The following is a 116,749-nucleotide window of genomic DNA, read 5'->3' as shown; positions in this document are numbered from 1 at the left end:
TGTGTGTGTGTCTCTGGGTGATAAAGAGAGTAAGTGCAGAGAATCTCCCGGTGTGTGAATGCTGAATGTGAAATGTCAATGTTATTGAACAGGTGCTGCGAGGCAGCGCTGTGATGTTTTTATTTCCAAGCTCTTGTCAAGCAAGGCAGAGAAGAGAGGGCTCCTGGGATAATGGGGGAAGTTCAGGGGGGGGGGGGGGACTGTGTGTGTGTGTGTGTGTGTGTGTTTAACAGTGTGTGTGTGCAGCAGGTACGAGTGCCGAGATCTGTGTGTATCCAGAGAGGTTTATTGAGAAGAGGGAAATGAATACTGGCTTAGACTAAAAGCTCACACTCTCCTCCATAGAACATGTAACCTGCGCTGGTCGGGGTGTGATGATTGAGTGTGCACCTTCTCCCCGGCTACGATGACACCGCGTGTGCAGCATGACGCCAAGTACGGCTGCTGTCTTTACCCACGCATACACCTGGACTGTCAAGCTGTTACCACCTCGTTTGTTCCATTTGCACATCATTCATGTGTTTCTTTTCTTTATCCCCCTGTCCTCTGTGTGTGTCTGTGTGTTCGTCCCCTTCAGTTTTTCTCTTGCAGGTTGTCGTTGTGTCAATACTTGTTGAGAGGCAGTGTGAGCTAGGAGGTGAATGCAGTCAAGGTTAGTCAACACTTCTTGGTGACGCTGCAGCGCTGACTAACGGTGTCTTTCTCCTCGCTCTGCCCTAACCCCGCTCTCCTTCCCCCAAAATGTGTTCTCCCTTGATCATGTTCTCCACCTGCCCTTGGTGCTCTCAGCCTTATTTCTCTGCTCCTCCTCATCCTCCTCCCCCCTCATTGTGCTTTGTCTTCTCCACTGTCCTCTTCCCCCCCCCCCCCCCCCCCCCCCGTCGCAGCCATCTCTCCCACTACTTTCTGTTCCCGTGGAGAGAACAGCTCAAGCCTGTCGGCTCTCATTTATCCCTCGGCTGATACCTCCTGCTCCCCCACTCCTGTGTTTGTGTCGGGATGTGTTGTTTCTTATGTTTTCGCGTCGCCTCTACGCACGCCCTCTCCTTCCTTTGCAACCAGTGCAATACTGTCTTTGGCCACGGGATGTCTTTACGCCGCCGAGCATCTTCATTTCTGTTCTCTGGTGCACTCGCAATTCCAATGAAGGCATGTGAACATGTGATTACTGTTATGCTGTGTAGGCTTTTTAATTCAAAGAAAGAAAGGAAATAAGAGTGAAAGCAGCGACTATCTGAATTTCCAGGACGGCGGCAGAGAATCCAGTCACGATATAAAGGGGGGGGGGGGGGGGTTGCAGTTCAAAGCCGACTAGCAGGTTACTTAATGAGTTTTAGTAATTGGCTTGCTGTGGCCTCTGCACATCCCTGCCCTCCTGCTGCTGATGTATGCAGGGCCAGGCAGAGTGCTCTGGCTTGCACTCCCTCCTCTGCTCAGTCTTTCCTTCCCTCACGCATCCATCCTTCCCTTCATCCATCCCTCTTCCACATGGAGCTCATGTTCTGTCTATTCCCTCCCGCTCCTTTCAGACAGAGACAGTTAGCATGCTGCATGTTAGCTTTCCACTCTGCTCAATGTCTGTCGCTCATTTCCCCAGTCTCTCCCACTTGTTTGTTATCTTTTACTCACAGACACACACACACACACACACACACATATGTGCATCCAAACAAGCAATTTGCAGAATTTCCAGCGCTACTTCTAACCAGAAATTCATTTTGTCCACAACAGAATCATGAGAAACACGTTTCCATGCTCAGTTGACTCACAAGTCCAAACAAGAAAAACAAAGAGTAGTGGGCTTGCCGTGTTACCAGGGTTGCCAGGTCTGTGTAACAAAACCAGCCCAAAAACCAGCCCAATATCAGAACTCAAAATATGCCCGTGCCAAACCACATACACTGCTTTTAAAGTGTGTGTATGTGGGCGTGTCCCATGTCCATGTGTGTACGTGCTGATCTGGAGTCAGTTTCTTTTAAGATATTCATGTAATTTGCATGCAAAATAGGTCTACCCGAACCAGCGGACACAAAATTCAACCCGCGGCAACACTTCAAAAGTAGCCCAATTCCGCGGGAAAACCGCGGACCTGGCAACACTGCGTGTTACCATAAATGACACCTAACATATCATTCTCAGTTTTCAGCACATTATCTCTTAACCAGAGACACCATGGGACAGCTATTCTTCTTGTTTCACTGCTGTTGCAATAATGTGCGTTATAGAGGAAAACACAGCATACAATCTCATCAATCACTTCTCAAATTGTGATGGTTGGGAGAAGAAAAAAACTATGACCTTCACGATTTAGTCAGAGTTGAGACAGGTGTCTTTTTGAGTGTGGATTGTTTATAGCTGTGTTTGTTTACAGCAAGCCTCTAGATGTAGTGTCTTCGGGGATCTGCACCAGTGAGGCTAACCTAATATATACTCTGGCTGATGAGCAAGCTTGCCACCTTCCTACTTATCCCCATTAATTTCCATTTTGTACCTTTAAAAAGCCATAAATAAAGCCTGCATGCATTAGTAGCCGTCTGTAGTTGCTCGACTGCTGCCAAGCTTTTTATCTACTCCCACAGTTGAGCGGTTGATTCTGAACGCTGGAGGGGTTGGGAGGCCAAAGCACAGCTAAGTGGCTCCTCTTGACCTCAGCACTGATCTCCCAACTGTCTGCTCCGACTGCACACAGACAGATTTGACCCATTCGCTCCCACAAAAACAGTCTCATCTCATAACATAACCCCAACGCCCTGTCTGTGTGCTGTCCTTTAGAAAAACACATCCTCTTCTCGCCGCACCCTGTGTTGACACGCTCACAGTACATTTGCCTTGGAGATTGCTTCTCTGCTGAAATTCATGCCGAATTTGAGAAGAAGAATGTGAGCAAATACGAAATGGAAACATTAGCTCGCCTGGCTTGAGAGTCTTTGACCTATAACACATGTGCGTATTCTAGTTGTCATTATGCATCTGTAAACTAGATGGCAGAATCATTAGCAAAACACTGAGAGCAGCCGAGTGTGACCAGAGGAGAGTAATTGATTTCAGAAGAAGCATTTGTGCTGGAGGGAGAGAAAAAACGATCCGGCTTTGTGGGCCATTGCGCCATTATGAGCATTTTAACACGCATGTCATGTATTATAGTGTAGGGAGTTATTTTTTGTTTGTTTCACCCATTATGGGCCTCTGCTCCCCCAATCCACCCCTCCTCCAGTGCAGCAGCAGCATAGAGCTGCACCTCCGCTCTCTGTCCAGATGGGGGCAGTGTCTGGAGGTGAGACGGCCGTGTGCTCTGGGTGAAATGGAGCAGTCACTGGCTCTTGGAGCAGATTAGCTTTGAGACGGTAACCGCACAGGAATCACACACCCCAACCGCCACTCTCTCCTTTTGCTTTCATGATCATGGACCCCATTTGCTCTGCTGGCTGCTGATGACTTTTAAACACCATTTTCTGCAGAAATAGAATTTTCCTAACTGCTTCCAGGGCCTCAGCTTCAAACACGTACTATTTGTTTATCTTGCCGAGGTTTTGTTCACAAAGGGATTTGCCTGAAATGTAAACTTCCTCTTTTCGCCACAGCCTGCACTCTGTCTCTCTGTGAGTCCCTCTCGGAAATAAAGTCTCATTCCTCCGAGTCTGTCCTCAGTGCAGCCGCGGCAGGCTGAACTGCTCTTTTATTCAGATGAATGAGGCCCTGTTTAGCCTGGAGAATCAGACGGACACAGACGGTCCATGTGAAAGCATGAAGAATGTCTGTGGAAAATCAGGGGCTTAGTGAAATGGCATCTAAGTTATTACACATGTGCACTTCTTTGTCTGTTTTCACTTTGTATGCGTGTGAGTTTATGGACATCGAGTTGTTTTTATCTGGTTCATATGCATTTCTCGCGTTGCCCTTTTCCCCCCCGGAGCTTCGGTCTTCATTACAGCAAGCTGTGATCTAACACTTCTATTAAAAGCAGTTGTTTGTTTTGCTCATATACGATATCAAAGCCTGCTAATGAGCACGCAGGTTTTGCTGTACTGTAAATGCTGTGATTCCTCTGACTAACTTTTGATCACTTTGTCTGCCAGGTGGCAGATACCTCCATCTGGAGTACGGTTTACTTGTGTTGCATAAAAAAACCACAAAAAAAACAAATGCAATAGTTTTACCAAATGGCTGCTGCTCGCAAGTTTCACTCTCTTGAGTAGCGTGTGTAGCTTGGCAAAGAGATTAGGCATATGTAGCCTACAAGTGTCTTGGTTTTCAGAGTCTTGCGCGGCTGCCAAATGTGACTGTGAATAGCTATGTAAACACGATAGCTATGTGAGGCTAGACCTGGCAATGATTGCCTGAAGTGAAATACCATTCCTTGGCTTCTTTCACATTTTTACTACTTTGCTAATGATCGCAAATAAAGGCTTGCTAGGTAGCCGGTTAATTACTTGCTGTCTATCTCGATTGTCTCCGGGGGACAGCTTGATTTTCAGTTAGACTTTTGTCACCATAATAGAGCTGTAGCTGTTTCCTCGACGAGAGAAACATGAACTCTCCTTCTAGTTCAACACATTTTACTCAGTTAAATGTTGTTCTTTTTAGCTGAATAACAATAGACCTTGAATCTACGTGTATCCACAAGCGTAGGTAACCATATTAAGTTGAGTCATTTCCTTGAGTTACTTTGTTGGGTGATTTAAGAGGATTGTTTTATTGCGTCCCCTTCTCTCAACCGCCTCTAGGCAAAGTCTGTGTTTTAATTAGTCCTGTAAGGCCCTATTTTCCCTCTGGATTCCCCCAACTTGTAAAGTGCTCTCTTAAGAATCCATGAAGGCTAAAATGGGCAATGAATGATTTGAAGTCGGCTTTCTTTCATTTTTCTTTGCCTGCCAGCACTGAAGGGGGAGGCCTATCAGCACTTGCCGTCAGTATGAGGAACAGTAACTTCAAGCAGCAGTCACACAGAGTCTTTGTTCTTTATGGATTTAGTACGTGTGGCGAAGAGAGAGTCGCTGCTTTAAAGCCCCATCTGGAAAATCACTGTTTGCATTTTTTGATATGAGAAGAAAAAGCTCCTGAAGATAATACCAACCCGAGAATGGTAAAATGGTCTCAAGGTTCAATCTAGCACATCCGTTTTTTTCCCTCCTCCTTGTATTATGTTTTGGCAGCAGGGAAGTTAGCTTGCTACACCGTAGAGATTTAGTCATGTGTTAAAGTCGAGCTTCTGAAGTACACCCCCACCAGCGCCACAGCCTATCCCTCCTTTTGGTTTACAAGTCTGCTTTCTTCTCTCAATCCCTTTTTCCTTCAACTTGTCTGCTCATCCCTAGTGAATGCATTAAATGAAGTTACTAGATATGAGTGCTTAAGAGGCCAGGGCCTCTGAGGCTTGCCAAGTCTCTCACAGGCTTGGCTCAGTCATCCATGTCACTTTTTTCTGTTGTTTCAGCTACTGGCTGACTTGCTTGTATTGCTGAGCACTTTCTCTCTTTCTCTCTTTCGCTCTTTCCCTCTGTGTTTGCTGCCTCCGAGTGACTTGTTTTTCCTCCAGTGTGGAGAGTTCAGGCTAAAGCAAACGGTGTGTGTCAAGCACGGCTTTTGTTAACTATTAATTTTTAATTGAGTGTAAGTGGCTACAGAATCCTATAAACCATAAATGGAGTGGTCAGACTCAGGGGGGGGGGGGGGGGGGGCAGCCTTTGTATTCAGTGGCTGTCTTGCAGTCTTTTTGTTGAGTAACACTTATACTAATTACGTTTGTTGTGGTCGAAGAAAACCGATTGATAGTTTTTACTAGTTTGACTTTATTCTGCCGTTGTCTTCCTCACACACCCTTCTGGTTTTATAAGCTCCTTCACAGAATTGTTCTCTTTTAATGATCTTCAGGGGGGAAAAGACTGTTGTAGAAAAGCGTCATTTTCTCATTCGAAGCAACGCACGGCTCTGTTAGATTTCATTTCTTCTGAATTCATAAAGAGGCACCAAGCAACCGCTTTTTGTTCTGCCGGGATCGAAGGCACTGTAGCTGGAGGAGGGGGTGCTCAGGGAAGAGGTATTGTGACGGGCCGTTTGAATGCTGAACAGAATTGAATAGACACAGTCAGCTTCCCAGATGCGTGCTTCGGCCTGTAGAATGTGGAGTGCTTTGCTTGTAACTGCACCGGTTGTGGTTAATGGTGCCCAACTTGACAGAGCCATGTGTTAAACAGAGGAGCTGTGAAATCCTGGAGGTGGAGTTCTCGTCTGCCTGATAATGGGATCTCATCTGCCAGGGAGGGGAGAGGAGGGGAGGGGAGAGGAGGGGAGAGGAGGGGAGCCGGCCCTACCACCCAATCCAGCTTTGCTCTGCGCCGCCTTCAGAGATGATTCACTGCTGTGTCGGCCCAACTTAAGCCCCGAAACCCGACTGAGAATGGTAGCTGCTTTCTTCTCGTGGGGCACATGTTAGAGTAACTCTTGGAGCCTGTTGTTTATCGTTGTGTTCCTTTTTCTTCTTTTTTTTCCTCTTCACGCTCTGATTGAGCATCAGATTTGGAGGGAGGAGTGCATTTCTTCCACCTTGTGCTGAATCCTCTGGATGTTTGTGTAACTGTGGAAAGGGTGCAGACTGTGTGTAAATATCATAAACATTGACCTTGTGAAATGTATACACACTGTGATAAGGGAGGAGCTGTGGCTGCTGGGGTGTTTGGATACTATGTGGAGGGGGAGCACGACTTGTCAGGACAGTTGCCTCAGGAGCTGGAAAGGGTTTTACCCCCCCCCCCCCATCCCTCTGCTATTGAAACGAAGACAACCAACATGGTTTGTAGCACAATGAAAGACCCCCTGCACACCACCCTCAACTCAATTGCTATTGATCCTTACTGCCTGTGTCTCCTGCTGCCCGTGTTTGGCTTTAGTGCTAAAAGAACCCAATGTTCAAACTATTTACTTAAGTTAATTAGATTTTGACAGTGATCCACTATCATGTGAAATTATGTCAAGCTACTTGCTCTGTGAAATGAAAATCTTCATATTCATTTACATCTAAATGGAGTCCATCTTTGTTGTTCACTCTCCTCTCAGTGTGAGGTCACTGGTAGCATCGAGATAAAGAGGGAACAAACCGTAATGTGTATTTTGTACCACAAAATGAGTACCGAGAGCGTAAATGACCAGGATCATATTAGATGTGATGTGCAGGCTCACCATTAAAATCAGTCCCCCAAATATTGCTAATGGGCTATTTACATTATCAGCCTCGCTTGTTTCTGCCTTTTTAATGGTTGGGGTGACTAATTAATTCATTATCCCAAATGCAAATGAGGTCCACAAGCCCGATGAGCATGCACTCGCTTCTCTCTTCTGTATTTTCCCCCGCAGATGTGTAATGTCTCCCGATATAAATCCGCCACCTGTATTTAAGAACATCATATATCTGTGGATTCATTATTAAAACGTGCCTTTGCCGTGTTTCCTTCCCAGAGAAAAGCATGCTGTGTGCTATTAAGCCATTATTAACAAGGCACTACTACTAGCTTTCAGGGCTTTTCATTGTCTCCTTTAGTGGTTAAGTCACATTCCCATAAGCGTTACCATTGATCGGTTGATGTGCTAGTAGGTCTGGCCACTTTGGCTGCATCTCGCTTCCTGATGCAGTTGTAAGCAAACACACACACGCACACACACACACGGTGCGAGCAGCGTTTCCCTACGGGGCTGCCATCAATCAACAGCCCCATTGGCGTCTCTCCCCCCCCATCACCACCACCACCCTTTTGTCCCTGACGATTGTTTGAATCCAGTCCATGTTTTTGTTTCGCTCGGATTTTTCTTTCTCTTTTTTGAGTGTGGCCGAGGTAATTCTCCTTCACTAGTGTCTGGATAAAGAAAGACTAGGTCAGCCATGTGGATGCGTCTGTTGAACAGCTGAAGAGGAGGAGGGAGGAGGAGGAGAAGAAGAAAAAGGAGGAGGAGGAGGGGGGGATACAGAGACGGAGGGAGCGATAGGGAGAGCGTGGAGAGTGTGTGCAGAGGAAAGAGAGAGAAGGAGGGAGGGGGGAGAGAGAGAGAGCGCGTGAATGTGTGTGTATGTGTGTGAAAAAGGAAGCGGAGCCTGTAAACGGCGAACTCGCTGCTTTCTGCCCCTCGAAACAACTCGCGGCGCCGTGCTACTTTTCGCGTGGACGCTATCGCCGACAGCAACAACAACAACACGGCCGGAGGGACTACGGGACTTGTTTCCGAGGGGGGACGAGGACACGAGGACACGAGGACACGTCGCGCGGCGGTTTCGGCGAACAGTGAAGCAGTAAAGTGAAACCGTCTTTTGTTGAAGCAAGTGCTCGCCCGAGCCCCTCCGCGCGGCCAGCGGGCTTTAAGGAGCGCGCGCGAGGGAGAACCGAGGGGGTGCAACGTGTCCGCGCTCGTCCCGGGGTCATGGATTTGTTCCGGCGTGCTTAAGTTCTGTGGGTCGACTCGGGCTCGGAACGCGTTTTGAACTTGTTTGCAGCAGTCTGTGGGACTCCCGAGAATCACCAGACTGGCGGGTGAGTAATTGCATGAAGAGAAAAGAGAGAAAAAGGAAGAGAGAGAAGAAAAAAACGATTACAAGACGGCTGTGGTTGGTCGGGGGGGGGGGGGCAATGTGTGTCTGTAAAAGAAACAGAGTTTGGGACAGAGTGATGAATAAAGCGAGCGGCAATTAGACATTGAGCCAAAAGTGTCCTGATGTTGTGTCCGCCCGGAGGAGGAAGCGCGTGTGACCTCGAGTCAAATGTTCCCGAGTGCTGAAAGTTGGCTGCATTGTTGTAAAACTTGGCTCTCCCTGGACTGAGGAGCAGACCCCGAGGCCGGCCTGTACCAGGACTTCAGCAGCCAAGGGGTTTTAAAGTTGGAATAATAAAGTAAACACACTGAGAGCTCACATTGCTGCCCAGGAAACACGCATCCAAGATGTAAAGAACCAACTCAGGAGTGTATCGAAGAAAGAAAGAAGCAGTTGGATGGGGGACTTTTGTGTCAGCCAGTGGCACACACATTTTAACAAATGGGATTTCCCCACGTTTCACATTCAGAGTATTGGCTGTTGGATTTACAGCTTTGCCTGTGTAATACATTGTTATGGACTGTAATAAGGGAAATAAGTTTGAGTGTTTAAAAAAAAAAAGTGAATGGGCTGTGTGCAGGAGACCGGCTGAACCAGCAAACTGTTGAAGTACCCTCAAATTAACTTGACCCCCCCCGCCCCCCCCCCACACACACACACCCTTCAGAGCACCCCAGAGGCTATGAACTCTGGCCCAAGCACATGCAGCTCTCACTGGGGGGGGTCTGTGTCTGTGTCTGTTGTTGAAAAGAGCAAGGGTGGCTGGTGTGTTTAGGAAGGGACTGCTTTGGATTTGAAAGCAGACTACAGTTATTTGTCTGAAAGGCAGATTATCTAATGTTTTCTCGCTCTAGTAGAAGGGGGAGGAGGGCTTGTTTACATAAATCAGTGTCAATTTGGCCAGAGTAAGTCTTCATGTGACTCCAGTCAGAAGCCGAATCCACTGCTTGTGTGACCACATGAGCTCAAAGAAAGCTTCAGCCCTGAAACCAGATACACATAGAGGAAGGGGGAAGCAGTGATTGCCTTCAATCTATGCCACATAAAACAATCCCTTCCTGAAATCCTCCCCCTGCTGCTGCATTTTTCACTGAGCTGTTACATGGACTCAGATGTTGCCTTGCTAATTGTGAGGAGCTAATCTCCACCATGCCCAGCTTCCTGTGGCATCTTTTTGCCCCCCCCCCCCATGTTTGCTGTGAAGTGACCTCTAGCGCAATGATTCAGATGTGATTTCTCCACTTGAGTGAGACGACACTGTACGGGCTAACGTGGGACACAAGCACCGCAGATAGGGACTGATTATTGGAGCAAAAATGACATTTGAACACACAAAATGGTTTGAACGTTTGAGGCTCATTTGGTTTCAGATGTCACGCAGATGTGAAATTTAGATATTTTATAAGTCATGAGGGGTAGCAATGGTGAGAAAGTTAACAGTGGTTGTGTCTGTCAGTGATCCTATAACTCACAAAGCTGGACACCAGGCTGGTGCTCTAACCTTGTGTGATCTTTGATTTCAACACCAATAACACATTTTACGGAAAACACGCTTTGCTTCCCTTTTTTATTGATGACTTTCAGGAGCCGTCACTTGCCACATGAGTTGATTTGCATCACAAGAATTATCTTAGAATATGGCAACGTGAAAACCCAGTTTGACCAGTCCATCGAGGTGAAAGACCGCCTGGGGCTGACTGGTTGAGCTTTTGGACCATAGATACTGTCTACTGTTTGGTTTTCATCGAATCGAGCGATCTCTAAAATGGTAACTGTCAGTGTGACAAGTATTTTGATTATATGAGTAACTTGCACTATATTGTGGAGAAACTTGCTTATCTTTCTGAACACATTTAGAAAAGACATCTTCATCACTTCCCCTGAGGTCAGGATATCCATTTAGTTTCACTACTTGTGGAGTGTATGAAAGAGGAAGTGGTCAGACCTCTGAATGGAGTTGTACACAAGAGACCTAGTTGTTCTGCACTGTGGGATTTGTTTGGGATGAGAGCACCGAGGGTTTCATGGTGAGACTGCCATCAGATGAGAAAGTAGTAATCCTAATTATGCATACAACCACACCGCTGTCGGTATCGGTCTGCATCATCTCTATTTGCACTACTTCGTCCCCCTTTTTGTGGGAAATTAATTCTGATGTGCAATTTTATCTGAGTCTGAGTCCGCAGTCTGCGTTGTTGATTCACGTGGACCAAGGGAATCATAGTAGCGGTGTGAGTCACCCCCCCTTTCATAAACACTCGTCTCAGCGCTGACACGGTACAGAGAGCGAGTAAACATTCAGCTCGCATACAGGCGCGTGTACCAGTGTCACCTCTGAGGAATCTGGGGGGCGATATCCGGATCAAAGAGGCTGCTTCCGCCCATACAGAGAGAGATCCTTCAGTGAGGCTGGAACGGCTGTCGAGCCGCTCAGAGGCGACTGACTGTTTGACAGCATTGGAAAAACGTTATTTAATCTGCTCGCATGATGGCCCTCACTGGGGATGCACCACGCTGCGTCTCTTCCCTCTTTTCCCCTCCCTGTATCAGGATGACGGTTCCTTGCTGGCAGCAAAACACACTCGGAGGTTGTCCGTTTGTTTTGTTTTTTAACAGCGTGATGTAATGCATACAGAATCATAAAACAATGTAATGGATGCAGGGTTGGCGAGCCTCTAATTGTCTTTCTAATGAGTAAGTATGCTGGGGTCTTGATATCTTTTCCATTGAGGTAATGGTCTGAATGACTCCACTGTATCCATCGTAATTACAAAGAAATGACCCAATTGTTATTATAATATGCTCCATAAATGAAAACAGATGTGATGTTTGACCCCTTATACACCAAATGTAAGATGCTGATTCAATAAATGAAGGTAAATTACAACTCTGCCTTTTTGGTTGTGTGAATTTGACTCAACTGCATATACCTCAAATAAAAGGTTTGACTCAACAGCCACCTTGTGTTAAGCCAGGCGTAACATCGATGAGGAGTCATGGCTTCCTGACCATTGTTATTATCATTTCCATCCCCCGACACCAAAGCAGACTCATGGTTTTGAGGAGCGATTATAAATCTCTCCTCTACTGTCTTTGCAGAGAGTGGTTGACCAGTGACATATTTAGATAATATTAGCCACTGATTGACACGCATGGGAAAGTGGTAGAACTGCAAAGTAGGTAGTACCCTCTGGTGGGTGACTACTGAAATGGGGAGTGATGATTTGGAGAGGTACTTTTAACGTTCCTCGAAAAAAAATCCATTTATTTTGTTGCACAGAGGAACGGCCGATATCTCTAATTAACATAAACCTTGGGAACCAACGACGAGTGAGAAATTGGTGTAATTGAAAATAGGCCCACGTCTCAACTCCCCCCACTCTGTCTGTACATCCTTAAAGCAGCTGAGCCTATCGGAGGGCACTTTCACACATGTTAAGTGGGGGGACATCTGGCCTCGTTAATTCAGTGCATGGTAAAGTGGAATGGCGGTCCCCGCACTGCCGCCAGTCTGTGTGTCCTCGCTGCATCCTCGTCCTCCCTGTCGACTCTGACACCCGCTCTGACACTTCGACCACAACACCCTCCCCGTCCCACGGTGATGTTTAAACACGCATGCCGACGTCCGGGGGAGATGAAGCAACGGCACATTTTGGTGTGCCAGAAAATACAGTTGTGTTTCTCCTGTACGGCTGCAGTGTGTGGTGTTATGGATCAATCCTGATCTTCATTTACTTCGTGCAACAAAGAAACATGACGCTCTATGCGATTCTAACAATCACCTCCACAGGAACAGATTATCCCCCACCCCCGCTATATAAATATATAAGTAGCCTGTGTCCATTACATTTATGTGTGATGATGAGTGGGCTGCCAGACACTGTATCGCGGTATCCGCCATATATCTCTGCACGCTCGGCCACGGTCGCATGCAATCGAGTGACCGCAGCAGGGAAGCATTCATGCTGCATATTCATATACTATTTTAGCAAGTAAACATTTAATGTGTCTCAATGTATCACAGCTTTATTTATGCATAGAATCTGCTGTTAAGTCTGAATTATACATTAGCCAATGAATAATGCATCAATGCCATTCCTTAATGATTACTTGCCAGGCAGCGAATGGTAATATTTGTTGATACATTTACCCATTGATCTTGCTTGTGTTTAACCAGGCTTGCACAGATGATGTTTGCTCCATTTTGTGTTCAGGGAGGTTTTTTTTGTGAAGGATGTAATCAAAAGGAAGTTAATTGTCAGTTAAAAAAATACGTAAGATGTCTTTAAAAAATGACAAATGAGCCCCAAGGAATTCAAGTCAAATGGGGACAATTTGAATTATCTGAGCACAAACTACTGAGTACTACAGTACTACAGGACAGTACTACAGTACTACAGGACAGTACTACAGTACTACAGTACTACAGGACAGTACTACAGTACTACAGTACTACAGGACAGTACTACAGTACTTCTCAATTTGCCCATTCTCAGTAGGGTTGTGTGTTTACATACCGCTTTCTTCATGGCTTCTTTTAGGATGAGTTATTTATCCTTAGACCTCGACAGATCAATGTCCAATTACAGTTCTGTCTTTGTTGGCTTGTGGCCATCGCGCTGCAGAGTATATTTGTTTGAAGTACACAGTCTAGACGACGTCTGGTGAGTTGGTAATTTGGCCCATATTCGGTAAAGGTTGTCTTTTGATACCTCGTCTTTATTGGCACTGGTCTGAACAGCCGCACCGAGTCAGATTATTGGCACATTATCCGTATAACGCTGTGAGTCGAGCTTTGCCTAAGCCTTGAAGCACAGCCCGTTATTGTGCAGATATATTGCTTGTCCACACAATGAGAAAATATTGACTTGTTGTCACTCACTCATTTGATTAGTTGTGCGGGTGATTCTGCTTTTCATTTGTCACCGTGGCAACGCAAATGGGAAAACAGCAACAGCCTCTTTCTATCCAGTCAAGAAGCACCGGAGCATTGCAGACATCACATCTGGAAAACCTCTCTCTCCAAGCAGGAATGAATGTCTTCATCACTCACGTTGTATCATTGGCACTTGTCAGCTCAGCTAGTATCCACAAAAAAGCCAACATTTGACAGCTTTCTCACTGTAGCTGCGTGGGAGGGATGTACTCCAACAATTCCACTTTGATTTTACAGCTTAGTTGAGTGAGATTTATCCGTATTTACAGTGAGTTACTCCATTTTCTTTTGTCTGTAAGACGAGCAGCTTAAAGCAGTCTGCTGCTCCGTGTGGGCCCGGTCACAGAGAGAGCACCTTTCATTTAACCCAACAGGATTCATCAGTGGCCTTGTTCTTCTAAAAAATAATGAGGTGGACTGTAAGGGCTGCCCCGGGCTTCATGTCGGGAGATGATCTCTCTGAACCGGCAAATCATCCCTGTTTTTTATGCTAAAAAGACAGGCTAATGACTATTCTTGATGTGTGTCAGCGCTTTTAGTTAACTAGCTTTAATTCACAGAATCATCCAATGGGCTTGATTGTCAAGTTGAGCAGAGGCAGTCAGTGAGAGGCTTGTGCTCGGGGGGGGGGGGGGGGGTATACTTGTTTTTGCTGGCGGTGATTCTCTCTGGAAGGGATGACTGCACAATCCAGATATGTAAACCAGAGGAAGCTTAAAGGCAATATGCGGATGCCTTGTTCGATCAACCTTGCTTTTGAGTTGAAATTCACGAGCTCTGCCCAGACACTCCTCCAATTCAATTTGGCAGCGACGGTTGCGTTCCCAACCTGCGTCTGCTCAATTTCGCAACTCAAACATGTAAAATCGTGTGTGAAACATCTCGGGGAAATCATGAACTGTGACAGCGCACCGTAAAACAAAGAGAGGGAGAGCTGCAGACAACAGATGCTCAAAGGGCTTGATTCTGCTTATTGGAGCATGGCACTTATGTAGCGCAGAAGAGAATCCCGTCGCGTTCATGGGAGACAATGATGCTGTGACTTGCCAATGCCCTGTCAGTCATTTGTTCTCCAGAGGCATTCGCAATATTCATTGAATGTTTGTTTTGCGTTCACCCAAACCTCACATTTCTTTGTTTGCCGAGCCTGGCGTCGTGTTTTTCCTCCTTCTTCAGAATCAGGTTGCTCGCTTGTTTGTCAGGCGGAGGCGGAGTACACTTCCACCTCTTATGTTTCATAAAGAACAATGCAGCACAGCCGTGTGCCGGTAAAAGAGGAAGTTTGCCACGGTAAAGAAAGCTGACTCTTCTGGCCAGATCGGGATCAACTGAAAACCCACCAGGAAGCAGTTTGCAAACACACGTCTTTCGGGGTGAGTGTTTGAGTCAGCGCCGGGGCAAGACTGGACATCTGTCTCCTCGTGATCCATAACGCCCACAATCCTCCCACAGACTGTCGGCTTTGGCACTCGAGCAGTACACCGGTTGCTGTCGTCCACCCAGCCACCCACAACAGTGGCTTATCTCCACTAGCATAACAAACACCCTCCGAACAAAGAGAAGAGAAAGCAATAAGACACACGGCAACAGAGGGCCTTCTGTGCCATCATAACTCCACTTCAAAATGGAGGCCTTTGTTCTGAGGTGGCTGGAGAGGACATCATAGCAAGGTGGCAGCACATCTTTTCATCCGCAAACACACTCGCTCCCACTCACTCAGCCTGCCGTCAGTGAAGGAGATCCTCGGCCGGATTGGGCTTCAGAGAAAGGTATTCCTCCGAGACGGCTGTGGAGGGATGGAGTCCTGCCACGCGCTGATTAAAGGGACACTTGTAGATAATACTTTTCGAAAAAAAGGGGTCTTTATTGCGCTGGAGTTGGGTGATGGTCAGACAAAAGCACCATATTTAGATTTATTTAATGGTTATCACCTTGCTATGATCAGCAACTCTGCTAAGATCAATATTTAATGACCGGGTGGCTGAAATAGAGCTGCTGTTACTGACTGCTGGTGAGAAATGGAGCTTCTATTTAGAGCCCATACGGTTCCATAAAGTTGTGGCATTGCTAGACAGCCCAAGGTTATTAGTGTGGTGTGAGAGGAGTGTGTGTTTGTGGTGTGTCTCTGGGTCGCTGAAGAGTTCTCTTCTCTTACTGCAGCGATACGACGGAGAGAATCGCACTCGGTTTGTTATTGGGCATTCGCTCGTGAACCCTTGATGGATTACGGCTGCGTGTGTGTGTTAGAAACGGCACTAATGCACGACACCGATACTATTGAGGCGCACTTCACTTGAACTATTTCGACAAGCAAAACAGCTGTATGCTTTGCCCTTCACTACCTCACTCTTGCTCTGTTTCACTTCACATGCTCCCTGCCCCTGGGTTCTTGTTTGATGTCATTCACGGCATGTAAAATTGATTGCGGAGGCTCGCATAAATGCTCGCTGCAATGAAGTTATCCCGGTGTAAAGAAAGATTTCACGACATTTATTCTCCAAAAACCTTCACCTCTCACACTCGAGTGAATAAAACCTATCCACTGATGCCAGCCTAGCTTTTAGATTTCTGGCTCGGATTTTGAAGCGAAGCCTGTATTAGGATTTGAATGTCAGCACACAACTCATTTAAACACCGATCGAGGCTCCGCTTGATTCATCCTGTTTACTCATTACATGATAGCTATGGCGAAAGCAATTACTCTCAGCATTCAAGTACCTTCCTTTTGGTCACACTGCGACTCTTACTCATTTCACCGGCGCTCCCGAGGCCCTGTGGCTTCCAATCAGTCCAGTGAGTGGCGTGCACTAACATCTTGGCTCTTTGTGTCGGAAATAGGTGGGTAAACACAGCAGAGTCCTTGAAGCACTTCCCATCCCTGCTATTGGATTACCAGATGCCTTTCCGGGTCTCATCTGCACAGATGAGTGCCAAGATCAATGGAGCTCTTAGTGCAGAGCTAATTCGATCAGGACCGGCTTTGCCACTTGCTGATCAGAGATTTTCTTTTTTTGTAACGTGAAACAAAAAACTTAATCAAGTCAAGCACATGTCCAATAGCCCCGTATTTTCAGCTGCCAATTATAAGACATTTCATATTCATTATTGAATTGTTGAGTTGGCCTGTTGAGAAGAGGTGTGGAGATGGAAGTCGTGAACTGCGGCGTAAAGTGATCCGTCCAGTTTTGCTGAGTGTAGCAGGAATGCTGCTTTTCTCCAGCAGAGCAACTGGCATCATAAATAAGCGACGAGTGTGTTTTGAGAGGGATGAGGTGTCTCCCGCTTTGACGGGGAGCAGAGAGAAAAGGGTTGAAGGGCATATTGACCCTCTTGTTCGGGAAAGCAAAAAGCAGACTCTTCGGTGCCCCTTGTTCCCCATTAATTATTGTTTGATGCTCATAAAGGAGGGGGGGATGGGGCATGTTATGAAACATAATTATTCATTGCAGCATTTCCCCTCGATGAGCCTTGTTCCCCCTCCCCTTGTGCTTAGAAGCTGCCAGGGCTGTCAGTCGAGTAAAGCAGGCAAAGATGTCCCCTCAGCCTTTTAAGGGGGGGCGGGGGGAGCAGGGTGAAGGGCGCCATTTGCCCGAGTGATATATGAGGAGAGACAGCAATATATGTAAGGAGCTGCTGAAAGAAAGATAGAAGGTCAAGGCACATTACACTCCAGCCATTTATTGGCTGAGCACATCGTCTGACCTGCACTGCAAACCCAGTTGCTCAGCAGCAGCAGCGTTTTGTGTTGTTTATAGACGTACGTGTGTGCTTGTAAATATGCGTGTCAATGCCCTACACATTTTAGATTGACACGTGTGTGTACACTCAGATGAATGCCGCACTGTGGTGACTCGGCTCTCGTTGGCTTTTTATAAGCGTGCCGATGCCGCGAGAAGCTATTTTAACAAGGCCGCCGCTCCTCAAAGGTGTCTCCTCCGAGATTTCCATTGAGCGTCTGCGACGGCACAGCCACTGATCTCGTATGCATGAGCATGAGCACAGCATATGGTGAACTCATGCATATGAGATCACAACGCAAGCATTTGGATTAGTTAACAATTGTGTCCCGTGATGTTGTGGTAATTGAGTGCAGTATAAAGAGTTATTCCACTAGTAAATATAAAATGTATTCTGCTGTTTTTAATTGTGTTTATATAAAGAAAGCAAATGATGTCGTTGTTGTTCTTTGTATTTTGAGTGTTATTGGCACAGGCAGACCTAAGTTGTATTTTCATTGTCATTCATCACAATGGGCCAGCGGTGAGAGGAGCAGTCGGGGAGACGGCCGTGGTCGAAGCCGAACATTAACATTCCAAGAATATCTGAGGCTTATTCACAGCAACTCGGCCGCACAGCCAGCTGCCTTCACCGTCGGGACAGAAAAATGTTGCGCTATGTTGTGTTGGCTGCTATTTTCTTAGAAGATTTAATGGCGGGTGACAGAGGACAGTGTAGAGTTGGGGGGGTAAATGACATCCACCAAAGGTCCCACGGCCAGAACTGAAACCGGGACGTTGCCGTCACCACTTGGCGACCGAGGCGCTCCAGTGCCGGGCGGTGTTTTTCTAAAGCGTCACCGTGCCGCACAGTGAAGGATGCGACGAGCAATCCAATATATCGCAGTTGCTAGGTGTTTGGAAAGATGAAAAACATGCAGCTTGTGTTTGCTTGAGGCAGAGCACACTATCAGTCAGGGAACACGTCTCCATTTCACACATGAACAGGCAGAGTTAATCTGTGGATCACGACAGTGCACTGCAAAATATCCAGCTTCTATTCTCACGTTTTCCAAAAAGCCCATTGTTCTCGGCTCCCGCTGCGAATGCTTTCGGAAAGAAAGCGACCTTTTTTGCAGCGGTGTATTTTTAGGTGAGAGACTAAGTATTGGCTCGTGGTCCAGGTCGTAAACCAAGACGGCCTGACTCCTGCCGACACTTTTAAATTAATGGTGTGTATTTGTAACCTGTGTGTGTGTGTGGCCCGTGTGTGTTTGTGGCAGGGTGCATTAAATGCCACTGCTGTAAGAGGCCCGGTCCCAGCTGCTGCATGTTTTATGAGCTGTCCTCAGAGGGGAGCTCTGCGCTCAGATCCTGCTTGTTCCAGCAGTGTTTTCATCACTCCTGGCCACTTCCCCCAAGCTGTTTTTTCTTCTTCTCCCTTTGATGAGGGAGAGGAAACGCATCCAGAATAAGGCAATATTTACAACACATGGAGGCCCTACAGAGTCATGATTCATAGTGTGCGTCCCATGCGCACTGCAGAGGGCTCCACGACTGAGATGGTGGATGACCAGGCTGGACGCCACACTGAATATTCCACTCCCCGATAGTCACTCACCTCCCCCGCTGGCTGCTTTCTGACGCCGCCCCTTTTCCTTGAACAAACACGTTTCCAACTGGAGAACGTTCGCCGGCGCCGTCTCGTGAGTCCTCGCCGCGGTTTGAGACGGCTGACATTAGCACGGAGGGTAACCAACAAAAGGGGATGTAATGCGTAAAATCCTTTGTTGTGTTTATTTTGCACGGGCCGTCAATCGTGATGGTTGGTTGGGTGGCAGTTGGTAGTTAGAGGAGAGGCGTTTGCATATGAAATAATAGCCCTTCCTAATTAGAGGTAATACCATCCTGTGGTATCTGGAGGTGGAGGTGTTTTTTGGCTCGGATCATTATAACACGTTGAATGGAGGGATTGTCCCCCCCCTCCCCTCTCCCCCGACCATCTGCTCGAGAATGGAGCAGCGCTTTCCGACACATAGCTCAATAATTTAGGCGGAAAAAATGGTTTTGTGTACTGACCTAATGGCTTTGTTTTCGGGAGCTGTTCTCGAAGACATCCTTCAGTGCCCCCGCCGGTCTGAAACCTCCGAGCTGTCTTATCTGCCACTCTAATCTATTTATGTTATGTCTTCCTCTGTGTTGGCCCATCACTCTGCGTGGCATAGTGATTAGAGGAGCTGGAGGATGTAGAGCAACCATATGAATACATTTCCTCCTCACCCACGCTCACATGCACTACCAGTTGGAGTCAAACTGACGGATACAATCGTTAAACCGATAGGCAGATCTTGTAGGAAGAGGAGGGGGATGTTTGATTGCAGGATATCAGTGCAAGTGGCGCATGATTGAGTGCTCAAATATTAAAATCTCAAGAGCCCTTTCATTCCAACAGATGACAAAAGCACTTTTTTTCTTCTTCCATACACACATCTGACATGAACATGTCATGTAACTCACTTCCTCCTCTCCCTGCTTACAGCTCTGCTCCATTTTATCGAGACGCGTGTTTGAAGATACATATATGAAACCAATATTTTTAAGTGCAAGTCAGGCTTGGATGTGTCCCCAGTGCATATTTATACCTCTCCTGACCTCAGGTTTACCTTTCGGTACATTTTTATTACAACTGCATAATTCACCAAAAAATTGAATCGCCAGAGCCTCTCGAGAGGTGAAAGACACAAAGAATCCTTTCAAATCAGGCACTCTATTCACACAGGGAAAAAAGCAGCTCACAAATCTACAGGGAAACTCAATTAAGAGACACATTCATGATCGCGCTTCCTGCCGCCACATAGCTCACATTCTCCTGCTCCTCTTATCAATGACACATTGGGAGAGGTCCATTACTGGCCTGCTCACAATTATATTTCTCAAGAGTGCCTCATGCAGCGGAAAGGGGAAAGGTGACAATGGACAACCCTGGCATTTCCCTCTGGAGCCGTGTCTAAACAAGATGCCCATAGGCAGTCGGAGCCGCTGAAATGGCCTTCAGCTCGGCTCCCGCCCGACAAACGTGGCAGGCTGAGAGGGACTGTGTCTGGAAGTAACTGGTATTAGGCTGTGAAATGAAGTCGTGCTCACAGACCCTGTAGATAATGGACATCTTGGGTTGTGGAGCTACCCCCTCAGGGCCATTTGGAGCTCTTGCAGAGAGCACACCGACAGGGACTAGAGGAGGCTTTTGCCGAGATGGAGTAGAGGCTTAGCCCGTGTGGAGCGCACAGTCTGATCCGCGTGTCTGTGGTTGAAAGTACCTCCGGCCGGTTGGACAGGGAATGTGTTTGTCTTAGTGGGCATCGGTTTATACAGCAGAAAGATGGTAAACCTCTGCTACTGTCACCCTTGGAAGAGTTTGTAAAATCCTCTTCATGTTTTTAGGCGGGGATAGTTTAATGCTGCACAGTGTCATTTTGCATGAGAAGCGGTTTTTGTGCCGCGGCGCTTTGCCTTTTTACTATCGGAGTCTCGCGGCAGGCTTAAATGTTGGAAAGCCCCAAGCTATCTTTTCTCGAGCACGGCTTTTACCGACTAAACTAACCCCGGATGCCGACGAAAAAAAGAGCCTTTGTGAGCACAGCTTGAGCAGAGGGAGAGAAAAAAAGATGTGGTTACTCATCAGTGAATTGAAAAACAAGTGGAGCAGACAAGTGTCTTTGCCCTGCCGATGTGAGCTAAAACAGAGAGGGCCTCCGAGAATAAAGCAAGCCATGATTGCACCAGGTAAGACAAAGCAGGCCGCGTGCAGAGAGCACAGAGAATCCCCGATGAAGTGGCCTACCCCGTGCCTCCAGCTGAGCCTTTCATTGTGCTGTTGTTTCTACGGGGCTTGGATGGCAGCTTAGATTAGATCGCACTGAGTAATGGATTGGAGCTGACGAAAACCTGCTGCAGCTCAACATCAGCACAGCTCGGATCCGTCCACTGCTGAGGATCTGGCTGGTTTATTCGGATCAATTTGAGTTGCCCTCATTGTTAATAGCCCTGTGTATATTCATGCTAACATTGTTCTCCTCTAATCTGTATTCATGCGAGTGTTTCATTCAATCCCTCCGCAAAGCCAGCCCTAAACCCTCGCCAATCACATTTCGCTACTTCATAATTCTCCAATTGAATATGCCATGAATTACTTTTTCCGTCCCTCTCCCAAAACTGAGCGGCTATAGTGTCTTTCGAATCAATTCAGCATTTTAATGTAGAAAAGTCTAGGTTTTCTACAAAATGCTGGATGAATAAAAACGTCCAGCTTTTGCTCATTTAAATAACAACATATTCATTTACAAAAATGTGGAGGGATAACAAATTTTAAAAAACCTATAGCTGTATAGGTACTCAAGCGCAGCGTGTTAATGTGGATGTTTATCCATAGACGGGTTTTAATTTACAACGACAGAGATGAGCATGGATTTGGGTACATGTGAGAGCGATTGGACTGAATAAAACATGGATTTCTTTAGAATGCTGCTCAGGAGACGAAGACAGGGAGCGGGGGTAAACAGGCTGTGTTTAGGAACAGAAACCTGCTGTGTGGCCATTGTGGGGGATGAGGTGTTAATCGAGCCACAAACTGTGGTTTCTCAGGCCAGAGGTCTCATTTATACAGCTCCGGAAAAGAGAAATGTATTTGAGCGGGGCCCCGCTGGCTCCGAGTCCTTGACTCCGCTGCAGTAATGTAAATGGTGGATTAGGTGACTTTGGCTGGGACGCCCCTCAACCCCTCTCCAGCCACTGCCCCCTCCTTCTCTTTCCCATTAAGACAGCTGGTATCTTTCAAAGGGTCCTGGCCCAGTGATTGATGTGTAATAGCTCCAAGCCTCACCTGCCCCCTCACAGCGTTATTCATTGGCCAGGCAGCCGGCGCTGCTTTCTACTGAGCACTTTGTTTCCCGGGTTGTGTGTACAGAGCCTTCTCTCTCTCTCTCTCTCTCTCTCTCTCTTCCGTGTCTGCCATCAATACATTATGACATTTCATTGCCACAGTGTTCCTGCTTCACACTGAATCACTCCTTTTTTACTCACTGAATTTGTTCAACTTCAAATCGCTCGTGTATTTTGCGTCACACTGCAGCGACCGACGTGCAACAAATTAACCACAGACATTAATTGACGAGTAAAAGCCTGAGCACAATTATGAGCGAGCGCATGTCTTGTGTGGGGAATTTTATAAACAAATACAATTATTATAACGTCAGCGAGGTAATTGGAGATACAGAATTTGGAACGAGGCAGTTGTGTATAAAGTGTTTCCAGATGCAAACTAATAGCACCTAGATTGTTAAGATACTTATCGAGGCTCATAGCAGCCCACGACATCAAAGGAGAATGGGCCGGCCCTCCATTTGCAACAGTTCAGGGGCCTCGCTGCTCTCAGTGGAAGAGGCTTATGTTCCTGATTAGAGGAGAGAAGTGCTGCTTAGCTCACACACAGATTCTGGCAGCTCCCAGGATTTAGAGCTGTGCAATCAAATGGTACCTTCATCAATGTTTTCATGTTCCTCACACCTCTGAGACATGCTGCTGGATATGGACACAGGAGGGGGCACAGTCTGTATTTTGGCACACCGACGGAGGTGTGTATCCACGTTGTGTGTGTGTGTGTGTGTGTGTGTGTCTCCGCGCGCGCACATGCGGGTTGCAACTTTCCCGAGCCCTTGCGTCCTGCGCATGCACGAATGTGTTCCTGCATATGTGTCATGCCGGCGGCCCAGTGGTCGCCGTGGTAACTCATCATTAGGTGATTAATGGGGCTGTGAGGAGGCTGCGGTTTAATCAGGCCCGGTGTTTGTGTTGAAGCCGACGACAAGAGCAGCTGCCCTGTCAGTTGGTGTCTGCTCATGAGGTGACAGCACCCGCTGCTGAGGAGCGCCGTTGTCAAACAGGCGTCACTGTGTGTGTGTGTGTGTCTAACAAAATCCTTTCCACCTTCCTCTCTCCTTATCACATTCTCTCGAGCCTTTACAATAAACACACGTGCAGACTTGCTGTATCATTTCTCATTCGAAGCGGAGTCGGCTGTACCTGGCTCAATCGCTCCCTCCTCCTAATGCTTCCCTCTCCCACCCTGCTGCCACCTCCATGGTAACGCGGGTGCCGATTGCCCGTTCTGATCCCTCTGGGGGCTGCAATAACTATTTCCAGTTAATTTGTTGCAGTGGGGGTGGCGGGGTAAACACTGGCAGTAAATGAGACGCCTCCTTTGTAGGGACAGTGTGTCGTGGCAGTGTGGTGCCGACGGCGTGCTGCTTCAGCTTTGCCCACTTCGCTGTTCATGGAGGATTTCATGATGGCACGAGAAAGTGGTCGCGGGGTTCCTTTTTGAGTGAACAGGAGAAAGGGGCAGTGGACCGGTCATGGCAAACGACTGGCTCCGCCTCTCTCGGCTCCCTTTCCTCACCCAGTGGATTGCCGTGTTTTTCCCCCCAGAGCTGTCACTTCACATTAACACAGTGGTGACTGCCAGACAGGGCAGAGGGTTGCGGTGAGGTCAGGTGCTGTCCAGTAAGCCAGAGTACACACACACACACACACACACAGATGAGTAGAATTCAGCCTCGTGTCAGCACAGATGGTCTGCTAGCCAGTTAGCGCTGTCGTTGACGTTGCTGCTGTGTCTCGGCCGTGGCATCGCAAGCGGGAAGCAGCGCCTTGTGCCGAAAAGCCCCTCGACACATTATCTCTGAGGAATTCTATTGGCTGCCAGCCGTCTCCTCAATGCAGCACTACCTCTTTATGCGTGTTCAGTTACGACTCCCCTGAAGCTTATTGTGTTACAAACGCTGTGCATGGAGCACATGTCCTTCTCGCTCTCTTTGTCCACTCGTTTGCCCTTTAATAACTCTATTTTACTGCATTACTGAAATAATGAAAATAGGCTTGAGCAGAAAGCTTGGAGGTTCTCTTTGATGAAGCTACTCGGTGCTCTCCAGAGTATACATGGTTGTGGAGGGGAGTGCCAACAAGTCCTGTGGTGTTGAGAAGCGTCTGCACAGCTGGCTGATCTCTAGGATCTACTCTCGTTTTTCTCACTCACAAAATATCTCCTTCTGCACAGAAAAATAGTTTTCACTTTAAAAAAATGTTGCTTCTTTACTGTAAGCATGACGAGTTGCTAATTGTCCCTCTTCTCTTGTCCACAGCTTTTCTGAAACACTGGGGTTGTTGGTGTGGCCAAATTTTCCCTGGATTTGACTGGTAAATTCAGAAGACTGAAGCCCAGGCTCACAGTCTACCTTTCACGGAGGCCCAGCCGTGAGAGGACTGAGGAAGGCACGTGGCGGATCATGACGGCCGACAAAGAGAAGGAGAGGGAGAAAGAGCGGGACAGGGACAGAGACAGGGACCGGGACAAGAGAGAGTCCGGTAAGTCGCGCCGGCTGGACGGGGACCGGGGCGACCGCGAGAGCGAGAGCTCCAGGCCTCGACGCAGCTGTACGCTGGAGGGCGGGGCCAAGAACTATGCAGAGAGCGACCACAGCGAGGACGAGGACAACGAAAATGGCAGCGCAGGCGGAGGGCTCGGCACGGCGGAAGAGGCCGGCAAGAAGGGCAAGAAGAAGACGCCCAAGAGGAAGTCGCGCTACGAGCGCACGGAGAACGGGGAAATCACGTCCTTCATCACAGAAGACGATGTTGTTTACAGACCCGGAGGTGAGTCCTCGTCTTGGCTGATCTCAGTGTGCATGGATACTCGAGACGCATTGCTGATGAATCCAAGATCAATTCTCTGGTTCTCAGAGAAGCAGTCATCTCTGGTGCAATATGCTGCTGGGGGATTGCAGATTCACCAGAGGAGCAACTCTCTCACAGCAGAAGCACTTCCTCCGGCTGGAGGCCAATACGTCATGCAATCAATTCCAAGTTGACCCATTCTGTGCTTTGTCTTGACCCAAGTCAATAAAGCAAAGTGGTGCTTCACTAGATGATGTGATCGTGACGACAGCCATGATAATGATTTCATCCCAACACCATCCGACTCACTGAACGCATGCGATCTCCTCTGGGGCCGAAAGGAGCTCTAGTTTCCTGGAAGGATGTTTGAGCTGCGCTACAGTGTTTTTATTACGTCTGATGCACGAGGCTAAAAGGAGAAGCAACCTTCTCCGCAGCTGTAAACACGGCCTCTCGTTCACCCGCTGTTTAGAAACGGGTTGTATTAGTGAGGAGAATGTCAACACTCGCTGTCGGAAAGAAGCCCGACGAGCTGGTCGTGTGTGGAGCGTGCTCGGTGCTATCCGCCCGGCAAACTAAATGATTGCTGCTGTGTCTTTTCTTTTATCGAGCAGCTAGCAGAAGGTCAAGTAGTGTGTATGGTTTGTGTGTGTGTGTGTGTGACGGGGTAGGAAATTACAACCAGTGTGTTATTGTTATTGTCATTGTCTTGTTATTGTCTTCTCCAAAGGCCTGCCTACAAACACATTCACACAAACACTTTTTGTCTTTTCAACTAGGAAAGACACGACTTTACAAGTAGGTGCCGTCAAACAGCCAGACCCCCCCCCCCCCCTCCCCCACTAACCATCTAGCTGCGTGAGCTTTCTGGCTAAATTATCTCTGTCTGCACTGGTATCAGCAGAAGTCCTCAAGCAAGCAGTAACTTAATCTTGTTGTTGCTCCCTCTCTATTTCTGTTTCTCTAACTCTCGGCAACAGACTCCATTGAAGCATGTTGTGCGCCGCATTTCATGTTTAATAGAGAGAGCACCAGCGCTTTGTCTCATACTTAACCATGCGGAGAGAGGGGGGGAGCAGAGGGGGAGAGGAGGGGACGGAAGCAGTCAGTCACATCAATGTAACGTTCAAAAGGCGCATAAACAAAGTCGACCGTCTCAGTGGATTAGCCCCGCCGAATATTTATATTTCCACATCCGAGTGCACAGCACAGCCAGTGTCTGGTTGATGGGGAATATTTATGTTTCCTGTCTTCTCCTTCAATTAGTTTGACAGGTCTGGAGCGGAGCGGCTTGTGTGTCACAACCTGCTCCCTGCACAAAGACGGCTGCCGTTCGATTGGTTTAGATTAGGGATGAGCAGAGATATGGGAGTGGGTGGCCCCAGCACTAGTACACCAGTTTGTAATTTACCTCCTATTGTCAATGTACAAGCTCCTCCACCTCAGCAACTGACCTCCTGCTGTCTCCTCTGCTCATTGTTCAAGTGATAATCCTCTGTGTGTGTGTGTGTGTGTGTGTCTCCTGCCTGGTCATTGGTAGCAGCCTTCTTGCAATCAGATTTGATGTGTGCAGCTTAGGCAGGCACAAAGCCCGCAATGGATTATGCTTTACTAAATGTTAAATCCTTTTATAGCCGTCTCGTGACACACAATATGTAAAACTAACCACCCCTGGAGAGGGATTTGCTCCGCCCCAGACATGGGAAGAGGAAAGAGTTTGTTGATGGTAAGCGGTGCATAATCAGAAAGAAATTGTGAACCCAAAAAGTGTTTTGATTGCTTTCGACACAGGGAGCTTTAGAAACATGCAGGCCTATGTCATCACGCAAGACATGACGGGTAAGCCAGTAGTGAAACCGTCTGCACACTCCCAATCTGCAGCCACCTTCCAATCTCTCTGCTCAGCCTTTCTATCCCTTGAAGATGGGTTCAGGCGGCTTAGTGCACATCGATTGGATGGGTGTGCAACCGGCCAGTCGGTGGGCCTGCAGCTAGCTGTAGCTCTGCTCCTGCTTTAAAGGGATGGAGGAGTGCGTCTGTGGTGTTAGCCAGGGGACTTTGTCCCAGGCCATTGGCGGAGTCGGCTGCTGGGGCGAACAGCCTGATGCAAACAGACATGCCAAATCGATCAGTGTCCTGTGGCTGAGCTCTCACCTTTTCCCCAGGCCTGGCCAGACACCTCCAGAGCCTGTTTGCTGCACTCGTCCACCACCTCACCCCTGATTATAGATCTTCTCTCTGGAGATTATACACACCACCATCGGTGGATCAATAGGAGACACCCTAGAAGCACAAAACACTTGTCAGGACACACACATGCACAGGACACTGATAACCAGTATTTCTGCACACTCACAAGTATACTTCTGCACGTATACATGCACACACACACCAACGCATATAAAGCATGCTTTTAACAGTCATAGACCCGGCTCCTATCTCTGAAAAGCACTCCTTCAACACACAGGCTGGGTCAAACACACACAGAGACTCATAATACGATCCACATTGCTCATCCCTTCCCTCCACTGCAGCTGGACTCTGCTTGGTGCTGCAGGCGGCTGGCTGCCATAGCATGTCTCCTTGTCTCCTTCCTTCCTAACTGACTGGCTGGCTGCTCTGTTTAAAATGGAGAGAGCTAATGGAAACCACCTGCCTCCCTCCACTCCTCCTGCCCTTCTATCTCGGTTTATGTCACACAACATGGCTGCCGCGGCCAACCCGCTGGGTTTCAGGACGACAATGGTGAGATTCAATCACGTCGTCGTGGAAGGCGATACGTTTCTGTGTTGTGTATAATACTGGCTAGTCTACGAAAAACACCTTGTGTGTATGAGTGTTGGGGGAGTTGTTGATATGGACAGCTGGCGCTTCTTGCTGCAGCCACAACAGAACCCTTGGGGGGGGGGGGGAGGTGGGGGTCGGGGGTCATATGCACACACAGTAATCTGGAGTATGTCTGACACACACACGTAGAGCTGGATAACTAGCCCTCCCTCTCTTCTTCAACCTTTTGACCAACTTTTAGTCACACGACAGCATTTTTTTTATCACTTAAGTGATACATTTTAAATGTAATAATACTTGTGTTTAATATACATTAAGTGAATTTTGAAAAAGTGTCAAATATAATTTCAAGTGTATTTTCCTTCACAGGATTCGTACAAAGTCTTGAAAGTTTGGAATATGTTTCATTTTAATCGTCATTTCAAGATCAGCAATACGCTTGAACTTAAATATATTTCTTTCAAGAATGCTTGATTTTCAAGACAATCTGGCGTTTTCATCAACCCATGTAAACCCAAAACATTTCAGTATTGTCAATGAAACAATAACGTTGTCATATTTGATTGCTACACACGGTCGATGAACCCTCGACTCCTCCCCCTACATCAGAAAGTAAAAGAATTGAATGAGTTGCAATGAGCACTAAAGTTTTATTGAACAAGTGTTGCAACTGCTGTGGATTTTGTCACTGCCGGTATGAATAGTTTTGATATAAAAATGTGAAATGCTTCCCTGCAAATACGTTGCGTCATTTTTCATTACTGGGTAGTAAAGGCCCTTTACTCTGGAAATTAGCAACAATTTAGTAAATATGAACAGCCGATCAAATACGCAAAGTGTCGACCCACATTGATGGCTGTGGGTATAAATTAATTCTGCATTATTTGTTTAAAGTTAGATGTGATGATAAAGGCTTCAACAGCCTTGAAAGTGCTTGAATTTGACTATTTTACTTTGTCTTTTGGAGTTTAATTTAGGGCTTTTAAAAATCAGTTGTAATGTAAGGTACCTTACATAACTGTATACATTTAAACTAGCAACTTTTGTGACGTTACTTCGTTTATTTCATACCGACTATAGTGAATGGCCCTTTACAGGAACACAACATTGAAGCGAGGTCTGTTGTCCTCTTGAGAATCCGTATAATGTGGTGCAGTGTGTGTTCGATTGGTTGTTCTAGAGTGGAGGCACCGGAGGCTGGAGCTCGACGAGCCGGCCACCGGTTTGCTGCTTCCAGTCCAGCTAACACGAGGGACAAGCCCTTGGAGTCATCTGGTCTTGAAACACAGCGGTGTAAATCTGTAGCCTGTCGCTAACTGAATAGATCTATTTTTAAAAAGCCCTCTCTGCTCGCTCATCTCCCCCCACGCTAGAGACTCTGGGAAAAGGGCTTTTTAGTGAAATCCAACCACCTGCCGGACTGCTAAATGAGAAAGCGTGGGCTAGCCGAGAGGGAGAGGAGGAGAGGGGGGCTGGGGGTTGTCAAAGAGCCTCTGTTCTCCCCATGGAGCTCAGTCAGCTGGAGGCCGGCCCTATTGTAGAGAGATGATGGTATCGCTTGCCAGGTATTTCCCACTGCTTTTCCAGTGAGAAGAAGGGAGAGCTATTGGGCTCGTGGATGACGACGGAGGAAGGAAAGCCGGGGAAGAATCAAAGTGTCTGTTACTCCAGGCTTTGACCCGGCAGGAAGTGGCACAAGGCTGACTTGGTCATCAGCTGGTCGTCCCTGCCCAGGCTGGAGCAGTAATGACACCACTTTCCCTCTGTCTCTTGGCCCTCGGGTCCCCTCACACCCCTGTGGTTCCATTATTGCATTCCTTGTGCTATTTAATTTTAGGATCAGTACACTCAAGGGGGGTATCTTTGTTAAAGCTGTGCACTACTCTGCTGTGTGGGTGTGTGTGTGTGTGTGTGTGTGTGTGTGTGTGTGTCCGTTTGCGCATTTGTGCTGTGCCCAGTTAGAGCCGAGCCCCCCTTTTAACAATGCAGGTGCGTCCTGCCTCATGGCTAACACGAACCACCTGCAAGCACGCTGAGACAAACACTCCTCCTGGCTTCATCAGCCCGCCTGCGTCCTAAATGTGCTCGTGCTCTCGCTGAGTTTAGCTGATCTCATGCCACACTCCCCCTCCCCCACCACTGTTTACAAAACATTGGCATGTATGACTGTGCTCACATTGAGACTTTTCCATTGTTGGCGGCTTGTAGAAAGAAAGCCATGCTGATGTTGTCTCCGATGTCCCCCTCCCCTCTGCTAGAATGCTGCAGCAAATTAAATAGCATCTTATTCGCTTGACACAAGGAGAGAAGGACACGGCTCTTTTGCTGAGGCTAGGTGTGTTTTAGATTAGACATGCTCGGCAGCCATTAGAGGATGGCTGGCTGGACAATGAGCTGCAGCTGAGTAAATTGGTGTGTGTGTGTGTGTGTGTGTGTGTGTGTGTCTAACAATGAATACTACGTTGCTTAAACTCGGCAGTGACAATGTAATTGGACAAACGGTGACCGCCGGGATCAGGTTTCGTGATTATCTCCCGGTGTCAACGTATTGAACTTTCTCTCGCTCTCCATCTTTCTGGGTGGCGTGGCGGTCGGCAGCGGATTGTCGGGTAGAGGCGGGGAGAAGAAGTTAAACTTAACAGCTGCAAGGGGAGTGAGAGCACTCTACTACAAAGGCCCTGCTGTGGCCCTCCCTCCTACAGCGAGGGCTACATCCATCCAAAGAGCACACACTTCAACCCGAAGAAAACTGCCCATCCCCCCACGCAGACCCCCGCCACAGCCAGACCTCTCGTCCCTCCCCTTTCCACTTCCCCACTTGAGCGAGGAGACCCGCTTCCAAATGCACAACATGGCAGGAATGTTGAACAAGCCAGGCAGACCCCGGAGGAACCGCGTGGTCCCCCCCCGCCCTCTCCCCTCTCCCCACACAACTTCCCCGAGCGCCGTTGCCTTCTCTTTTTGTTTAAACGGAAGAGTCCGAAGCTCTAACTGGGTTTTAACTTTCGCATTCATTGAGAATCGTGTTATAGACGCTCTGAGGCCCCTGAGGTAGTCAACTTTTAGTGCCCAGGGTGAATTCAAAATGTGCTTCTGACGTTCGAAGAATACACTCGCTTTGCTGTCTGCACATGATTAAACTAGAGCCGGTATTTTTTTTTTACCACCGCCTTTCTTTTTCACTCTTGCTGTCTGTTCTTTCTGCCTGCTGACGTGCTCTGGGGTGCACACACAGATATCTGGCCCCTCTCAATGAATGTGCCGACGAGGTGAAGGGACACTAAACCCTAATTCCCTCGATTTGACTCCTCCGAAACATGTCATCTCATTCAGATTAGTCTCTTTTGTTCTCGGCCCTCCCCCACTCCCTCCCTCCCTCTTGCCTCCTCCTCCTCCACCCGCTTCTCTGTCTCTCAACAGATCACACAATAGCACTGATGGATATTTTCATTCATGTTATCTTGTAAATGACTTCCAGGGATGGTGTAGAGGAGGGAGAAAAGGAGGGAGCGGGAAAAAAAGGAGAGGAGGGCAGGAGTGAGAGATATAATGCGTCACTCAGAGCCAGCGAGGGCGATAACCCCCCCCCCCCCCCCCCCTCCCCTTAGAACAGCTCATTCAGCCCACAGCAGATAACAAGCCCACCCTGGGGTTACACACACACACACACACGCTAACACACAGAGAGACACCGAGAGCCTCTTAAGCAAAACAAAGCCCATGATGTCGCACTCGGACACACCAGCCCCTCTACAAATGGTATCTTGGGTGTCAGAGCCATTTAATATCTTTGCCACCCCTCTTTTGCTCTGTGAGCGGTGAGATAAACCACAGCCAGATCGATAACTCCGTTGACGCAAACAAATAAATAACAGAAGACGGTGCCATCAGTCAGTGAAAAAAGCTAGCCGCTCGTCTTTTGCTTGGGAAAGTGCGCCTCGGTCCGTCCGCGAGGAGCCGCTCGGCATCAGTCATGGTGACGTGATCACCGGCAGTTTGCGTTGTTAGTGCACACGTCACCGCTCTGAATCAAAGCGGACCAGATAGTGTCCGTCTTCCTGGCCCGTGTGTGTTGATGTGAGCTGTGAGCGGCGCTCTGTCGCACCAACAGGCGGGCGAGTAGCTTGTTGCGTTGCTTCAATCGAACAGAAGGTCAATTTTCAGTGCGTGATGTATCTTTTCAATCAATTAAGTGTCAGTGGCTTTTGATTGGTTTGCCCGTTGAGCAAGCAATAACTATCTTTTACTGGTTGTTATCTCAACCAAAATAAATATATTTTGTGTTCTCCGTTTCGATCACACTTTTGCGTTTCAGCTATAATAAAAAAAAGCACACGGTGAATGGGAGACTATTATGCAAATTTTCCTTTTGTGGATTAAAATCTCTTTTTCTCTAATAATTCTGACCCGTGGCTGTTTCTGGAAAGTACTGTGCCGGGCTGAGCCGTAACCATTAGCCGTGTCCCCACCTCCTCCTCCCTTTCTTCTCCACAGAAGCGGCTGTGTGTTTTTGTCCTCTGCAACGTGAATGTTTTTGTGAAGGAGATGAGGGTTCACGACCCGGCCATACCACCAGTCACATTCAATTTAACAGCACAGCCGGTCACAATGTGAGGGGGCTGCGTTCAACACTTGAGGGTTATGTAATTTGGCAATATTTTAAAGCATGAGAGGACAAAAGTTGAATTTTTTTTTCTTCACCGCCATGCTAACATACATTTAACTGGGCATATATTAGTGCAATGACAGAAGTTGTCATTTTGTCGGCGCGAGGTACACTGATGACTCGCGGGGTGAAACGGGGTTGAAGCCAGTATTACTCACTGGTGTATAAATGGAGTGGAACAATAACATAATTCCCCTTGGGCGTAATGTTTGCTTTGGAAAGGCAACCTTGGAGCGCTCCAAAAGTCCTTAATCCTATTACTCGCATTCCAATTGAATTTGACTCAAAGAGAGAAATGTCTTTTCAGCAGAGGTAAAGCACCCAAAATCATATCTGACTGAGTCTGTCTGCATGAAACATGGCAGCTTTGGAACAAGGGAACATCTTTCATCTTTCGATCTCACGTTTCTTTTTTCTTTTCTCTCACTTGCAGATTGTGTGTACATTGAGAGTCGGCGGCCCAACACTCCCTACTTCATTTGTAGCATTCAGGATTTCAAGCTGGTGAGTACATTTTCACTTCCTGTCTGTCCTGTTTGATCTCTTTGTGTCCTCACACTGGCCTGAGGTTCACCCCTAATCCGCAGGGCAAGTGGAGAGCTGCACATTTTACTTACACTGTGGTAGCCTGATGAGGACTGACTACAAATCATAGGGAAATACGATATATAATCAATTAGTACCATGAGTCAGGTGGGGGAAAAAATCCCAGGGAGTGAATATTAACCACCTATGCGACACAGTGGCAGCGTAATAATGCTTGTAATGGGAATAAAGATGTTTGTCGATGCCCTTAATTGATTTCATGAAGGAGACCATTACCAGTTTAAAATGTATTTTTTTACAGCCTAATGTGGCCAAATTGACTCTTTTGCTGAATAAAGAAATCAATTAGTTTTTGATTTGCCGTTGAGAAAGGCTGACTCCTCGTCAGTTTAGTAAAGTGGTGCTTGTTTTGTTTGCAAAAGGACACCTGGAGTGTGTCATACACAGACAGACAGATGGATATTCACGTGCTCTATGTTGGTTAAAATGTGTGTGGGGGTGGGGCGGGTGGGGGTTGGTTGCATTTGAGTCTGTCTGACAGATCTGTCTTTATTTATGTTGAGGAAAACGTGTTTTACTTTATGGTTTCAGTAATGCAGTGAGATCACTTCCTGAAGTCTCCTCTAATGACGCACTGAACAGCTTTGTAAATCATGAATGTCTTCCAGCTACCTGCAAGCTATTCCAATTACCTTTAACAAATCTGTATATGATCTTTGAGGGCTGTTTTTATCAAACTAGATGTTTTTTTACATCTCAAGTCATAATCGTTGGCTACATATGGGATTTTTGTCAGGAAGTTGCTACCAAACAAGTGTTTGTTTCTTTTGACTCCGGGAATTTTACAATGTTCCCTGAATGCAAACCTCCCGGTAAGGCCTGAAGTCAATTGTTTTTTTTATTGATCCTTTGTCAGCTCTTCATCTGCCGTATCAGAATTGTTTATTTGCCAAGTACATTGCACATACAAGGACATGTATAAGGACAATATCTGGCGCGCGGAGCACATTTTGGGGCAGGCTTGCAGTAATGTGCATTTAATGTGCAAAGGCTACTGGAATATGTAAGTGAGGGTCTTTGATGCCAAATGAAGCGGCACCTGACCCTGCTGGAGCGAGCATCGCCCGTCTTTTCACAGATTGGTTGTCTAAGCAGAGTGCAGGAGGCTCGCTGAGGGGCGGCCTGGCCCCAGGGGGCCAAAGTAATGGCTGCCAACAGCTAGGGTGATGATGTGAGGTCAGCTCAGAGGCCACCCACAACACTTCTAGAAAACGTGGACTTGTGTGTGTGTGTGTGTGTGTGTGTGTAAACTAGGGCTGCAACAACGAATCGATAAAAATCGATTATTAAAATAGTTGGCAACGAATTTCATTATGGATTCGTTGTGTCGCGCGATTATTACGGCGCTCAATAAGTCACGGAGTATAAACAAAGTTGAGTTGAGCGCAGAGCGGCGCAGGGGAAACAAGAGCGGAGCGAGAGGACAGAACGCTGCGTTGTGAGAGCCAATCAGCGCTGAGCTGCTCCTCTGTTGATGACTCTAATTGGCTGCTGCTGCTCACGTGGCGCTGGATGCGGAAGTCCTTCACGTAGTCGGAGACATTCACGGAGCTAAGTGCGCCTCCGGGTGACGTTATGAACCAGACACCAGGGCGCTACATGTCACGACGTGTGTGGCATTTCCACAAGAGTATAACGTAGAAAACGTGGTTATTTATTCCGTGGCGGATAGCGGAAAATATTTTTCTACGGAGATAAGCCACGACGCCACTCGCTGTGTGCGCTGCGCGTGCAGACAACATTTAACGGAGCGGAGCAGCGCGTGCGCTCTGATCGCTCTTTTAATGAAGTATCGATACTAAAAATATGCTAAATCACATCGTTTTTAACGTACGGGTACTTCGTTAGCATCGCTACACCGTGCAGCGTGACAGCAGCAGATGTAGCGGACTAACATTCAAGCTAACCTAACTTCCCAAACGCTGTCGACATCTGAACGCTGATTGGCCGAGACGCGACACGTCCCATCAAAGATGTTTTATTGTAAAGAGCACCACTTCACATTTTTTCTGCGTCTCACTGTAATCTCAACGGCAGCGGGCCAGGTGAAAAAAATAATAAATCGGAACGCGTCTCTGATATTGTTCAGGGGGCCACATGGGGACCACTGCTCAGGAGAGGAAAGCTGTCAGTCTGTTTGTGACGGTTCATCACCATGGTGACCAGTGGGTCTCCAGGACCTTTCCATGACTTTAAACCAAATTTCCATGATTAAACATTTTGTGAAAACTCTGTCTATACGTGACAAAGTGAGAAGATGAAGTATTTAAAATAACAATGAGAATTCCAAAGCATACCGTATATATACCGTGTAAATTAACATTTGAATAAAACAAATTTGCATTACTTTTCCAAATATTTTGGGATTTTATTTTTTTTAATTACTTTTCTAGGCCTGCTAATAGCCATTTAAAAATTCCATGACTTTTCCAGGTTTTCCATGACCGTACGAACCCTGTTTTGAATAAAGGGTTGAAAATTAAAGTTTTTTAGTTTTTTTATCCGATTAATCGATTAATCGATAAAATAATCAACCGATTAATCGATTATCAAAATAATCGTTAGTTGCAGCCCTAAAACATATATATATATATGTGTGTGTGTGTGTGTGTGTGAATGCATTTGTGGTGGGTGTGTTGGCACTAAGTTTCATGTGTGAATACTTTTGTGTGTGAAGGGCAGTTGTTGTGTGAAGAAGGGTTTTAAGGTGAGCTGGAGGCCCTGCAGAGGGGAGGACTGCCAGGCCCCACAGCAGCAGGGCTGTAATCGGATTACTGCTAGAGAGTGCTGAGGACGGCAGGAACCCCTGCTCGTACATGCACACTCACACACACACACACACACACACACACACACACACACACATTCACCCAAAAACCCACGCACCTTCATCTTGATTAAGAGTGCCAGAAGAGGTCTAGGGCAGACAGAGGTAATTGTCCAGGGGGTGCGAGAGAATACTGGCTTCATTAGCTGACCCCTCGGTCTCTTTTCACTGTTTCTCGCTCTCTGTTGCTCCCCCCCCATCCATCTGTAATTAATGAACAGCCATCTGCATGGCTGCATGCGTCTGAGCAGACTGTACCCGTGTCCTCCGATGTTAAAACAACAAGCCCGGCTGGCTCTCTAAACAAGGACCTCTTTTTTCAACGAGCTCACGTTGTCGCTGGGCTACAAATCACAAGAGTTGCTCTCTGCTAGCGACGCGCTCTTTTTACGAGACCGGCACTAAATCCTCTTTTAGGATGATAGCTGATTTAGGTTTTAATTGCACTCATTGGTATAAAGTGCCTTCTAACCTGCCACCCTGCTCTCGAAGCCAGAGCACACACTCGTTTCAAATGTCCATGTCAGTGCACCACGCATCGGACGTCATCTCGGTCTCCTTATTTCCCATCCTCTCATCCCTCCTGGCCTCTGTCTCCGACCCCCACGTCTTCTTGCCGCACAAATTATCGATCGACCCCCTTCTGTGTGGGGGGGGGGGGGGGGCTTTGGAGGCGCAGCAGAGGGGGAGGACATTTTATCAGTCCTGGACCAAACAACCTCATCAATACTGCCCGCCTCGCACCGTCTTCTTCTTTTTGTCTCTCTCTCTTTCCCCCCTCAGTCTTTAGGTTGTACTGGTCTCACTCTTGTACTTTATCTAATGACCTGTGAATCCAATTAGCGGTGTATAGAAATCCTGAATGCAGCTATCAATCGTATCGGCGTGGGGAAGAACAAGTATTGCAGTCTGTCTCGATATCTTTTGCTTTCTTTTTTTCTCACTGTGATTCTGTGAGTAGTCGTGTGTGTGCGTGTGTGTGCGTGTGTGTGCTTCCTCGATGCTCCTGTACACACAGCGGAGTCATTCATTAAAAAGCCAAGCAAAAAGAAAATCCATTCTGCAGCATTATTGGGGTCAATTTGAATATTTAGTTTCCCTAGTTTGTTTACTCAACAATAGTGCCCACTGTAACCTCTGTGACATATTGATCCAGTCGTATAGATTTCACTCTCCTACCTTCCCCCTAAAATGTCTGCCTGGATACAGAGATGACCGGGAGGAAGCCATTTTAACCGTTAGAGGTATTAAACCAAGTCAGGGATGGAAGAAACACATATAGCCAGTTAATTACTAATTATCTTTCATGTCCATGTTTAAATTGTTAGAATAAAATGATAAGAACAACATTTAAAATGAAAATGTTGCATATTTAAAGCATAGCAACAATTTCACTACACGGTAAATGCTGTATTTGACAGAACAATTCAACATCAACGGTACATTTAGGTGAATTAGGGACTAGAATTGCACCTATTGCACAAAACTAGTCAACACAATGTGTGTTACGGTGTATTTACGGAAATTCTCTCTTTTCTTCCTTGTGATCAATTAGGTCAATTACGGACCAACAATCCTCCAGAGTGTTTCCCCACAAGGGCTAGTTTCAGTTTACAGCCGGTGCCATGACCTCGTAATCTGTTTACAATCTATATTTGATGAGAGTAATGCAGCGAGCCGCCCACCGTCGACGTGTGTGCGTGAGCTTGTGAGAGCTTGTGTGTACATGGTATGTTTGTCATTATGTTGACATGCAACTTTTGTGATGAACATGCATATATATATATATTTTCTGCATTAACCTCCACACTATGTGCGCTGCCTGTTGTTTGGAGAGAGGAGCCGATCCTCCACCTGACGGGACTGAGCACTGGACAATCTGCAGCCATATCTGCCCATTGACCCTGGCTCCACCAATCCATCCTGCTTTTCTTACCTAGATTGTCTCCTCAGTCTCCATTTCTCTCCCTCTGACTCATCTGTCTGCTTCTACACTTCATCCCCCACTCCTCTTTATCTGCTGTCACTCACCTCCCTCGCTCCTCCCATCCCGTGTTCCCGATGCTCATTGACCCCCCCTGCCTCCCTCTCTGCTTGTATCTAACCTCATTTGCTGTTATTGGCCAAGTCAGCTGTGTTCCCTCCCTCCCTCCCTCTCTCCCTCTCTCCCTCCCTCCCTTCCTTCCCCACATCCCTCTCTCCTACTCCCTCTGCTTACTCTCAGCATCCCTGTCTCTCTCCTTCTTTTGCTAATGGAGTGATTGCAGTGTTTCTCCCTCTGGGAACACAGGATTGAGGATCCCAGTACGCCAACATACACACCCACACACACAGTCTCATTGTCACTCACACACACACACCCACACACACAGTCTCTCTGTCACTCACACACACACACACACCCACACACACAGTCTCTCTGTCACTCACACACACACACACCCACACACACAGTCTCATTGTCACTCACACACACACATCTCTGGATCTCCCTGCTTATGGACATTTAATTAGATGCCATGTACAACGCAATTATCGTGCCAGGAGTCCAGCTCATATGTTGCAGGCCTGATCAGCTTAAAAGGGTTAGGGATTTTCTTTGTCATATAATCAGGCGTGTGTGTGTTTATGTGTGTGTGCGTGTGTGTGTGTGTGTGTGTGTGTGTGTGTGCGATATCCAATGGTTATCATGTTGTGTCCCTCATCTTGGCATCAGAGTAAGCGTGCTCTGTTTGCTGTGATGGGTTTTGCATTCGTACTTGAAAACATGCTCTGATGGAGTGTATTTGTTTGGGCTCACATTAACTGGGACATTTCAAATGTACGCAAAAATTAAGAAAAGTGTCCGCTGCATTGATTTTTTTAAAAGTGAACCTCGTCTGCATAATATTTGTTACATGCATCCCAGACGCTCAGCCAGCCACGTACGCTTTGATACATCTATAAACTATTTGACACAATCTCCGTGTGACGGGTGAACTTTTCTATTTTTTGTGTGAAAAGATATCCCTTAATTTCTGTTTTAAAGCTTATTGAACCGATTCATGGAAAATCCAAAATCCTTAATTAGCAGATAGCTTGGAAATTAATGATTTAAAATCAATTTTCTACATTTTCACTTAACATGGCACAAATATTTTTAGAACTATAATATAATTTGCATGTTTTAATGATTCGGAAAACTAAACCTGCATAATTTATCTTTTTATATTTAATTGACTACAATCAAGATTTAAAACCTGGTGCAAGATAAAAATCCCATGCAGTTTATATTATGTTAGAAACATACATGTTTAACTTGTTGGGATCGCCTTAAAAGATCACAATAAAAAATAATATTATTTATAACAAGATCATATTCACTCTATATGTGTAATTCCTTGTGTATTATTCTGCATGTTTGTGTTGGACAGATGTAACAGCATCGCTTTCCCTGTGGTCATGTACACATGTGTACACCTACACACACACACACACACACATCAAATGGTATTAGTCTCCCAGACAACTGCTTCTTGGTGCCTTTAGCTGGTGCTTATCATACGACCCTCTGAAATGCCTCCTATTCAAAGCCCATAATTAAAAATGTTTGATAAAGATGCAAATATATGTGCATAAATATGGATGCTCAACATGAACGGTTATTAGGTTTTCTGTGGACCCTGAGTCCAGTCCTAATGGAATCCAAAGTGCTGAGAATTAGCTTAACAATGAGCTCTCCGGGCTAATTAGCTTGCAGCTAGCTGTTCTGTGCAGAACACATCCCTTAATGTACAACGTGGCATCGGTACGTGGAGTTCCTCGGAGTTCTCCCTTCATGTAAAGCTGCAGTCACAACGCAGCGGCGAGTCAATGAAAGAAGAAATGTCAGCTTGTAATGCAAAAGCGTGTTTTTCTTTCTCCCAAACCTCCCTTATTGGTGCGGAGCCATCAGGGTGATAGGAGACGGTTGACTCGACAGGCATCACTTGTCATTGCCTCGAAGGCTGAGTCCCCTCTTTCTATCTCCCCACTTCTCCCTTCACGACCAGCCTCCACCCCGCCCCCATTGAACATTCTGAAATGCAATTATGGATCAGTGAGCACCGCCATCAGTCGCGCTTCTTGTTAATATTTATCGAGTAGAGCAGCAGCCGCTGAGAGAGGGGCGCTACCCTCATTAGGGGCAATTTTGTGTGTGTGTGTGTGTGTGTGTGTGTGTGTCCGTGTGTGTGATCCCCAGCTCTTCCTTTCATTCCACAGTCCACTCAGCTCCTTTAAGCGATCGGGTACATATTACAGGCGTGAACATGTGGAGGTGCAGCCTTTCACAGTTGTGTGTGTGGGGCTGTCTCACGTGTCTGCTTTCTGCGAGGAAGCATCTCTGACGAGGGCATCTGTGGCCGGCCAGCCCGCTGCAAGCTGTTTGATTGAAGCGTTCTGCCTGTAATGTTCCCCATTGAATCGCAGCCTGAAAGCAATAGAGCCGCAGCCGAGCAGCTACTAAACCCCGAGTGGCTGTTCTTTGTCACTCACCTACAAAAGGAAAAAAACGGACCAGAACATTGCTGCCGATTTTAAACTTCCTCACTGTGGTCGGCTGGAGCAGGTTAACACAAGGAGTGGAGTCATCTTATTCAATCTGAACAAACCAAATCATAACCTCTATTTATTTGACAACTAGTCCCCTCGCTCTCCTCCCCTCACACTTGGTGGTGAGCAAAAGATCTTTTGCTGCTGCCAGTATCAGGTGACTTTCCCCATTATGACCGTGTTGATTAATGCTCCTCGGTGAAGAGGTATGCACTCCCTCCCTCCCACTCCCTCCCTTTTTTTTTTTTTTACTGCCACAGCACACTTGAAATTTCATTGAGGTAAAGCTATTAATGCCATTCTTTGTGGTAACATGAGGTCATTTAGCTGAGGTGCCGGGTCACTCGCTGCAGCAGCAGCTGCTGTTTCTATGCAAGGATGTTCTTAAGCGGACACAATCTGCGAGAATGACAAGTGCCGAGTCCTTCTCTGGTGTCAGTTTGCAAGCCCGGTGCGTTTTTTGAATCGGATGGATACAGGCACGCATCTCTCAAACGGCTACACGGCTCCGTCTCTCTTTGGGAGGCAGGCGTGATTGATTGTCCACGAGAGCGCAGTGAGGAATAAATAAAGCAATACAAATGACGTGGTTGAGATAACAGCGTAGTTCAGACTCGGCGAGTGCAGGAGGTATAAAACCAAATCTACCCTCCCTCTGGCTCCTCGCCTCTATTCTCCAACGTATCCCCCCCCCCCCCCCCTCTCTTTTCATCTTTTTGGACAGATAACACTTTTTTCTCTCACCCTCACTGCCCTTCCTGTGCATTAGCTAAATGCTGCTATGGAAACTATTTGCTCAGCCAATCGGACGGTCTCTTTCTCTAGGATAGAAGATGGGAGGGGAGGGAAGTAGAGACGGACTGAAATCAAAATGGGGGTTTGTGTGTGTTTTTATGAGTGCTGATTACCTTCCCAGACTTAGAGGGTGCAGCCTCTGGATAGTGGGGGTTGATGGGGCTGAAGGGCCAGCCCAGCGGCCATAGCATTTTCATAAGACTCTTTAAAAGCTCAATCAATAGCCACCTCTTTGACCCACTACTGCTAAATTATTCAGCAGAGAAGCCTTTTGCCCACTCTTCCCCCTTGGACTTTCTTTAGTTTACTTTCACTGGCCTGGATGCATCTCTCACACACACGGATGCATGCTAATTCGTCAAGTCAATTTTCAGTAACGGATGACATTCGGGCGTTGCATATATATCCAAGTACTAATCCCCCCCCACACCCCCACCTTTGTTGTTGAAATATCCAGCGGCTCCTCAAACACTTTTCGTTTTTTATTCAGGCACATCACAAGTGGAAATGTCTCCTCTGATGTCTTCACTTTACGTCTGAAGCCAATTCACTGCGCTCCGGCGTGGCGCGTTACATTTCATCTGTAAAGGCAGTAGAACAAACCGGCGGGGCCCTCTTCCTCGGCACCAGCGTTGATGAGAAAGTGGGAAAACAAAGCGGTCAAGAAAAGCAGGTATTATTTGAAGCTCTCAAAAACTCAGGACTCCCAACCTGGTCGTTGTGTATGAAAGTAATGACAGGGGCTTTTTTAAATTACCTGACCAGGTCTTTCTTTGAAATGAAAGCAGGCGACTCCTCCATCGGGGGTTGCAGACTAAATTAGAGGTTGAAGTGTCCTTTGAAGTATGCAAATGTTCATAGTGTCTAACAATCACTGGGCCGAGATGGTTTCCACACAATAGAATTGCACATGGGCCACTTCAACACTGTGTGTGTGTGTGTGTGTGTCACCAAAGGTAGTGCAGCTCTATTCGCACACAAATGGTAACGTCACAGCCACACACACACACACACACATGTCGTCAGTTTAGAAGTTCTTCAGGTTGCAATTAGTCCCAGTTGCAAGTCCAAATTAAGCACTGGAAGAACAACCTTAAAAACCTGTGGAACAACTAACTTAATCAGACATTCATTACGTTGTAATTCATTCCCATGCATGCAGCCCGGAGTAATCACAGTGACCAGCTCCTCCGCCCACAGAGCCAAGTTCCTTTAGAACACTTTCAAGATGTGTCCAGATGTAATCTGGTCAAATTATTTTTGTGAGAAACTTGAGTAAATACAGTTGTTTTAAGGATGTCCCAGAAATATAAAATAGATATTAGTGATTTATGACCCGTTTAATTTCTCTACACTATCTATATAAGCAAGTAATTAAATAATAATACAATGCTTCATTTCTTAATCATTTAAATGATCTGTTTTTAAATAATAAACTAAAATAGCAGCGCAGGAAATATTCGATTTAAAATAATTCAATAATAAAGAAGGAACAAATTTGGAAATGGGGAAAAAAAGATAACTACTGTAGATGACATCATAAAATGGTAATAGTCCAACACAATTGCAATCAGTGCATCTCGAGTATGTATCTGAGTATTGTACTCAGGCCACCCAGCATTGAGGGTAGTAACCAGACACTAAACACATTTGCCTGGACTGGTCAAGCTTTAATTGGATTGGCCTCTGCTTTGAAAGTGGGCGGCTAATTTTGCCCCACCTCCTCGTCCTCTCCCGCTTTGCATTTCCACTTCCCCCTGCTGCGATTTTTCTCCTTTCCACCCTTCAATATTCCCCACTCTCTCAGCTTACGTGGGTATCCGCGTGCTTTGCCACTGGTTCGCAGCTCTGCTCAGTGTAATTTCCACCTTGTCCAATGTGTGACATGCCAATGAAAAAAGAATGAGAGAGAAGAGGAAGAGGAGGAGGAGGAGGAGGGGCAAGAGGGTACCGCTGTGGAAGTGGAAATTTACAGTGGTATCGAGTTCACACGCTTCTACCGGGGCCCCTCTTTCTCCGTTAAGGAACACATGGTGCAAATTAACTCTCACCAGTCGAGAGAACACAGGGAGGGAGGGAGGAAGAAGGGCAAGGGCATCGGTCAGAGAGAGGAGCAGACACAAGAGGAGGACATTTCAGGAATTGCTGTGAGGTCTGAGGAATTTCGACACGTTGTACCTTGGAGCTGCCTCCTCGCACAGCCCTTAAAACAACAGCAACATCCCCACAGGCTGCCAGCTCCAGCAGCTGCCCTGCAGCAGCGCTCGCATACAGACCTTCTGACTTTGTGCGTGAACTCCAGCTCGACTCACCGCTGGCTTTATCTGTTCTCCATCTTGGAACGCTTGTTGATCTAATGCAAAGCAACTGGCTCACATATGCTCATGCTTTGATCATGAAAGAGGAATGTCACTCTGTTTAAGAGCTCTCATACGCCATTGCTCTCGCACAATGCCCTCCATTCAGTATGCAAGAGCAAGAAAACCCTCTCCTGAACCTAGAAACCAAAGACCAAGAGTCTTATCAGTCATGTAATCAAGATTTCGACACTGAACGGGAGACTTGAAGGGCTCACAGTTCTAGCTTTTACTGTTAAATCAGGATTCCTTTTGTAGATTTGGAAAAATCCCCATTACCATAAAATGCATCAATATCCCTAAAGAGTTCCTCGGCACAGCCCCGCCTCGCGGAGTACAAAAGGTATCTCTGTTACTGCAGTGAAAATATGATCAATTTGAAAAGGAGGACGGAAGGGTTTTCTAGATTTTTATCAATGACTAATTTAGACATTCGGCACACAAGAAGAGGACTGTGTGTTTTCCGCTCAGTGCGTCACATTTGTCTGTGGCCGGTGTTGCGTGTGCTTTGACGGGCCAGTCTAAATTGTGTTCGCCTGTCTGTCACCGCCCATGGATCACATGGGCCGAGGGAACCGCAGCTGGGAGGGCTCGGAGATGCTTCACCGCACATGCACACACACTTCAGTTCTTCCGTGCATAGGTGTCGCTGCATTTTTGGGACTTCAAACCACACACACCAAACATTACACAGTTCATTATTCTTGCGTTGTCTCGCCCCAGTTGTGCTTCCCACAAAACCATCCACTCCAAACCTCACCGTTCTCTTCCATCTCCTCAAGTCGCCACATACCTCAACCCCCATCGCCGCCCCTCTTGGCCCCGATCCCTTTCACAAGCATCTTCCCGACGCAGATCTCGTGCGACTACCAGTTGATTTGATTGTTGCCTCAATCTTAAACGGTCCATATGAAGCGACATTAAACACTCTCTGTGATAGTAAAGACATCTCCTGGCACCAAAGGGCTGCACTGTGCTAGCCGCCTCAGTAGCTGTATTCATTTCTGCTCCCGCCACGCTCAAACGCTCTTTGTTCTTCTCTTTATAGGAATGTACTTAACAGTTTGGCAGTGTTGTGTTTGTGAACAGAGCCGCCTTTGTTGCAGCAGGCAGTTAACACTTGTGCACAGAGCAGAGGGAGGAAAGTCTGCCTTATTAAGCCTACTGTTAAATTAGCCTAAGCACTATCTTAATGAAATGATTAAGAAAATACCGACCTCCCCGAAGTCCCCTTTTTTGTACTGTTGTCAAATCCCCATGTTTTTTTCTACCCGCTGACTTCTCCTCCATCCCTATGGCCTCCTGTTGTAAAGCCATCTATATTTGGAGCTTTGTGATCTGTGTTGCGTAATTTCATCTTCTTACTCGCTCTGAAGCTAATTGAAATAATCAGAGCATTTTTATTCCAGATGGTACAGGCTGAGTGTTTATGGGAGGACTAACACAGTCCGCTATATAGACTTTCACTGCAGCGCCACGACGAGCTAACCTTGGGCTATTGAGTTTAACAGCCCATTTATAGATCGCCATAATGCCCTCCCCATTTGAGGGTGAATAACTCTTTTATAGGCTCCCATCATTTTGCTCTTTTCATATCTTATGGCATTCTTCACCGTGTTCCACATTATTTCTCTTCCACTTCTCCATTCTTACTCTCCGCTGCTGTCTGGCCCTTGTGATGAATCTTGTGCCTCGAGGCATTGTGGGACGGCGGGGCCGATGGTCGCCCAGCACGTGGGCATGTCCGTATCGGTTCACACATCAGCTTTTTTTTTGATTGATTGATTGATTGATTGATATATTTATTTGTCGTTTGCCAGAGTACAGGTACAAAAGCATCGAAATTACAAGAAAGGGTGGATGAAAGATTACAGCATAACATGAGGGAAGAAGGCGAGAAAAAACACCAACCCCCCGACTATGCCCCTAGAAAGGACAGTGCTATGCTAGAAAGGACAGTGGGGAGAGAAGAAACAACAACACATCCACCGTCTCCTGCCTTCAGCCTCTCTTCACCAGGTGAAATGGAAGGATTTAATGTCGGATTTGATAATGGAGTTGCGGATGAGTGCGAGAGGCTCACTCCATCGGCAAGCGGAGGGATGTTGGAAGTGATTGAGACCCCCGTCTGTGTCGGTGCGCTCCCAGTGTAGACGGTGACCTCTCGTCCTCTCCTCCCTGCAGAGCCCAGATACACACATTTACTCTTTATCGTGCATGCCGCAGTAGAACTTGTGCTGACACTCCTCCAGCTGTAGACTTGTGACAGGACCTGTCGGGGCCTGATGGAGCTGGCTGTTAACAGATGGCTGACTGTCTCGTGAAGTACCTTTTGGCCCAAAACATCATTTCTAAAGACGCCTCCCTGGATCATTAGAGGGTATTTTAGATGGGCTTACTCTGAGTGATGAGACATCATGTTATTTATGTGCCGAAGCACTGCTTCAACGTCTCTGATGCTGATCATTGAGTGTTTTATGTAGGTTCATTTAAGACTTTCTGTTTATCTTCTCGCACAACTGAAATAAAACCACTCCGAGCCTTTGAGAGGTTATATTGCAGTGCAGTACAAATACTAGTTCAAACAGTGGAAGGTACAGAGGGAGAATATTGATTACTACTATTGATCACCCTCGCACTGTCCTTGCTCTCACCCCTTGTCTCTGTTTGGGCTGTTAACATTTGACATGTTGCAGAACCCTTTTATCAACATTCACATCCAGTCCACCTCAGCATTGCGCCTAAAGGCAGAGATATTGGTTCGTAAAAGAGTCGATACAGCAGCCCTGCCCTTGTGTGGATGGCGGTTTGCGACTCCTGCTTAACTCGGGACAAAGCATCAACCGGCCATAATTCGGTGCAAACTGTTTGCTGCACACTAAAATGACATTTAAATGCCAAATGGCAGTGAGGCTGGGAGCCCTCGTTAACTCATCAGCAGAGGCTTCCCGTCCAAAACCTTTAGCGCTCCAGCTATCGTCAGCAGAGAGGCTGCCTTATTTTAAACAGGAGAGGGAATGTATTCAACTTATTAATGTGCGAGTGTGTGCTGCTCGCACTTTATAGCCAAGCTCCGCTTCTGATGTGGAAATCTGCTGCTATATTCACTCACCTAAGAGGTTGCTTTTTCTCTACAGCTGGACACGGCTGACTTTTTTCTCTTTAAAAAAGCAGTGTTTGTTTATGTAGCACTGGCCACTCTTTGCTGTTTCACATCACTGCTCTGACGTTAGTGGGCTATCTGCTTGCCCTTATAAGGAGTGTGCGTCAGCTCCGTGTGGTTCTGCACAGAATCACGAGGTGTCTGGAGCCCACCTGTCAAGCCCGACCAGAGCCACCTTTTAACACCAGCCTGACCAGACCTACCAGAGCCCAGCCCACTGTACGCCAGCCTGCTGATGCGCTATGCCAACAGGCTATAACGAAACAATACGTGTGACGGTAAGACGTCATGCTAAGCTTGCAGTCATCGGTTGCCTGGAATGAAAAGAAGCCGTGTTTTCTCAGGGCTGGTGCAGCAGCCGCTGAGCTTTATAGCCTTTAAAGTAAAGCAAGGCTACACATCCGCGTGTGTGTGTGTGTGTGTGTGTGAGAGCAGCGTGTTTAATCACTGCTAGCTGGTGGGCTCAGGGAGAGGTGCGATCAATGCAGTGGGCTATGAAGAGAGGAGAGAGAAAGGGAGGGAGGGAGGAGGCTGATCAATATCATAGCAGCAGGGTGGGGTAATATCCACTTCATGCAGGGAGGATTTTGGGAGTGAAGCAGGGGACGCAGAGGGGAAGAGAAGAAGAGAGGGAGGGGCAACAGTAAAAAGATGCAAATCTCTGTGGCGCCGGTAAACAAGAGGCTTTGTGTCAATCACCAGATGAAGTGGCACATTTAGCATTCTCCTCTCTCCCTCAGCCATCACAACACTGCTGGGGGTTGTTTGCTCGGCAGCTGCCCGCCCATTGGTCCAGGCCGGTGAAGGGGCGTGCCTGCAGGGTGATAATGTATGGGCTGCCGTGGCAATGAAACCCACCTTTTAAGAGAGTCATCAATAACCCCGCCCTGTTGTACTGCACAGCCTGTTAGTCAGTGTCAGCTGAATCATTCCATCATCAGCCTATCATATCACTCTCCACACACAATCTATTACAAGCATCCACTCCGTGACAAAGGGCCAGCTGTAAGAACACCGAATCACCCTCCGCCCAAGGACAGGTGGATGTCAATCACACCGCCACAATAGAAGAGGGGAGGCAAGAACCGGCCAATGAAACAGGCTGAAAACGGAGGGGCTCCACACACCAGCGACAGCACGTAGAGCTCTCTATAACGCCAGTGCTCCGTCGTTTACGTTGTGTACGCCGTTCTAAATCTCACTGCGTCTCCTTTCTGCTCGAGTGAACTGCAAAGCTCTGACTGGGCTGAGCCGGAGGAGGCGGGAGGCGGGATGTGATGGCGGCAACGGACCTGTTCACTGTCAACGGACCTCGATGGTCGGGAGGAAGTCCTCCCAAACCACACGGTCACACTGGGACGCACAGATCATCTCTCGCTGTGTCTGTGTGTGTGTGTGTGTGTGTCTGTCTGTGTGTGTGTGTCTGTCTGTGTGTCTTTGTGTCTGTGTGTGTGTGTGTCTTTGTGTCTGTGTCTGTGTGTCTGTGTGTGTGTGTGTCTGTGTGTGTGTGTGTGTGTGTGTGTGTGTCTGTGTGTCTGTCTGTGTGTGTGTGTCTGTGTGTCTGTGTCTGTGTGTCTGTGTGTCTGTGTGTGTGTCTGTGTGTGTGTGTGTGTCTGTGTGTCTGTCTGTGTGTGTGTGTCTTTGTGTCTGTGTGTGTGTGTCTGTGTGTGTGTCTGTGTGTCTGTCTGTGTGTCTGTGTGTCTGTGTGTGTGTCTGTGTGTGTGTGTCTGTCTGTGTGTGTGTCTGTGTGTCTGTGTGTGTGTGTGTGTCTTTGTGTCTGTGTGTGTCTGTCTGTGTGTGTGTGTGTCTGTGTGTGTGTCTGTGTGTCTGTCTGTGTGTGTGTGTCTGTGTGTCTGTCTGTCTGTGTGTGTCTGTGTGTGTGTGTGTCTGTCTGTCTGTGTGTGTGTGTCTGTCTGTCTGTGTGTGTGTGTGTGTGTGTCTGTGTGTCTGTCTGTGTGTGTCTGTCTGTGTGTGTGTGTGTCTGTCTGTGTGTGTGTGTCTGTCTGTGTGTGTGTCTGTGTGTGTGTGTGTGTCTGTGTGTGTGTGTCTGTGTGTGTGTCTGTCTGTGTGTGTGTGTGTGTGTGTGTGTGTGTGTCTGTGTGTGTGTCTGTGTGTCTGTGTGTGTCTGTGTGTGTGTGTGTCTGTGTGTCTGTCTGTGTGTGTCTGTGTGTGTCTGTCTGTGTGTCTGTCTGTGTGTGTGTGCGCGCATTCCTTAGTTTTCCATCGAGTGGCTTTCTGAATGGGTTTGTGCATTTATTCCACTGTCCCTGTGTTTGGTGCGTTGCCCTGAACATGCTGGTGCAGCTAGTTACGTTGACCTGGCCTCTTATGTGACCGTACAGACATTTTAAAAACAGAGGTGTGCGCGCGCGTCACCTTTCAGTGACAGCAGGGGCAAGGGAAGGGGGAAAGTAAAGAAAAAGGTGAATTGCGGAGAAGAAAGCACTGTTTCGGACACAGCAGTGACCTCGCTGTCTTTTCTTTCTTTTTGTTGTCTTTCCCTCATTCTCTCACTCACTGCGGGTAAACAGTCATCCCCCTCTCCTCCCTGACAGAGTGAGCTGAGGCAAGTAATTCTCCCGTCTACAGCTAAATCCTTTACCTCCCCTGCCCAGCCCTGGATGCTGCTTCCCAAAGCAAAGTGTGTGTGTGTGTGTGTTTGCCTGGGTGCATGCGTGCATGCGTGCATGTTCAAAGTATGCCTTTTGATTTACAGGCACACACACGGATAAATGGGTGGAGGAGGCTTTGATGTGCCTCGGTTGCAGAGTAGAGATGTTGGTGTGTTGTTCAACCTCTTTGTCTCTCTCTCTCTCTCTCGGTGGGCGCTGTATCTCTGTGTGTGTGTGTGAGTGTCTGAACGATAACCAATGTGTTTGACACACTAAGCCCATCATGACACCCATGTGTTTTTCCCCCTGTTCAGCATGTTTACTTAACCATGTGTAAAATATTGTGATACACTTTTGGAAGTGAGCGGCACATAAGTTGCGAGGCTGTGGTTTTAAATTAGCGGGGATTCAAAATCAAGACATGATCTTTTTTATTTGTCACCTATTTGATCCGATATTAAGTGTCCTCTTGGTATATTGTCAATATTATAAACAAAATAAAGAATACAGAATTTAGAAAGGTTATTATAGATCAATTTGACATTCCCATCTTCACTCTCCTGCCTCCAAACTGTGAAGGAATTAATGGCGTGCAAAAATACAATCCATCACATTATATTATGGAGGATATCAGCAGGTGCTTAAAACCTTGACAGAATGCGTGCAAAAGCGTCTAACGGTCTATTGTTCCTGCAATAGCAGTCGTGTTCACAGCATGTGTGTTCAGTTAGTGCAACCCGGGTGTGCATGGTGTTTCATTGTTTCTGCCTAAAATGAATAATGTATACATTCCCACACCTTTTATCTTGCTTTTACACCACCCATTTCTAGTTTCAGGACATTAATCATTATATCTCATTAGAACACAGTGGTTCGCTTGCATTTGTGTTGTTTTGTAATTTTGATTATTTACTGAACTTTTTTTTTTTTTTACCTCCTTGGCTCATCATGACCATACACCCACTTGACAGTTAAAGCTAAAGAAAAGGCAAAACATCCCTTGACTTTTATGCACTGGAAACTGTAAAGCCTCGAGTGGTGACGAGTTAATTGCGTCGAAGGAATACATGAACATTCAAATCAATGATACTATCTCAGAGACGTAAACAATTCCACCCTAACCATCAATTAAAAAATGTCCTTGGACTTCCTTTCCAAAACCTGATTTGGTTTATACTTCGTATGGATTGAATTAAAGAAAAAACTTTAATTTGAGGTCAGATTGAGCATATTTCAAGTGAAACTCCGTATTAATGTTAGAGGCTGTTATAATTCAATTCAATTCAGTTTATTTGTATAGCCCAATTTCACAAATTACAAATTTGTCTCGGAGTGCTTTACAATCTGTACACATAGACATCCCTGCCCCAAAACCTCACATCGGACCAGGAAAAACTCCCAAATAACCCTTCAGGGGGAAAAAAAGGGAAGAAACCTGGAGGAGAGCAACAGAGGAGGATCCCTCTCCTATAACCGGTCTAGACTGGGAGTCATGCAGTACAACTCCTTCTGGGCCAGCCTTGTTATTGCAGCTGTGTTGTCCACAATACATCGCTTGTTGCGGCACAGCAGGGGGCTGCTTAAAGCTTCTGCTGTGTGTGTGTGTGTGTGTGTGTGCACACATGTTATAATCATATCCTTCCCCAGCATTCAGACTACAGTTGCTGTGAGTAGCCTTTTGCTTGTTGTGAGCTGTAACTCTATTTGCTGAAAGGCCTGTCACTTCTTAACATTTTTTGTTTACCACACACACTATCCACACTGATAGATCACCACACACATTGGTAGGTCATTTGCATGTGATTATTTGCATATTGTACAAAGCAAAGCGTTCCTGACAGACCACCCACTGCTCCGCCAGTCCGGCATCTGGCTGATACACAGCTTACATGATGTATTACTGATAGGGCCGGTGTCAGCACTCGAGACTGGCAGACAGTCACGGTCACCTTCAGACGCAGAGATAGAGAGCAGCCAGTTGAGAGACAGAGAGATGGATATCTTCAGAAACAATTCAATCACCACTGGTTGAGCCGGTGGTGATACCAGCTCTTCAAGGCCATCTACAATGCGGTCTGTCCGGTTTAAGATCTATCTTTGCATGCTTGCCCTTTTCCTCTTTTTCTATTTGCCTCCATCTCCCGACTGTGTGCCGCCAATCTCGCGTGTGTGTGTGTGTTTGTGTGTGTTTCTGATCTTACAAAGAAACGGTTGCATTCGTGTGTGTATGCGTAAATGAGCTTTGGTGTGTGTTAGAAGGATCATAAATATTCCTATTAGCTGCGTATCGATGTGTGATGACCATACAGAGCAACACACACATACACACAAGGAGCCTCTGGATTTCTCTGTGTCTATGTGACTCTCACACACACACACACACACACACACACTCCCCATAGACGCACTTCTCATGGCCTGACAGCTGCTCTTCCATCGAGAAGTCCTCAGAAACATCCACACTCTGTGCTGTCATCCCTCTCGAAGCAAGTGGCTCACATGCAAAACACCGTTCTGACTCCCCATTGAGTTGTTGACTGAGTTGTACTTCCCGCACACAACCTGTCCGCCCTTCATACACACATCATGATACTTATTTGCTTTGCACACTTAATACTAATGGATTAACCTACACTTAAGCCTGAAAGGTAAATGTGTGTGTGTGCTGATTAGCATTGGCTGCGGCAAGCCTTCTCATTTCCTGTCTTCCATTAAAGCGTTCAATCAGCCCACAGCTCCTCTGCCATGCCCTGCTTAGGAGGCTGCCACTGGTAGTCACACGCACACACACACACACACACGCACACAAGCAGAGTCTGGATAAGCTTGCTGGGCAGACGTCCAATATGACGCCCATGCACACACACACACACACAGCCTAACATTCATATCCTTTCTGCTCAACCCTCTCAGTGAGTAGCCCCCCCCCCCCCTCTCTTCCTGCACAGCAGTGGTCCGGTCAGTATTACTAAGATGTCTCATTAGCTCACCAGGCTATGCTAACAAGGCAAAGCTAACACAATGGATCACAGGCAGACGGCCTTCCAAACCAAACACCGGGCTGCTGAAGCACAAAGGAAGCAGTTCCCCTCAGTCTTCTTGTGTGTGTGTGACTGTGTCTAACTCTGAGTCCTGACTCATGGGTATTACCTTGAGACCAGACAAGTCTCTGCTCTCTCTCTAGAGAGAGAGAGAACATCCCGGGCTACACACACACACACACACACACACACTAACACGACGAGGAAGCCAGGTATCAAAGTGAGATGGCTTTGAGGCGTATAAATGAAAGACTGGAGGCAGAATGACCGTGTTTTCTGGCACGCTATAACTGTACGTCTGGCTGAGAGGGAGGGCTTGAGAAATAAAGTCAGTATTATGATCTGAACACCCAGATAGGAGCTCTTCTCACAGCCTCCATCTGTCCTTGCACAGCCCATGTTTGAAGTCTCACTTGGATCTGCATTCTCGTCGATACCCGAGTGCTGCGAGGATGTCAGTCTGTTTATTTGTGTGGAGCCTAAATCACTGAACACACATGTTCAGGTCCCCGGTGCTTGTTGCCTGTGGTCTGCAGATGATGATCGTCATTAGGAGAAGTGTTCTTTACGTCCTCGCTCTCCTTTTTCCTTTCATGGTGCTGCTCTCTGCACCATCGCTTGCATCGTCTTCAATTTCTTGGCAAGAACCGGCATGCAGCAGATGAGCGTTGGAGGCAAGGACACATATTGACGTTGGATGCCACCTGGCTATTTCATGGAGGGTGCAGTGAAGGTGCTCTCACTGCCACTCGCTGACCTCTGGTCAACTTCATACATTTCTCTTAATATTTCTGCCATGAATTCACTCGCTCCCACTGGGACCCAATTGAAATTAAGCAGAGATGAAGCACCGACTTGTGCAATCAGCCCTGCTTGTAATCAGCAGGGGGTGAAACACAGTGTGGGATGCGGCCTCAGATGGAGCAGTCATGTGGGGCGCTTGTGACTCTCCAGTGTGTAAAGTGTTTCTGTGGTTGGCGGTGGGATCCACCAGTCGTGGTCCTCAGCCCTCAAGTCTTAATTAGTATCATCGTTGAGTTCCGCGTGACTCAACCCGTCTCCTCTTTCTTTTCCTCCTCTCTGCCTCGTCCCTCGTTCTTCTGCCTGGGTGACAGAAGGACTTGTTAACATCCTCGGATGTGTCGCTGTACGTCGTCGATCTGCGCGATGACACGACTTAGTGAGTCTGACGTAAAGGGATTCAAGCATGTCTGCTCGATTCCTAAAAGGAGGGGGGTGATTACATTTAAGGCAGGCGTGGGCGCCCATGTTCAAAGGCACACACACACACACACACACACACAGACACAAAGAGCAACAAGAGCAAATGTGTCCACTTTGAAACGGCTAATGCTCATCCAATCCAATATGGAGCCGGGCTGACAGGTGGGCCCAGTGTGTTCAAAGCAGAGGGCGCCGATTTAATATCCAAAGAGGTCAAGCCAAAGAGAGGCAGAGAGAGAGAGAGGACACCCCTGTGTAGGCACCCAAAGGTCTTGCCAGCACCGCCACCACAGCTGGGACTCACCTCACCTCCTCCCTCCTCCCTCCTCCCTTCCCCCTCTGCCTCCCACACTCTCTCCGGTCGTTCCTGTTGCCAGGCGGGGAAGCAGGCTGTGTGCAGTTCCTCCGCACAAACATTGTAATCAGCATTTGTTTACTGTTATTATATGTGCCTTGGAGAAGGAGGCTTGAGGGGCAGGTTACCCTTCCTTCCTCCAAGTAGCCAAGTGCTCCGTGTGAAGCCCGTGAGGAGAGGAGGATTGCAGAGTGGAATCCTGCTGCTGCTGCTGACAGCCTGATTTAGAGGTGCTTTTTCTTACCTTTGACACAGAGTCCCAGCCTGCCCCGCTTTACTGCAAGGTTGGGAGAAGAATAGTGGTGCTTATCCTGAAAGCCTGTTATTTGTGTGTGTGTGTGTTTGGATTGGCTTGTGTGTGTGTGTGTGTGTGTGTTTGCTCACACAGCATGCTGGCTTTTCTTTTTAACATCCTCCTTTGTCACTGAGATGCCGTGGATTGCTTTAGCGCAGCAGATCTCTTGTACCTCGCCAGCTTACGCTCACACACACACACACACACACACATGCTGTTTTTGAGTGTGTGTGCGTGTTCTGTCGTCCAGATGGAAGTGCTTATTGAGTGCCGGTGTGCTGGCAGATATCTCTGTCTCGGAGAGAGCAGGAGAAAATAAGGGAGAGAAAGGCGGAAAATGAGCAAGAGAGAATGCCGAGTGGAAAACCCTTCCAATCAGATCCATCATCTTTGCCTGTGTGTGTGTGTGTGTGTGTGTGTGTGTGTGTGTGTGTATGTGTGATCTTCCCAGCCAGCTCTTCCTGCCTCCCCTCTCTCTAATCGTATCATGTCGGAGCAGCAGATTAGTCCTCCCAGATCCCATCTCTGCCTCCAAATGCCACAATCAGCCTTTTGTTCTTTGGTGGTGCTGGCGAGGTGAACGCTCCCACAATCCGCCCTCCGTGCCATTCTGAGCTTCCGCCCGTCAATGTCACACCGCCGCCAGCCCTGGTCCACCAGACTTGAGGCTCCCCTGGGGCGTCGGCTACCTGAGCTGTTAGCGTAGCAGCCTGCTAGCCCAGCTGAACTGCTTGACATTCCTTGCTAACACTGAGCTGCTGCTGCTCTAGTCTGAGTGACCTCCCCTCCTCCCCTCCTCCCCTCCTCCCCTCCTCCCTCCTCCTCCTCCTCCTCCTCCTCCTCCCTCCCTCGCTCGCTCTCTGCTGTCTCCTTTGTCTGTGTGTTTGGGGACTGTCTTTCCTTCCTTACTTCTGGCTGCCACCTCTGAAGGAAGTCATAGATCCTGACTGCTGATGTCACCAGTGAGGGGGGGGGGGGGGGGGGCTCCAACAGGGTTAGCAGAGGAAGAAGAGAGTGTTTGAAAAGCAGGGGAAATAAACCGAGGTTTCCTGTTAACGAGGTGCGCTGGGGGCCTGTCGGGTGGGAGGGTCTGGTTGTGTTTAGAGCAGAGCTCTGGTGTTCCAGTGCTGGCAGGAGGGCCAATCGGGTTTGAGGCTTGAGGGCTACAGGTTGTAACGCCGTTCTCTCGGTTTTTGTCACGGCTCGGCTGCAAGGCGACGGCCACGTTGTAAAGGCCACAGTAAACAGATGTGGGAGAACGTCCGGGCTCGCCGCGGCCGCCGTGCACTCCCCCTCGCGTTGCATTGTGTTTGTGTTGTCACTGGTTTTGAAACGAGAAGCGCCGCATCGATGTGACTCTCTGAGCTGAGACCACGGGATGAATCCCACACTCGGTCCGTCGTGTACGGCGAACGGAGCTGGTTTCTTTTTCACTTTAAAGCATGTTCTTGTGAAAAGGAAAGTCTGCCCTCTGTGTTTCCTTCTTTCCCCAAGTCTTTGTGGCGGCGTGGTCGTACACAGGGGCCCCGGCTCCAGAGTTGACTGCACACACATGCAGCCACACAAAGAAAACTGCACAGCCATTATGGATCCGAGGGGCCCGCCACCTTCAGCTCGTCGGAGGGGAGAATTAACCGACTCGCACAATGCCCGGCTTGTCTCGGCTGCTTTTAGAACGGTGATGAATGCACACGGTTGCTGTGTTTTTTTAAAATTAAATGTAATATAGTTTGGATTCATTCTTCAATGATAGTAATGATCTGCATTTAGAAATGCGAGTGTGTTTCAAGGCGCTTCGCAAAGACGGCCACAGACAACCGTGAGGTTTAATGAAAATAGATGACAAAGACAATTTGGTCTGTCAAACGTCGACCGTGCGACGGAAGACGAATGGGAAAAGAAACCAGTTCGTAGGAAAGTGAAACTCAAGTCGCACGAGTCAAAACATGTCTGGACAACCTCTGCGGTGTGCTGCTCGCAAATGTAATAACTGTCAAGCCAGACACCGAGAGAGACATGTTTATTTTAAATGATAATAACATTTCCCTGTATGTCATCATTTGAGGTCCCTCCTATAATCCAGCCCCGGTCTGATGAGTGTCCCCAAGAACGCCACGGGCTGAGCCACTGGATGGAGGAGGGGGGCCATTGTGCTCCGCCCCAAAGCATGACTCTCAGATGTATCTCTCCTCGGTGAATAAAGGGGGAGCCTTGCACCCTGGGGGTTTCAGCAAAGCAGGAGGAGGATAGTTGTAATTTTAAGTCTGGGGAAATGAGAAGGTCTTGCTCCTCCTACCTTAATCCGCCCCTTTCTCTCTCCTCATCCCTCCCCTCCCCCGCCCCCCTGTCTCCTTTGCTCTGCTTTTTTGCTCTCTATCTTTTTGTCCTCCTTGTTTAATTTCTTTCCCTCGGTGGTGGGTTAGCAAGTCCTTTGGCCTCTCGGCAGTGCGCTACATTCCCAGGGTTTAGGGCCCAGGAGGAGGGAGGGCAGGGCCATGTTTAGCCTCTGGCAGGACAGACAAAGATGGCTGACGTTGTGCGGGACTCTCTACAGGCAGTGTGGAATGTCTCTAATCAATTCAGCATTGTGGTTCCTCGTATATGTTCCCTCTGTTATTTATCATGGCTGGAGAAAAACAACCGAAAGACAATAAAACCAGGAGTCTTCATGGCCAGTCTGAACACTCTATCGTTCCCTTTCGCTTTCTCCTTGTTATCGACTCATTTTTCCAGCCCGTATGTTTATAGAATTGTGATAATTGAAAGCTATGCCTCACTCCCACTACGTGCTCCATATGTTGCACTCTCAGTCTTTCTCTCCCTCTCCCTCCCTCTTTTGCCTGAGAGGGCTTAACGCCGCTGCGAGCGTCTAAACAGCAATCTGCTCAGGAGAGCGACAGCTCCTTTGTATTGACGAGGATACTGGTGACGGCTGGAGTAATGTTCACTCTGCGCTTTGCTTTCTTTTGGCTGGTTTAAAAATAATGCAGGTTCATGAATACGGTGTAAAAGCCTCTGTGTGTGTGTGTGTGTGTGGTGTGTGTGGTGTGTGTGTGTGCGTCTGTGTCTCTCCGCCTGCCTGTGCTCTTCTGTTTGCATCAGATGTTCCAGCTCCCTGAAATCCCTTTGATTTCTGGGTTTTTCAGACAGAAAATGAAATGTTCAGGTAGCACACATTTACAGTCTCCTTTAAGTATTAATTATGTATCAGCAGCGGATAACTAGTTGTTCCGATGTGGCAGGCAGTCTGTTAGTCGAGAAGGCAACAGTGTGTGTGTGTGTGTGTGTGTGTGTGTGTGTGTGTGTGTACACTGGGTGGACAAGAGGTGGGGATTGCTGGGTTAACTGCCAGGAGGGAGGTGTGTGTGTCTCGGTCTATGTGCTCGGGGGTCTGTGTCTCCGTCCGTAAGTACGGCTCTCTGTTGACTCACAAGCAAAGTGTGTTTGTGTGATGTGACGTGTGTACTCACACAATCATCCAGAGCAGTAAATGCAGCTGACTGCCTGCGTGCCAGCTGCTGTTTAACACGTCCGGGCTCACTTACTAAGTCATTCCTCCTCCCGGCTCAAGGTTGAAAGAAAAGGAGGAACGGGGGGGGGAATGAAGATTGTAGAGTGGAGGGTTGGAATGAGAAAGGTGGAGAAGGAGGGAGGGAGTAAGAGGAGGAAGGAGAGAATGGGAAAACCAGAGGTGGGCTTGAGGGTTTAGAGAGGTGATGATTTGCTTGGCTGCGTGTGCTCAGCCGCCTCCCCAATGACACAACCGAACAATGTACGCTAAAGGCTTTAAATATCTTAACTGTGACCTCATGTTGCTGCACACACAGATACAGTTAAGAGTCTGGAAAGAGCGGAAGTTAAACTGTCTGTCTTCGATTACTGCCCCCCCCCCCCCCTTTCCTCCTGCGGGTGGTGTCAGTGGTGGTGCAGGTGTCTTCGTCGGTTAGTGCAGTGTAGCAGAGCCCCTAATAAAAATGGCTGGGATAGTGTCGCAGTCCGGCGAGCTGCCCGGCAGCCTCTAATGTTCTTTCAAACCACTGTGACGGTCAGTTGGGCTTATGTGAAGCCACAATAAATATTTTATAACATGAAATGAAAACACTAGTTTGCCCTTTTCATCTCTCACCTCAGCGTTGGCCTCAGTTTCTACCATTTTATACAATTCCCCCTCCCACCCTTTCCCTCTTCTGTGTTTTCATTGACTGGCCCTGGAAAAGCTCTCCTCGCCTCAGTGCTGCCACCTGCTGGTCGTCTAAGGGATTACACGCCTTTGCTGACTTGCACTGTATCAACAGCCCAGTGGGTGGCAGCACTTAAAGAGTATTAAGCCCCGAAGCACTATAAAAGGCTACAGTGCCTGTTCATGAGTACAGTTTAAAAGCCATGATAGTATTTTGTGTTATTTATCATTAGACTATTGTCATTAAGTGATGAGAAGGCAGAGGATTGAACACTCAGCCATCCCCCCTCATGGTTCCTCTCTCTCTCCATTTCCTCCAGCAATGGCCATCCCACTGTTTACTTTATTAAAGCTCTAAATGCCCTGCAATCCCTTTTTAATTGACGGTCTCTGTGTGTGCGTTCTGGCATCAGCCCGTGTGAGTCATAAACAGTGCGCCTGCACAGCATCACCATTTGCCAAGAGGCCAGTTTGTGACGTCGCAATCAAACAAAAATGCTGTCTGTTTATCTTAGTGTGGGATCATCCTCTGTCTCCTGCTCACTCGCGCTGTGTCTCCCTGTGTTGCAGAGTAAACGGGACCATCTGCTGATGAATGTGAAATGGTACTACCGCCAGTCGGAGGTGCCCGACTCTGTCTACCAGCACCTGGTGCAGGATCGCAACAATGAAAACGGTGAGACTGCCTTTTGTTCGGAGAAACACATCCACACATGTGCACATATAGAGTGTGCCTCATCTCTCCAGAATGTCGGGGGGGAGGGGGGTATAAGAGTCAGCATTGCATTTCAAACGGAAACCAGAAGCCGATGTCCCAGTCAGCAGAGCCAATCCCGTCGCTCCGCGCTGTTCCCTGGGCAACTCTCCTTTAAGACGGCAGCACTGTCGAGTGTTAATAACCCACAATGTCATGTGGCCCGGGAGCCCACTCAACACCATCAGTGTCAGTGGACTCATCACACTCTAACACATACACATCTACAGGAACATAAGCACGGTCACTTTCTTTAGCAGCTGAATATGAAATCCTGAAGACAGGAAGGAAATCTCATGGAGGAAAATCTAATTCAACATTGACTTTCAATATAATCAGTTGATGAGTAAGTAATTAGTTTTATTTATATATATATATATATATATAAATAGACTATGCTGAGCTACATATGTATGGTTCTTTATTCATCTTAAATTGAGAAATTTAAATTAATTCTCTTAAAATTAAATAATTTAATTAGGTTTTTTTTTTTTTCATTACATTTTTAATTAATAAAGCCATCACAAAGTTGCACATATAAATTTCTAAAGAGTGAGTTTCTCCTCAGTTTGGTTGATTGTTTATTATATCCATCATTATTATTGTCTCAATCCTCTTTTACATAAATTATCGTCCTAAAAGTGTTGACTGTAAAGTGTTTGGCGTTTCACACAATTTGTTATTGTAAAGACTTAATTTTAGTTTTGTATTTGGTCTTCAAAGGTACAGTATGTGTTCCTCTTAAGAATGCTTCTATTCAAACTCTGTATTGAAAAATAAGTTTTTGCACACACACACCTGGTCACAGATTCTGTTGGCCGTTAGCATTTCTCATGAGCTACTTTTCCCTTTATGTCTGAACCGTTCTCAGATTTGCTCACACACCCAACATACACCTGCATATCATGTGTGAAACAGTTGTGCAACCACAGAACAAATGTAGTCAGTTATAACTAAACAAACGGGTGTTACGCAGTTTTCTCTTTCTACAATAATCCAAGTATCACTTGTGTAACAGGGAAGGCTTTATTCTAGTTTTCAAAACACACATCATGGCAGCACAGGCTGTCTGCAGTGTGTCCTCGCAGCAGGGATTCAGAATTATTAGAATTGATGTCACAAGGTGACCACAGCGCGCCACAAATCAGCTACTTTGTCATCGACGAGTGGCAGCCCTCCTTGATGCTGGTGATGCCTCTTAACCCCCCCCCCCCCCCCCCCCCAAAAAAGAGGGTAATTTCACTTGGGAGCTGAACATGAGGCCCTCTCCTCAGGGGCCCACACTTTATTGGCGTTATTGAATTATGTGGCATAATATGACCTGCAGAACTGTGCTCGTGATTTCCATTAGTGACTTAACATACTCCAGCTACTTTATCTCTGTTCCCTCTTTATCGTAGATGAATGAGTTGGGTTGTCTTTAGCATTATATGTGTATATATTATGTGGATATGTATTCAGTGCCACTGTGTTTTTCTTCCTCCAGACTCTGGCCGGGAGCTGGTCATCACAGACCCGGTGGTCAGAAGTCGAGAGCTCTTCATCTCCGACTATGTGGACACTTATCATGCTGCTGCTCTCAGGTAAACCAACACGCACATCTCTACATTCACCCACACTCCTCCGCTCCCTCCCATGGTTACCGGTGGCTGCCCTCGTCCTCTTCAAAGCATTGGTACTGGCTGCCGTGCTGTGAACAGATCGGGTCCAGTTTACATCGACATGGTCCAACCTGACACCCCTGTTCACTCTGCTCGGCATCTACCAAGCGGCTTGTGAACTAAACACAAAAACAAACTAGAACGGGCACTCGGTAGAGCGCATACCTTCGCATATCACAAGATTGGGCATTGAATTATGAACATTTTGGCATTAGTTGCATGCCAATTGGACAAAAATGTATCGTGCTATGGTAAAAAAAAAAGATGTTGTCCTTTCCATGACCGTGACCTTGATCTTTGACCCGATTGATCCCAAAATCTAATCAAATGGTCCCCGGATAATAACCAATCATCCCACCAAATTCCATGTGATTCAAGAAGATTTGACCTGTTCATGACCTTTGACCTTTGACCCGATCAATCCCAAAATCTAATCAACTGGTCCCCGGATAATAACCAATCATCCCACCAAATTTCATGCGATTCGGTTCAATACTTGAGTTTTGCGAATAACACGCATACAAATAAATAAATAAATAAATACACGGCGATCAAAACATAACCTTCCGGCATTTTCAATGCGAAGGTAAAAAGGATGTTTGGTATCCTGGCTCCTGACTGGGGAACAAACTCCCCACTGACATCAGGACAGCAGAAAGTCTCCAGATATTCTGCCGGAAACTAAAAACTCATCTTTTCCGACTGAACCTTGAATAAAAACAGATCTAGCACTTAAATGGTACTTACAGTACCTACAGTGGAGCTCTTTGTAGTTTGGCTGTCTTGAAAAAAATTGCACTTGATTCTTGTTGTTTTGAGTTTCTACTCACGGTTGAATGCAGTTATTCAAAGTCGCTTTGGATAAAAGCGTCAGCTAAATGACATGTGATGTAATGTCCAGCCCTAAATATCCAGGAACATCTCAGCTGCTGTGATTACAATGCTGGCCTTGATAGCACAGCACCTCCATTACAGCGTCGATGTGTGGTGCTTTGTTGCGTTCATAGTAAATCACAGATCTCTGGCCATGAAAATGTATCATGTACCTGTTACCAGTTTTAATTTAGTTACCGTGTGTAAAACATGGAAACTTGCCATCAGGTTGGACATCGGTCAAAGTGATCCATATTCTATTTCATGTAAATCATATTTTACTGTCACCAGCATTGTGCTATCGAACAAGAAAAAAGACTATTCCTTTAGACTCAGACTGATTAATGGCATAAGCCATCTGTGTTTTTGTAGATGCGATGTTGTAAAACACTTCTGATTTAGGAGTCTTTACTTCAATGTATCTGTATTTTTCTGAGCAGCGGCAATAAAATGCTAATAGTTCTCCATAACTGCTCTGTTTATATCAGCTGTCCATGAAGGAATATTAAAGAAAACCCAACGATTGTTCCTTTTCCATAGCGTGCTTTAATGCTGTGAGCAGGCGCTGTGTGAGTAGTCCAGGTGTGCAAAGATGTGCAGCTATAAATGAGAAACGTGCATCAAGCTGTTTGACATAAAAACTCTGATTAAGATGTCCCTTCATTAACTCTCATATACACACACGTGTCAGAACATGAGCCTCGAGAGGAACACTGATGGCGGTCGCTTTCTCTATGCTTGATGTCCAGGGAAAGGAATACAGGCGGAAATAATGTTCTGAGTTATTCTGTTTTCATTCGGTGTTCTAGCCTCTGCCTCTTCGTTCATTCCTGTCTGACCGCCTCTCGCACTTCCCCTTTTCTTTAACCAAAACCATGTGTGGGCCGCACAGTCTCCCAGAAACCACGGATTTCAGGGCAAATTAGCTGCAACTTCTCCTACACACGGCACCCTTTGATTTGACTTATTTTCCAGGCTTTAGATAAACGGGAGGAAATTCCAGTGGGATGCTGTAATGCCGCAGCTCTACGAAGACAGCCCCGCTTAGCGCCCTTTAATCTTTTCAGAGGGGGGGAGAGACTGTTTCTCTGTGAGGCAGCCCAGCTCCATATGTCAGGGGTATCTGTTATTTAGATAGAGCCAGACACCAGGTTGCTGGAAACAGGAAATGGTATCAAGATGTTGTCAGAGTCTCGGCCATGTCGGGAGGGAGGGAGGGAGGGAGGGAGGTGGCGGGTTGAATTCCTGTCCAGTTTGCTGCAGGGTCTGACTCCCTCAGCTGCAGCAGACCAGGCAGGACTGACATGTTCAGCTGGTGTTTATGGGTTCAGGAGCTGAGCTTGATGTCGCACCGCGAAGTCAGTGGCACTGATGGGTGCTATATGTATATATACACACACACACACACACACCTGCTGCCGATAGGTGAACACCCCCACAGCTTCCAATTAGGTCCATGTCTGCTCTTTCTCGGCTATCATTATGTCATGTAGTTGTTGTTGTTGTTGTTGTCTAATAAAGCCTGTCTTCTCTCTCACAGGGGGAAATGCAACATTTCCCATTTCTCCGACATTTTTGCTGCCAGGGAGTTCAAAGCCCGCATCGACTCCTTTTTCTATATCCTCGGATATAACCCCGAGACCAGGTGAGGAGCTTTCTGTCAATTCTTCTCAATCCTCCCACATGTCACAGATGCTGGGGCGAATCTCTGCAACTCACACACAATTTTAGTTAAAATGGGGCTGAAAACCAACAATTATTCTTCATCGATATTCAGTCATGGCTATTACACTTTTTTTGTTGCAACAACTCAAAACCCACAAATATTTATTTACTATCACACAAGACAAAGAGCAGCAGCTTGAGGTTGAAAACCTGTAACCAGGTAATGTTTAGTTTAGCATCATTAAATTATTATGAAAAATAATTACTCAAATTATTAATTAATTATCAAAATAGAGGAAATAGATATTAATTATCTGGCCATTTGTTTCGGATCTCAAATTCAAGTCTATTGTAGGTTATATTTAATTGCACACAAGATAGTATCTATTAGTTAGAGCTGAGCAGTAAACTGATAAGAAAAAAAGAGACAATACGGTGGGTTTTGATGAAGTAATATTACCAACATGACCATATAACACATCCCAAGTATAATTAAATGGTTGACTGCATCAGGTCAAATTAGAAACTATTGCGTAAAGATATTTAGGTATTTGTATTTATTTTGCATTGCTCAGCAGCAGTATCAATACTATTACAATGTATGCATGTTTTAGACATGCTGTATGTAATAATGCGTTCTGCTCTTTGCTGCTGTCAGTATTGTTGGTGCACAAAGAAGGGCCCTACTGTGGAGAGTTATGGGCAATGAGCCCTGTGGCTTTCTAATTGTTGGGGCGTTTGTTGATATTTGTCAAATTGCATGTCAAGTTTTAACCTTTTTTTCTTTACGTTATCATTAAGATTAGATCAGAAAAAAAAATCTACAAAAAGCTAAGCCGATGGTATTTTCAGTCTTTTGTTTGTTTATGATGAAAGGCTTTTTCTAAATACAACTTTGTGACTCGTTAAGTAAAAATCCCAGGTGTGGATTAAAATGAATGCCAACAGAATTTTGTTTAGCTGCCTCATTTTGGGATCCTGGTATTGTGCAAGCTGGCTCAATGTCAAGACTTCCTGGTCATTGTTAATAGTATTAACAGTTTTTAGTAGCAGCTGTACTGTTCCTGCTATGTCACACCTATTAATTGATACTACATAAGCTGCATCATGTCTTGTGGCATTGTTCATTATTGGTATTTCTTGTAAATTATTATCAATAATTGTAATAATAATAAGAGTGTACACACCAGAAAATATTTAGTTTGAATACAAAAGGTACACATGATAACATTTGAGTGCATTGTGGTTTGTTGTGCTGGAAGAGAATAGTAAATACCAATGAATATCTTGATCTGAATATTTAAACATTTCAATTTATATGGCATTATTTACCCCTTGTGTCATTTATGTTTCATATGGTTGACACAAATATTCCAAAAAGGAAACTAAAATGTCTTTAAGACTGTTGACATGCTGGTTTATGAGACACAATAAGCCGCTGCATTCGTGTCGGTGTGCGTGATGGTTTTCCAGTGGTGGTGTTCGGACTGGCTCACGTGTTGCAGTGACGGCTGTCCTTGTTATTGGCACTGAGGGTTGCCGGTTGGGAACCCCCTCCTTCGGGGCCCTGTTCAACCTTCCGCTCCTTCCGCTACCCCCCTCCTCCCCCTCCCCCTCCTTCGCCTCCCTCTCCTCCTCCTCCTCCGCCTCCCTCTCCTCCTCCCTCTCCTCCTCCTCCTCCGCCTCCCTCTCCTCCTCCTCCGCTCGTTTGGTATTCTGAGCGGGCTGTCTGCAGCTTTGCAATTTCACTATTGTTTATTATGGCGCAGACATACGAGGAGACATGAATTCTGTATCCTGCAAGCGTGCCTGTCTGCCTCCGCGCGCGTCTGTACGTGTGTGAGCGTGTGTGAGGTCGCAGCACATGCTCAGTAGCGTCTCGAGGAGCGAGCCGAGCTTGCGACGCTGTACGTGCAGGCTGAGGTCACAGCACGAGCTCAGTGAACACCTCTCCGGAGCGAATGCGTGCGTCTCCATTTTGAGCACCTAGAGATAGGTGGGAGAGGGGAGTCCATTCCAACGAGCATTACACACACAGTGTCACCACCCAACCTTAGGGCTCGATGTCAGAAATGGACGATTTGTTCAGTCCCCGGAGGTAGGTCTGCGATGCTATTCTTGTGCTTGCTCGTGCTGTTCTCGGTTGCTGCGCGAGCGTTGTCTGGTTTTCACGAGTCGCATTCCTACCGTGTGATGTTTGCGGGCTGCCCACATCCCCGGGTCACGGTGTTAACCGGCTGTGTTTGTGTCGTTGCGGTGCACATTGTGTGAGGAGCAGCGGGGCTGTCATCGCCGAGCACATACCGTTACGCGTTCGCGCTGCAACAATGGAAACGCCATCGCACCCTTTATGTGTGACCAGGGACATGCGATGCCGCCGCTGGGATCAGGCGACGCACGTGCACCGCAGCACGCTTATGTGGCGGTGGTACGACCCGCGGAGGCTAACGCTACCCTGGCTCCATTTTACAGCTCCTGTTTACAACCGGGACGACATGGCGCACGGAGCCGTGCTGCTCTGCGCACGCAAGCTCGACCAACGTTGCGCCCCGCTCCGACCAGCTGGGATGTGCACGCGCTGCTAGTCATGCTAGTTAAATACCATCACGTTAGGTCTGTTTTGGCTGTGCGGCAATTATGTCAGTGTGCCAAAGACTCGTGCCGTGATTGGCTGGAATTGATGGAAGGGGCGGAGCTATCCTTGATTGCACACAAAGTTGACCAGAGTGTCACGTTGTTGTTGTTGTTGTTGTTTTGGCTTTTAATAGCTAAGACTGTAATTGTTTGGCAGGACTCTGTTCTAAGAGTTGGATCTGAACTTGTTCTGAGAAACAACTGGGCATGTTTTACGTTGTGTATGGTGCTCCGCAACAAGCTTTGTGCAGCTTATTGGAGAGAAAAGAAACATTATTACAAGAAGTCAGTATTATAACTGCAAGGTAAAGTTTGATGTTTGCATTTCATGTTAAGAGTCAGACTATTTAAACACTAACTTATGATTCATTACTTTTTTTAAAGAAATTAAAACTATGAACGTGGGTATTTTTGCTGAACATATATATATATATATATATACACATACATATACTTGTATCACGTGTGTGGGTACTCTGTCTGTTTCTGTTCAAGTGTCCCTGCAGTCATAATGGAAACTCCTTGGAGCTTCCTGCTGCGATGCATCTGTATTCGGCCTCCTCTCTCAGGACCTGTGCAGCATTCCATCTGAATGCCGACCGTCTGCTCTCAGGATTTGACTGAGTACAAACATGACCGTCCTCAGACGCTGTTTTTATTCTGGTGCACAAGTCCTCGTTTGTCATCCTAACAGCCTCCTGCCAAACAGACCTGGCCAACTGCACATTGTCAGGAACACATTTGCACAGCCTTTTCTCAGAAGCAACAGAAACCAGATTCACATTCACTTTAAATTGGCAGACAACGTGCAGACATGGATTTGTTATAACCACAGTAGACATCAAATGTATAGTTAAGTAAAAGTATATGCAATAAAAAAAAGCATGGTTTGTATTTCTGTGTTTCATAATTTGTTCATCTTTAATAAATCCAAATAACTAGTTGGTTATTACTTGTTCTGCAATACCACTAGTAATATAAACTAAACTGTTAGTGTAATAATGGCACAAATCACTACGGATTGTTATCAAAATTGTGAATTCTAATCTGAAGTGCTGATGATGCAGAAAACAACCATATTTTATCTTTATTCGCGATTGGGTTTTCAGTCTGCCAAAATCTGGTTGCATTTGAGTTTGTTTTATCGGCTGAGAACGATTGTAACTAAATGAAAGGAAGTATTTCGACATGTTCTGGAGCAGCAGACAATCCTGGCAGGCCTGGGGTCCCTTCCTGCAGCTGAAGTTCAGTTCATTGGCCTGTGCTGACATCCTCTGTGCCAGTGCATTTGTCCGCCACAGTTCATAAGAGTATGGATTACTCCTCTAATCGCTCTCTAACGTCGGCGAGGAGGTGGAGGTCTGTTGAAGGAGGGGAGCCGAGTCAAATATGTACCCGCGTAGTGTTTTGTGGTCGGAGAGCTGTAAAGAGACCAGAGGGCTGTGGCCTCTCGGGTTTCCGCCAGCTCTCCGTGATGGAGTGCGAGCTTCTCTGGGTGCAAATCACGCTGACAGATTCTGGGCCGCCCCTGCGCTCGCCTGTATGAAAATTGGCGGTGTTACCTAGGCAACAGAGGGAAAGGCTTTTCAAAAGGAACATCTTGTCATTTTCTTTAATCCACTGCAGCTGGAGATTCGGAACACTATTATTAAATTGCAGTTGCTATGGTTACCAACATTTGTACCAGCAGCCGCTTGAGAGGCGCTCACCCTGCATATCAAGAGCCAGCTTCCCCCACCGCCGCCTTTTAGGGGATTCTGTTTTATTGCTGCATCCACAATATCAGACCTGTAAATGTGCTCGGCTCAGCTTGCTGTGCAGGAGCAGTCAACCCAATAATTTTCTCCTGAAATCTTTATTTGCTCCTCAGAATAAAACATGGTATACGTTCCTCTCACACCTGTGAAGACTTCCACACTAGAAACTACAGCCCGTGTCCCCTCGCTCTGTATTTGATCTTGCCCAAGACATGTATTGTTAGTTTCTGACATCCTTTGATGCTTTAGTCAGTCCTGATACCCAGTTGTGACTTTGTTTTTGTGTGCAGCTGTTTAGCCGATTCAACAGGCACAATGCCAACAGATTTCCTTCAGCTAGCTTTGAAATGTTTCCAAGTAAATATTTTGTTTCAATCTGCTCTTTGTCTCTTCTCAGGCGACTAAACAGCACACAAGGGGAAATCCGAGTGGGACCCAGTCACCAAGTAAGTCATTGTACAGCACACATCACCCAGCTGGACTTGAGAGATTTCTTTGGTGTCGGTTAGAGTTTTTCTTCCACGTTGGGAACAGCATGCAGCCTCTTTGTTACAAAGTTGCTTGGATGTGGGGATTTCGTTACAAAATAGCCCAAATCCAACAACTCTTCTCTTACCTCACAGATGCCGTTCAGTCTGATGTAAAGGTAGCGCTTGTCATTGAAGAAGTGGGAGCATAATAATAAAGTCTTGCCATTCAGCTTTACCACAATTCCTCCCACTCAATATTTAAAGCAGTTGTTAATAACATGACAGTTTTTTTTCGCAGTTCCCACCAGACAAATGATACTGTTAAAAGCAGCACATCTAAAACGTTCTGTCTAAATGTTAAAACAAAAATAAAATGGCAGGTGGGGATGCCAGTATAAAATATATACAACACTTTCTTGAGTAAACCCTGATGGAATCGAGCTCCTTTCAAACTGAACATGTGCAATTTACATACGAGTTTGTATTAAGTTGATCATTTACTGTAACGTTTGCATCTGCCTGCCTGAGTTGTTGTGAAACTGTACTGTAGCTTTGTGTAATAATAACTGTGAATACTAAAAAAAAAACTAAAGTAAGTTATTTATGTTAACGAGGAGGAGCAGTTCCACCTGTGTAAAAAAAGAAAGTCACCTGAGTACTGCATTTCTGTGTGTTGTTTTAAGATAGTCAATCATTGTGGCGGTAACTTGTCCCTGCAGCCACTCAGTGAAAAGTCGATGACAGAGGGTTGAAAGCTGATATTTTGTTCAAGCTTGCTTGCTATTTGTAGTGTGACACCATCTCTCCCTCTCCTTCTCCCTGGACCTAATTAGGCCAAGCTCCCTGAGCTGCAGCCTTTCCCTTCTCCTGGTGGCCAAGCCGTGAACGAGAACGAGGAGCTGGTCTGGATGCCGGGGGTCAATGACTGTGATCTCCTCATGTACCTTCGAGCCGCCAGGTGAGAACAGAGAGAGACAGGGGTTCAGGTCCTGCAGGGCTGCAAGGTCTAACCAACACGTTCAAGAGAAAACTCTCAGCAAGGAGGTCAAAAATATGTAACCCCAAACGGTGCCTTTGCCCTCCCTGTATTGATCAAAGCGTAGTTCATGTTGCATTGTAAACAACCAATCCGGGTTGAAATTGACATTGAAATTGAGCTAGTAACAGTGGCAGCAAATGATGCGTTCAGGCTCTGTTTAGTGAAAATGAGGATTGGGAGTAGGTACATTTTAACTTATGTGTTCGCATGTAATGTCGTAAAACGAAGTGTTGGTGAGAAACTAAATGCAGTTGTTTGAAGGAGATGTTTTCCCAGCAACATAAATGGATATTAGAGATGAATTATGACCTTTTTACATTAAGCTTTCAGCAGCTCATGATACATCATTAAAGCTACTAATGACAAGATTTATTTTAATCAATAAAAAATGCAATCTTTTATTTCCATAGCTTTTTTTTTTTTTTTTATGAAGAAAAAAAATATATACAAAATGACTATAACAAAGTAAAAGTACGTCATTTAGAATTTAGATTTTTGGCATGTTGGCGAAACAGAGATGTTCTGAAGCGTTGTGGACAGCTAACCAAACAACCGTGAGTGTTGTGATCCGTTGCACCACTAATGTGTGTGTATACATATACATAAAAGCAGGGAACACCAAACAGGCTTTTTAAGGACACCAAAACATTTGCGGTTTTGCCCAATGGCCTAGATTATTAGTAATTAGTATTAATAATAGTATACTTCTTGTCTACTTAATTACGCCATTTGTAATTTCTCGCCACCACTGTTAAAGTTTGAGCTGAAAATCAGTTGAGGTACCCTGCTTATAGACGTAAGACATATGTGAGACATGATTTAAAGTAAAAAAAGTAAAAACCTACATGGACATTAATGTCAGTTAAGGGAGATAAAACCCGCTCTGTAATCGTGTGTATGTTTTCATGTGGCTTTCATATGTGTTGTGTCCACAGGAGCATGGCTGCCTTTGCAGGGATGTGCGACGGCGGCTCAACAGAAGACGGGTGTTTAGCAGCCTCTCGAGATGACACTACTTTAAACGCACTTAACACTGTAAGTCGCCACGCAACAAGTCCAACCCTAAAACCACGTCGTCGTGGAGTCACTGCAGTTGAGAAGACTTCTCGTTTCTCTTCTGTTATTTGAGCGCCGATGCAGCTCTGCGGTGATGGGCAGTGATACGGCCCCTGAGCCCCCCTGTAGTAACCCCCCCCTCAGAGGTTTACAATGCATTAGGCGGAATGAGAGATTTGTCTGTCACGTTGACAATGAATACCGAGGAATCGAGCACAAGAAAGAGATTAGAATCATCATAAACAGGGCATTTATATTCCGAGTCTATAAACTGGAAAATTAACATAGCGGGCAGGTCATTGTCTCTCGACCTTCCTCTCTATTTGCAATTCCAATGAGTAATGCGTGTTTATTCTCAGAGAAAGAGCTCCAGCGCCGCCTGTTTCACCCAATCGAATATGACACAGGGCTTAAAGCTGCACGCCGATTGCTTGTCACTGTTTTGTTTATTTCTAGGCGGATTCCCGATGTTAAAAAATAAATCTTTAGTCGTAAAAGGTTCAGCCACTCTTAGACGTCGAATCTGTTTTGTAATACAAATCCGCTCCATAAAATGTGTCAATACAGCTCAAAATGTCCCTCTTGAGTCACTGCAATAAAAGTTGGCATCTGAGTAAATATTTATTTAATTACTGTATAAAACCGAATTAGAAGCTGACATTTTGTTGTGATGTCCTCAGCTTCACGAGAGCAGCTATGATGCAGGAAAAGCTCTGCAGCGTCTGGTGAAGAAGCCGGTACCCAAACTGATAGAGAAGTGCTGGTCTGAGGATGAAGTGGTAAGCTTGAACAATTATTATTTAAAAGATACAAGTTGGCGCACACAACAAATATAATTTAGTTATTATGGGTATTGTATAGTTTGCTTGATTTTAGTATTTCTTGTGTGGAAGCATCGGTCTGTCAGAGCTTGGTTTGTGTCTTTAGAGGGAGCTGTTGAGAGAGTTAAAACGGGGCTCTTGGCCCAGTCTCACCAGACATCAGTAAAAACACTCGTCGGTTTCCAGCTCCACCGAGGGCCAAGAGCAGCTGCATCCTGTTTATCACCCACACAATGAATCCTGAGTGTGGAAGTCTGCAAGGGGAAAAAGATTGAGGGCTGGTAATGTCAGCCGCCATTTGAATTTAGATGTGAATTTCACCGCAGCTGTTGAATGGCTAGAATTAGAAAATGGCAGCGCTCCTCTCAGATCAAACGATTCAACACGAACAGGTAGGAAGGAAGAATAAAAGTGCCGGATAACACCATGTCAAAACAACTGAGAGCTGCGGCTTTTGCCTGGATGCTTCACGACACACTGCCCTACATGTGTGTGCACACACACACTCCCATTTAAAAGATCACACGACTGATCTGACTGAAGATCTGAGGGAAACACGAGGCTTCCACCACGACAATTCTTCCAGCAATTTTTTCCTCCTCTGTTTTCCTACTTTGATATTGTTTGTTAATGCTGAAGCTTGGCAGTCGTTTGTTGAGCTTTGAATCCAGACACTCGGATCCACTGAAGTGTTTGTCTTGTAATTGAACATGATGGGCACATTTGAATAAAGCCAGAGCGCGCGGCAGGACCGCAGCAAATCACAACAAATTAATTCCGCTATCCTTTTGTAGACCAGTTATGAGCTCGCCTTCATTTATGTACGCTTGCTGGCGCCAAGTGATGGTGATGGTGATGGTGATGATGATGATGAGGAGGAGGATCAGAGCGGGTACCGGGCGTGTTGATGAGGCTTCATAGCCGCACACTACCACAGCCGGTCTAACAAAGACCACTGGTCAAAGATGCGCAGTAGGAGTTGTAGATAGCTGCATTCAGACAATGAAACAATCACTTCAGCATTTCACTTTTAATAAGAGAGAAATGTTGCTTTGCGATGTTATTCATGTGTAAAGATGTACCCTAATATATTCTGAGTGACGATACCGATAATGATATGTGGGAAAATCTCATAACGGTATATCGGCAATCTTGATCCCAGCAGATCCCTCACATTGTTTTTTCTATATAATTGTGCCCAGGTCTCATACTGATCGGGACATTTTACAGTATAAAAATATACCTCAGATAAACAAACTGGTAGACAAACTATTAATAAACTATGTTACTATCTAAATAACTTTAAGCCTAGTTTGACATTTCTGTGATATCATTTATAGTTTATTATTATCGGCCAACAAACAAAGTGTATACACTCGATATATTGGCCTGTGGGATTTATTGTTCGAGCCTGTTTACCACAACATAGCAAATGTATACAAATTTCATATATCATCAAATTCATGTTAAATGCCTGTAGTCCACTGTTACATGACATCAAATCAAACTCTAAACAAAAACCTTTATACCCAGCTAAGAAATGGTGCCTGCTTGAAATTTAGACAAAATAATGTAGCTACCGTTACCATCTATGATTATATTATTACCATAATATTGAACCTAAAGTCGCTAACATTGATTTATTGTCCTGAGCCCATATAATGAACTCTGCAGCCGGGGTCGAGGCGGCCGCAGAGTTGTCGGGGAGTCCAGCGCGCTGTTCAGTGGCGTCTGCGGGTGGAGGCGGTCAGCAGGCCGTTGGTGCTCCACCTGCCCCACAGTGTCCACAGCCTGGAGAGGCAGCAGCTTGGTGGTCAGCTCTCAGCGATCCGATCACCAGTGGTGCCTCTTCAGCGCTGCAGCCTTGAGTGACGGGTGTAACTGCAGCTCCAACCTTGACACACTCACGGAGACACTGCCGCTCTTCATTTATTTATCGCCTCTCCTCTTGCCTCTCATCCCCTCCAGAACGAGCTTCATTATTCCTGCCTGCTCTTTTTTTCACCCCAGCCCTGCATTCCTTTATAGATGTAAACAAAAGTGACAGCGGCGACCGCTGAAATGACAGAACTCGCCTGTCTGCAGGGTGACTTGCCACCCCCCACCCCGCCCCTTTGACTTCTCTTGCCCCGCTCCACCTCTCTTCTCTCCGTTTGCAGCTGCTGCCATAAACATAATCCTGAGCCTCGGTTCAACTCCCTAACTATAGAAAAATATTTATAATGTGTCCCCACAGATGGGACCATAGCCACGATCGTTCCTAAGACGCTTCATTGCTGTGATGACGGACGTGACACTGCGAAGGAGTGTTTGTTTCAACTTAATTGTCTTCTTGCTGGCAGAGAAAAGAGTTTCACTTCAGTGAGATGTGTTCCAGTCAACCCCTGAACAATGTCTTACTGTGAGATTATTATTACAACTCCATCACCTTGATGTGAGCCCCGGTCAAACTGTTATGCATCAGTAAAGGGATAGTTATTAAAGTTACTATAGATTGCATCAAAAGAAAATCTCTTAGGCTCTGAAATCATTTAAATCTAAAACCACCGATATGTCAGCACATCGACTGCGGTGCTTCCCCTCCGTGCAGCTGTGGAGGGTAGAGCAGTGGGTCGTTTAATCACAGAGAAAAGGGGAACGCAATCTGTTATTCAGGGCAGACAGTCGGATGTGGAATAGTCTTCTGTTGTTTCAGAAGTCTGAGAACACTTTTCTCTGTGTGTTTTATCAGAAGCCAACTCCGTGCTCACTGCTCACTCTCTTCACATCCTTTTGTGCAACAAAAAAATCCTCTTTGCATGTTTTTGACTTGTGCGCTGATGCACAATAATGTTACCACACTGAGGAGTTCTCCTGTCGGAACACCCACTTGTTGCACAACGAGCGGACAGGATATGATCATCAACTTATTCGATGGTTAATGAACACGTCTCGGTGACTCCGGTGCTACAGCTGGCCACTGCAGACACACCATGATGCATGTGTTGGGTTACAATGCTGGCACATGTGTCACGTTATGAAATAAGGGAGTGGATCAACAATTGTAGAATCCTTAAAATGGCGAATCAAGTTTTTGTCAATATTGATAATGTGGTTATCGGTTGAACAGACGGCATTGGAAAACCAAAAGGCGGCACAGTAACAGGCGTCACTTTTGTTACGTATTGTTTTTTGTAACCACAACCGTATCTATCTTTTTCCACAACCCACATCTTTTATAGCAGGATTATGAATGTCAGAATAATTTAAAAACCCATCGCACCCATCAATACCCTTCCTCATCTCACACCCAACCTCCCTCCGCCCACCTAAAATGATCTTTACGGCAATAATGATGATGATGATGATAATAATAGGTTTATTGTGTTCAGTTCATTAATAAACTATGATAAAAGAATCCATTCTTTTTTTTGAACAGAAATGACCGAAAATGCGTGTGTGTATATATGTGTGTGTGTATATATATTTAACCCTCCTGTCGCCTTCGGGTCAATTCATTCAATGTAATAATGTTTAATGTCGGTGTTCTTCAAACAAAAACAAAAAACAACACAAAACACACTCAAAACTATAAAAACAAAATTAATTTCTATTAATTTTAATAGCTGGGTCATATTGACCTCCAAGGGTAAAATAAAAAAGTAAATATTAAATATAAAGGGGAGGAGGGGGTTATTTGAATCGTCAAAAAATTGACAAAGCAACACAAGGGATAATGCAAATATTAAACCTTAAATTCTTACCGAGCAGATGCATTGGTTGTCCCACCTCAAGCCATCTTAAGATATAATGTGCCTCTCAGGAGTGTCAAATACAAATATTTTATTCTATAAATTATTCATTTAAATATCTCCTGTGTTGCGTCGTCTGTACCTTCCCTTCCTGCAGCAGAAGGGGGGGAGGCCATCAAAGGATTCTTTCACTCGCAAACTCAATATAATGACATTGTCTCCTCCAATGCAGCTGCTGTCATTCCTGATTGTAAATAAGTGGTGCTAATAATGCATCGGCCAACAGGAGGTGCCATATAAACAATAAAAAGCAGCAGCAGTCGAGCTGTGTGTCGCCATGTCAGAGAAAGGGCGGCTGATCTATTCCTCGCCCAGCTGCACTGTGCCGCGGCTTATCAGCGGCTGTGTCTTTAGCTGATGGATGGCTGGAGCAGGGGGCCGACAGCACGGAGGTGGAGGGAGAGGCTGGAGTAGGGGCCCCCCAGTGGTTGAACAAAAGCCTACGGGCTTAAAACACACGGCTCAACCACAAACACCGCGGGCGGATGAAACACAACATGTCGCCCTGCATCCCCTGCTGCAGGCGGCAGATTATATTAAAGTTAGATGAGCGAGCTTTCCTTCAGATGTTGGTCTGCAGAGGGAGATCCGTCTGCATTAGTAACGCTTGAGTGTCAACCGCGCTCCAGTGCCAGCAAAGCGGTTTGGGGTTGTTTAGTAACTAAATAGCAGGATGGGTGTGTGCTGGAATTTCCTGTCACCTTTTGTGTCGGTGCAAGCGGAAGGCGGCGCCGGACGTTTCTTTGCCTGCTCGAAGTTGGCAGAAGATCTTTGTGTTTTTTAGCAGGGGAAATAAAAAAGTATTTTCTTGTTGTTTTTTTGAAAGAAGGATTTCTTATCGAAGCGCATGTTTCCTTTGACATCGACATAGATTTGTGTCTATATGTGTCGCGTCAGTGCAAAGAGGACGTGAGTAGTCTAGTGTCTGTCACTGCGCTCTCCCCCGCTCTTCTTCAAGCATGTTATGATTTCCTCTCCGCACCCCGTGGCCAATCTTATTACTAGCTGATATTTCATAGCGGACAGCAGTGTTTTTTTTTCCCTTTTTGGTTTTGGCTCGCCGGCTGATTGTCCTCGGCTCTCCGGGTTTATACACTTCAGGCTTTAAAAGGTCATCTTTTAACAACAAGTCAAGTATAATTACTCCATATTGAGTGAAAGTGTCTTTGTTTGCTGCTGGACAGCCTTGTGTCCGTGTTGTCATGGAGTGACATTTAGCAGGAATGATGTCCCATGTGTGCGCCGGTGCCCGTTGGTCCTCTTGATACCATCTTTGTGCACATTATCTCAACCAGTTTTACAACTCCCAACAATCAACTCTCAAGCAGGAAGTGCGCACACACAACAATGGCCTATTGAATAATTTGTTCTCGTTCTCCTCCTCCCTTTATATACGTCTCCTCTCCGGCCTCACAATAGTGCTCTGTTAGTCTCCAAAAGGAAACTTAGGGCGGGCGAAAAGCGCCAGTTCTCTGAAACGCACTCGGGGAGAGAGAAGCTTGTTGTTTCTGCACAGCGGATGGCAATTTAATAGCGCTTCCACCCAGCCCCCTCTTCTCCTCCTCTTCTCTCCCTCGCTCTCTCTTGCACTCTCAGCCCCTCCTCCACCAGTGTGTTGCCTAGCAACGGAGGGCTGGAGCAGGGGCAGAGCGATTCAGGGAGCAGATTGGCGGATGATTTATTAGCTGGGCTGGCGAGCAGTGAGCCCAGGACTGGAGCCGATGTGCAGAGAGAGGGGAGGAGGGAACCGGCGAGAGAAAGAGAACGGAAGGGAGGGGGGAGAAGAGAGGGAGCGAGCACACGGCTCCTCTATGGAGACGGACGGGCAGACTGTGTAAATAGTACAGTTGGGGAACATAATTAAGGGGACATAATGAGGACAGACACTCGGGCTGCATGAGCAGGTCTCGTCATGGACTAGTCCTGCCGTCACTGCGAGGCCGGAGATCTCGATCCAAACTCTTCTCCTGTGCGTTCCCTCGAGGTGAAACCACTCTCGATTCGGTCAGCAGAATCGCCCTCCGTCTTAAAAAAAAAAATCGAAGGCCTTCCTCTTCTGAGAATACTTACTCACCTTTAATTATCTTGCTGACACTCAGTATCTCTTCATCCTTCTCCGGCTTTCTCTCACAAAAAAAAGAAGAATTTTCTTTAATCACAGCAGAGCCACGACCTCGGGGGTGAGACGCAGCGCCTTCACCTCCACTGCTGCTAAAGAGACATTCAACACATTATTAAAACGTGTCACTCGGGATGATTCACATATTGCTGCATCCTCCTTGAAACTTTGCACACAAACAAGATAATATCTCACGTGAATATTCACCTGGTTTTGTTGTCTGGTGTTCATCACCTGAGTCTCTGCAGGTGCGTCCCACTGGTCATATGTAGCTCTGTGTAAATGTGACTGACAGTCCAAATGGTAACCTGCTGCTAACCCCTCCAGTGGTTGGCGATGGGTGTAAGATGTGGGGGGGGGGCAGAGCTTGTGTTGGAGACGGCTCCATCTACTGGCTAATCAACCGCTACACCTTCGGTCTGATTAATGCAAATGAACTGCTGTCTCATGTCGCTGATGAGGAAGAGTTTCTCTTCGTCAGCTCTTTTACATCTAACGTTTTGGTCCGGCCAAGTTTGAGTATTTAGTCTGGTTTATACTTTTAAATGTAGTTCCTGGGGATAGTTGTGTGTTGCAGCTGCCTGTGTTACTTCTGTAAATCTGGTGTTTGTTCCCCACCAACATCGTGGCGTGTAAACAACCTCTGGTTACGTAACGAACATGACATGGAAACTGAACTCCCACCACCCGGGAGGAACTCCATGCCTGGTTTCCCCTCTCGCTTGTCTCCTTCCACCATTTCCGAGACCTTCCTCCGCACACGTCCTCCCAGCCTGCCTCCCCTCTCCGGCTGGCAGCTCGTTGCGTGTGCGCGCCTCTGTGTGTGTGTGTGTGTGTGTGTGTGTGTGTGTGTGTGTGTGTGTGTGTGTGTGTGTGTGTGTGTGCGCGCGCTCGCCCCAAAGCTCTGCGCGCTTTTAAAGGACTCGCCGCAGCTCCCGTTCCGATGAGTCGGGGCCGCTTTGGCGGAGCTTGAATAACTCTCCGTGGGCCGGCTGTCCCCGTGTGTGTGGGGTGGGGTGGGGGGAGGTTTAGAGGCGCGAGCCCGCTGCTTCTGCCTGCGCAGCGCGAGAGGATCGGGAACGAGCCCGAAATGTGCACCGTGCGCGACACCGACATGAAGCCCGCGACTCCGCTCCGGGTTTTCCAGCCGACCGCGAACCAGAGGCTCTCTTGCAGAAAGATCACATGTAAAGCCTTCCCCTTTGTAGTGGAAGAGCACAGAGTGACAAGCTATTTCTTGCTTGTAAAACGAAAAGGAGAAAAACAAGCAATGTGCGGTTGGAGCCGTTGTGGATTGTGCCCGTGCTAGTCCCGTTACGTGTGGCTGGCCGTGGAGCTCCGTGCCGCGCGCCCGGAGGACTTTCCCCTGCGTGCCGCTGGAGTTACTTGGTGGAGACGGATCCGTGAGGACCGGGGCTCGCCTCCGGAGCCAGAAAGTAAATCTGTTGGATGTCTGCTTCTCTGGGTATGAATGTGTTCAGCCTCCGCTTCTTGTGGCTCGCGCTCTGAGGCTCTTTAAAGGAGAATAAATGCATTTAGGTTGTTCCGATTTTTGCCCGTTTATTTATTTCTGCTGTTGTTGTTGTGTGCTCCTCGGGGCGAGGTGTTGGGATCGCGTTGAGTTTTCGTGTCAAAGTGAATCCGCGAATATAAAGTAGCAATTTCTGTCATGCCGTTCATCTCCGTTCACTCATGCGACGGTGTATTTGTTGATTTAAAAAAATTGTTGCCATGTTTTTCTGAGCTGTTGAAATAGACCCAATGTTCAGACAGGAATAGAAAACCACGCACAGTGACGCATTGGCTGTACAACTCCTAAGTTTAGGCTTTGACTTTAAACTTTTCACTATTCACTAACAAAACATTCAACATGGACACTGTCTATCATGCTCTCTCGGGAAATTATTATTATAAATTATAATTATAATTTTTTTTTTTTTACTGTATTTTCTTCGAGCGTCTCTCTACCTCGCTTGTCATTTCCTCTCTTGTTTTGCTTTTTTTTGACACGGCTGTGTTTTCTCCGGAGTTTGAACGGCGACAGAGATTTATAGATCCACATCCAACCTCCCCGACCACAGACGAGCGAAATGAAAGCGGTGTTTTGTTTTCGTGGTGTGAGCCTGTAACTTCATGCGGTTACAGTGGGGCTGACTTCACAGATACTAACTGCTCTCACTCTCGCTCTCGCTCTCTCTCTCTCTCTCTCTCCCTCTGTGAAACATTGCAGAAGCGCTTCATTAAAGGATTGAGACAGTTCGGCAAAAACTTCTTCAGGATCCGAAAAGAGCTGCTGCCCAACAAAGAAACGGTGAGGCGATTTAAATCTCCCTACGCTGTGGAAGTTTAGTTGTGTGTGTTATTTGTGTAATAGTCCTGACATGAGTGAAACGAGCTGCATGTGGTTTGCTCATAACTCGTGGAAAGCAGGAGCAGTGAAACATTGTTGGGGGAATATTTTGATCATAAGTAAGTACCGTCTGCTGCAGTATTGTCTCTAAATGTACTTTACAGACGATCACTGAAACCTACAGTTGACACGCCGAACATTAGTTAGCACGCTCTGTTTGTAAGTAAGTAGTAAACAAGTTGTGCAGATGTGATGTAAGCCACTGTTTATAGCACATCACGTCTCTAGTCTGAGGGCGGCCTGCTTTAGTTGTTCAAAAGTGTTCTAGCAGCGCTGGATTTTTCTTCATTTTTTTTACATTTTCTCCAACTTTTAGTTTCCTCTAAAGTGCAGCATAATGGCTACCACGGGGATTAAAAAGCAGGTTACGGCGGGATGTTTTTAAGTGCACAACAGGCAAGAATAGTTTTGCTTTAAAAGGAAAATATTTGTTACAAATTGAGAATACATTGCTTTCTCTTAAAGGCCTAATCTATCATTTTGTATAATAAACATATTAAGATGTGTTCACATACATGAATCAAGGTTTTAAGTTCAGGTTGTAAAATCATCTTGTGTGTTTCTTTGACACATTTTGTTAGCTGCCATCACCGGTGTCAACAAAGCTTCGACGGTATCATTTGAATAAGTTGCTGTCATTGTAAAGTACCGTGCTCTTCAGTTTACATGAAACAGATTATTGTGCCTTAAACTATTTTGAGGATTAAATTAGTATATCTTAAATAATGTGTGTTCTCACATTATGCCTCTGCTTTCTCGGTGGTTTTAAGATCCAACATCTTTGATTAAAAGAGACAGTGATTTAGTGTGTTGTGCTTTACAGAATTGTTGTAATTGTGTTGTTAACGGGAGTTTCCCTCTTATGTGTGCGAGAGTGTGCAAGCGTCAATGTGTTAATCATTACTGCATTTGACTTTTTTCATGGTACAACCAACAATGAAAAAACAGCCGTCAACCTTATTAAATGTGACTTATGCTGAAAACAAAACTGAGCAACTACATAGCCTTCATGCTGTTGGTCTTTAAGCTGACTTACAGCATTTTACTTTATTATTTTTCTGGTTATATCTGCACAAGGAAAACTCTCAGAGCTTTAGAAGTGGTTCATTCTTTAATCTCTATCCTATAAGAGGCAATAACGGGAACATGCTGTACATGCGTGGCTTCAAAGTCCTCCACATCTTTGACTTGGCTGTTAAATAATTCTTCGATATGCATTTTGATTCACGAAGCAGTGCAGACCTCGCTGTTTCTGTGAGGCTGCTCCTGCTGCAAGTGTGCAGATACAGTGCTGACGCAGACGTCAAAGGTGTTTGTCACACTTCCTGCCACTTCGTTTCCCTGTCTGCTGTGAGATGTCAGCCCTGCTCCTCAAACACGCCCTAAATATCATGTTATATTTGTACTTAAGAACTCGTCAGTGTCACCACCTTTGTGCTACATTTTTTTATTCCTCCAAACCAATTTGGACCTTTTTGAATAAGAGATTAAAGCGTACGAACAGTTTCCTCACTGAGGTTTCTTTATTGTGACTGGTTTTGAAACATACGACTAGTCCACTTGATTGGCTATAAAGGAGGTATTAATGTAATTCAACCTGGAGGGGGAGTCTCCTTGGCAGGAGAGGTAATAGACCTCCTCCAGGATCTAGGCCTTCCTCTACCACAGAGCAGAGAGATTCATTCCCCCCTCCAAATGGAAAATAAACTACCCTTTAAACATACGAAAAGAGAAGAAAATGACGGCGAGCCTGGGGAGGGTAGCCGCGATGAGAGGAGAAGGGGCAATATGGGGCGTTCGCTCGATAGAGACACTAAACAGCCCGGCTTGTCGTCACTCAGCAACAAATAAACTCTTTGCCTGTGATTGAACTTGCTATATAGTATTCACTGAGCTAGTGAATACTATATAAAGCTTATTTTATTTCCTACCTGCTTAATCCCAAATCCTATCGCTATATTTTAGCTCCTGTAAAAATGATATGAAGATGTTCCCATTATCTCCATGCTTGCATGCCAAGCCATGCAGAAAGGAGTGAGTCCTAGCCAGACCACTGTTGGAGAGCATGAAGCCCTCGGGCTGACATCCAGAGGTCCAGTGCGGTGCGTCTGCCCCTCACCGGTTCTCTCGCTCGCCCTTATTAGCCGCGCTGCCCCTAAAGCGCCAGCGCGGCTCAAACACCCGGCATGACGGGTAAGCACCCAGCGCTGTGTAAACACACCAGGCCTGACTCGCACTCAGGAATGCTTTATATAAAGTCACATAAAGGCCCAGAGGGGGAAGTGGGTGTGTCGTCTGACCGTCTGCAGCGAGCTTTGCTGCCACCATTTGCTTCACTGAAGAGAGGACGTCATGGAACATGAGCATGCTGCTTCCAGTGCTTAAACGACTGAATATGCTGAAATGGCAGCTCCCGGATAACTCTGCTCTTGATATTCTCACTGGAGGGGTTTTCATAAAAGCGTGGTCATAGAGGATATCAACACAAAGTATTTGTTCACTAGATTAGTGTCAGCTCTAGCTCAGTTTGCTGTGCAGCCAAACAGACAAAGTGACAGTTGAATATTAGATCCAATGAGAAAGAGCCCAAACCACTTCCCTGGTGGAATAGAGTACTGCAGTTATATTGCATATTTTCAAGAGCAAATGAGAACATAGTATTTAACTATTTGGGGAATTTAGTCAAATACTGAACAATCAGTTGTTGCCAATGTACTAAGTACAGTTTATAGATTATAAATCAATTAACTAATTTATTTACTTTATACTAATATCGCTGTGTTATGCATTTATGGATCATAAACATGCTTTACTTTAGAACACAGAGCAACTATAAGCTGATCAACTAGACGAGGCAACGGAAAACAATTTACAAGCATAGAACAAAAGCTCGTTGTGAATGAATCAGTTCATTTTTACCTCGAGGCTCCATCCTGTAGGTTATTCTCTTGTGACTTTACTCCATGTTTAAATATTTAAGTTACGGGCATAAAATTAGAATTCGCACCAATGGACTTAACCTATTGCATTCTTGTCTGTCTTTTCAAATGTGTGAAGAATTTAAATGTAAAATAATCAAAACAAGTTTATTCCTATGAATCTACTGTCAGCAATACTTTCGGCACATACCACGACAACACACCAGCTGCAAGTCAAGTTACTAAAACATTCAAATGATTCATAGCAGCACTTTTATGCTGCTGGCTCCGGCTTTGTTTTGGCAGGTGGAAAAAACAGATGCGATGTGTTTTTAAAAAAGCTAACAAAGGTGTAGCCCCAGAGTGACTTTTGGTCTTTGTTGACATCACACAAGTCAAACAATGCTGTGCGGCAGGTGAAGCTGACCGCAGGGCATGCCGATGACTTTAAGGCCATACGGCTGACCTGAGCTCTATGTCGGGTTTAACAAACGCTGCCCTGCTCGCGTCGACGATCGGACTAACCCGGCGGGGATATGCTGAGCGGCTCTTGCAGCATCTTGTTCTCTCTGAGAAAAGAGAGCTCGCTCCCCCCCCTCCCCCGCTCCCCCGGCCCTGTCATTTGCAGGATGGCCAACAGGAGAACAGTGTTCTCAACACAACCTCGCAGCAGATGTTTGCCCTGGTACAATCTGTACAAACGTCAAATTGAATTCATTGCCATGTCCTTAGCTCAGCAGCCAGGACCTTGTGGATGACTGTGATTATAAATACTTTGGTTCAAACACTAATTAAACCAGCTACAAACTACAGGGGCCTGGTCCAGTTGGCAGCAGCTGTCAGTGGTGTGACGGAACAGCTTTCGTGTTTGGTAAACGATATAACTTGTTGAGGCAGTGAAATTGCTGTCGGCTGATGGAAGCTCAACTGGCGCGTATTGATGTTCCTTTAGTCGACCACAGGCAGAGTGTGCACAAAATCTTTTTTCAGCCTAATAGACGGGGCACGGCGAGCCGGAGCTCCCTGTGTCATTGAGTTCTTTGGTAAGCTTCATGTTGTGGTTTTTGGGGACTACCTTATCAGCAGAACATGCAGGATCGGCCCTCCAGCACAAAGGCACTGTCGCCATCCAATCTGCGTTCATTGGCAAAAGCGCTTACAGCGGGAAAAACACGTGTGCTGATTCTTCAGCATGTGCATCCCTGACCTGTGAAAGCAGAGCTTATTCAGTCATTCTCCTAGCAGAAAGGCGTTCCTTTGATCACGTGCACTCTGCTCCACCAGCCAAGGTCCTTCCACTATTCCACAACTCTAAAGTCTACATCATTTTCATTTGACCTGGTATTCGCCAGAGACCTATAATCTTGCAAAAAAAAATCACATTTTGTATCTACGTATTTTTCCCATTGAATAGTTTTTTGTCATCTGTGTCCTATAAAGATTACATGAGCTAAAGATGCAACAATAATCTCAAAAGACTCGAGATAAAGGAACATGGCATGTGACCTGGCAGGCATCACACATCTGAATGTGACCTGCGTGTGTAGAGAGGTACCCCGCACAGTTACAATCAGCATGAGGATGATAGAAAAGTCAAGCACTCACTGAAATGATGCACTCAACCTGTCATGGCCGGTGAGGAATCCCAAGCCCGGTCGTTGAGCACATACATAATGATTAAACCGCGGTTTGATTTAGCGAAGAGAAATGCCCCCTTTCACCTCACTGAAATGAATCAGGAAGCCGTCCTCCCTTCTCCGGCTGCAGACTGTGGAGGAAGCAGGAGGAGCACAGGTTCATGCTGCACTAATGGATGTTTACACAACTCGCTATCAGCCAGCAGAGCCCAGACATCACATGCTCCCCGCGCGTTGCTGCCCAACACACTCAAGTTTCAGGCAGAGACTTTTATTTGCAGAGATTTTTCTTTTTCGGGAGGGTTGTGGTTGGATTCTATGTCGATTGTCCATTGTTATCCTCGACTGGCTCGTTCTGGCTCCGTCTCGGCTCTCCTTCACACTCGGCCCTCCCCCTCGTCAACTCTCCCCAGTTCTCTCCTCCTTCCCCTGCTCTTGCCAGTAACGGCCTTAACCGTTTGGCTTCACGTCAAAGCAGGGGCCTTTTGTGGCTCTTTGTCACAAATCTGCCAGGAAAAACAGAAACCATCTGTTCAGGCCTGGGCCTGAGAGGGGATGAGGGTGTAAATACACAAGTTTAGCCCTCAGCCTCACAGGACCACCGAGCCCAGTGGACGCTCCCGCACTCCCACTCGGCCTCAACCTGCACTCCCACCAGCAGTTCAACTGCAGGCTGCGGAGGTTTCACGGTGAACCTGATTCAGTCTATATCTTCCAAACAGGGACATAGGGTGGTTTACAACACGTGAGTAAAAAACCTGTAGACTCTTCCTTCAAAGTGCACTCGCCATTAATTCAATCGATTTTTATTTGAATGATGAGGTTAAAGCGCATTTTAACCTCTAACTTATTTGTATATACATTGTAAAAGTGTATTTATATGCCAGCAAAGGACGTTCAGCTCTTACTCTGAAGACTTCAGGATATCATTTTTACAATATATAGAAGAAGAGCACAAATCTTTGCCAGATGATGTAGAACTTGTTTCTTAGAGATGGTTGAGTGAAGAAACATTGCTTTACATAATCTTCAACCCTTTGACAATTTCTCACACACGTGTGCGTGCACAAACGTACACACGCGTGTAGACGACCATTTTAAGTGGCAACAACTGGAATGGAAGCCCTGAGTGTCGTGATATGAGGGTAAGCCCTTTCCTTGTCGGATAATCCACTGGCCAGAAAGCTCCTGCAGAGGGAAGCAGTCTAAAAGGCCTCATAATACTGAGCTTATGTTGTCACTATCTCATGTAATGTGGAGCGGCAGCCCACTCTCTACCGCTCTGCAGTGATTTAGAGCACTGCGGGGAAATTATGGTGCGGAGGCCAGGGCCAGTCTAGATTTCTATTTCAGGTACTTCATGAATATTTAGCGGGTGCCGTCCAACTGGTCTAAATTCAGGTTCTGTCATCATTTTATGAAGAGGCAACTTTCCTCTGAAGCCTCAATAAGTACATAACGTCATTGTACACGTAATCATGGAGAATAAACTCACAGCAATGAAAGTCAAAGGGCTGCTGTGGGCATATGGCAGCGTGACTACGAGACTTTGGGAGAGACAAGTCCGCAGTCCGGGTGAGAGATCGTACTTAAGCGACTTCAGGGGACACGTTTGACGTCAATCTGCCTTTGACATTAATTTACAGCACACAGCCTCTCAACCACATGCCGTGTTCAACTGCAGACGTCATAACTCCACTACACATCGAATGTTTGGCCCGTGATGTCTTGCATACATCTATCTTCATCAATCCTTTGTGAAAGTAAAATATATTTTGAAACATTACAATAAATATTTCTTTTGTTGGTGTACATTTAATTGGCGGGCCAGAGGACATGAGACTTGAGGAAAGCTGCTCTTTTTGTTTCTCCCTTTCCATTGGCCGTACTAGCTCATCAGTGCACCTGTTAATTCCCATTCAGAAGCCCAGGCTCATGTTTTCATTCTCCCCCGCCCAATGTAACGGTACTTGACACAGTGCAAGTGATGGAGAGGCAGGGTGACCTTTCCCCGTGTCTGCCAAGCTATTGTTGAGGCCGTGTCGTTGTCAGCCTGCAGCGAGGAGGCCGAGAGGCACCGCTGAGAACATTAAGCCCAGAGCAAAGCCAGCGCCCGGCACCACTCGACACTTTTGATCTGCACATTTCAATTAGATTTCACATCAGGGCGCCTCCCTTCCCTCAGTTAGCACCTGAGCGAGGCGCACAGGAAGCGCCTAGAAAGGTCTGTTACAAGCCTGAAATAGAAGCACAAACACATGGCAACATAAAACATCATATAATCATCTAGTATCAAAAGCTGCTCTGCTCTTATTGTTCGTATAATAGAACGTACTTTAAATGTTCCAAAGATGTTCCAGTTTCTTCATCCAACAGTTCTTTCTGTATTTTAAAGGATTCATACTGATTTGTCTCTGCTGTGCTTCCACATGTGGAAGCGTTCCCAGTGCTCCAGATGTGCTCACCTGCACCAGTCTGTAGGTCCAAAAAGCCCAAACACAAGCTGTGGAGCGCAGGGCACTTTGACTCTGGAGCACTGGCTCTGCCACAACGCCTCCATGGAGCCTGACACGCGAGAGGCTTTCTTTGAGCTCAGGTGCTCTCGGTAACACTGCTTGGCCTCATAAGAGTCCTGCAGCCACTGGTGGATATGAAATTCCCCTAAGAACCACATGAAGGGAGATCTTATTAACCGAGCAGAAGCCCGCAGAGTCGAGCTGCTTCTGCCAATCAAAGCCGTGATTGAGAACGACTTTACTCCTTAATGTCACAGACCTACTCGTATGTGATGAAGGAGCGAACACTGGCCAATCCCGTGCCTTTGTTTTCACGCAGCAAACAAAAGGAAACCAAGGAGCCTCGAGTAGTTTTGTATTTCATGAGATACAAAGTAAAAGCTGCAGTTAACCTTTACGTTTCGGTTCATAGCTAAATATTGCACTTTGAAATAATTCATTTAGGAGTTGAGTGAGAAGCTTTTCATAGCCGCATACATCTGTCCACCATTTCTTCATGTCCTTTCCTGCCATTGTTTGTTTAGGAACATTTTGATAGAATGTTAAATTGTTACTGTAAAGCTGTTGATGCATTTTAGAGAGCGATGCAACGACTAATTTATGTGGAGTTCTGAGCTGAAGCAAAGAAGGAAAACAGTCGATCGGCATTAAGCCCTGGCAGCTTTGTTGAACAGCAGTTTAACAGACCTCAGACAGTCGATGGTTGCCCTCTGGGCCGTAAAGATTACAGGTGACTTACTGCTCGCTCAACAATCTCACCTTCATGAATTTGTTATGGAGTCAACGCAGGGCCGCTAACAAGTGAGGGAGAAAAGGGCAACGCCCCACAGGAAACTACATAATTGTGCCTGACTCCTGTCGCCAATTTTCAAGGCTCGTGGATTACGAGTGTGGCCGGAAAGCGGCAGCTAATATGCCCCCGCTGCATCAGCAAAGTGCTTTCTGATCCATGATTGCATGTGTTAATGTTTCAGTTGGGTATTGATTTCCTGGCGGCCTTTTGCACACTGGATTTATCCGCCTCGCTCTCTGGCAAGCGCGCCCCTCCGAATGTTTGATTAAAGTTCAATTGACTCTTCAAGTGAAGGGGCGAGGAGCCATTTCACTCCCTATTTGTAGCGCCAAAGCTCTGCCTGACATGTTCTTTTGTTCCTATTCAAGCTCCTGCCACCCAGGCAGCCACCGATGCACTGATCCTAATGTCCCTGCATTCAGTGCGCCTCCTCTCTAATCCTGGGACAGACAGGGCCACAGCGTAAACACGGCCGGCCAGCGGCAAACCCTGGCATGGATTTATCCTCTCGATGGCCGTTCACTGTGAAATACTGCGCTGACTGCCAATGTTTCTTTTCCATATATTTTATTCAACCCCACTGCAGATATTTCACAGTGACTATTTCCAGTTTTTCAACAACTTGTCTAAATATACCTTTTAATGAGTTTTATTTCAGACACCTCTTTGCAGTCAAAGTAATGCCCCCCCCCCCATTCTTCCTCCTGTTTGTGTTGTTGTGTTGTCTTCGTCCGTTCTAACTGAATTTCTGTTCCGTGTCATTTCAGAGAGAGCTTATTACCTTCTACTACTATTGGAAGAAGACCCCCGAGGCAGCCAGTTGTCGAGCCCACCGCAGACACCGCCGCCAGCCCGTCTTCCGTCGCATCAAGACGCGAACCGCTTCAACTCCTGTCAACACTACCTCGCGGCCCCCCTCCAGCGAGTTCTGTACGTATAGTTGACCTCTTCAATGGAAGCAAAAGGGAAAAGGCGGAGACGTGGCCTGATGTGTTCTGGTGTTGGGTTTATGTGAAATGTGTTTGCTCTCTTCCAGTGGACCTCAGCTCCGCCAGTGAAGATGACTTTGACAGTGAAGACAGCGAACAGGAGCTGAAGGGCTACGCCTGCCGCCACTGTTTCACCACCAGTAAGGCATCAGTTACTCATGCTGGTCATCTGGACTTGCTTTGCTATTCCTGTCTCGATTAGCATCAGTGCAGGTCTGCACACACCAGACACTGTGTGACAGATGGCCATCAGAAGACGTCAGGACTAATTTGATCAAATCAGACATGAGCCCACAGCGTGTTCACTCTCTCCACCTCATTATCATAACCCCTCTATCCACACAGCTGGCTCCCAGTGCCAGGCACCCATCTGATTACACTTAGGTTACTGCCATCACAACTATGGTGTCCAATAACTTTGGCTTTACATTGTTGACCCACATAGACCTCAAATGTAAATGCAGTATTTAGGAAGAACAGAGTCCTACATTACCATTGATTCAGGAAAAGTAATATCTATCTCATTCCATGTTTAACTACTACTAACTTACTAAATGATATTCTCTATATTCAACAATATTATTGTAGTTGTGAGATCGTTTCTGTGTGTTGGGTGTTCTTGTTACTGCCTGTGAGATTGTGTTATTTCACAACTGTAAATGGCTTTCCTCAGCCTCCAAGGACTGGCACCACGGGGGTCGGGAGAACATCTTGCTGTGCACAGACTGCCGCATCCACTTCAAGAAGTACGGTGAGCTGCCCCCCATCGAGAAGCCCGTGGACCCGCCGCCATTTATGTTCAAACCTGTCAAAGAGGAAGAGGATGGACTCAGCGGGAAGCATAGCATGAGGACCCGACGGAACAGAGGCTCGGTACGCACACTCCTCTCTCTCTCTACTTTCACCTTCAGTCATCATAGTCTCAAAGTTATCCTTTGAGCCAAACCACAAAGCAAAACGCTTCTCATCTCTACACAAGCAGTGCAGGAAGAGTTTTGACATTCATTGTTTCAGAAATGTTCACTCGTCCATTTTTTTTAGAAAAAGTTAGATTTTAACTTTTAACATCTTCAGTCAATGCAAGTCATGATTCATGTTGACTGTGTTTGTTTTGATCAGATGTCGACGCTACGCAGTGGTCGTAAGAAGCAGACGGGCAGTCCTGATGGCAGAACGTCGCCCACCAACGACGACTTGCGCTCCAGCGGACGGACCTCTCCCAGCGCTGCGAGTACCGACAGCACAGACAGCAAGACCGACTCCATGAAGAAGCCCAGCAAGGTAAAAGCAGCAGAGACTGCTCCAAAAGCTCCTTTCTTTTTCTCCTTTGAAATGTACCTTAATGGCGCCGCTGCTTTGCTCCACAGAAGATTAAAGAGGAGGCTCCTTCACCGATGAAGAGTGCCAAACGGCTGCGAGAGAAGGGCGCCTCCGACACAGAAGAGCCCGAGAGGGCCAGCGCCAAAAAGTCCAAGACACAAGTGAGTCTCTGCTCTTTGCTTTTCTGTTCGGGTTTGCGTTTCATTGTGTTCGGACACTCATCCCTCTCTCTCCTCTTTCCCTCAGGAGCTGAGTCGGCCAGACTCGCCCTCAGAATGCGAGGGGGAGGGTGAGAGCTCTGATGGGCGCAGCATCAACGAGGAGCTCAGTAGCGATCCTAAAGACATTGACCAGGACAACCGGAGCTCCTCCCCGAGCATCCCCAGCCCCCGCGACAACGAAAGTGACTCGGACTCGTCAGCCCAGCAGCAGCAGCTCCTGCAGAGCCAGCACCCTCCAGTCATCCAGTGTCAGCCAGGCACCTCGACCGCCTCCTCGGCACCGCCTCCGCCGACAGCCTCAGCCTCCCCCACAGCAGCCTCCATCTCTCTCCCTCCCCAGCCCTTGGCAATCCCGTTGTCTCTCATCCAGTCAGGAGCATCCCTCCACCCTCAAAGGCTCCCCTCCCCACATTCACCTTTGACTCAGGCTCCGCCTCCCGGCCCCCCGGTCCCACCTCAATCGTTACCCAGCTCGCATCATGGGCCCATGCCTCCCTCTCCACATCCGCTGCAGCCTGGCCCCCCACACATGCCTCACCCTCTCTCCATGCCCCCTCAGGGCTTCCCAATGGGTCAGTCTCAGGTCCCGCCCCTGCCGATGTGTGTCCAGTCGCAGCAGAGGCCGCACTCTCCTCCGTCCCAGTCCCAGTCATCTGCTCCGCCTGGCCAGCCTCCCAGAGAGCAGCCCCTTCCCCCTGCCCCAATGTCCATGTCTCACATCAAGCCCCCGCCAACGACACCCATCCCTCAGATACTCCACCCACAGTCCCACAAACACCCACCCCACGTGTCGGCACCTCCGTTCCCTCAGATGCCTTCAAACCTGCCGCCGCCTCCTGCCCTCAAGCCCCTCAGCTCGTTATCCACACACCATCCTCCATTAGCACATCCACCTCCACTCCAGCTCATGCCTCAGGGGCAGCAGCTTCAGCCTCCACCAGCGCAGCCTCCAGTGCTCACTCAGTCCCAGAGCCTCCCCCCACCAACCAGCCACCAACCTCCAGCAGCCTCACACTCCAATGGGCCGCAGCAGCCGCCGTTCTCGTCCCATCCTTTCAATACAGTTCTACCTCCAACCGGCCCTCCCCCGTGCTCGTCGAACTCTATGCCTGGCATCCAGCCTCCGTCTTCCTCCGCTCCACCCTCCTCCATCTCCATGCCGCTGCCTGCCTCGGTCACTTGTGCCGGCCCGGGCCCGGCGCTCCCACCTGTACAAATCAAAGAGGAGCCTCTGGACGAGATGGAAGAGCCAGAGAGCCCGCCACGCCCTCCGAGAAGCCCCTCCCCAGAGCCTACCATTGTCAATACGCCCAGCCATGCCAGCCAGTCGGCGCGGTATGTTTGCAAACACCAATTTGTACCCAAACACGTCAAAAAGGAGAAAACATACAGCACCACTGTTATTCATCAGTTGTCTGTTAAGCTGCTTGCTGATCAGCTCCCAAACACATCCGACAACAAAGAGTCTTTGCCTTCCGATTTAAAGGTGTTGATGTCAGCAACAAATCAAATGTCCTCAGAGAAACAGGCATCCGACGCCACGATTAGCCCTGAGCTGTGAGGCTCACGGTGAGGAATTATTGGGGATGGAGAGCAGGGAGATTAATTACTGTGAGATGCGCGTGAACTGAGGCTTCTGAATATGAGTATATGGAGTTGCCTTGTGCTTAAGTGGCTCTCAGACTGCCAATGAATAGCAATGAGGGTTTTAATACATGCTCAACCTCGCGGCAAAAGTGATTGCCAGGGGAGTTTGTTCCCTTGTAAATAATAGACAGCGTAAGCTAATAAAATAAGCTCTCTTTCCTTCTAATGGAACATTATCCGTCCATTTAACAGGCTGAACCGAACATGAAAGTCTCTCTAGCCTCATTTGTTTTGTTTGTAACAATAACGAGTTCATGAACTTGCACAACCTGTTTTAATATTGGATGAGTAAATATTGAATATTTTATCTCTCCCATGACCACAGGTTCTACAAGCACCTGGACCGCGGCTACAACTCGTGTTCTCGCACAGATTACTACTTCACTCCACTGGCTTCATCTAAACTGGCAAAGAAGCGAGAAGAAGCTCTGGAGAAAGCCAAGAGGGAAGCGGAGCAGAAACTACGGGAAGAGAAGGAGAGGGAGAGGGAGAGGGAGAGGGAAAAAGAGCGAGAGCGGGAACGAGAGAAAGAAGCGGATCGAGCTGCGGTGAGTGGGTTTCTTTGGCCACCTTTTGTCCGCCGGTGGTTCCTTTTTTAAATTTTAAATCTCACGTAACGTGGCGTTCCTCTCTTCACAGAAAGCTTCCAGTTCCTCTCACGAGAGCAGGATGCTTGAGTCTCATATGGTTAGCCACGCCCACATGCGTGCACATTATGACTCCCAACCCATGTCCATCGCAGCGGTGCCTCCGTACATCGGCCCCGACACCCCCGCCCTGCGCACCCTCAGCGAGTACGCCCGGCCCCACGTCATGTCCCCCTCCAATCGGAACCACCCTTTCTTCATGTCCCTCAACCCTTCAGACCCGCTGCTGGCCTATCACATGCCCAGCTTTTACAACGCCGACCCAGCCATGCGGGAGCGTGAGCTTCGGGAACGGGAGATGCGCGAGAGGGAGATTCGCGAGAGGGAGCTGAGGGAAAGGATGAAACCTGGTTTTGAGGTTAAGCCTCCGGAGATGGACTCACTTCACCCCTCCACAAACCCCATGGAGCACTTTGCCCGGCACGGGGCCATGACGTTGTCCCCCATGGCCGGCCCTCACCCTTTCGCCTCCTTCCATCCGGGCCTGAACCCATTAGAGCGCGAGCGGCTGGCCCTTGCTGCTGGGCCCCAGCTGCGGCCAGAAATGAGCTACCCAGAGAGGTTGGCTGCAGAGAGACTCCATGCGGAGAGGATGGCCACCGTGGCCAACGATCCCATCGCCCGCCTCCAGATGTTCAACGTCACGCCACACCACCACCAGCACTCGCATATTCACTCCCACCTCCACCTCCACCAGCAAGATCCTCTTCACCAAGGTAAAGACACGCCCTGGATACGTACATGCGCATGTCAGTGTAGCACAACAGATGTAACGACTATATACATATATTTTAGCAACTGATAACACATTTTTAGGGCTGCGCTCCAAAATATTAGGAATTTATGGAAAACGACATTATTTGGTTGTGTTGTCCAAATTATATTTGGTAAATCGAGTTTGCAAATGGGCAGTAAGTATTAATGAGATTTAAGTTTAATTTTCTGAATGTTTATTTTGTGCTTTACATAAAAAGGGGATATCTGTATTATCAGCACAAAAACAACAGCAATATCTTTATATAAAACATTGGTAAATATATTTTAAAAATAGGAAAGGCCAAAGAATAGTTTCTTTGAAGAATCTTTATAAATCTAAAAGTAGATGGTATGCAGGAATTCGGGGCCATCTGATTGGTTATGTGCGACTTAAATAACGTACAAATAGAAACTTTGAAGTGGAAGTTTTAAGTATATAATCTTTTATTTTAATTTTATTTGTATTATGTTTTTGTATCCAGTGCTGTAATTGTAATCAAGTTGTCCATACATACAATGATAAATATGACGTATGATACTTCTCTCATCAAAGGGAACAGAAGGGACTCTGATGTTATGATCAATCTTCTAGATTAACATATTTACCATATGATCTGAAACTCCACCTCATATTTTATTATCTCTGTTGTAATGCATTGACATGTCGGATTGGATCAGAGCATATTATGTCCCCAGTAAGTGTCTGATGGAGCCAGCAGATGCTTTACTGTGGATAAATATAGTCTGGAGTAACATGATATTAATCTGTGTATCTCTGTTGCCCGTGATGCACCCTGAACCTCAGAAACTGACTCTCCGTAGGGGGGGAATGTCTTGTGTGTCCCCCAGGCTCAGGGGCCCATCCCCTGGCGATCGAGGCCATGGCAGGAGGACCTCACCTGGCTCGGTTTCCTTACCCGCACGGCGGCATCCCCAACGCTCTCCTGGGCCAGCATCCACACGAACACGAGATGCTGCGCCACCCGGTCTTCGGTAGGCTCTCTGCCAACAGCGTCTCTCATTAACGGCAACACGGCGTCCACTCCATCAATCCCAGCTCTGCCAGATTGCCTGATCGAATCATTTGCTCGCGCCTCCTCCAGGTACGCCATACCCGCGGGAACTACAAGGCCTGCCACCGCAAATGTCTGCAGCCCACCAGCTTCAGGCCATGCATGCCCAGTCTGCGGAGCTCCAGAGGCTGGCCATGGAGCAGCAGTGGCTCCACGGACACCATCACATGCACGGGGGACCGCTGCCCGGCCAGGAGGACTACTACAGGTCAGGAAGACGACACAAGTGAGACGAAATAACGTTGAGATCAAATGATTGGCCAGATATTAATAAGTTGTTTGTGTTTCAGCCGGCTGAAGAAGGAGAGCGACAAGCAGCTGTAACGAGCCCCGGGAGGCGGCGACTGACGGGTGCAGGACACAGGAAGTTGTTACAGAGTTGTTCATTCAGTTTTGAAAGAATGGAGAATGCCAAGTGGATCGTCTGAGAATTCTTCTGATGTTAGTTGTTTTTTTTCCCGTCACAGACTTTTTTTGATTATTGTTTTTTTTCAAGACATTCACTTTCTTTGGTTTATAGCCAGTCGTGACAAAGTCCTCAAGACTCCTGCATGACAAGCTTCCCTGACCATTTTTTGTAGGTCCTAGAACAAGACACTATGCTTATCAACAAAAAAAGATCAGACCGGTCAGGCCGTTTATGGAAAAATAACAAGTGCTATCTTAAACTCGACATTTATTTTAATACATTGTTGGAGGTTTTTCATAATTTTGGGAATAGCTTCAGCATGGCGTTTTTGAGTCTGTAAATAGTATATATAAACATATAATTATTATTATAATTATTATTATTACTAGGTGTGGACTCCAAACAAAGTCGTTTCAATCGCCGATATAATTGTTTTGAAGCATTATCCCTTGTTTCAGAGGGGAGCACCATGGCATTATAGGAGCAGTTTCTGAGAGAGTCGTGGTTCAGTTGTAACGTTCCTGACGTCACTGTGTTAGAGTTAGTCCCACATAAAGACGATATGTCAACCATAAACCTGGCACACACACACACATCCATCATCACACAGCAGGTTGTCAGAATGTGTAAACTCAACGCGTAGAGTTAGAGATCTGAAACACTTGAAGAGGCGACGCAGTAGTCGCCGAGGTTTCTGTGGCGTTCACTGAAGCCGCGGATTCAAAATAAAACACATTTGGACTGAGGGAGTCGATTGGTTGTATCCTTTCACTTAAAATCTATATTTAAGTCGCCGCATTGGAGTGACGCTTCATTACTTTTTTGTTTTTACAGAGAAGGATTTTAACTCTGATTTTAATGTGGATGCCAGAAACCGATTTGGCTCAACTGAAGAAATTTGATATTTCAAGTGAGAAAAAAAACCTGATTCTAAACAATAACCCGGACCTGAATTTGAACGTAGTTCACGAGGAGGCGGACAGGACTTCAGGATTGTTTTCAGCGTGTGAATGGTGGCGACTCGGTGCTAGTTGTGTCGTCCCCTTCTCTTCACCCGGTGCAGTCGCCACATGTTTGTTGCAGGACTCGCGTCCGACTGAGTCGTCCTCCTGCTAGGCTGTAATAATGTTCACTGTGACACTAGAGGGGGGGGGCTGCCGACGCGTGACGACCAGCAGAGGAGGGGCCATGATGTGTGAGCGTCTGTGTGTCGTCCTCACAATGTTTTTGTATGCGTTGGTTCTTTGGGGACACACACACACACACTCCTGGGCCTCAGGAGCCGTGTGTGTGTGTGTGTGTGTGTGTGCCGCTGTCTGTTACAAGTTGTGTTGACCTGTCATGCCAGTGCACAGGAGTCCATGTTTTTGTTTGTTTTGTTCTCGCCATGATGAGTTCTACTTTTGATCCATGCACTAAGACTGTTTGACCGTCATGGACATTTAGACAACTGTGGCTTTTTTTACATTTTCTTTGAACCATATGAAGAAACTGTACTTGCATTTAAAAGTGACCATATCTTCCATTGGAGCACTATAATTTACATAATTTACACTTGCAAACAACATCAAACTCATCCCCCCTTTTTAAATATCCCCAAAAAAGTCTTCGACAAGAAACCGTCATTTTGTCTCGCCATCTTCCACCTCCTGTCTCTCTTCTGACGACGTACTCCTCATCATCATCACCGTTGCCTCGTTTTCCTGACGACCCTTGCCTTTTACTCTTTTCGTGTCTCCAAACCTTTGATGTTAAGTGTTGTCAATGGTTTAGCTTCTTGTTTCAAAGCGGCAATAGCAGAATGTAAATTCTGACTGCTAAGATTTATATATATACTGGTATCTTGAAGCTTATTGTATATACGAGTAGTCGCCATGGGATTACACAATGTAAACAAAAAGTAGAAATAATAAGAAAAATTGTGAGTCCTGTGTTCTCTCCATTTGAGTATTTTGTAATTTTTTTGAAAAATTTGTGGAATTAAAATAAACGACTAAGTTACACCACAAGAAACGACTTGATTTGTGTATGCCTTCTGATGCAACATGTTTATTTGTCAATAAATGTGTGTGTATGCTGAGGTAGAGCAGACCGCTACATCCCATCAGCCGTGAGGCAATAATCGTGTTTCAGGGGTAAACCGTTTCAATGACTCCCTCGCTGAACGGCAAAGAAACTAAACACCCTCAGTTTGTAGTTTTCATGTTTAAAATCTGTTCTGATAATACTCAACTCTACATCTGCTCTTTAGTAATAATGGAGACGGTTGCAATGTGTTACAGAATAGATGAAGCATTCTTGTTTCTTTTATTTCAGCTTTCTATTATCTCCGTTTCACAAACACGGGGCTGTAGGAGATCGCCCCGGCGGCAGGTAGTCAATCTCCGAGCTGAATATTGCTTCGCTTCGGTATAATAACATCAAAGCCCGGCTAAGCCAGAAGGAACACTTACTCAGGCTGAGACGCCTCGCTATCAGCGGGGCGGGCTGGCGGCTCCTCCTCCTGCGTGTGCGCGGAGCGATAGACCGGCAATCTGTGATGGTGTGCCGCAGTGATGGCTGTCATTTTGAGAGGGAGCTATTATTCTACTGCTGCTCTCTGAAATGATGCCCTGTCCTCTGGAAAATCAAGGTTCCTCGGATGCTCCATCCCGGGGCTGTCGTGACGGCCGCCTTGCGAGGAGGTGCTGCCTGTTGTCGCCGGCTCGCTTCACCTCCCCATAAGACACGACAAGACGTCGGAGACGAGCAGTGCCGGCTGGTTGAATAATTCATCTCCCCTCCTCCTCGGCGATGGAGCGACTGACTTGTGTCAACTGCAATCCCTTTCATGAAACAGTGTGTCCCCCTCAGGCAGGCACACGGGATACACACTCTATAGAAATGAGCTCTCTCTCTCCGTCTGAATAGCAATACGTCGTGTGCTGTTCTCCCTGTTATTGTATCGGCTGCAGCAGGTCTCGGACATATAGCCTCATCTTCTCCTCCATCCTCCTGTCTTTTCTCTCGCTCTGCTGCAGAGTGATGCTCAGTGGCAGAGGAGGCGACGTGCCATTAGTGCATTCGGTCGGAAGGTAGCAGTTCATTTAAAGATGAGCGATGTTGACAGGGAGAGCAGATCTTCTGTTGGTGGTGTCGTCCTCCATTGTCTGAATTTAATATACAGGAGACATGAAACCATATTTATTTTCGAAGTGTATTTTTCTCCAAGCATTATTCATGAGTTTGATGCAGAATGGACATTGGTTCTATGTTTTCTCTTCATATTTGGACAAAACAAGCCTCAGGTGAAGTAAAAACTTAATAAACTGAACACAGCTGTAGGAATTTGATGCATGCAATATAGGTAATTAAATACATCTGAAATGCAAATGAGCCCATCTCAAATATGCATAGATGCATTTTATTCAAAACCAGGTTTGTCCCTGCAGCTCAAACATCTGAATATGTATGTTAATGAAGCGGCCTTCATTTTCCAAGGAAAGGTGAAAGCAAGTGTTTTTGTATAAAGCTCAGGAATGATGTCTCCACCTGGGAGGAGGAACTCTGGAAGTCGATAACACGGTAGAGACCTTTTCCTGTGAAGTCGGGTTTAAGGTCCGACAAAGTGAAAACAAACCCGCTGCTTCATGAAGAACAGAGACATCATCCAGATGTCCACAACAATGACCCCGCAGTTCATCAAGTGTCCCTGACCCCCGCCTCCTCTTCCCTCCTCTGTAATCATCTCGTGTGGTGTCACGGCGCTATTAGAGTGGACCCAAAAGCACGACTCAGACAGGAGTAACAAAGAATACTGTCTTTGGTTGGAAACAGGCTGGGTCAAAACCGGGAGATCAGTCGAAGAAGCAAACAAGTCCAATAAGGGGCGGGGCAGAGAATCAGAGGTCAGGGCAGGCAGGCAGGGTCAGAACAGGGAGGTCAGGAATATATTCTAATAACACTGGAGAACTTGGCACGAAAACACAAGACAATCTGGCAGAGGACAAGTGGAAGTGAGGGAGCTAAATAGTGAGGGACTAATGAGGGGATGGGCTGCAGGTGAGAAGGGCGTGAGGACCAGGTGAAGGGAATGAGGGACTAACGAGGGAGTGATCAGAGGCAGGTGAGGGGAGTTGGATTGACGAGATGGTGTGACAGGATGAAAACAACTATTACAAAAAGGAAGGCGTGGAGCTAAACTGTTACATGTGTGTGTGTGTGTGTGTGTGTCTTAAGATTGTAACGGTGTTAAATGGAAAGCGGAGTGTAAGTCGGCCGACGGAACTCCTTTGGCAAATGTTAAGTAATACATTATAAAACTAGAATGGGCACACAATATATACAAACATGCTTTTATAATATACTGTTCCTTCATGTCATTCTGTTCATAAGGCATTCCTCTCACTGTGCTTACATTACCCATAATGCAACTTGAACACCAACAGCTGACTCGTTAGATTCAGATAAGTTGAGTTGGTTTATGGAGCGATGAGGTCTGAGCTCCCGTATCTCTAACTCCACAAACACATTCTTTCCTTATCAGACTTGTAGTTTTCACCCCAACCGACCGACTCAAGTGACATCACTTGAGGCATTTATACGTCTCGCTTTCTTCACACATGTAGCTGCAGTTCCCGAAACACACTTTTAATTATCCTCTAGATAAAAGATCTGACTATACTGCTGATAGTGGAGGGTCTAGGTAGAGCGACGGTTCGTCTCGGTTGGATACCAATACAAATATTTTTGAAATAGAAGAAGGGGAGGACAGTTCAGCTCTGCATGCCGCGGTGTAATGTTTCATGTCAAAGAGTCGGCGGCCATTTTGATCCAGCTTAATGTTCAAACCTGGCAAGTGTGCTGTAACCCAATGTGTGTGTGTAGGTGTGTGTGTGTGTGTGTGTGTGAGAAGCCTTTCTGCTTGCCTTGCTGTGTGAGGCCTGAGCTGCAGCTCCCAGGCGTCTAATGATATCCTGCTCTCACATTCCTGTCAGAACCAATGTGGATTCCCTCATGTCTGCACCAGCAGATCAACCCAGTGCGGCTGCTGGCCCGAGCATTCCTCACCCACTCCCAACTCTCACACACGCACACGCACACACACACACACACACACACACACACACACACACACACACACGCCCTCAGGAGGCCTTGGTTTTGCCGACACCTACCGCAAGCCTCACACACACCGCCTCTTCGCTCTCCCTCTGTTGTCCTCAGTTCTATTTCAAGGGAACCGCCTGCAGCCGGCGAGCGTCGGAGGAACTCTTTGTTCAATACAGCGTGCCAGGTCCGGTTGCTCGCTGGCAAAGGAAAGACAATGCAAGGCTCACGCGCTAGACTTCCAGGCTCCTCTTTAATGTGTTGTCATAAAACACGCAGCTGGCCGAGGCTGCAGGTTCACTGGGACTCTGGGCCGGGCGTCCCCTCGTGGGCCGTCACGTTGCAGTTCACCGTTCACCCAATTGAGGTTTAAAAAAAAAAAAATACAAAGATGTCCTCTCCTGTCATCTCAAAATATTGGGCCAGGAGAGTTATGGGTTGCTCTGGCGGTCACTCTGCAGATGAAAATAAGACGTCAAACTGTCGTCTTATTTATTTCTTCTCTGCTTAGAGGGGAAATAAATGTAGGATGTTTACCCCAAACCCCTTTAATCTCTTTATAACTCCAAAACATAATTTTTTTTTTTTACTTTTGTATTTACAAACATATTATGTTAATCCTTAAACCAGAAAGTATATCATAAATCCCAAACCCAGTTGCACAGACACTGCCTAACAAACCGCTCCTGATGGCCACGTCTGGCATTAAGAACGTCTTTCCTACATAGTAACAACAGTAGCCTGGATCTCCTGCGCTCTGGTTATTAGTTTCTCCAGCAGCTTTGCATCAAGTAAATTTAACGTTCTACATTTCTTTCTGCATTTCTTTTAGATATTACCAACAGCAGAGACATCTTAATGTAACAAAACAACTCACACTCAACATGGTGAGAAATTAAATGTATAAAATAGAGATAATTATCCTGTAGAAATATTTCTCATCCTAACAATAGACAACATTAAAACTGTCCACTTTTATAACTACATGAGTAATCAGAGTAATCAAAAAATAATCCTGTTTTACCGTAGAGGTATTTTTTATGGAAATAAGGATTTATTTTTCTAAAACTGGTTAAAATCTAATTTTGTAAAACAGGGAGCTTCCAGTATTTTCCGATTTGCGTCACAAACGATGTTTTATTGACTTAATTTAACTACTTACCATCAGAGCAAAACAGACCAGAGAGTTGAAGTCAGTTGAATCTGATATAAATCTGATTTATGAGCCACTTTGTATCATCAGTGCTCTAACAGATCATATGCATTATGTTTGAGTGTTTGCGTTCGCTGTTGACGAATGCTATTGTCCTAAAATGAGGAAATGGAGAATTTACTTCCACAAAAGATGAAAGTAAATTGTGGATGGTGCTCTGGGAATATCTCAGAAAAATACCAACAAAATGCTAATTAAACCCTTTAAAAGACATGTTGACGTCTATCTGTGAAAACTGTTAAATTTGAAGATTTTCTTGTATAAACTGCAAAAACAGTAACCTACACATGTCAGTTAGTTTATACTCTATAATAACTGTTATGTAGCTCATGTCTGTCCATGTAGCAACAGCACCTGTGTTTTCTGTATCTCTATTGTGAGTGTGATGAGCTCAGCAGGGTGGTGACCTGTCTGCACTCAGATGTAAACATGACAAGATTAACATGTTCTGGTTTTCTCCTTAGATAACAGATTTAGTCAAGAAATGTGCTTATTGAATCATATTTACATGTGAACGACTGCACTCACTTCCTTTCTACATACAGACACTCCGTATTCTCTCTAGGGTTCCATTTAAATTCAGTTTATTTTGTATAGCCCAATATCACAAATTTGGCTCAGAGGGCTTTACAGTCTGTCCACAAAGACATCCGTGTCCCAGGGATTGTAACGACTACTTCCATCATTGATTAAACATGTAGTCTGAATATTAGAGAATATCAAAAGGTTGATTACAAGAGACCAAGGTGTTTTTAGTATTTTATAACCAACAAAATATTAAGAGTGATATAAAGAGCAGAGCAACAAACCCTCACAATTGAGAAACTGGAACCATCAAATGTTTACAATCTTTTCTTAATAAATTACTTTGATAAACCATTGATTTTAAATTCATTCATATTTTACCTATTGGTTAATCAACAAATAAAGTTCCCTTTTTAGCACAAATCTGGGTACATAATCCATTCCACTTTAGTCAACTGGATTATTTTCTCAATTAGTGCGGTTCGACACTTATTTTTTACAGTCAAATAATATTTTAAGAATATTACTTTTAACATTTAACACAATGTATTATTATATGAACCAGTTTCAGTTCACTGTAATGATACTTTTACCAATTACAGTTTGTAACTTCATTTCAGTGATGAGTCACCAGATCTGAACCATTAACTGACCGACCTAACGAGCCCCAGCTCCGCCGCTCCACAGCCTCCCATCAGGAAGATAACCGGCCGACCCTGGCCTGTCACACGCGGCTTTATAAAGCCCGTCTCGGGGTAGCAACAGCACCAACGCCAAATCAATCACACACAGCAAATGGCTCATACTCCTCAGCAATTTCCTCAGCGATCGTGTGTGCCAGGACTGATAGCACGCCGTCAGCCGCCTGCGACCTCGGAGTAGCCCAGAGTGTCTTTCTCTGCAGCGTGGCAGCGGGTTGGCCTCGCCCCCCGCTGTGCTGAGGACTAGAACAGCAACGGGAAAGGAAAAGGGGCTCAGAGGGTGAACAAGTGGCTCACAGGGGCCGTGCTGTGTCTTGGGGGCCAGAGGAGAAAGCAGCACTCCGACCTTGTGTTTGTTGGAATGGCCGTGTCCCTGTGATAGATGGCGTTGTCAGCGCCTACACCTGCTGCGCCATGGGCCTGTCCGCTTGCCCTGACCCAGATGGATTGGCCTTTGTTTTTTCCCTCACCTCCGCTGTGTAATTAATCTCCAGTGCGAGTCTCTGGGAGAGACCGCTCTGCGACTGCGGGCTGCAGACCGATGAACTCACTCTGGTGGTCAGAGGCAGCTTCCAAGGCCCCGAGGACACGCCCCGCCAAGGCGAGGCACGCTGCTCCCTTTGCCTTGGTTATCAAAAGGAGGTGACGAGTCCTATACGATGTATTTGTCCCTGCTCCAGAATACAACTTATTTGGGGTGAAAATAGCATCTCTTTGAAGATTCAGCATTAATGGACCCTCTCAAGCACCATCAAATGTTACTGTGAGGCCTGATTCTCTGCTTCACCCACACCACGTGTGTTCTGCTCCATTTCACAACATATTAAGATTGGGGGCAAAAATGGCTAAATGTTAATGAACATATTTAATTGCATTATCCAAACCGCTTATCCTATCTTAACGCTGGTTCCTTATACACACAGGTAGCGAGAGACGCGGTTCCAATCCATATACAATATTAATTCGATCACACAATGTATAAAATGCAAGATAATAATAAAAAGGGCCGTTACTGAAAATAAAGGTGTAGGCCGGGGACTGACCAGTGGCGGGTATAGCGTTTGTGGACGCTCAACAGTGCCACGGCAGTTGTTAAAACAATCCTAGGCAAAACAGCAGTGGCCCATATGGAGTGGCAGCGTTCCGCCGACCCGGCCAACAGTCTCCTAAAATAAAAGGACGAAAGCCCGTCAAAACATAGTAAGACCTCCCAAGCTACGGGACCCAGCACCCGGAAGTCACCAACCGATCAGTCGGGCATTCCAAGCATTCCACTTGGAGGGTGGGAGGAGGCAAGCTGCCGGCTATATAAAAATCGGAACGAGTTAAGGACACGGCACAATGAGACCATAACAGCCGGAGTGGAACTGAACTCACCAGCGCGCACCAGAGATGAACCTCCGTACAGGAGGAGGGGAGCCCAACGCGTCCGCAAACGTGGCGGAAGCCGTGCTTGATGTCAAGGGGGAACCAAACGCTTCCCCGTCACTTTTACCGGGCCCCGCGCACCATGATTGGCTCCCCCGAATTAGGTGTGCTGACGCCCAGAGAGTGAGGCTACCCTCTGCCACAACAGCATAACATCCTCTTTCAGTATGGGCTGCTAATCAGAGGCGGTGGTGCTGAGGTTATGGACCAACTGAAGCCCCCTTGAGATGGGGTGTGAAGCCAATCCAGACAAATCACTGAGCCTCGAAATGAGCTAAATGGAGACAAAAATAAAAGAGCTGTACGCTGTATTTTTCCGAAGGAAGGACCGTCTTTATAAAGCTTTAATACTGTGCAGAGGGACAGGTCCATTAAATGAGGTGATGTGAAGCCTGGAAATGAATAGTGTGGTGATATCCTGCCGCACAGCAAATAGAAGCACTGGGAGCCATTGAGCTTCAGAGCCGGAGGCGCGGGACTGCAGAGCGAACCGAGTGTCGGTCCACTAAACGATGCGGAATGGATTCTGGATAATCACCACGCTGCTCGTAAAATCCCCTTCAAATGCACTTTTCTTCAGTCCAGACGATAAGAAACATACCGTCCAGATAATCACCTCAACATGTCATCTAAACACGTGATATAAATGACTTCATAACAATCACATTTAAATTGTATTTGATGAATAGACTGTTGCAAACAGCAGATGCGTGAAGCGGGACGCACACCGCTGATCCTGCTGGTCTACGTCCATGGTGGGCATGTCTCTGCTGCGGGCCCCGGGGTTCTGGAGGAGCAGTGCATGGTTCAGTCGAGCCCTCCTTCCTCCCCGTAAGCCCTCTACTCCGGTGGCTGGCTGCAGATTTAATGGGTTTAGCAGCTGTTGAGGAAAAGCAGTGATGGCTTGTGGCACATGCTCTGGTTAGAACAAAGAGCAGCGAGCACGCCACCGAGCTGCAGCGGCCTGAGCCCAACGCAGCGCTGCCGTTAAACTATTTTACAGCTTGTGTTTGTTCAGTTTATTTGATTGACTTCCTTTTGAAGCCCTGTTCCGGCTGTTGTGTGCTATTACTAGTGTTTTTCATCATTTTCCACCAATTTAAAAAAACCATTTCCAAGAATACTGCTCTTTAGGTGTCTTTTTATGTTTTGCAAGGTAACGTTTACTTTGTTTTTACTGCGTGAGGTTTTACAGTAAGTGTGTAAGCTATTAATTCCTGAAATGAGAGCAGAGGATGGTGGATTTCAAATGTAAAGGCACTTGACAAGACTGCCCTCTTCAGGGGGAGCTGCACCGCTCCAACACGGCTGCTTTCCATGTGCTCCATGTGGACAGCTAGTGGTGCAGACTAGAGAGTCCTCTAGTGGAAATAGCGTAAATAGACTCAAATGACTGTGGAAAGGTTGATCTATCTGTATGCAAACATGCAAACAGACACAGCTTTGCCCTGGCGGACATATGCATCACATGAATAACAATGTAAAGGTTGACTCTGACTTTTATGTTTTTAAAAGGAAGAGAAATCCAGATATAAATGAACTCAAGCATTTGATTTGATTTGGCAACGTGCTCTACTGCTGCCTGTAAATATGATCAGACTATTAGCTGGAAACTAATTAACACTGGAAAATATGTGATCCTCAACGCGTCACCTTGGAGATTATTACTCGGTATTTAACATGGCTTTCAGGATATCCTTTAAATACAGCAATCTGACAGATTGCACTTTTTCTACACTTACATCTGGCCCTCACAGTCTGGTGACGCCTACAATTACCAGCTGCTGTGCACACACACACATGCTGATGTAAGTTGTTCTGCAGTTTGCACAGTTGCTCTGAGCATATATGAGCTTCAACAGGCAGAATGTGTAAATAGTGATAATGTTGTGTTTGTGCAATGTGTGTGCGTGTGTGTGTGTGTGTTTTGCTCAGTTTCCTAACTGTTGGCAAACACACTGTGGTGCCATGTTCTCCCTCTCGCTGCTGACAGAACCAGCTCCGTGGCTGTGTGGGAGTGCGCGGCAGGTTTGCTCGCTGTCTGCAACAGTAGGCCTACACACTCCTTAAATCAAGGAAGCTGCTCTTTGTCGGTGCGTCTTTGTAGGGTATGAATAAAAGTAAATTATACAAACTGTCTCTTGCATTGCTGCTTGCCATCATTCAAGGACAAATGTCCTCGCAGAGATGTTCAAACAAATCAAATGCCTTTCAGGGAACGCAAATAAAACGGTAACACTTGACATTGTGAGGGAGAGATATGAGAGGGCGGCCTGTGAGGGGGAATGAAGAGAAGATGAGAACAAGGGCGAGGCCACCGGGTGAACAAAGGCGTATCATGTGCAATCTCCACTCGTGTTGTCAGTCTCATCATGGCCGACCTTGTCTCGTGACTGCCTGTTCCGGCTCGGCTGAGCCGACCCGTCACACTGGGTCGGCCTGTGGGCCCGTCGGCCTGCAGCGAGCAGCCGGCAGCCGGCAGCACGGCCTCGGTCCACACCTCGCTTCCCTGGGAAGCAACATGACTGAAGATGAACAGGTTACATCGGGGGAAGAGCGTCTGGAAAGAAGATCATATTCATGTATTGTATTGCAGTTGCTCTGTATAGCTGTGTGTGAGTGGGTGGGTGGCAGTAAGGAGGAGGGGCAACTGCAGCAACAAAAGCTGAATAAAATGTTTTTTTAAATGGTATGTCCTTGTTTTATTGTACAACATAAAATAGCAAGTAGTGTTTGTCTACATGTTGATCCCAGGATTGAGTGCATGTTCACGTGCCGGGCTCCACAGAGGACTTTATGGCAACAAATTTATTCAGCAAAGAAGAAAATGGTTTATGTGTTAAACAAAAACGTTCTGTGCTATGTCCGTGGTTTCATTTTGACATAATGCGAGAGTTTTGTCCGTTTTGGAAACCCTTCTTGAGATTACAGTGAGGGCATTGGCGAGTACGTGGTTTAATTCAGGGATCTCTGGAAAAACCAAACTATGCAGCTCAAGATAGCAAGCGTTGATATAAATTAGATCTGCAGTGTTAGTCAACATGTGCCTTGTCTAAATATATTAAATATAAATCCTGGAAACACAAAGGTTTCTTGTATCATTTTCCAGTTTATTGTGATTTCACATTGTTGTCGTTGTTGTTGTTTTTGTTGTTAACCAGCAGAGGGCGCCAAAAGATTATCCCAACAATTCAAGTCTTTTTTTAAATTGATTTAACTGACACGGAGAGACACAACAAAGCATAATAGAAAGTTGTTTCCGTTGACTCTTTCTCATGGTGGACTATTAAAACAAAATACATGATTTTAGAATGGCACCTGTTATACAGCCCTGTGGGGAAAGGTGTCAATCTTTCAGACACTTTCTTATTTCTCGAGTGTAAAATCTTGTAAATCTTGTAAAGTCTTGTTCATGCCATTGTGTTGACTTCCCGTACGTGTGATTGTAATGTTTGCATTCTGAGGAAATCAGTTTTTGGTTTGAGGAAATTATTGGTACAATTTAAAAAGAGGTATGCACTGAGTAATACAGCAATACAAATACGTAAGTACGCATGCAAACAACACACAATGGAGAACAGAAGGTAATGTATAACCTCTGCTCTGATACTTGTGCTTTTCTATTGCATCTGAAATGTTTTCCAATAGATGGTCCAGAAAATAAATGTAAACATTCAGTAACTATATATATTTGTTACCATTGTACAATGTGTAAAAATCAACCCACCCAACAATAGTCTCTCAACCTTATGTGGAGTAGCCCATACTAAATAACTGCATTTGCAGGTCGACAGGTTAATTGAGGCTAAAGTGCCATTTGTGCCACTTTAAATATTCTTAAAGTTGAAAAAATATGCAAAATAGAATGAGCCAGTATTTATGGTTCTACACAATACCTTTTATATTTCATTTAATACATTTTATATTTGTATGATACAGCATCATCCTACTACTTTTACATATAGTATAAATGATTTGTACGAGTATTATTTTGGTATGATTTGGTAAAGGTAGTTGAGCCAACAGGTGGAGATGTTCATGTGTCAAACGTCTAAGTGAAGCAATAAAAAGCTTTTTATGGACCAACGGTGGGGAGCCGACTAATAAACCATGAGTCAGGCTAACAGCTGACAACCAACACGGAGAAGATTATTCATGTAAAGTTCACCTAAAAACGTTTGTAGGCTGTCGACAAAGTTAAGACTTTACCGAGCTAACCGAAGTTTACTTTAGTTCAGTTTACTTTAGTTCAGTTTACATTAGGTTAGTTTACGTTAGGTCAGTTTACTTTAGTTCAGTTTACATTAGATTAGTTTACATTAGCTTAGTTTACGTTAGGTTAACCAACTTTAGGTTAGTTTATGTGAGTTCAGTTTACGTTAGTTCAGTTTACTTTAGTTCCGTTTACATTAGGTTAGTTTACATTAGCTTAGTTTACGTTAGGTTAACCAACTTTAGGTTAGTTTATGTTAGTTCAGTTTACGTTAGTTCAGTTTATGTTAGTTCAGTTTACATTAGGTTAGTTTATATTAGGTTAGTTTACATTACCTTAGTTTACGTTAGGTTAACCAACTTTAGGTTAGTTTATATTAGTTCAGTTTATGTTAGTTCAGTTCACGTTAGTTCAGTTTACTTTAGTTCAGTTTACATGAGGTTAGTTTACATTAGGTTAGTTTACATTACCTTAGTTTACGTTAGGTTAACCAACTTTAGGTTAGTTTATGTTAGTTCAGTTTACGTTAGTTCAGTTTATGTTAGTTCAGTTTACTTTAGTTCAGTTTACATTAGGTTAGTTTATATTAGGTTAGTTTACATTACCTTAGTTTACATTAGGTTAACCAACCTTAGGTTAGTTTATATTAGTTCAGTTTATGTTAGTTCAGTTCACGTTAGTTCAGTTTACTTTAGTTCAGTTTACATGAGGTTAGTTTACATTAGGTTAGTTTACATTACCTTAGTTTACGTTAGGTTAACCAACTTTAGATTAGTTTATGTTAGTTCAGTTTACTTTAGTTCAGTTTACATTAGGTTAGTTTACATTAGGTTAGTTTACATTAGCTTAGTTTATGTTAGGTTAACCAACTTTAGGTTAGTGTAACCCCATGGAAGGTTTGTTGTTTTGTGTTGATTGCCTGTTTTGTATTTTCCTTATTGGTTTTGATGTATGCCTTTTTATATTGTTGTGTATGAATAATTCATAGAGGTTCTAATCCATTTCCTCTCTAATAGATAAATAAGACTTTTATTCTGAAAAGTTAAAAGGAATCACACATTTGCTTTACGTTTAAATGCGAACTTGACAGTACGGCCACGTAAATGCCATTTACACATGTAATAAAAGTAATTTCACCAGCAGTAAGTTCCATACCACTTCATAAACGGGGATCCGTTACAGCCAATATTTCTGCTTTATACTTGTTGTAGAAATCCCACAAAACATCGGAACATCTAACACCCTCGTAGCCTATTGGGTTAATAACATGAATATATATTTAAACATAACATCACCCGTAGGCTCAAACAGCTCGGTGACTTTCACCTCTACGTCTGGGTCCGTGCAGCTGTTGTTCTTTTGTTTTATGGTTCATTCAAAATACCGTTTGAGATCAAAAACGTAAAAACGGCCTCGTGTGAATATCTGCCGCTTGCAGCGCTATAGAGCAGCTGTTAGATTCACCAACGACACGAGTCAGTGACGACGGCGGAGCGTCTCACGCTGATGGTGTCGGGCGGATGTCGGGAGACAATTTTTTTTGACGACCGACAAAAACAGCCCGAGATTGCTAGTGTGAAGCTGGTTATATTGTATGTGTCTTGACCCCTGCCGAACCCCTGAGAGTGACTCACCGAACCCCAGGAGTTCGATGAGTCTGGGGTTCGAACCCCTGGGGTTCTTAAGGGGTTCGATCGAACCCAGGTTAAGAACCACTGTTCTATAACAGATGTAGGAAACATGGTTATGATAAATACAAAACTTCTAGTTTACAAACGGAGACCTTGACCAGTGCTACTTTATGTTAAGTATGTCGAATATTTCACAGGTGTCAAACTGAAGGCTGTTTCATTGTCTGTATATGTGTAGACAGATGTCTTTAACACATGCATTAGTCATTGGGTGGAATTCATAAAATATTTTTTATATCATCTTAAATATTCAGAATTGAGCTTTTTGATCATAAAAAAGTAGGACTTTTACTTTGAAAGATATATTAATTGGAACATTAAACATGTAACATGTTCATATGATTAGAGTCAGAGACATCCTGAGAAAACAAGGATCAACCATTGTTTATTATAATCAGTACAATTATAGGACTTTTACTTTGAAAAACTATTACATGTTATAGTAATCAATTCTGATTTCCCCTATGATTCGAGTCATAGATGTTTTGAGCACATACTGTATGCATAAGTCAATGCCTGGAATCTATTGAAACATATTTGTAATATTCAGAAATGAGCTTTTTGAAGGACAAATGCAGGACATTTGCTTTGAAATATCTCCTAATTTTGTTTAACAGTAAATGGGTTTGATTGTCCGTATAGGTGGAGAGTCTGAGACGTCCTGAACATATATGATTCAATCTTTGCCTGGAATTGAGAAAAGTATTTTGGAATTATTGAGAACAGTTTACACCGCCTCAAACATTCAGAAACTCCCGGTTTCTTGCAGATAATCTAGGACTTTTACTTTAGAAAATCTCAGAATTGGTATGTTAAAATTGTTTAATTTTCTGTATGTGTGTCTTCAACATATATATGCATCATCACATTTTGGAATTATTGAGAAAAGTGTCGATAGCTTGTCAAATATGCCGAAATAAGCGTTTTGAACATACATTATTTTGAAAGATCTCACAGTGAATCAGACACATGAAAAGCATTGCTTGGAATAATTGAGAAAATGATTTTTATATGTCATAAATGATTTATTTAAAAGGTACAAAATCAGTTAAATTTTTAGTAAAAGTTAAGATATTTTATTTTTGTTTGGATGTTGTAAAAAATGTCCTGAACACATATCAGATACAATTCCATTAATTATATTTCCATTAACCCCTTATATCAAAGAATAAATAAACTTCACACACAATTGAGTTGTACTTGATCTTTAAGTCACTTGTTGAAGGTCACATGTTTTATACTTAATGATGTGAATATAATTAATTTAATCTAATTTCCATATAGGCACATTTACGATTTGTCGACATCTTATTTTGAAAGCCGGATGTTGTGTCAGATGAATTTTTCTGATAACATTGCAAAACCGGAGACTATGTCACGTGGATCTTTCCCTCGCTCCCTCCTGATCGGGTCGTTTGAATGTGTTTACATGACTGTCACTCGGAGCACAACAATGTCAGTGTCTGCTGAGTTGACCGCAGTCTGTCAACTCATCCTCCGTAGTTTCTGTTCCAACAACAACATGACGTCACTGATATCAGGTGCAGCATCTCAACGCTGATTGGCTTTAACAACACAGCCACACACACATTTCCCGCCTGAGTTAAAAATAATTCTGCTTGCGAATTATTCGCATCTATGTGCGTCTGTGCATTGACTTTGTCTCCAGGAAACTTCCCAGTTCTCCCATGAGGAAATCCTCCGGACTCCGGTGTTACAGCTCAGGTTGAAGTGAGTGCTGCTTCATTTTCTTCAAAGCACAATGTTTTTCAGTATTTATGTACTGATAAGGTAATCAGAAGAAAAGTTATTTCTCTACACTTTTTGAGCTAAAGTTGCATAATTTCAGTCTTTTTTTAACTACTTATCAGTAGTTGGACTTTTTATTTCATGTTTGTGCATGAAAGCATTATTGAGTATTTGTTTTAAAGGCTGACATTACTGAATTGGTATGTATGTTGTATCACCTCGTGTCCTTAAGATGCACCTTTTGGTTTGTAATTGACTGTAAAGGGGAATTAATGAAATAGTTTTTTTTCGTGTTGGCATACTATGATATGCCCCAGACCAGTTGAGAACCACTGGTCCAGACCAGTTGAGAACCACTGGTCCAGACCAGTTGAGAACCACTGGTCCAGACCAGTTGAGAACCATTGCCCCAGACCAGATGAGAACCACTGGTCCAGACCAGATGAGAACCACTGGTCCAGACCAGTTGAGAACCATTGCCCCAGACCAGATGAGAACCACTGGTCCAGACCAGTTGAGAACCATTGCCCCAGACCAGATGAGAACCACTGCTCCAGACCAGATGAGAACCATTGCCCCAGACCAGATGAGAACCACGGGTCCAGACCAGATGTGAACCACTGGTCCAGACCAGATGAGAACCACTGGTCCAGACCAGTTGAGAACCACTGGCCCAGACCAGATGAGAACCACTGGTCCAGACCAGTTGAGAACCATTGCTCCAGACCAGATGAGAACCACTGGTCCAGACCAGATGAGAACCACTGGTCCAGACCAGTTGAGAACCATTGCTCCAGACCAGATGAGAACCACTGGCCCAGACCAGATGAGAACCACTGGTCCAGACCAGATGAGAACCATTGCCCCAGACCAGATGGGAACCACTGGTCCAAACCAGATGAGAACCACTGGTCCAGACCAGATGGGAACCACTGGTCCAGACCAGATGAGAACCACTGGTCTGGTCCAGATAACGTTTGGTTGATCTTTAAATCAGTAATGTCGGTTTCTTAATCCTAAATTAAATGGATTTATGTTATAATAACATTTTCTTACATATATTTTTACATTTATATGTACGTAGAATATTTTTACAGTTTAATAAACAATAATCAAATGCAAAGATAGTTACATAAAAATATGTTCAGGAGTAATTAGAATTATAAATTATATATATATATATGTTTATACAGTGTTACAGCCCTTTGAGGGCAACATGATGCTGCTGCAGCCCACGGTGATAATTAGTTTAACACCCATCTAATAGTTAATGCATTCTGTCAACATAAAGATGGCCATTCACTACTCTGACATTTAGATGATATGAATGTTCTGTAACTGGTCTGCTATATTTCTTAAAGTAGCATTAGTGAAGGAAATGAGTATCTATCTGGTGTCCAGGGTCCTCATACATGAGCCTAACATTACCTACGTATAACATTACAGTATTTGTGTGTATATATACCCTGCGACTATAATTGCTATTCACACATTCACATCGTACATAATGCGAACAATACTTATGATTACAATCACAACATACAACATAATTAATGATAAAGCATCATAAAATATTCCACAACAGTCAAATATTTAGGACTCAAAGAGAAAAGATGATAACATGTTTCTCTTCGAATGAAAGTCACTTGTTATCAACCCTGAGCCGTTTCATTTACATAGTTACTATTTATCACCATTGAACCAGTGTGTCTGTTTTATTTTCCATTTGTATCACCCAAATACAGTCTTCTCTTTAAGATAGCATTTATACTACATTATTATATTAATGTATACATTTCTGTCTTTCCATATACTGTATATGTTTGAGCTTTTACATTTTTTTCATTAGTTTTATTAATTTCACAGTTTTTTTATCCCACCAGGGAAGAGGATTCACACATGTCTCATTGAAATCCAAAACCTCATTCCCGACCCCATCCACCCACCGTACCCACCCCACCCAATGTAGGGTTAAAGGCTATGGAACTTACACAGTACATTCGGGTGCATTCAGGTATATTCAGGTACATTCAGGGGACGCAGATGTAGACAGTCAAATAATTGCATTAATCGATCAGGCAACGTAAAGCAATTTGGGAATGAAAAATAATAGTGAGAAGTTGCATGTAAAAAAGGGAATGAGTAATGGCTAAAGGAAAGAGAAAACATAATAGAAAACGAAAGAGAAAAAACAACAACAAAAAGGGGAGGGGGGGGGTTGCTCACTGTTGCTATGGAGCGGATCCACCTGAGTCTATGTCGAGAGGTTCTTGTAAAGAGTCGTATTGACTAGAAAAGGTCTCCATACTTTACTAAAGGTTTGGGAGAACACTGAGAGGATATTTGATTTTTTTCAAGTGTCAGAAAGATGTTTGAGCTTTTATTCACAATATAAACGGTCACATCGTTCACAATAATAAACAGTTGTATAAGTTACAACTAACAGATCATTATAAATACCGTTTCATATGCTGCCAGCTGGTCGATGAGATGGCTGCTTCCTTCCACACGGTGGCGCCCTCACCATGTGCTGTAGCTGTTCGTGTGTTGGTGCCTTCACCTTCAGGGTCGATGATGTCCAGGACATCCTCGCGCCATGACCAGAGCTCACAGGAGGTGGTGCTAGTGAGTTATCATCTGACTGGAGACCCCTGTGAACTGCGTAATTGGAAATTTCAGCTATGAATAAGAAAACGATCATAAATACTTTAAATGTTTCTGTTGATTAACTTTGAATATTCATACATTGCATTCATCATCACCTTCATGATGACCGCTGTGCCTCATGTTGTGTAGCAATAGTGTGTTTCATTGTTATTGGACACAATTCAATCAAGTGTTTAACTGTACTGAACTCTGCTTTCCAATCAGTTGCATCTCTCCCGTCCACATCCATGTAGCCTGAACACAACTTAAATGGATTCAATTAAATTCAAACTATTCTATTCAACCTTTCCGTCATCCCCTCATCTCGGTCCTGTCTACTCAATGAAAGGAGGATTTGAATTCAATCTAATCAAATGAGGAAAGTGCCGAAATTATTTCCGTGCAACAGAACGTGTTTATAACCAAATAAATGTTATATATTTGTTTCAAACTTATTGTAACAGACTTCGATCGACTTTCAGAGCTACATTTGAATGTGGCCTCCTCACGGTCATTTGGCTTTTTGCCTCGTCAGAAAATCACCACCAAAAGAGAATTATAGTCATTCACACAAAGATTGGACTGAAGGAGGAAAGCGTGGTGGCATCTGTGTGTGGTTTTGCATGTTTATGTTTCTGATGTGTGTATGGGGGTCATCATTATGGACATTCATTATCGTGAAGTTGTTGCCCTTTCACCTCTCCCACAGTTGGATTGGGAGGAAAAACCAGCTGATCTAACCTGCCTGACACCTCAACCAGGACACCCTGAAGTCTACATGGCTGTCATCAGGTACAGTAATATACAATAAGTAATATATATATATATATTTGTGTTTCTTGCCACATAAAATAAATATGAGATCAGCCAATTAATAAGACCATTACTAAGAGACTTCCCGCATTCTTGGCCCCCATTTGATATTTTACAGCATGTGCCACGGAGGGTTTTTCAAGAAACCAACTATAATCCAGTTTTATTGTCAGTTAGTGTTGCTCAATTAAAACACCTGAAGCATATGCAGCAAATTTGCAATAATCCAACCAGTTGACATTGCATTATTAGTGACTCATCTTTGATAACTTGCCTGATGCCATGCAGCTTTAAAGTGGAGAATAACACCATATTGACTTTTGGCTTCATCAAATCAGAACTCTAAAGCTAAATTTTGATCACAGACTGATAAACATGTGTTTCTATTCCAAGACAATCACTTCTTCCTCTTTTTTTACTGTATTTCTTTTCTTCCCTACAATTCTCTATTCACAATTGAATAGTACAGCTACCTTGTTGTTAATGCTGCTGCTTATATGACTCCTGGCAGTAGGTTTAATTGTATTTTCTATAAATACACAAGATCAGGCTCCTCTAACAATGAAAAGCCATGCCAGGCAGTGAGGGTGATGTCACCCCACACCTGACCAGAGGCCACAGAGGTCTGAGCGACCGCAGTTCACTTTGTGTAAGAACATTTTTGGAAAGCCTGAGCTCATCATCTGATCGTCTTTGAGGTAAACAAATCTTGAAATCACACTTCATTTTTGTTGTTGAGCGGAAGCAAGTTTTCTTTAGTGACTCTTGAAAGCCAGTGCGTCTCTGACCCGTCCGCCCTTTCAACGTCCGCAGAGCTAAACACGTTTTAGAAACTGTAATAGCTACACAAACTCATACAAATGTATACAGACATATACTCCGGTGATTAAGCCCCAGCTACTTCCTTTTTTGTCTCTGTAATGAATATTTAAATGCGGGCTATGTCGTTGCAGTGTGTTGTATACTTTGTTCTTGATGAGGCACCTTGAGCCACAGCTCACAAGAAATGTTGCCTTCAGTTACTCAATATCTCAAATATCCCCTGTGGAATCATGCAGACCCTTCTATAATGTTGATGTATAACATCTTTGTTATTACAGCCCGCTATTATCTTTCTCCTCAGGTTAACTGATAACTATTATTGTTTAGTTGTATTTCTCCAATCTGCTGCACAGGGCGAGGTGGTTTTGTGTTTTCTTTCCAAAACTAGTGTAGATGCTTTTATTTATATTTAGCATGTGTCCTCACGCCTATATGTCAGTGTTTGCATGCAGCCATGTATTGTTGTGTGTGAACAAGTGTGTACTCGTGTGTTGCGGGTGATGCTAGCTTCCTGAGGCTGATTACCACCCTCTTCCCAGCGCCTTGTTTTCGCCCGTCTCTCCGCCTGTGTGGAAGTTGTGTGGGCACCCTCTGGATTGCCTCACCGCCAAAGCATGCCGGACCCTGTTATCCAGCTATCCATCTGTGTTATTGATTTTTTTTCCCTCTTTGTAGAGTTTCATCTTTCCTCCACTTTTCTATGGAACGAGGGAGAGCGAGAGAGAAAGGAGGGGCGACCAAGGGGGCAGAGCAGAGATCTGAGAGCTGGTGGAAGAGGGGGGAAGGAGGGGGACGGAGCATTGGAGGAGCGGAGCAGCGGTGGGGCTTCTGAGGGTAGGGGTGTAAGAGGTTGGGCGGGGGACGGGGGGGGGGGGCACTCAGCCTGGACTATGGATGAGCAGAGAGAAAGAGGCGCTCTTGAAGTGTTGGTGCTTTTTTTTCCTCTCTCTTCGTTTCTCTCCATTCCCTTGGGAGCGCCCCCTTCCTCCTCCTCCTCCTCCTCCTCTCTTTCCTCCTCCATCCTGCTCCGAGGCGCCTTTGGTACACACGCTCCACTCGCCACCCCCCCTCCTCTTCCTCCTCCTCCTCTGCCTCTCGTTCCGTCCGCCTGCCTGCCGTCTCTCCTTCCCGGGGGGGCTTGGGCAGTGCTGGCGGCACAGCCGTGATTTGCAGGAGATTTGTCTAAGTGAGAAGCAATTAGTGTGCCTAAGCACTGCTAATGTATGCATGCTGGGGCGCCGCAGCCCCTCCTTCTCGGTGGTGCCAGGCCGGGCCAGACCAGACCAGGGCACCATCGGTCTCTTTTCATCTGCAGGCCGTCATCTTGCTCTCACTCTCCTTCAGATGACCCAGTCTTCACTCCGGTTCTATTCGCGCCAAAATTAGTAAACCAATTGCACTGGAGTTTGTGTTATTTACCTCGTCACTCTTTATTGAACGTATTCAAAT

The 116,749-nt window shown here is 45.9% G+C and overlaps 1 protein-coding gene and 1 long non-coding RNA gene across 8 annotated transcripts; one reads left to right on the top strand and one right to left on the bottom strand.

Annotated features, from left to right (window-relative positions):
* Positions 1-577: 577 nt before the first annotated feature.
* On the top strand, positions 578-95,157 carry rerea (arginine-glutamic acid dipeptide (RE) repeats a). Of its 6 annotated transcripts, none has more exons than XM_056424264.1 (22): positions 578-652; positions 24,424-24,934; positions 32,842-32,912; positions 59,006-59,111; positions 60,676-60,772; positions 63,264-63,368; positions 68,177-68,225; positions 69,083-69,207; positions 70,224-70,323; positions 71,025-71,123; positions 79,306-79,386; positions 88,117-88,279; positions 88,386-88,478; positions 89,012-89,211; positions 89,458-89,619; positions 89,706-89,819; positions 89,905-91,214; positions 91,852-92,074; positions 92,166-92,889; positions 93,752-93,922; positions 94,033-94,210; positions 94,293-95,157. In XM_056424264.1, exons 2-22 carry the CDS (start codon positions 24,568-24,570, stop codon positions 94,324-94,326), a joined length of 4,572 nt encoding a protein of 1,523 aa, XP_056280239.1. In that variant the 5' UTR covers positions 578-652; positions 24,424-24,567; the 3' UTR covers positions 94,327-95,157. The 6 variants fall into 6 exon arrangements, with proteins under 6 accessions (XP_056280239.1, XP_056280238.1, XP_056280240.1 ...); XM_056424263.1 differs by lacking the exon at positions 578-652 and adding an exon at positions 8,068-8,516; XM_056424265.1 differs by lacking the exons at positions 578-652; positions 24,424-24,934 and adding an exon at positions 8,070-8,516.
* A 6,117-nt stretch (positions 95,158-101,274) lies between these two features.
* LOC130200202 (uncharacterized) lies at positions 101,275-105,921 on the bottom strand. Of its 2 annotated transcripts, XR_008832947.1 has the most exons (3): positions 103,316-105,921; positions 103,185-103,242; positions 101,275-103,104 (listed from the first exon to the last, which is right to left on the bottom strand). It is a non-coding gene; the product is annotated as an uncharacterized LOC130200202 (long non-coding RNA). The 2 variants fall into 2 exon arrangements; XR_008832946.1 differs by lacking the exon at positions 103,316-105,921 and having other exon boundaries at positions 103,185-103,309.
* Between the last annotated feature and the right edge of the window lie 10,828 nt (positions 105,922-116,749).

Source organism: Pseudoliparis swirei, chromosome 9, assembly GCF_029220125.1.
Source record: "Pseudoliparis swirei isolate HS2019 ecotype Mariana Trench chromosome 9, NWPU_hadal_v1, whole genome shotgun sequence".
Lineage (NCBI taxonomy): Eukaryota > Metazoa > Chordata > Actinopteri > Perciformes > Liparidae > Pseudoliparis > Pseudoliparis swirei.
Note: the sequence above shows the minus strand (reverse complement) of the source record. Positions and strands in the feature narration are given on the sequence as shown.

Excerpts from the sequence above, each read along its gene's own strand:
- rerea (XM_056424264.1), top strand. The coding sequence starts at position 24,568 with ATGACGGCCGACAAAGAGAAGGAGAGGGAGAAAGAGCGGGACAGGGAC. Across the intron at positions 71,124-79,305 it reads GCTGGTCTGAGGATGAAGTG|AAGCGCTTCATTAAAGGATT; the intron begins GTAAGCTTGAAC and ends GAAACATTGCAG. Across the intron at positions 89,820-89,904 it reads CCAAAAAGTCCAAGACACAA|GAGCTGAGTCGGCCAGACTC; the intron begins GTGAGTCTCTGC and ends TCTTTCCCTCAG.